This window comes from Natrix helvetica (assembly GCF_964273705.1).
Source record: "Natrix helvetica genome assembly, chromosome: 1".
NCBI lineage: Eukaryota > Metazoa > Chordata > Lepidosauria > Squamata > Natricidae > Natrix > Natrix helvetica.
In genome coordinates this window covers 270,218,262-270,330,767 of record NC_138548.1, presented here as the reverse complement: position 1 = coordinate 270,330,767, position 112,506 = coordinate 270,218,262, and the positions used below count along the sequence as shown (strand labels likewise).

The 112,506-nt window shown below is 40.7% G+C and overlaps 1 protein-coding gene across 1 annotated transcript; it reads right to left on the bottom strand.

Annotated features, from left to right (window-relative positions):
- Window positions 1–18,761: 18,761 nt before the first annotated feature.
- On the bottom strand, window positions 18,762–107,789 carry STK10 (serine/threonine kinase 10). Its single transcript, XM_081942166.1, has 19 exons — window positions 107,144–107,789; window positions 76,078–76,242; window positions 53,901–53,949; window positions 49,514–49,663; window positions 46,728–46,800; window positions 45,487–45,681; window positions 40,294–40,375; window positions 36,653–36,787; window positions 33,254–33,823; window positions 32,886–33,016; window positions 31,810–31,933; window positions 29,508–29,687; window positions 28,796–28,888; window positions 28,439–28,568; window positions 26,824–26,948; window positions 25,569–25,757; window positions 23,500–23,625; window positions 22,340–22,453; window positions 18,762–21,647 (listed from the first exon to the last, which is right to left on the bottom strand). The coding sequence occupies exons 1-19, from the start codon at window positions 107,297–107,299 to the stop codon at window positions 21,507–21,509; spliced, it is 2,928 nt and encodes a 975-aa protein (XP_081798292.1). The 5' UTR covers window positions 107,300–107,789; the 3' UTR covers window positions 18,762–21,506.
- Between the last annotated feature and the right edge of the window lie 4,717 nt (window positions 107,790–112,506).

The window sequence follows — 112,506 nt, the reverse complement described above, 5'->3', positions numbered from 1 at the left end:
CTCGGGCAGAGTGATATATGGGGAGTAGGTCTTTTCATACCTTCTGCCAAGGTTTTAACCTCCGCTTGACCTCCTCCGCCTCCCCACCCCCTAAGTGAGCGAAGGAACAGAGATTGATTAGCAGCAGTTTTGTCCCAAATCCAATATCGCGCCTTACCTCCCACGGGGGAAAATATGCATAAAAGGTTGGAATCGGAAATCTCCGAAACGACCAAATCAACAAACTAAACCAAACTCACGAAATCTGTTGCAAAAAGAGGCCACGTGAGTGATTTCTGAGCTGGGGACACAGGCGACCTTAGCGTCAATAGGGTCTCGGAGACTCTGGGTGAACGTCATATACATTTTAAAGTAAAGTGGTTGCCGCTATAAAAAGTTCAATGTATTAGAGATAAATGAACTAAGATCTCTATCCTTTTCGATATTAATTTTTTTAAATTAATTAATGGCCCCAAATAAGTGGAAAACAATGGCATTGAATAACCACAGCCAAGTTCACTGAAGGTCCATATTCCAGAAAAGTTGAATAGCCAATATATCCCAATATTTATGGCATCAATTTTGTTTGACAAGAATTATCTTTATTATCTTTTATTTTTACAAAAGCAGAAATATACATGTATATATGCACAACTTCTGGGAATGGCACACTCGATGCTGAAAATGATCCCTACAATATATATATATTGTGTTTGTGTGTTACATGGAATTTTAAATTTTGATGTATTGTTCTTATGCTGTATGCTGCCCTGCTGTCCATACTGCTGAGTTAGATGAACCTATGCACCTTATAAATACATAATATTTAAAATGGCTTTACTTATGAATATTAGTTCTTCAGGTGCTTAAAGACACTGGTCATCTATATTCAGTAGAAGCTGTTGCATATTGCTCAAGTACAGTGATGCTTTAAGCACTCCTCTTTGGTTTGGAAATCTATTCCATTTTTTCCATTTATGGAGAGCTGATTGGTGTTTGTAACTCTGCAAATAGCATCTCAGAGGGGCATGACCAGGGGTGTCCAAACTTGGGAATTTTAAGACTTGCGGACTTCAACTCCCAGAATTCCCCAGCCAGCCATGCCCAAATGTAGAACCTTACTTTTATTTATAAATAAATAGAAGGAATTATTGTGAAGTCTGAACGCCTAAAAATAAAGAATTTTTAGATTAATTTATATGGCTGCTGTTCTTGCTAAACAGACTCGAGGCAGCTAATAAAGATTAAAAACAATACAATAAATAAGAAACAAACAACAACAACAAATCATAACATAGCTGTAGGGAAATGATACAGCTAAAAACATGGGCTCAATTCCATGACCCCAGAACTCAGGGAAGGAGCTGCTCTGTGTTAGACTGATAACTGCAGAAGAATGAAACTAATTGACAAATGTAGCATTTGTAATTGTTCTGTTTTGTTAACTTTTAACAAGATTCCACAACGTCTCAATATATTAGACTCTCTAATTACCTTCCAACTGGATGGTTCCTTTCTTATATTTCAGCCTCCCTCCACTACAAAATGACAGATTGACTACATGGAGTTTTTTAAATCTGTTCTGTAGACTTCTTCTCCAGGTCAGTGAAAGCTCTACTTTTGTTTTCAGCAGGACTCAAATTGTCTTCTGGGACCTGATTACTTCACTTATGTGGGAGAAGGCCTCTGTCTGCCAGGCCACAGAAGGAAAATAACCCAAGATGAGGAATCTCAGCATATGAAAGCAGGAAAAACACTTCCTTGTTCCTGTGGCCTAAAAATTAGCTAATATTCTTGAGAATATATGATGAAATCACATTAGAGCTGAACTCTTTACCCAGGAGAGTTTTTTATTGTCACATATCAGAGCAGTTCATGAGTCAAATCTCCCCATTTTGTTTCATTTTTTCTAAAACCATGGGCCTTAGCAAGAGACAACTATGGAAGTTGCGATGCCTATTCAAATACATGTCTGAGATGAGCATTTTCTCCATATTGATGGTGTTTTAGGCTCCTGCAAGGATATTCTTACTCTATCTCTGTCACGATGTTAAAAAGTTTGCTAGATATGAACTGACTGAAACTGACACTGAAGAGTTAAACTGAGAAAGAGTTATTGCGCAGGTCATAAAAAGTTATCTGAAAGTGATTTATTGCGCATGTCTTCACACATTCCAGAGCTTTCCTTTTGTTCTTTGTCCAACTGCCAAGCATGCTGGCAGAAGGAACATTTATTTTCAAAATGTAACATTTAGTTAATTTTCTGTTTTATTTACTTTTATTATTTTCGTATTAAAGTTTGTTTATTAATTAGAATATACTTCTCAAAGACTTTTCTTTTCTTTTCTTGACATCTTAAATGATATGCTGCTGGGAATCAGCCCGGTCCATAAACCTCATTTTTCCTCAGGGTGTTTTTTCCCCTGACAATCTCAAGGAGTGTGTCCAAGGCTTGTCAAATGCAATGCCTCACTTGAGTATTTCTTAGAGTCCTTGCAGAAGAAGAAACGGGAGAGAAAATGGCAGGGAACTTTGACACTGCCTAGGATCAGCCATCCTTTGCCTCCTTGAAGGGGCACTAGCCGTGGTGGGTTTCTGCCGGTTCGCACCGGCTCGGGAGTACCAGTTGGTGAAATTTACTGATCCGGTGAGAGGAGGTTCGACTGGTGGACCCGGAAGTAACTTCCAGAATGCCTGCCCCAGCCCTGTCGCTCGCTCGCCCTGGCCGTCCCGTCACAGCTCGTTTGCTCCCCTGCCCGTCTGCACTAAACTAGCCCAACCCGCCGCTCACTGATTGGCTGGAGTCCAGCCAATCAGTGAGTGGGCTGGAGGCGACCTGTTTAAAAGCGTGGCGCCAGAGTCTTTCTCATTCCCGAGCATCTGTCGCATTGCTCTTGCTGATCGGTCCTCCCTTCGCTTTGATTCGCCTTCCAGCAGCTTGCTGCTTCCCTCAGGTAAGCAACTAAGCACGAGGGGGGGGAGGCTAGCTTATGCCAGCTCGCGGCTTTGTGAGCAAAGGCCTTCCAGGCCTTGCCTCATGAAAGCCATGAGCTGCATGGCCAAAAGTGGGTGGGCGACAGCAGGGCCGGCGGCAGGAATGGCAGGCTAACTTTCGTGAGGGAAGGCCTTCAGCCCTTGCCTCGCAAAAGCTGCGAGCTGGCGTGGCATGTGGCCGAAAAGTGCTGGTCGGCGATGGTGCCGGCGGCGGCTTTCGCACATGGCAAAAAGCGAGTGGGCGGCAGCGGCGGCGAGCTAGCTTTTGCAAGGGAAGGCCTTCAGACATTGCCTCGTGAGAGCTGCGAGCTGGCATACGCTGTGTGGCCGAAAGTGGGTGGGCTGCGGCGGCAGCGGCAAGGTAGCTTTTGTGGCCAAAAGTGGATGGGCAGCGGCGGTGGACAAAAGTGGGTGAGTGATGGCGGCGGCAGTCTAGCTTTTGTGGCTGAAAGTGGGTGGGCAGCGGCGGCAGCCAAAAGTGGATGGGCGGTGGCAGCGGCCAAAAGCAGATGGGCAGCGGCACGGCAGGCTAGCTTTCACAAGGGAAGGCCTTCAGCTGGAGTACGCCACGCAGCCGAAAGTTGTTAGTTAGCAATTGCTAAAACAAATCCTATATGAAAAAGTATTCAAAGCCTTCTTGATTTTGTCAATTTATTTATTTCTGCACATTTTAATATTTATTCATTTTCATAGCTCTGTTTTTCCACTGTTGTGCAAACACAATTCCAGCAGCTGCTAACATGTGTAAAATTAAATATATATTGTACTCCCTTTCAAATAATGAACAAAATATTTCTGGTTTTAATTCCATATCTTGCTTTACCATTGCTTCTAACCACTAACTTCTGAATAGCTACTTGGATCGACCTAAGTACTGAACCTAATTCATATATTCCTGTTTTTTGGAACTGAGAACTAAATTTCAGAAAAAGGAAATCTGTATTGCTCTGGGAATCTACCTATGACATTCATTCTTGAACTAACTTCTTGGATGAAAGACTATATCTTTCCTGTTTGTTTATATCTTTTTCTCATCCTTCCTGAAAAGACTGTACATTGTTGGTTGAAAGCAGAGGTCCCTTCTGTTACCTGTAGTCCTCAACTTACAACCACAATTGAGTCCAATATTGTTTTATTTCTTTTGCAGTTAGTATTATTTATTTTTGTACTTATTTTAATCTTATTGTAGTTCATCCATTTGGACAAAGAATTCAGTGAAATTGTCTTGGCCACTCCCACCCAGTCACATGACTGCCAAGCCACTCCCACCCTGTCACATGGCCAGCAAGCCACTCCTACCTGGTCACATGGCTGGCAAGCCACTCCCACAAAGCGAAGGCACTTACTTAAACTCCCAGAGGAAAGGCAGGTGCAGGAAAAGCCTCCTGCAAGGCAATCTGGGCTCCTAGTAATGTTGAGTAAATTAAATATTGGATGTAGGAAAGAATTGTATTATGGCGGTTGGAACTACTGGGCACTTGCAAACTATTTTCCTTTCATTTTCCTTGGTCCTAATAAAAATGCACGAGTTTGGTCCATAGTATAGACTAATGCGAGTATGATTGCTTTCTATATTGGCTATCAAGAGGTGAAACCCATTATTTCTTCTTCCACATCCAGTAATAGATGGACTGTTTTTTTTAAAAAAAAAAATCATGCTGATTGAATAACTTTTATTTATTTCTCAGGAGGTATTTTTTAAAATTACTCTTAAGTAAAAAATTGCCATAATTTGTAAAATATATTCAATTCTATTTTCTCTTGGAATGATTACATTTGCCTATTTTACCAATGGGGAATAGGCACAGATACTCTGAATACCACTGCTGAAAATTTACACTGGTATGAAGGTTTTTTTTTCATGGTGTTTGCATTTCATCCTCAAACGATACTTTCCTGATTTTTGTTTGCCGCTTGGTTCATAAAATATCCTTAAGCAGATTGCAAAGCAGAGGCTCAAAACAGAAGCAAACTGCAGTTGAGACGTCAACTTCTTCTTTGTTTAGTTAGACTACAGGGAATACGTTATCCCACAACCGAACAGTTCTTATATGCTAAGTCTCACTTTTGACACATGCTGCATTCCAGGTAACTTCAACTCTTATTTTCTCTAGCTAATAGCAGAGCCTTCTCTAGGTCTCTGGACAGAGCATTATGGTGGAACTTGTGTTTCTCTGACGCGGCATGAATGTTATAGATCTGTTAAGTTTTCCAGAGCTCCTGATAAGAAGTTCACCTTCCACAAATTTCACATCATATCATAAAGAACATTTAGCTGTCACTCTGTGTTCTGTTATCTCATCCTCTCAGATTTAGAAAAGTGGGCTTGATTTACCATTTTGTGAGATATTCAAAAGAGCAACAGGAATTATGGATAAACAAGGAAATTGGATCATACGAAGTAGACTTCATTTATGCAATTGGGGAATTGCATTTGAAAATAAATTTAGATTTAGTGCTGGCATATTGCCGTCTTTCAAATTGATCGACTTTTCTCACAAGCCCCTCATCTGTGGACATGCATTTAAGCATAACCTTCCTTACATTCAGCAGCAGAGGGGCTGGATACAAAATAACGTACGTTCTAATGTTTGGATGATTTTTCCTCCATTTATAAAGGTGTCAACATTGTAAGATTCCACTTATGCTTTAGAAGAACAGCGTGTCTGTCATCTCTACGGTGGCCTCTAAACATGATAATGTTCTTAGAAAATAACATGATCATATATAAGAAGTATATTTGTGGAACTACTGTAGTCCTATGAGATAGGCCAACCCCTAAAAATACTCTCTATCATTTTTTAAAAAAGATTTGACTGCCATCATTCTTATTCCAAACACACAGAACCCCATTGTAAAGACATTATGTGTACATGAAGGGAACACATTTTTCCTTTTACAGCATGAGCATCCAACTTTTTGGATTGTCTGGACTACCTTGAGCGAAGAGGAACTGTTTTGGGCCATATATAAACTAGTTAATATTACATGGTTAATATAGTTAAATACCATTTTAAAATCACATAATAATGTTAAAAGATCAGAGTCTTGTGGAGCTGCATTACTAGCTGTCCAGGGTTGCAAGTGGCCCATGGGTCACAGGTTGGACATGCCTGTTTTAGAGCCTTCTTTGATCCAGCAATATCTGTAAGGGAGCTCCAAACTGGATATGATAGCATTGCAATGGAAGCTTCCCCTTTTGGCATGTGTGTTGATGTCACGTCTATGTACAAAGGTGTGGGGTTTCAATTCTAATGCTGCAACTGCAGTTTGGCCTGTTTTTAGCATAGGCACCCCCCCCCTCCCAAGATTCTACTTTGATCTAATTAAAAACAGGCAAATATACTGTATGTGGAAAGCAACCGGCCATGCAAAGAGGGCCACACTCAAGCAAGCACAGGACCAGTTAATGATCAGGGCACACAAAAAATTCACCAATTGCTACTTTGAAATGCTACAAACCACAATAAAATATTACCTAGATAATTCTTTCTGAACCTTTAGGAATAGCTCACCAGTGGAGGTTATTTGGAGGACAGCCTATGACAAGATCGGACCTTGAGATTTTGTCTGGTAGATGAAGCCAAGAAAGATTCCACCTAGCAGTTAACCAAAAGTTTGGCAAATAGGACTTGAAAAGTCCAAGATGGATTGGAAATTCAAACCAACCAGTCATCAAGTCATTTTAATTATGCTTTGTATAGTGGAGGAAACCAACTTTTAATAGTCTGTTACAATTTTTGCAAAATCATTTCTGGAAATAAAGCCAGTAGGACTTAGATGGAGATGCTACAGCATCTTCAGGTAACTTATTCTATTTCATAGTGTTTTTAAACATTAAAAAAAAATACTAATTTGAAAGTAAACCTGTGTTTGTTTCTTTCTGCATACTTGAATATTTCTGAATGTTAATATCACATGTACACAGTTTTGGTGCCCTTTCAGTAACCGCTGTGCATTGAGCAGTTCTGTTTATTCCGATCATTGAAATTAATTTCACTGAGGCTCACAGCACTTTGTTATTCCCCTGTACTCAATAATTGGCTCCATCATTAAGACACTCCAGTGTATCATTTACATGGAAATTGTCAGGCGTCGAAGAGAAAGCCAACCAGCAACAGGGAACCTGTAAGAAAAAGACTGGTTCACTATACCAATTCTATTTGAATGACATGGGCTGTGTCAGATGGACCGTTGTCTACAGCACTGCCAATCCACAATCTCTCAACTTGGTGTGAATCAGAGGTGCAATTCAGCCTGGACGTCATCACATCCCATTTTTTACACTCTGCGCGTGTCCCGAAGGTCCTGTGCAGATGCAGAGGTGTGGAGGCGCACGCTCACATTTGCAAACCGGTAGCAAAGGTTAAGCTGATTTCACCCCCGGTGTGAACCCTTGCTTCTGAAGGCCCATAACACATAATATGGAGTGGATCCACCAGAATGGATTATCACCATCTCTGGAATGTTATAAGATTAAAAAAAAATCCATATCTCCATAAAGACCTTTTCTTTTAGGCACTACCATTTTAAACAATAGAATCTTCTGTTTAGTCAGATGCATAATGAAGTCTCACATTTCTTAAACAGTCTCTTGGTTACACAGATGCTTCACCATATGGAGCATAAGAACTTAAACTTACTTGGATTCACATGGGCTTCCCTGAAGTCTTATATTCCTTGAATTCTCTTGATTAATGTTGACTTCTAAACTGTCTCGTTTTAAGCGTTCCGAAGGCTTCAGAGACCATCCAGACGGTCCCCGAAGCCTTCGGAGCGCTCAAAACCACCCTCCGAGCAAACCAGAAGTCATTTCCGGTTTGCTCGGAGGGTCGTTTTAAGCGTTCCGAAGGCTTCAGGGAAGCCTCCGGACGGTCCCTGAAGCCTCCGGAGGGCCTCCGGGGGGGCGGGGGAGGCTCTTTTCGCCCTCCCCAGGCTCCTATAAAGGCTCTGGAGCCTGGGGAGGGCGAAAAAAGCATGTAAAAATGGGGGGGTCGCACCTGTTGTGTGCGCATGCACACTGGGGGGGTCGCGCATTGCATTATGGGTGCGGCACGCCCGCACCCGACCCCCCTGCACTCCCCCCACTTGTGGCATGTGAGCCAAAAAAGGTTCGCCATCGCTGCAACATTGTATATAAATATACACATCTTATTTTTTGTTAAGGTTTATTTTATTTTAATCAAAATTAATAGGAATGACCATACCATTGATTCCAGACTCCTGGGGATTCAGGGCTTGTGGAGATATCATAATATGGAGTTTCATTTAAAAATTCCATGGAAAAACATCTTTAAGCAAAATCAATATAGTCTTAATACAATTTCTCTAGTGAATTTGTCATTTCAGATCATGCTACCTAATCAAATTCCTCAAAACATCATTCATTCTTATCTTTAGCTTCAGCTTATAACATCTTGATTTAAAAAAAAACCGCACCAAAAAAATCAATCATTATTTTAATATAGTACCATCTAGTGGACTAGCTGGGGACTGCATCATAATGGTTAGAAATGAAAAAAACTATGTTCTATCTGATTTTAGATATTAAATTTTTATCTCACTTTAGTGTTATCTTCAGGCCAGTTTTCTATTTATATTATTTTTCAAATAAAATTTAAAAATATTTATTAAAAAATTAATCAGAGTACTTTAAATGCACAAAATGACCAGGGTTTCTTTCAACTTTATTTTACCTAGCTCTGGGATGGCGAACCTATGGCATGCATGCCACAGGTGGCAGAGCCATATTTGTTGGCATGCCAACTGCCGGCTGGTTTTTCACCCTTCCAGAGGGCCAGGGAGGCCATTTTCACCCTCGCCAGGCTTCAGAAAAGCCTCTGGAGGCTGGGGAGGGCGAAAAATAGCCCCAATGGCCCAACCGGAAGTTCGGAAACGATCCGTTTCCAGCTTCCGGAGGCCTGGGGGAGGCAGTTTTCACCCTCCCCAGGCTTCAGGAAAGCCTCCAGAGCCTGGGGAGGGGTTGTGCGCACATGTACAGGGGTGGGGGTGGGGTTGCATGCACATGCGCAGATGGGCAGGGAGGAGTGAAGCGATGTGGGCATCAGCATGCATGCTATAGCATGCATGTGTGCACAATTTTGGCACACCATAAGAAAAAGGTTCGCCACCACTGCCCTAGCTCAACATACTTCATTAATGATAAGACTCCTGACTGAAAGGATTGGAATGATCTTGCATCTTTTGTTGTATGTTTAAAATGCCATCTTATTTTTTTTTAATGGTAACAATACAAACACAGCAGAAAAAATATAGAAGGACAACGATGAGAAGGGAAATGTTTGTACCTTGAACATTTTCATACCTCTACTCAAGATATCAAAATTTCTTGCAAGAACTTCCAGGTCTGCAGATTGATAATACTCATTCAAAGTTGGTCAAAGAATCCACGACTTTAAAATGTGGGAATTTATTGGAGAGCGATGTTGCTGTGAAAATGCTAGCAGTACCTTGGGGACTCTTCACACATTCCTAGAATCATAGAATCATGCCCTTGGGACACATCTTAGCAGGGACGTGCGGTCAGGGGAGGCAGAGCCTCACCGCTCTCATCATGAAAAGTAAAAAAAAGAGAAAAGGGAAAAGGCACACGTGGTCCGATTCCCTGCCTTCCTGAGTCAACATGAAGGGGACCGCGGAGCACACTCTGCTGGCTCGCGCTCCGTGGTCCCCTTCATGTTGACTCAGGAAGGCGGGGAATGGGACCATGTATGCAGGAGGCTGAGGCTGCATATGTGGTCCCATTGCCCGCCTTCCTGATGATGTCACCAGCCTCACCAACCTCGCGCTCTGCGGTTCCCTTCATGTTGACTCAGGGAAGGCGGGGAATGGGACCACGTGTGCAGGAGGCTGAGGCTGCCTCAGCCTCCTGCACACGTGGTCCCATTCCCCAACTTCCTGATGACGTCACCAGCCTCACCAGCCAAACACCTCACCGCACGTCACTGCATCTTAGAGAGCAGCCCAACTCTCTGCTCATTGCAGGAATCACCCCAACACCCAGTCCGTGGACCAGCACTGGTCCATGGCATGCCAGTAACTGGACCGTGCAAATAAGCAAAGCCCTATCCATGGGATGGAGGAGGCACGTGAAACCACACCTCCTCCACTCCACAAAAAAAACCCTCACTTCACAGAACTGGTGTCCAAAAGATTGAGGGCTTCTGTACTAGACTATTTATGTCAGAAGGCATCTATTGTTCCTTCAGCAGTAACATGAATTTGCAAAGTTATATTGAACTAACAGCTTGCTTACCTGCATTATTTAAGTAACTACTTTCATCACAGCAGCATCACCTGCATGACACCTGCATAGCAACCTACTAAAGGTGAATGATTTTAGGAAGGAAATATTATAAATGAAGGGCTGAGCAGGCATTGGAATAGTTGATCTGCTTATAGCATGGGTGTCAAAACTTGACTGCATCACATGATGTATCATGACATATTGTGACGTTTTTCAGCTTTGCGGAGCTGGGTGGGGGTGGCCTGCATCTGTCACATCCAGTCCACAGGTCCCAGTTTGATAGGCCTGGTATAGAATGCCAGCAATGTTAGGGCTTTATTCACAGACAGAGTTCCCCTCTTCTCTCTCTTTCCCAGAGCTATTGCTGCAGTCTAGAAGCAGAAAGTAAGAGCAGGCATCTATGAAGTGGGAGATTGATGGCTTGTGCAATGAACATTCGAAGTCCAGGTATAGGTACAAGTAAAGGTTCTGATCTACACTGTGCTATCTGCCAAATTTTTGGCTGCTGATTAAACCCAAAAGCAAGATAGATATACCTCTGTATAAAGAAATTTTGATATCTTGAGAGCAGAAGATATTACACAAAATTTGGCAAGTGAGTGGTTTTCCTTTTAGTATCTAAATTATCTAAAAGGTGGCTTAGGGTGGAAATATCTTTACATCTTTGTTAATGGACAGGAAGGGAGCTAGCTGTGAGCTTTCTTGATGATAATGGAAGCATGTAAGAGTTCCAGGCTTGTGGTGATGGATTCTAAACTACCATCTTCTTTTCCAGACTCTGAAAAGATCATAAGCACCACCTTCCCACGCAATTTGCTCCTCCCCAGGTGTGTAATAGCAGAATGAAAGAGCAGAAATGGCAGAATATGCATTGATAATGGCTACAGCTGGCTTGTCCAAATTGCTGCATCACCTGATTGACTAGTTTGTGAATCTATCTATTGCTAATGTTGAACTGAGGTACTGGTGACCTGTTCTATGTTCCCGTCTGTTCCCAGTCATTTGCATGGTCCAGGTCAAGAACAAGAATATAGCTTTCCTTGTAAGAGGGCTAGAAGAGTCACCAGGATCCATGTCAAGCTTTTGACAGGTAAAGTACATTTATCAGAAGTTTTTTCAACCAGGCTTACTGGAAAGGAAAGGGCATTGTAGAAATCTTAGCAAAATGATTACTTTCATTTTTAAATTTATCTGTTTGTTGCAGCAGAGACTTCTTCATACTCTTGTTAATACAATAACCCTTTCAGTGTGTGCAGATGGTCTGAATTTGTGAATTCACAAATCATTGTGTCAGTTCACAGCACAGAGAATCACCAAATTAATGCCCTTGATAAGGATAGTGAAATAGTGACCCTGGAATTGTACAATATGGGCCAGTCTGATTGACATCACAGATAGCTGGAAAAATGAGGTGGAATTAGTGATCTGTGAAGATTAAATGCCAGAAAGAGAGGGGGGGGATCAGCCATCAATTTTTGTAAACTAGACATTAACTGATACTGCTGAAGACCTCCCTACACAGCAAAAAGGGTAATATCTACAGGAATGGTAAAAGTTGAACATGAAACATGAAAGTAGCAAATGTCAGCCAGAGTTATCTGTCATTAAGAGTTAAGATCCAGTGCTCAGTAGGAAAGCATGGGTGAAGGTACTACCCTTGAACTGATGTTGTTCATGTTCAACAAATTGCTGTGGAAGAAATCTGGTAAGGAAATATTACAAGGCATTAAAAGAAGCAACAGAAGAGTTCAAGGAAGGAGCCGGAACCTTGAAAATGTATCAAATGAAAATAGAATTAGATGAAGATGCACAGCCGGAGTCCCACAAAATAAGGCTTGTTCATCATGGCATTGTAACACTGAAGTGGATTGCTTGAAAAAGGATAGCACGTTTTCAAAAGTTACTTAGAGATCATGGACCACTCCTATCATCCTGATTATAAAAACAAACTGAAGTGGGAGATTAGATCAGAATGGTTATTTTAATTTGTGACTTGTTTACACATGGTCTATCAAGCATAGAAGACATGCATGCAAATATTAGGCATGGTGGAGCATATACAGCAATTGGAACATTTACACCTTTTTGTACCCCATTTATTAAGGGCTCAGCTTTTCTGAACGGTTCAAGCTGGCCCTTTAAAAAGGATTTGGCTTTGGTGCTGATGATGGGGACGGAAAAGAGAAAACAAAATTACAAGGAGAGCAAAGAAAGGAAGAACAGTAGAGAAAGCTGAAGATTGCTGGTAGTGGCAGTAAGAGCTAAGCAGTGATGCTGAACGCCACTGAAGACAACAGAATAGTTAGAATAGGCAAAGATGGGGCAGTGGCTGAGGTGAGCTTAAAGAGAAGCTAAATAAATCAAATGTTACAGATCCAGTGTGGACCAGCAAATTACAAGTGGACCAGGCACTTGGAAACCAGTGTAAGTCAAAGGTAATCTCTTTTAAGTAGGCCTAGGGACTAGTATCGGAAGAAAGTTAAAGCAAACCATTTACCACTCCTGTCAGCAACCCTCTTAATGGCCCATGAGGACCACTAGAACCTTCCAATAGCTAAGGAAAAATAGCCTCGACCTTACCCCAAGGCCCAGTTGTTCTCAAGTGATGGTGAGGAAGGGTGAGGAGGGGGGGAGCCAGAATTCAGGAAAGGCAAAACAAATAGTATAGCAATTTCATAAACATAGATAGAATCATCTATTGATGGTAGAATGATTGATTATGAAACCAAGTAGTAACGTCTTCTTTCCTATTAAAAAAAAGAAATTTGTAAAAAGCTTGCAATAGAATTTTCATTTCTAAGGAGTTGTGTACCTCCTTGCCTCTGACTGTTGCTGTCTTGAAAATAAAACCAATGGTATAAATAATATGGAACAACTCGCTGCAGCTGAGTTGCTGGACCTGGCCGGTTGTCCTGTGGGACAATTCACCACAGGAGAATGCCAGAGGTAAAGGCAACCTCCTCCTCCTTGTCCCTCCTTGATTTGGCTTATCCCCACCCCCAAAATACCCCTTGAACTCTGAGGCAGAAACTCCTGTGCATAAAAAGATATGTGACTCTTTCCCCCTTCCCCTCCTCACTTTGTCCTCCCAATCCCCACCCCAACCCCAGCCTGAGCTACAGGGGAGGAGGTTTCTCTCATCTCCGGCATTCTCCCTCAGTGAGTTACCTCTCGGCGAGGCAGCTGGAGTGAGATGGCAGCCAGAGTGAGGTGGCAGTGGTGAGTTGTCCTAGATACTTAGCTTACAAGCAAATGTATTACAGCTCACTAGAATGAAGGTATTTGCAATGATGCCTTGTTAGGAGACTGCTTCTCAGAGCGGGAAGCGTTCTCCAATGGTTGTGGAGTTTTTTTTCTTCTATTTTTTTTAGATAACGATAAAGGTTCCCCTCGCACATATGTGCTAGTCATTCCCGACTCTAGAGGGCGGTGTTCATCTCTGTTTCAAAGCCGAAGAGCCAGCACTGTCCGAAGACGTCTCGGTGGTCATGTGGCTGGCATGACTAAATGCCGAAGGAGCAAGGAACGCTGTTACCTTCCCACCAAAGGTGATCCCCATTTTTCTACTTGCATTTTTACATGCTTTCGAACTGCTAGGTTGGCAGAAGCTGGGACAAGAAACGGGAGCTCACTTACGTGGCACTAGGGATTTGAACCACTGAATGCTGACCTTTCTGATCGACAAACTCACCGTCTTATCCACTGAGCCACTGCGTCCCTATATAATTTTGGTTGTTGTTATTTATTCTTCCAACAACTCTTCCCTCGATAGAAGATGAGAAGGGAGATTGGAACTCAAAAATCAAGAACTAGGCCTCCTTGAAGCCTCCGGAGGAAGAAAAACGGCCCAATATGCAAACCGGAAGCCTCGGGAGGGCAAAAAAAGCCAAAAATGAAGGCCGAATTGAGCTGTCCAGTGCTGGCAGGGCAACGCTTTGTGTGCCCTAACAAATGGCTCTGTGTGCCACCTGTGGCACACGTGCCGTAGGTTCGCCATCACAGGTCTAGTGTCTTTGAATGATCAACTAGTACTGCATAATAACAGTTATTGTAAAAGATATTATAAGTGGTGCAAAATTCTGAACATAAATTTCTGCATTTTCTATTCTCAGCTGCCCTACTATTTTATGGGAACTGCTAAAAAGGTACAGGAAAATGTACATTTTAAAATTCTGTTAAATTGATCTATTAACAAAAATGTCAATCTTACAGAAAATCAGTAAATTACTAGATGGCTACAAAGGCCCTTTTAAGTAAGGCTTCAAGATATAATATGTAAGGTAGAAACATTTCTGGTACTCAACTAAAGTAATTTCAGGTACATGAAATTAAACTTTTCCAAATACTTCAGCACTCCCAGTGTAATAATAATAATAATAATAATAATAATAATAATAATAATAATAATAATAATAATAATAATAATAATAATAATAATAATAATAATAATAATAATCATCTTTATTATTATTATACAATTGTATCACAGTGGCCAGTTGTTTCACCAGATTTGGCATTGATTACTAGTCGGGCCCCACACAGGGGCCTAGGATGTCATAACGTATTTTTGTAATATGCGTGCAGATCCAAGCAGTGCAGCTTTTTGCATTTGACTGATGGTGATTTTGTCAAGTTTTAACTGTTTTAAATGTAATTCCAGTGCTTTTGGAATAGCACCCAGTGTGCCGATTACCACTGGAATTACCATTGCTGGTTTGTGCCATAATCGTTGAATTTCAATTTTTAGGTCCTGGTATTTCGCGAGTTTTTTCATGTTCCTTCTCGTCGACCCTGCTATCACCTGGTATTGCGTTGTTTATGATTGTAACCTTATTTTTCTCAATCAGTGTGATGTCTGGTGTGTTATGTGCCAGTATTTTGTCCGTTTGTATTAGAAAATCCCACAGGATCTTGACCATCTGATTTTCGGTGACTTTTTCAGGCTTATGTTCCCACCAGTTTGTTGTTGTTTTAATATTATAATTTTTGCACAAATTCCAGTGGATCATTTGTGCTACTGTATTGTGCCGCAATTTATAATCAGTCTGCGCGATTTTTTTACAGCAGCTGAGTATGTGGTCAACAGTTTCATCAACTTCTTTGCAGAGTCTGCATTTGGCATCATCAGAGGATTTTTCGATTTTGGCCTTAATGGCATTTGTTCGGATAGCTTGTTCTTGCGCAGCCAGGACTAGTGACTCTGTTTCTTTCTTTAATGTACCTGTTGTTAACCATAACCAAGTTTTTCACTGTCCACTTTATCTTTTACTTTTTCCAGAAATTGACCATGTAAGGCTTTGTTCTGCCAACTCTCCATTCTTGATTTTATCACATCTTTTTTGCATTCTTGTTTCATCTGTTGGGCCTACAGTAGATTTTTGTTCTTTACTTCGATTAATAGATGTTCTTGACTTATTATTATTATTATTATTATTATTATTATTATTATTATTATTATTATTATCTTTATTCATTAAACATGAAACTCAGCCAACTGAAGATTCAAAATTGCATTACAAATACCACTGACTGGTGCTAATGGTTGATACGGTGTGCTGCCAGCATCCTAGGTATTAACCAAGTACTTTCTTAAAATATAAGATGTTCCGAGTAACACAGTTTTTTGCAGTTCTGCTGATGTTATTGCGGGAAGCTGCAATTTGTTGATGTATCTTGTAAAATTCTTAGACATGGTGCCAAGTGCCCCGATGACAATGGGTATCACTGTTACATGCTTCATCCATAGCAGTGTAGTTTCGATGGCCAGGTCACGATATTTCATTATTTTTTTTAGTTCTTTTTCTTCGACTCTGGCATCTCCAGGAACAGCGATATCAATAAACTGTACACTTTGGCCCTCTACAACCGTGATATCTGCCGTGTTGTGCTCCAAATGATGATCCGTTTGTATTCGAAAGTCCCACAAGATCTTCACCTTCTCATTTTTGATAACTTTTTCCACTTTATGTTCCCATGACTTTCTGGATACAGGTAAATCATATTTTTTACATAATGATCAATGGATTAACTTAGCAGCTTGGTTTATTTATTTATTATTATTATTGTTGTTGTTGTTGTTGTTTGTTTTGTTTTTATTGGATTTATATGCTGCCCTTCTCCCAAAGGACTCAGGGCGGTTTACAACATTAAAAAACCCACATCCCAAAAGTTAAAAAGAAATTAAATATATATCCAAAAAAACAAATCGAATTTATGGAACAATACATTTTTAAAAATGAGTTAAAATTAACAGGCCAGGCCGGCTTGCTGGAAAAGCCAACTTTTAGGGCGTGTCGGAAGGACCGGAGGTCAGGGATTATGCGAAGCTCCGGGGACAGCTCATTCCAGAGGGAAGGCGCTCCCACAGAGAAGGCTCTCCCCCTGGGGGTCACCAGCTGACACTGTCTGGCCGACGGCACCCTGAGGAGGCCAACTCTGTGGGATCGTACTGGATGGTGGGAGGCTACTGGTGGCAGTAGGTGGTCTCGCAGGTACCCTGGGCCTAAGCCATGGAGCGCTTTAAAGGTCATAATTAATACCTTGAATTGCACCCGGAAAACAACCGGCAACCAGTGCAGGCCGCCTAAAAGGGGTGTAACATGGGAGCACCTAGGTACCCCCATGATAACCTGCGCGGCCGCATTATGGACCAGCTGAGGCCTCCGGGTGCTCTTCAAGGGCAGCCCCATGCAGACAGCATTGCAGTAGTCCAGGCGAGAAAGGACGAGGGCATGAGTGACTGTGCACAGAGCATCCCGATCCAGAAAGTGGCGCAACTGATGTACCAGGGGAACCTGGTAAAAGGCCCCCCTGGTCAGGTGTTCCTCTAAACTAAGCCGCGTATCCAGGAGGATTCCCAGATTGCGAGCCTTCTCTGAGGGGGCTAAAATTTCTACCCCTATCACCAAAGATGGAACAAGGTGTACAAATCGGGATGACGGAAACCACAGCCACTCAGTCTTGGAGGGATTGAGCTTGAGCCTGTTCCTCCCCATCCAGATCCGCACAGCCTCCAGGCATTGGGACATCACGTCGAGGCATCGTTGGGTGGTTTGGGGTAGAGATGAAAAGTTGGGTATCATCAGCATATTGATGATTTCTTACCCCCAAACCACGGATGATCTCGCCCAGCGGTTTCATATATATGTTGAACAGGAGGGGTGAGAGAACCGACCCCTGGGGCACCCCACAAGTGACGCGTATGGGGGTCGATCTCTGCCCTCCAGTCAACACAAACTGCGACTGATCCGACAGGTAGGAAGAGAACCACCGTAAAATGATGCCCCCCACTCCCAACGCCCTGAGTCGTCGCAGTAGGATACCATGGTCGATGGTATCGAAAGCCGTCGAGAGGTCTAATAGGACCAGGACAGAGGAGCAGCCCCTGTCCCGGGCCTGCCAGAGATCATCGACCAACACGACCAATGCCGTCTCCGTGCTGTACCCGGGCCTGAAACCTGACTGAAACGGATCCAGGTAGACAGCTTCATCCAGGTACTGGGGAAGCTGACGTGCTACCACACTCTCGACAACCTTTGCTACAAGGCAAAGGTTGGAGACCGGACGATAGTTGGCTAAAGAAGCTGGGTCCAGAGAAGGGTTCTTAAGGAGGGGCCTCACCACCGCCTCCTTCAAGGCGGTGGGAAAGAACCATTCTCTCAATGAAGCGTTGGTAATCGCCTGGAGCCAGCCTCGTGTCACCTCCTGGGAAGCCGAAACTAACCAAGAGGGACACGGGTCCAGCACACAAGTGGCAGCACTGAGTCTCCCCATAATCCTGTCCATGCCTTCGGGGGTCACAGGGTCAAACTCATCTCAGATTGTCTCCTCAAGATTCATCCCCGTCAGCTCGCCCGAATCTACCCAGTCAGAGTCCAAGCCTGTCCGGATCTGAGCAATTTTATCCTGCAGATACTAAACAAATTCTTCAGCCCTACCCTGCAAGGGGTCTTTTCCAGTTCCTTGGTTAAGTAAGGAGCGGGTCATCCTAAACAGGGCGGCTGGGCGGTTGTTGTTGTTATGTTAATCTTTGGTGAGATTCACAGCCTTTGGGTCTGGTTGGTAGCTCAACAGCTCGAGTCCTAACCAAGGACCTAGGAACTGTTAAGGTAATGTTGGAAGATAAAAGCTGTTCCAAGTAGGGTGGTTTTTTGTAGACTCAGGATGTTCAAGTCTGATAAATTTAGAATTTCCAAATAGCGAGGTAGCCCTTTAGGTATTGCTCCAAGGGCTCCAATTACAATTGGGACAACACATGATTTCTTTTTCCACAGTCGCTCAACTTCACTTTGTGATTTTTTTCTTGTCTTCAATTCGCTTATCTTCAATTTGCGCATCACCAGGTATTGCAATGTCAATGATTATGATTATTATACAGTATAATTGTTCATATCAAAACAGAACCAATATAAAGTTACATTAACAGTCTTTGAAAGATACAGATTTTCCTTGCTATCAATGTCAACCTTTTTTTAAAAATAATCAATGACGGTGTCTTGTACATAGTTCAAACTAGTCACAGTTTGCTTCAAGAATTAATAGTTTAATATTAAGACATTCCAATACAGTACAGATATTTTCAAGTAAGACCATCTATATTTTAAAAGACACTTTTTACAGGGCCAGCAAGCTGTGGACTTGGTTTTTTTTTTTAATGCCAATCAACAGAATCCTGAAACACAATTCCACTGTAGGCAAGCCAAGATTATGTATAAATACAGCTCAGCACTTCTGACCTAAAGAGACACACAGCAGGAATGCAATTCTGGATCGCAATGCAAAGGCTTAGTGGTTCATATTTTATTAGATTATTTACATCATCGTGGTAACCCAAAGAGAGAAAATCCTTGAGATTTTTTTTTCAAAAAACCCTATAAAAATACAAAATACCTTCTCTCTCCCCACCCTCTCCCAATGAACCCCCCCCCCTAAATTCCCCCTAAGTTAACAAGTGTTTCAAGAAGGGAAAAGATACTTTTTCTTTCAATAACCTTCCTGGAAAAACTGGAAAGTGCATATTGCACAGAGGGAAGTTCCAGCCCCTTAGGGAACAACTAGGATCAGTTTGGCAAGGGAAGGGAAGAGAGAAAAAGCAATTGTGAGTGTATGCCATTGTTTGCTTTTGCTTAGCCAAGAGAGGAAAAAGCAGGAATGTGCATACAAACCAACGCACCCAAGACACAATGATTACAAAGCATCCGTCATTTTCAACACGAAACTAACACTCTTCATTTAAAGAAAATTTGCCTTTACTTTCAACATTCATGTGCAGGCATTGTTCCCTTCTCTCTCTCTCTCTCTCTCCTCACACATTATCTTAACACACAAAGATCCGAAAGAGTTTGAAGAGGGATTAAAGTGCTTTGTGAACACACACACACACTCCCTACAAACGTCTAATATCCAGTATTCTTTTTGCAGACATTTCTTTCAGATTGTATTTTTACCCTGCCACCTTTACTATAATGCTTGACACATTATGGCTGGCTCTGTCAGCAGCCACTAGTTTACTAAACTTCAATTGACATTCCAACAAATTAGCTGTCAGCACAGAAATCAGGTCATTAGCAACAGTGCTTCGAAGAACAGTGCATAAGAAAACAAAACCATTTTTCCTACTGAGAGGGCAACGAGCTGTGCTTAGAACAACCCTATACTGATCACCCAAAGGAACACTGGACCATGTTCTTTCCATAGATGCGTATTGTTCTGAGATGGTGAAAATGAATTGTATCAGCTTTCTGTTTGGACTTATAGCGAAACAAGTACCAAACAATGCATTTAGCGCATATAGCTGGTTGCTCAAATTGAAATCTGTGTGAATTATACTTCATCGATGAGAAAACAACAATTTAAACATAACTCATAGGGAAATGCAAACTAGCAAAGAGGACAAAACCTTTGGAAATTTATATTAAATAAATCAGAACATGTGGAAGGGAAAGAAAAGAGATCTCTTTGGTTAAAAACAGCATTTGTAAAAAAGTTTGAAATACTGAAATACTGCTTTAGCATTTCAAATATATAATAATATATTCTACAACCTGTGGCTTCTCTTAGGTGGCCCTTTCTATTGATTCAGAAAAACTGCAAAGGCTGGAATTACTCATAGCAATCCAGCACTGCTTTATTTCAAAATCGTGTTTTCAATTCTGAGCACACCCAATCATTTAGCAGGAGAAAATCCCTAAGCTAGCATTTGCTGCTCTGTGAAAACTTGAAAATCATATACAATTTGATACAAAGCAAAGTGCCTTCAATCTTAATCCAGCTACACATTTGTTGTCATAGACATCTGGGGTTGCTCTTCTTTAATTTACCTAAAGAATAAACACTAGCTCTTTCCATAAATTCAGCAGAGGTCTCATCCTTGACTGTGGAAAGAAAGGGAATTCTGGTTTGCTAGCACACAGGTAAACCAAAGGTGCAATGCTGCATCTGAAAAGAGAAGCTACTGGGGTCACAGATGATTGACAAAGCAGAGAAAGATCATTTTTCCTTACTGTACATTTACAGCCATTTAGCTTGGGCAAGTCTGTTTATTTAAACACAGCCCAGGTTGGAAGCATTTCCCACAGTCTCTACTCAACCTTCAACAGGACAGAAATTCATGCCTCTGGCTACCCTGTTTGTTTTAAGACTGCTTTGCTTTTAAATGTCAGGCTATTCTATATTAAAAAAATGCAAATTATGTGGCAAGCTGTTTGGAAGATGCTGATCAATTCCAAAAAGGAAGCACAGAACGAAAAGCAGTCTTTTGCTTAATTCACAAGGGTAGAGAGAGACCATGTTGAACACAGGTGATGGTTTACTGTCATCTTAAAGGCTATCACAGGTAAACATCATCTACTATTGAGTCCCAAAGTTCTACTCTTGAGTAAAACCACCTACTCATTAAGCTCAGACACACAGGAAAGCTAACTTGGAAAATTAAATCAATACTGTAATTAATCTCCTCTTAGATCCTTTCCACTGTTCCTTTAGTAAATGGTAAAACTGGCTGGGGAAGGATTCAGCAAGCTATGTAGATTCTGCAGTCGACCCCATCAGCTGGTCCCCTTGAAGCTTGCCACAGCTTGCTTCTAACCTATATGTGAACCTGCCTCATCGCTAGTGGATCAGATTGATCCACATTGACTATCTGGCACACAACTGAACAGGAAACTCTGATCAGAGTTGGCAAAGAGAGGAAGGAGCCCTGTCTGTTGATTTCTCTCCAACAGGCAAAGGCAAGTATTACCAAGCCTTGCCTTCTTAACCCCAAGTATTATGAAGCCTCTGCGGAGCTGAATGGGACAAATTTAGCAGGCTTGTTTGGTGACATAGGAGACAGACCATCAGTTTCTTCACTGAGTTTGAAAAACATCTCTTGTTCTCGCTTTTTCTGATTCAGTTCATCTTCTAGTGCCTGAAACACAAAGACAAAAGAGGTGAAAAGGTAATGTTTTCTCTAATAATAACCTTGGCTTCTCTCTGGGTTCCTGCCAGCTTACAGTTGCAATGCAACCCTGCTCACAAACTTTCAAACTCCTCCCTATTTGTTTTCCTCTAAATTATGGGTCTTGTGGAAATTAACATTTTTCAAATCCTTATTTTGACTAATCTGATTTCAAATTAAAAATTCCACAATGCAATTCTGATACATTAACAACAGTAATAACAATAGTTATTGCTTAAAATAACTGTTGCTTGTTTTCGAAAAGTTATTCAGTACATGATTATTTATAAATGTTTTATTTCTTAAATATTAACTGTTAAGAACAGCAACAGAATCCTTCTTATTCTTTGTTTTAGGGGCCACCGGGGCCTCAAAGGGAACCAGGGCCTCAAGGCGCTCTAGAACCAGCTCCTTTAAAACAAAATATGTTGGTCTACACCAGGGGTGTCAACCTTGCTGACTGGAGAATTATGAGAGTTGGAAAATGGGCCATTTCTGGCCTTCGGGGGACTCACAAACGTTCAAACTGCTCCCTATTTGTTTTCCTCTAAATTATGGGTCTTGTGGAAATTAACATTTTTTAAATCCTTATTTTGACCAATCTGATCTCAAATTAAAAATTTCACAATGTAATTCTGATACGAGCGCAAATTTTTAATCACCTTTTTTCTTGGCCTAAGTTTATCTCGCCAGTCTTTGAGGGTCAGGTTGTGGTTTTCATCCAAGGCTTTCAGTTTTTGGGTCTCATGTTCAACCAGAAGGTGGCACTTTTCATTCTACATAAATTGAAACAAGCAAGAGAGAGACAGAGAGAGAGAGAGAGAGGGAGGGAGAGAGAGGGAGAAATATGAGAAGATATTTTGCAAGGAAGAAACAACACCAGGCCTACCATCTCTTTGACCTAATTTTAGATTGCATGGCCAGCAGCAAAAAGTATGAAGTTATCGTTCTAATATCTTTCTGACATTAAGTAGAAAGTAGTCTCATTCCACCTAATATCACAGATTGCCTCCTTAACTTGGAATTAGCAAATATACCATGGTTAGCATATTGCACTCTAGTCATAAAGACCTGAGATCTATGGTAATCCAAAGAGTTTAATTTGATGCCTTTGAGAAAAATTATTCTCTTTCAAAACTAGTATAACACACCAGGGTTATGTTAGGATTTAAATGAATTAAATGAACCCACATTTACTTATCCATATTTCCCCTCTTGGGTAAAGCTTCAGATATAAATACAATTACCGTATTTTTGGAGTATAAGACTCACCTTTTTCCCTCAAAAAAGATGGTGAAAATCTGGGTGCATCTTGTACACCAAATAAAGCATTTTTGGCCTCCAGAAACCTCACTCCCTTTGCAAAAATGGCTGTGCATAGCCTTTAGGAGGCTTTCAGAGTGATCCTGGGAGCTGGGGAGGGCAAAAATGAGAGAAAAATGGGCCATTTTTGCCTTGTTTTTGTTTTTGTCCCCCCCAGCCCCCAGGAGCACTCTATAAGCCTCCTAAAGGTCCATTTTTGCAAAAAAAATATGCTGTTTTGGGGAGGTCAGCAGAGTGCAAAAACTTTTTTTTTTAATTTGTCTCTTCAAAATCTTGGTGCGTCTTATATTCCGGTGCGTCTTACACTCTGAAAAATATGGTATATGCCAGCATTAAAAAAAAAATCCGTGACATTATCTTCTGTTTTAGGACCGACTGTGACCAGTATTAACAATTCTTTCAGAACATGATAACAGATAGCTGAAAGATTTCATACGTCCTGTAGTTCTGAAGATTAATATAAGCATAAATTAAAATGAACCATTGATATTCAAGTTACCTGTAACTGCTGGAGTTCATTCATGTTGCTCTCACACTGAGCCAACATCTCCTTCATTTGCATTTCATGCTTCTGCTGCTGTTGCGCTCGCTCAGCTTTTTGTCTCTTATCTTCCTGCTGTGCAAACTGTAATGGGGAGAGCACCAATAATCAGGCAAGGTTTGGATGGCTTCCCACAACAGTTATATACCATGTTAGCCCCGAAGATAAGACTGGGCCTGACTCCCGAAATAAGCGCTTGCCTTATGTTCAGGGAGATCTTATTATTTTTGAAGTGCAGGAGGTGACGAGTGTGGTCACCTCATGGCTGTTGCTGTGTTGCAATATTTTCGGGGAGAGCTTATTTTCAGGGGAGGGTTTATTTTAGTGCATGCCCTTAAACATTCTGATTTGGCTTATCATCCAGGGAGGTCTTCGGACACCTTATCATCTCTGTTTCTCTGCTCTGTATTCTTTCCAGAATCTTTCAGCACCTTTTTTTGTAATGTGGTGCCCAGAACTGGACTCAGCATTCCAAATACAGCCTCATCAATGTGGTACAGAGTGGTACTATCACTTACCTTGATCTTGATGCTATCCCTCTATTGATGAAGCCCTGGACTAATTTGGCTTTGCAGCACACTGATGACTCACACTTAAGCAGTGGTCCACCAGGACACCTTGATCCCTCTCATAGGCACTACTGTGTATCCTGTATGGGTACATCTGATTTTTCCTGCCCAAGTGCAGGAACCTACCGTATTTTTCAGAGTATAAGACACATCTTTTTTCCTCAAAAAAGAGGCTGAAAATCTGGGTGCGTCTTATACACTGAATACAGCCTTTTCTGCCTCCTGAAGCCCTGCCCCTTCACCAAAATGGCTGTGCATATCCTTATGGAGGCTTTCAGAGAGCCCCTGGGGCCTGGGGAGGACAGAAATGAGCAAACAACGGCCCACTTTTTGCTCATTTCTGCCCCCCCCAACCCCCAGCAGCATTCTATAAGCCTCCATAAGGCTATGATTGCATTTTTTTTTACAAAAAACAGGGCCGTTTTTGTGAAAAATGGGCCGGTTTTTGCTCATTTCCCCCCCCCTGGAGCACTCTGCAAGCGCCCCCAAAGGCTATTCATGCTTTTAAAAAAAACAGGCCCGCTTTCGTGAAAAATGCGCCGTTTTTGGGGAGACTTGCAGAATGCAAAAACTTTTTCCCCCCTTTTGGAAAGCTCTTTAACTGATTGATGAGAATTACATTGATCAAGTCCTGTGCCAGTAGAAACAAAGTCTTAGGTGCTGCAGATTGTCAGCGATTTCCTTCTCCAGCATATGGATAAATACACCTGGAAACATTCACCTACCTATCTACTCTCTCTCCCCCTTCCTACCTACTGTATTCCCTCCCTCTCTATCCCTCTATCTACCTACCTACTCTCTCTCTCCCTACCTATTTACTGTATTTCTATCTCTCTCCCCCTCTATCTACCTATGTACCTATCTACTCTCTCCCTCTCTCCTTTACTTCCTACTGCATTTCTCTCTCTTTCTCTCTGTCTTTATCCCTCTATCTACCTACCTTTAAAAAAAAGCCTCTTCAAAACCTTGGTGTGTCTTATACTCTGGTGCGTCTTATACTCTGAAAAATACGGTACTTACTACTTGAACTGCATCTCATTGGGTAGGACCCAATGCTCAAGTCTGCCAAGATCCTTTTGAATCTAAGTTCTAAAATGTTACCAATCCATCATCCACAAATTTGATGAGTGCCCTTCAATCTCTTCTAGGTCAGGGGTCCCCAACTCTCAGTTCATGGCCTGGTGGTGGGCCATAGCCTGTTTGGAACCACGCCATGGACGTAGTGAATGAGCACATGCATGCAAGCATGTGAAGCTGCCTTTGTGAAAGTGGTGTGCCTTCTCAAAACCATCCCTATGCCCCTCCCCCCCATGCTGCTGCTGCCTCTGCTGGTCCGCCAAACTGGAATGTAAGTCATTTATGAAGAAGTTGAAGAGCACTGGTGGCCCCAAGGCATCTCTATACCTAATGAACGTTCTCAGGCAGATCCCTTCACCCAGCTCTGACAGTCAACTTCACCTGTTTTATCTTCTCTCTCTGTTCTGAGGCACTTCCACTGGAGTTGATATGGAGACTCTTTTTATACATGGCCATGCGGGTTTTCCCTTCACTCCTCTGAATTTTGGGGAGACGGGCCCTCCCTTGCTGCTGCCGAACTTTCAGCTGTTCTATCATGCGCTGGTTATATCGTTGCATTTGCTCGCGTTCCTGCAATATAAATCAACAGAGTGGTGGGAGCCAGTGTAGGAGAATGCCCCACATTGCATTCAGAGACATCAATGGCAAGGAGCTGCAAATTATCAAACAAAAAGGGTTATTGGGGGGGGGGGGGAGAAGTAATATCAATCTGGAAAATCTGAAGATGCAGAGGAGGCTAGTACATTTTTTTCCCTGAAGGAAATAACATCAATGCCTCCAGCTCCTATGAATGCATCCCTAGCGTAAGCTATTGGGAACTATCACAGAGACAACAATGCTAATTAGGCCAGCTGAAACATAAAAGCTATCATAGAAAACTGCCAAATTACAGATCCACCCGGTGGGATTTCTTAATGGAAATCATAATCAGTATGCCACTTATGTGCAGAAAGACTACTGTTCAATGAAATGTGTAGTGATGTGTAATAAACTATGCACATAATAAGCAATATATGAATATTAGCAATCATCCAGATCTACAGTACAGATGCCAATAAATCAGAAGTACAATATATACTATTGTACTATTAGTACAATATTATTGTATATATTAGTATCCTCCATATAGAGAAGGAACATTAGAATCATCTCTAATGGAAATGAAAGACATCTTGTTCCATAATGTAAAATAAGCAATTTTGTCAAAGGTTCAATGCAATTTCTATCATAGCAAAAGGTAGAAATAGAACATTTGATCTAATGTTGTTGTTTCTTTCTTGGAAATCAGAGTTTGATCTGGTTTGGAGAAACCCTCTAGCAAACTTGACTATAATCACAGTGGATATTGGAACTACAACCCAACACATTGAGAGAATCCTAATTTAGGAGAGCCTAACTCTAAGCGTGTGTCCTCCCCTAATAACTATAATTGTATTATAATTAGAATATTCTTTTCCAGGAGCTCTTAAGAGCCTACGGTTACCATACAATTTTAAAGCATCAATATTGTGATTCTCTACCAAATAAGCTTTCCCACATCTCCACAGTCCGATTCTTCTGCACGCTTGCTTTGTATATCTGCAACTTTAGATCCCACCTATAATTCAAAAGAACTGAAAACAGAAAATGTTGCTACCTTCTCGTGTTTCCGGAGCAGCTCGTGTCTCTGGAGGAAATACTGATCTTTTATTTGTTGTTTCAAAGTCTGGTGTTTCTCCTGCAGATGGTGCTCTTCAATATCCCAAATAGTAGCTTCTCGGTCTACAGGGTTAAATATATATATGGTCATTCAATATTTGAACAGAGAGGGGAAGAGTAACTGTTTCAATGTCAACGTGTCTAACCTTATGCTCAGTTTCTGTCCTCTCTTTACATTATGACATTATGGGCCTGAAATTAAAAGGTGAATGAATGACAAGAGCAGCTGTTTTTCTTTCCACAGGGGTTCCCAAAGCAAGAAAAAAGGAAGAATATGTTTGTGGGGGAGGGAATTGACTGCAAAACCTTTCCTACAGAGATGGGAAACCTGTGAGCCTTTAGATTAGTGGTTAGTGATCAGTAAAAATAATCATTTCCCAATCTGTGTTCCTACAATCCATAGATTGCTGTGTTAATACCATTAAAAAACATAATTTTCAAAAATTAATGGTACCTTGAAGCATCTCCTATGAAGTATGAAGCTTTTGCATGCAATTTTCCTGATTCACATTTTAAAAAAATGATAAGCCTCCCTGAATACGAATTTCACTATTGCCATTTTAAAATAATTTTTTCTCTGCTTTCTTTCTTAATTTTTTAGCAGATTATCAGGCTGAGCCTGAGAAGAAGGTCAAATGCATCATAGGTTTGGAGTCACTATGACCCCACAAAAGAGATCTAAGTCCAGCCCCTCATCCAAGGTTAGGGTTAGTCTATTGACTTTTATCTGGTACCAATTTGCCTTGACTGTTCGTAGATCAGGTTCTTGTATATAAGTTTCAGGGAATAAACTTGCAGTGCTTTTGAATTCCTGCTTTCCTGAACTTAACACTTTTTTCTCTTTGCATATCTATTCCACATATATACTTTTTAAAAAGTACACTTTATGTACATAAAATACGGCTTTGTGACAGATGAGATCTCTTTCCATCATATCTTTTACAAACAGTTCTTCAGAAGAGATCTTTTCATTAAAGGAAGATAAACAACCAGATACTACAATCTGGGAAGAATTCATACTATGGTGGCTTTTGCTTCCTTGGAAATCTGTGGCAAAGATTTACTTTTGCATTTCTATTTCTGTTTTGATTCCAACTCTCACCAGCACCAGCCAGGAAGCTGTAAGCTATGGATCAGAATATCTGGAATATCACAAGTTTTCCCATCCCTGTGTTATAGGTAAGCTCTATTTTTTGATGCATTATTGTTGGCTTTCAAGCTAGCACTTGACAAAAAAGTGACAAAAAAGTGGCCTGGAAACTTATAACTTCAGATTAATTGGCTCCTTTTCCAAAAATAACTATCTTAAAAACATTATTTTAAAAACTTAAAATATTATTCCATAATATAAATACTGATGAGCACTCAACACAATCTAAGGCATGCTTCTTGTTACTGTGATGGATTTGCATTCTTTCTGTTTACAGCTTTCTCAATGTTCTCCAATAGGTTGCATTGCCTTTAAATGAAAGCATATTCTTCATAGTTTGACTTCATTACTCGTAATCCATTCTAACTGGTCCATTTAATGGGGGGGGGGGGGGAGAAAGCACCTCTCATAAGTTGCTGCTTTTTATTGAGGCAATCACGTTCTTTGTCACAGATCTCTTTCCGATTCTGAGTTGTAATGTTTTTCATAGCCTGCTCCAGATCCTCAGATTGCTTGGCTATAAAGTCTTGTTCCTGGAATGAGAGAGGAGATGTATGAATGCTCATCTTGGCTGGCCAGAGCTTTCCCAACTTTCTGCCAAGTTTTAGATATGTTGGGACAGTAATTCTCAAACTAATTAGAAACTAGAATTCCAGACACTCTGAAAGTCTTTGAGATAATCCATAGTGTTTCTGGTTGGGAATCTAATGTTGCTGTAAGAGTTTGTGCTACAATGTCAATTAAATCTCTCTCGCCTTACCATAACTTGCTTTTTTTGTACAAATTCATCCATCTTCACTTTCATGCTGCTCTTGCGTTGTTGCCGTGGGAGCTTTTCAATGTCATTCTTGAGCTTCATAAGAAGGAAAAAGACAAGCAGTCAAACTTTTGAGATATTCAGAACCACCGGAGAGCCCTTTGTAGCTTAGAAGGATCTATAATAAAGTTTCACACATTTAGCAGAAAGCTGAAGAGTGCAGTCAGTTTTTTGTTTCTCTTCTGTCTCTCCTTCCTACTGTCTTGCTGTAGCTCATTCTTTTATTATTGGCCATTTTTAAATTGGCATTGTCCCCCACATTCCACCCTAAATACCTTTTTATTCAGCAATCCCACCTAGGTCAATAGAATGTATTTCTAATGTGGCTATAGAGAAATGTCTAAAGATGTTGAAAGAGTTTGTGGAAGAAGTGAGATTTGAACCAGGAACTTTACAATTTACAGCTCAATCATTGAGCAACTTCGTTAGCTCTTCAGGTTTTCCTCCCGTCTCTCTCACCCTACTTTTTCATTCTTCTTTCTCTTAGTGCCTTCTCTGTATTTCTGTATATTTTTTCCTCCTTAGGCTACTTTCTTCATCGTCTTGGATTTCACCTTCCAAGCCCTTGAACTGCTTTGTTTATGACAAACACTTTAACTGACAGCTGGGTTGGCATCTGAATATTATCCTAGCATGTAAGAATTCAAAGCTTTACCTCTTTCTTTTTTTGTTTCAGCAGTTCTTGAAATTTAACCAGATCCCGTTCTTGCTCAGCACGTATACGTTTAGCTTCATCTCGGCGGTGCAGTGCATGATCTTGCTCCATTTTTTCAATCAGCTGTTTCTGTTGCCGTTCTAGGTTTTCTAGTTCAGTGTCGTAAAACCTCTTCTTTGACTACACAAGAAAAGTCAGACAGAACCTTAATTCAGTAATAAAAGCAAAGTTGGGGGGTGGGACCCAGCAAGCTTAGGTACCTATGTTTGGTTTCATACAAGGACCATTAGTTAAGTTCATATTAATGAATTCATATTAATGAGAAACTTCCTAACAATGAGAACAATTAATCAGTGGAACAGCTTGCTTGCAGAAATTATGGGCATTCTATCACTGGATGTTTTTAAGAAGAGTCTAGACAGTCACTTATCTAAAATGGTATAGGTTCTCCTGCTTCACAGGGGGCTGGACTAGAAGACCTCCAAGATCCCTTCCAGCTCATTCTATACTGAATCTAAAACATCCTCTCACTATCTTGCCTGTGAACATTAAAGAGTCCATTGTTGGAGCTGTAACTGAGAAGTAAATCTTATTACTTCATCTCGGATTCAGCAAGAGAAAGCAAGACCACTCACTTCATCATGCTTGCCATTTTTTAAATGTTTTAGCTTAATGTAATTTCTTTGTTGTGAGTCACCCAAAGTTGTTGAGAGTCAGGCAGTATGCATGTTATAACAACAATAGTAGCTGTGATGTGACACCTCTGAACTAGTGCAGGAATGATGGACAATATTATGGGACTAGCAATAGCAATAGCACTTAAGACTTATATACCGCTTCATAGTGCTTTTACAGAGTCAGCATATTGCCCCCAACAATCTGGACCCTCACTAGTGACTAGTGTGACTAGTGGCCTCACTGATCTTAATGCAACCCTTTTGAGGATGATAGGATTCATTTTGCTGATGATTGATTCAGCAATGACAGTCTGAACAGTAACCATTAGAACCTGACTGTGGTATCCTTATCTGTAGGTTGTGGATTGCCCCCCCCTCTCTGTGTGTGCGCGTGTGTTACAGTAGATGAGGAAAAAACTGTTCAAGATTCCTTCTATGTATAAGATTGGATGACGCACATAAGCAGCAGGAAGAAATAATGGGAAAAATTGCTCAAGTACAAGAATAATTTCAGAGAACATTATAAATGATCAAAAACATGAGAAATTCCTATTCAGCCTGATTGAAAACTGGGAATGTATAGCCCTGAGGAAAACTCAAGGATGGCGACTGTTAACTCTTCAAATATAGTATTTGAAACATTACTGCCATTTTGGGGGAAAATTTAACAATAGAGAAGCTCAGAAGGATTCAGTAATGCTGATACTGGCAGATGAAATGATTGCATCTGTTTACATAACTCTTCTTCAACCTTGCATTCTCCAGATGTGTTGGAGTACAGTTCCAACAAACTCATATTACTATAGTCATGATGCCTGCATGCCCTTAGTTATGGGATAAGACCTGCAGAAGACCCCAAATTAGAGGTGGCATACTATGAGACGTAAGAAAAGTGATTGGAAGGAAATTCTTCTCCCAGAATGTTTAATTAAATATGCTGCTTCCTGACATTCTAAACATACAGGAGAATCTTGAATAGAAATGCACACCAAATTTTACAACACAAAAATGCATAACTAAAAATTAATTATGTTTGGATGGGAGATTCCTGTAATTTTTCTTAGTAGTGTGAGAAATTATTAGGGATAGAAGGAAGCATAGTCCTTGTTTTGTATGTGTTAGGTGAGGAATGTGAAACATTGTATTCTCCATCTGTTTTGAACTGCAGCTTCAAAAAAACAGCATGAGAAGTTCTTGAACTTCCAAAAGTTCAAAACATTTGGAATTTTGCGACTTGATATTATGATTTTAGCAAGGATTTTCCAAAGGATCTTCAACGTTTGAAAACACTAAAATATAAACAGAGGAAAATTATTCTGAATAATAAAAGATTATAAGCCTCTCACACCTAACATCCACAATCTATATAGTAAAGAATGTTATTGTCATTTTTTACGTTATGTTATGTTTGTTATGTTACGATACGATATATAATGTATTAATATTGATACATTCACACAGGTCAGATTGCCATTCTATCCATAATTCTTCAGAGAACTGACACTACCTTTAGTGCCAGGGTTTAAGTTTTTTCCTAGCCTAATTAATACCACTTATGGCTTGTTAATTTTTCTTTTCTCCTTCTTTGGCCAAGTTCTGGGGTGGCAATTCCTTTTCCCACTTACATTCATTTCTTGTTCAAAACGTTTTAACATTTGTTCCAGGAGCAGCTGATGCTTGTTTGTTAATTGTGTCTGATTCCGATGTTCCTCTTTCTGAAGTAAACGTAGCTCCCGCAGCTCCTGGCGCCTGCAGAGTAGAACAGAAGTCAGAACAGAAGTGAAGTAGAACAGAAGTTTAGGAACAAAGGAGAAGCTTTCCAGTTACAACTAAAGCTACGCAGAAGCACCGTTTAGGTTAAAATAATCATAATGAAGACTAGCCAAGATGGGCTGCCTGCTGCCTTCTGCCTTCTAAGGATCTAGAATCTCCTTCAGGGGAGAATTGACTCTTTCAATCACTGTCACGAACAGACACCACTTTTGGCCTGCAGGTAGAATATTTTAAAGAGGCTGCTTTTTTCAGCTCTTTCTTGTTCATATTTGCACTTCTGACCTTGAATTATTCAGATTACATCATGCAAACTTTTTGAATAAATGCCGTTTAATACAACCCAACAACTGCATGCAAGAATGTATCTCAGTATAAAACTTGGCAAGCTGAAAGAAATATAATGAACAACTCAGGTAAGTTTGTGGTGTTGACCTCTGTTGAACTGAGTTTTAGAAAACTGTTGTTATATGTCACTTTTTTGGATATAATTTAGAATTTACATCTCAAATTTGCCAAGCATTTATTGACTCCTGTGTTAATTAAAAAAAACAGGCAAAAACATTAGCAATGAATTGCTGAACTTTCATTTTTCCCTTCCCCATTCTTGTTCTGTTGCATGGTTTAGTGCTTTCTAGATGTAATCTTCTGCAACTCCCATAAATGCAAGCTAGCCTTTGGCCAAGCTGGATGGAATACTGGATGATAACTCTCAATATCTGGTTCTAATCTCCAGCGAATAGGAACCTCGTAGATATGCTTCTTTGTGCTGTACTTGAACAAGATGTCCTCCTATTTTTGTAGATTCTCTGATTCAGGGCTAAATCTTATTGCCATCAGAAAATTCTTCCTAATATTTAACCTTTTCACTGATTACCTAAATGGTCTGGCCTGTATAAATCCTTACAAACAAAACACAATTTTAGCTTGCCTGAGGAATCTCATCTCTTCATCCTTCTTTTCATCTTCACTGATGATTTTTGAGGTGGTAACACTCACTTCCACTCCATCAACTACAAATCTTCTTGTCCGTTTCAATGTCATGTTCTGCATTTTTGCATTCTACACATATAACAAAAGAAACAGTGTAAAAAAGACAAGAAGACATTCTGGATACGGAATAATTATTTATTGTAACTAAACAAAATGTGCTTTCCCTTCCAACCCTCTTCCTAAGCAGTGCTTGCCCTCTCTGGTGGCACAAAAAAGAGGCGGCAGCTGCTGTGCTTTTTGCTGATCATTCAATGGGGGGGGGGTGCCTCCATAACGCTTTGCCCACCCACAATCTTCAATTCCTACCTTTAGGGAGTGGGACTCACTGCCTCTGTGCAGGGACAGATCAGCAGACAAAGAGATGTTGAGGTCCATACTCTCTGAAGCAGAGGTGCTACCGGAATCAGAATCTCTCTTGAAGCTGTCATTCTCAAACTGAGAAGAATTCATGCTCCCATTGGGGAGTTGTTCTTCAGTCGGGGTTTCAGGGAGGCTGTTTACAGTGTGGCTTCCCCAATTTGAATCCTCCCTGTTTGCTGTCTCGGTGCTTTCCTTTTGGTGGTTGGCAGCCCCATCCTCTGCTGGCTTAAGGTTTTCATTGGGCTGCAAAGCCTGGGGGCTGGTGCTTAACTTCTGTTTGGCACCAGGAAGAGCTGAATAACTTTCTATTCCCAACAAACATGAGTGCTCAGCAGTTTCAGTTCTAGGTTCTTCCTTCAAAACCTTGTTGTCCTGCCCATTTATAGCTTCCTTGACATGCTCCAAAGGCAACTTTGGTCCATTGGCCACAAGCGATAAGCGGTTTTCTTGAAGCTTTTCTCCTTCCAAATCTTGCTGGCTTGCAAGAGAGGAATTCCTCTTCTGAACATCGTGAGGCTGATTGAAGGAGGAGGACAGACAAGAAGAAGACAATTAAATTAGCCTTTAAAATTTTTTTGCTTGAAGGAACAAGAAAGAACAATGAAGGAACAGAACACTGAACACATTGAGATAAAACAGAGACTCGTTCTAAAGAGAAACAGGATCACGCTCTCCTCCAGAAAAGAATTTTTGCAAACAAAACCACTGAAAATTAGGCTGAGGTAGGTCATTTGTTTCATCATTGAGTTCTTAGGGAACTTTGAGTACCTAGAACAGTGATGGTGAAGCTTTTAGGCACCGAGTGCCCAAACTGAAAGGTACCCCCATGTGCGAACATGGACATGCATGCATGCGCAGCAGAGACCCAAAGACCAGCTGGCCAGCCCAACACCGGCATTGTGGAAAGATCTTTTTCTTTCGTGAGCTTCTGTTTTATCATTTGCAGGGAAACAGAAGCTCACAAAAGAAACACCATGGAGATCTGACCTGGAGTGATGGCGTGTGTGCCAGCAGAGTGGCCTCTATGTGCCACCTCTGGCATGTGTGCCATAGGTTCACCATCACAGACCTAAAGAATACTCTCCCTCCCTGCCAGCTTATAGAGTGGAGGTGGGGAGGAAGTGGGAGATAGAAGTAAAAGAGAGAGTTTAATTCTCTCCTAGTAATTTGGCACTGATTAAGATGCTTTCCCCTCTTCTGCTTCATCAGTTCACAGAGGGTCTTATTGCTGGTCTATAAAATGTTCCCCTTGCTAGAGAACAGCTGACAACATCCTGGCAAAACCTTCCAGAAGGCTGTGTTTTGACTTTTCTTTGACACTGATAGTGAACTGTTACTTGAAGTATGTTGCCCCAGCTTACTCTTTGCCAATTTTGCTTCCCTTGGCCTGCCTTTACACTTCTCGGTTTCTCTCCTCCGTAAGCCTTCTGTCAGGGTTACAGGATCTCCAATTTATAAACTAGAAAAAGCCTGCAACCAAGAACACTGAATTTTTGACATGCCCTTGGCATGCTATTACAAGAATAAGGGGAGAAGGATGAGATATTAGACATCTGAGAGACTGAACTGTAGCATTACTAAAGCAGAAGCAGGGATCACCACTTCTGCCTCTAAAGAGCCAATCTCCTCCTCTTTGTCGTATTGTCCAATCTTTGGAATGTCACTACTGTGGATGTGGAAATCCAGACAGTGGAAAAACTCTAGGACCGTGATGGCGAACCCATGGCACATGTGCTGGAAGTGGCACGCGGAGCCATCTCTCTGGGCACGCGAGCCATCACCCATTGCTCTTCCAGGTTCTGGAACACTGGCTAGCTGGCAGGAGTGCCAGAAACCAAAAGCGCAGCAGACCGGTGCGCATGTGCACAGTGGGCAGCTGCTCTTCTGGTTTCTGATGCACGCATGCGCACCGGCCACCTGGTGTTCATTTCTGGCACACATGCACACAATGACCAGCAGATGCACACGCCAGAAACCAGAATCTTCCCAGCACGCATGTGTGCACTGGGCGACTGCTCTTCTGTTTTCCAGCGCGAGCATGCACACTGGCCAGCTGGCCTTCACGTATGTATGCAAACCAGAAACCAGAAGACTAGGTGGCTGGTGCACACGCATGCACCGGAAACCAGAAGAGCAGCCACCCAGCACATGCATGTGCACCGGGTGGCTGCTGTTCTGGTTTCCAGCATGTGCACATGTGCACACGCTCCCGTTTCGACACTCGGTGCTGAAAAGGTTTGCCAACACTGCTCTAGGCTCTATGGCAGTGGTTCTCAAACTTTCCAATTCCGCGACCCTTTAATACAGTTCCTCATGTTGTGGTGACCCCCAACCATAAAATTGGTGTCTCGGTTCCTAAAACCATCGAAAATATGTATTTTCTGATGGTCTTAGGCGATCCCTGTGAAAGGGTCATTAGACCCCCAAAGGGTTCCCGACCCACAGGTTGAGAACCACTGCTCTATGGTGAGATTCCTTGGCAGGAAGATCTACTGGGAATTAGCTGTTATACTGAAGACCCTGGCTTGTGCAGTCAGCTGGCTACTGATGGCTATGTCTGAATGGAGATTGGGAACCTGGACAGAGTATAATACTAGAACAGCTTTTTCAGTATCTCAGTCTTGTGTCCTCTGTGTCTTGTCTTTAAACCATATCAGCTTTCCTAGGAATGCTATTCTTTCATCTGTTTTAGATAATATCCTTGTTGTTGGCTAGTGACTCCAGATCTCACCTTGCTTGATGATCCTGAATCATTCAATGGATTAAACGCCTCTTCCCTGTCCAAAAATCTATCCTTCTATCTGCCCCAGGTATGCCTGAAAACAGCCAACCCAGCCCGGCCCAGGAAGCAGCTTGCAGTTTTTATCCTAAACAGCTAAAGGCTATGTTCTTCATAGTTAAAGGTGCCAATAATTAAAACTTTTCCTAGGAGACATGTTTGTCCACACTGCAAGTGCATTTATTAAGAAAGCCGTCCTGCAAGCGGAAAGGGAAGGCTTGGCTTCCTGCCCAAACATTGTTTGAAGGATTCCTGGCTGCTGAATGAAGAGCAGCCTCTTCCCATCTAAGGAGCCTGTTCTTCCTGCCCACCTGCACAAAAGCAACACAACTCCTCTCTTTTGCAAGTTAGTTGCAGGGGTCAAAGGTGGATTTCAAAAATCCAGCTAATGTAGTTTGTGGGCTCTGAATCATTTTTAATGTGAATGTATACTGTACATATGTCTGTGTCTACTAATGCATATGTGTATAAGCACACATTCAGATATGTATAGGGGGGAAAGTAATATTTTGCCTTGTTTCTTTATCACAAACATCACTTAATGCAACAAAAGGAATTCAACGTACAGAGGCAGTTTCTGATGAGTCCTCCTCTTCACCTTCCTCTCTATTGTCTTCAATTTCCTCCATCACTTCAGCCTTTGCCTCTGCCACGAGCTCACGTAAGGCTTTATTACTGGTGACCTTGCTGACAAAAGGATGCTAAAAAAAAATCAAGTTCATGATGAGCAAACTAGTCTGATCCTCTTGCAAATCAAGAGCAAGACAGTTTAAAGTGAATGTTGAGGCCTTGTCAGCTGCTTCCCTCTTCCTTTGCTACTCAAATAGTCATGTGCAATACAGGTAGGAAAATATTAGAAAGTGCAGAAAAGAATAGATTAACATTAGAAATTAAGGAGAAAGAACAAGCTGATGATTATGTGATATGGGAAGTATTTTGTCAATGGTTAGAGAATTAAAAAGGACATTGCAAATAAAATAAGGCAAAAAGAAGAATAGAAAATATATTGAGAGATAAATATAAAATGATAATTGTTAGTTTTAGTATGATGAGAATAAATATGTTTAATGTTATTATTGTATTTTCATTAGAAGATATGTTAAGAATGAAATGAAGAGCTTTATATTTAACTGTTCAATGTATTATAATTTATGGAAGGATGTTGCGCAGAAATATTTGTACCCAGATGACACACTGCTTATGGAAAGATGGAATGTTTATATTTTAAAAATTTTAAAGTAAATAAAAAACTTTATTAAAAAAAATACATATAGTCCTCCAACGTCCACAATTGAGCCCTGTGATTAAGTTTGATCTTTGTTAAGTGAATTTTGCCCCATCTTATGACCTTTCTTGCCAGAGTTTCAAAGTGAATCATTGCAGTTGATAATTTAGTAACACAGCTGTTAAGTGCACTGGTTTTGCTTGTCAAAAGTGTTAAAATGGAATCGCATGACTTTGGGACACAGCAATGGTCGTAAGTATGGACCAATTGCCAAGCATCTGAATTTTGATCACGTGAACATGGGGATGCTGCAAAGATTGTAAGTGTGAAAAATGGGCATACCGTATTTTTCGGAGTATAAGACGCATCCTTTTCCCTCCTAAAAGAGGGTGAAAATTTGGATGCATCTTATACACTGAATGTAGCCCCACCCACCCATGGGCCCCATCACTTTGATGTCTGCCTCCCAGCAATTTACCTCTTTGCAGCAAATGGGGGCTCGCGGAGGCTTCAATAAGCTATAGCAACCCCTGCAGCCTCAAACAGCTGATGATCGGGAGAAATTGAAAGTGAAACTTGCTGTTTGCTCCAAGAGGCAAACTGCTGCGAAGACAGAGACAGATTTTTTTCCCTTGTGCTAATCAGGCTGTTTGCTGCAAGAGGTAAATCAACAACTATAAATGCCTATAGAATGTTCAAATTATTAGACTTATTTTTTAAAGACTGCTTTATTATTATTCTAGACAACTTAACAAAATGAAGCAGCTTTTTAAAACAAATGCTTGATCTGAAGAGGCCCAGTGCTTATTGTTTTTAAAAGTGCAATTCTTTTAAATAGCAGAGAATAACTCTACTTCCAGAAAGCACATCAATTTTAACAACATCTGTCCAAGTATAGTCTGAAATATAACACTACAAACAGTGTATATTGTCTGTACTGTTTGTTGCAAGGAGGCAAATTGCTGGAAGATAGAGGCAGATATTTTTCCCTTATTTTCCTCCCCAAAATCTAGGTGCGTCTTATACTTCGGAGCATCTTATACTCCGAAAAATATGGGTAAGTCACTTTTTTCAGTGCCGTTGTAACTTTGAACAATCATTAAGGAACTGTTGTAAGTTACGGACTACCTGTACAATGTATTGATCATGAGTTACAGGCAATAATATTGCAATCTCTAACTTTAAAATAAATAGTCATTAATCAGTTTCTGCATTACTGGGGCCAAAATATTCCCAGAAAATGTTAGGAGCTAGAAGTATATTTACTTATCAGACTTTTATATAGTCCGACTGGTTTCTTTCACAGTTGTGGAATATGTGCACTTCCAAATAGCAGTTCTACACAAACACGTAGCATAATCTCTTTGACAGTGAAACACTGGAAAATTGCACAGATAAGGCAAAGAGAAAACAGGAAAAGACATAAGGGCTAGCTGCCTCTTACAGCTTTAGAAAGACAAGTTTTTATTGCTTAATAAGTGCAACTGTGAGCTGGAATTTTTAAAACACTCTGCTTAAAATTGGACACTGCTGCTATGAGGTAAGACAAAATTATGCTCTCAGGTATGACATTCAATCCATGGGACTTCGGTAAGCGTCACTATTCCTACCTTCAGAAGCACTATGCACTGAAAACTGCATTCCTATGAGCAACTAAGGAGCTGAAATATTACAAAATGTTATGTTAGGTGTCCTTCCATCACGGATAAATAGGTAAGAGGGACTACTTAATCATGTACAGTATATACAAAGACTTACCTGGAAAGAAACCCAGTGAAGACCACTTACTTTAGAATTTACATAAAATAATTATACTTATTTACATAAAAGAATTACACCTTTTACCTTGCAATGTTGGCATTACATGAACAATCCTTAATCCTCTTTTAGAAGTACACTTCCTTTAACCCCACAGGAAGGGAACTATCTCACCAAGCAAACCCATGAAGCAGCCGTCAAAGTTTTATTAATTTGTTATTAAATTTATATGGCCACACTTTCATGTGATTCTGAGAGGCACACCCAGTTAAAACACACCCATTAAAATCTAGTAAATATATTAAAAACAATTAAAAGCAATATTTAAAGATGAAAATTTAAAGACAACATTAAAACATTTTTAAATTAATTTTTTAAAGATAATTTTTTTTAAAATTCAGAGTTTTCCACAGTAGATCCTATTGCACACTTTCCTTTTGTTAATTATGTCAACATAGTTTGGTTTTCACTATTCTTCTGCCAGTAATCAAATTAATAATCATCAGATTAAAATTCACCCCTCCACCAAATAGGTACTTTTTTCCCCTGAAAGTCAAAATTAGCAGTAGCAAACAACAATTGAATCACTGTTCAATGCTGGATCAAAATTTAAATCCTTCCTAGTACCTATCTCTTCCTGACTATAACCATGTTGCTTGTATCTTTACAATTTATATTGTTTTATTTGTTTCCTAGTATGATTTGATTGCTTATTAGTAACCTATGACTATCACTATGTGTTGTATCTTATGATTCTTGATGAAGGTGTTCTATTTTATTTTTATTTATGTACACTGAGAGCATATGCACCAAAGACAAATTCCTTGTGTGTCCAATCACACTTGGTCAATAAAGAATTGCATTGCATTGCAATTGCAATTCTATTCTAAATGGTACAAAATAGCCTTCCCCAACCTGGATGCCTCCCCCCCCCCCCATATGTGGAATTACTGCCATAATTCTCAATGGTGTACAATAGTTTCAAAAGTACAAGGGAGATTGCACTAGATGCCTCAGAAAGCAGAACTACTCAGATGGCAGAGTTCTTTCTCCCACGAGGAACAAAATTCCTACATAATTAGAATCTAAACTCCAGCAACCATCCAAGTTTTCTCCGTATTAATAACCAAGGGGGGGAAATCTGTACTCCAACCGGGGAATATGTGTGGATTTATGAGCCTTTCGCAGTCTCAACATGTGACTCACTTGAGATGGTATACTTACTTCCAGTAATTGTGTGGCAGTTGGCCGGGTCTCTGGGTTTTTGTCAAGTGCAGTCTTCAGAAAATCTCTGAATGCTCGAGACCTTTATGAAGAAACACACACACATTAAAAAGGTCAGGAGAAAGAAAACCAGGACATCCTATCCTAGATATACACTGCACACTTTACAAATTGAAGTTGGTGCTTTTCAAGTGGGAAGAAACACAAAGCAGCACAAATTTGTATATATTTAATACTCAATATTAGTAAAAATAATAATAATTGCAGGTCTACCACTGTGTTGCAACCCAGATAGCTGTTCAGAAGCAAGTTACATGCTGTCATTTTGTTCCCAATTCATGCCAAAGACCAAATGTTAGCAGGCTCACGCAGGGACAAATGTCTGCCTGAGTTTAAACTAATACAGGGCCTTCTGTCAGACAACTGATTGCACCTTCCTCCCTTCCTGCACTCCCTTTTTCTGTGCCAGCTGCCATGTAAGTGTAGATAAAAACACTTGGTGCCAGTTTCTACATATAATCACTGCAATGTTTCACATATGGCTACCTCTGCCTAGTGATTTTCTAGCCAGAAAAATTATACCGTCCTATTCCTATGAAAGAGAGAGTCTTGCTGTTTTCTATTCCTCTTGTAATAGGAAGCCTAATTAGATATACTTTCTAATAAACATTTCATGTCCTGGGAGAGGCCAAAAGAAGCTTCAGAAACGAAAAATACAAAGTTGGATATTTGCTGGGGACTCTGCTGTGCATTAAAAATATCATCATGAATCACATTTCAAATTTTCACAGAAACAGAGAAAGCTACCCGTAGCCCTCACTTAAGAGCAGCAATCAGGATTGGATTTGCTGTTGCTAAGCAATGCGATCCTAAAGTGTGATGTCACACAATGGTTCTGTTTAGTGACAACAACTTCTGCACTCCAGTTCTTCATTAAGTGAGGGCATTGCACAATTAGTATTTTTGACCATCTGGTGGTTTCCCCATTGACTTTCCTTTTGGAAGCCACCAATGAAGGTTGTAAATAATAACCACATGGCCACAAACTGCTGCTATCCATAACTGTGAAGTTGCACCAAGTACTCAGGTAGTAATCTTGTGACTATAGGGATGCTGCAATGGCCAGAACCGTGAGGACCAGTCATAAGTGCTACTTGTTCAGCACAATCAGGTTTGAACAGTTGCTGAACAAGTAGCTGTTAAGCAAAGACACCTGCATTTGTCTTAGAATGGAGGGAATCTTTCCTTATTATCATACCCATTTTAAATGGGGAAGCCAGAGAGAGAACCTGGGATCTTCTTCCTACAATGAATGTTAGCTAAGCTATTATCTTTGTGCATATCTCGGATGCTGCAGAAAAATGTGGTATTATATAATCCTAAAGGAGGAGAGACTGTATTTTAAGAGTTTAGAAAATGAAATATTCTGAAAAACAGCACACTGAAATGCATGTAAATAAGAAATGAAAAATGATGGATAAAATAAGGGCAATGATAGTGGCAGTTGTAGTCCAAAACATTTGGAGAACATCAGTTTGAGAAAGGCTGCTCTAAGGAATTCAAGGTATACTTCGGTATGTGTCAACTCTTTGAGGTAGCCCAGAGTCAGGCACCAAAACCATGAATACTAAAACTGCTTTTATTATAGGGTTACAGTAATGGAATCTTGCAACTCTGAACAAAGGAGGGTGAAATCAAAGAGAAATTTCTCAAATTCCATTCTTGCTTTGGGTGGAGATTTATCTGACTATTATCTTGGCTGGAATTCTTCTTCCCTCAAGGTTATTCTCACAGCCCACTCTATCAAGTAACACCTTTACATATACGTTTTAGGAACATATGCTAAGAAGACAAGGATCTTGACTTCCGGTTCCGGTGGCTGACGGCTTTGCTCGCCCCGCGCTTCCCCGGTGGGCTCCCCACTCCTTGGGGGGCACAGGAAGCCCCGTAGAGGCTCCTGCCAGAGGGGTGGCACCGTGGGGGATCCCCGGGATCGGCGGCGGCCGGTGGGGCCCCCCCTGCCTCGCTCCAGGCACTGGGGAGCATGATGGGGAGACGCTCCGGCGTCTTTGCTGCAAGGCTGTGCGGAGAATGAGCAAGCAGAAGGACACGGCTGCGGTGCGGCGAGGCATAGACTCCTTTCCATTCCCTTTACTAACTTGGAGGAGAAACTGCCAGCAGCTCAAAACTTTTCCTTTCGGCTGATTTGGAGAGGCACGGCTGGAGGGAGGTGAATTCCCCCCCCCCTCGGACAGGCGGCTTGGAATAATTTTGCTCTCAGCCCCAGGGGAAGGAGGAGGGGGGGGAGAGCCAACCAATGATGTCACGCCCTTACTAAAAGTGATTTTCTTGGATTTAACCTCATAATATATTGATGATCTGGGAACTTTGGGAACTTTGAACTTTGAAAACTTTGTTATGCCTCTAAACCCGAAGCTGGCAGGGCAAGATGGCACACTTCTGTTGTCTTTATGAACTGTGAAACCTGACTCCACCTTTAAAACTTCAGGCTTCCGGTCTTTGTCTCCGTGCTACTCAGATAAATCTCTTGTGGATTTCTACCTTTTGAACTCCTTGGAGTGAAAAACTTTGCTCTATTGCCAGGGTGATTAGAGAAATTCTCTTCTGCCTGGACCCTCTGCCCCCTGGACTCTTCTGGCTGCTCTGCCGCTCTGACTGACCACTCTCTACACTGACTGAACTCTTTATTCTATAAACAATGCCTCCTAAAAGACCACCTCCTAGAAAGCCTGGCTTTGCTACCTCTGCCCCGACATCTGCAACCTCCAGTCCTAGTACACAATCAACAATAACAGCTTTGATGCAACCTAAAAGTACAGAGACGGAGTTTCAACAAATGTTTCAGCAACTCTTACAGGGACAAGAGGAAATAAAGAAACAACTAAAGGAGATGAAAGAAGAAATTAAAGAGAATCAGGCTCAAATCAATAAGAACTCACAGAGACTGGATCTTTTGGAGGGTGGGACGGCTGAGATGGGGGAGGGGGTGGAAGGGGTGCAGAAGGGAAACAAAGAACTTGATACCCAGCAGATGAAAATAGAATTTGAGAGAATGTCCTTTTACCTTAGATTCCAAAACGTGATGGAGGCAGATGATGAAAACATAAGGGACATCATGACAAGCATTTTGGCTGAATACATTCAGAAAGAAAAACAACAGATGGGGTGGGAGATAGACCTGGTCTATAGAGTGAATTCAGCCTATGCTAGAACACACAACGTACCCAGGGAGGTACACATTAAATTTCTCAGAAAAAGTACAAGAGATGAAATTCTGAGTGCACAAAGGGGGCAAGCCTTGACATACCAAGATAGGGAAATAACCATTCTGAAGCAGATCCCCAAGAAAGTGAGGGAAAAAAGGAAAAGTTATTCGCAATTAGCGAATAAATTATACCAGAAGGGGGTGTGGTTCAGATGGTTGATGCCTGAAGGTATGTTAATATTCTGGGAGGAGACAAGAGTTAGAATTAATACACCCATAGAGGCACAGGCCTTTATGGAAAAAAACAAAGCACACCTAGAAAAATCAGATGATCCTACAACAGACATGCAGGACACGGGAGGGGCCGGAGCTCCGTCGGCGGGGGGAGATGGGGCAATACCAAGAAAGCTCAGATCACAAAAATGAACAAGAAAATCCTTTTGACATAAACCGATCGAAATTACCAATTGAATTAATATGCTGACTATTTACTACTATGTATTAATGATTTTTGTTTAGATGTATATTATGAGTATGGAGGGAGGGGGCACCTACCGCACTTCGCAACTGCCAAAATTTGTATACTTTTTCCACTACCTTTTTCCCTGTAAATTTTAAAAAACCAATAAAACTTTGTTTAAAAAAAAAGAAGAAGACAAGGATCTTTGCAAAACATTATTTAGTTTTGAGGGATAAGTGGAGATTTGTGTATAAACAAATTAGAATTTAGTACTAACAGTCACCAACATAAGTGATATCTCAATGTTACACTTGCTAGATATTGCTGGAATAATACTTTCCAGCAGCTGCAAAACTCATGGTCAATAGTGAAAACGACAGAAGTTATAGCTAACCTGGAGATCACCATGGGGAATCTTAATCAAGACTAGGGATGCATAATCCTTTTCTTGGAAACACTTCAAGTGATGCCCCAAGGGCTGCACTTGACAAACTGGAAAGAGCAAAATCTAATTAAAATTACTTTAATTGACTTAATTAAATGCAGTTAAGGTGATTGCTCAGCATGTTTTTAATTATTTCCCTTTTCTGTCAGATTAAATATTACAATTTAGTGGCAAGTTATAGAGTAGTCCTGAAGGATGCATTTAATGCATTACAGCTTCGAGTAAGAGCTTGGTGCCTTAGGCGGTGTGTTTCTGAACTAGTCCAAGGTTATTAAAACAATAAGAAAAATATTTCCTTTCCTCTGCTTATTCCTTCTTGAGAACTTTTTTAATTAAATGGATCCCCATTGGCAATGACAATATTTTATAGCAGCTGGGAAACCCTAATAATTAACCATGCTGGCTGAGGCTGATGGTAAGTGGAATTTAGCAACAGGTGTAAAGGTTGTGCTTTTCAAATTCAACTTCTCAGAACTTTTCTACCATGATTCTTCCAGAGATGGTATTATATTTTCTTCACTACCGGTTCGCTAGTGGGACAATGCGCAGAAGGTCCTTGATGATGTCAGGGTGGGCGGGCGGAGCCTCGTGTTTGTCCGAACCCGTGCAAACCAGCAGCATATCACCTCTGGATTATTCCCTTTGCTACAGATTTATTTTGGCTACTTACACAGTAAGTGATTAATATAGGAAAATATTTCCTATTAATATAATGGTATGTGGAATATAATGGTATGACCTTGAAGGAGAGTAGAAGAGATTCTGCTTAGGAAATGATCAGAGAAGAAAGAGAAGGAATCCCCAGTGGCTTAATACTCAGAGGGAGAAATTTAGGAAGGACCTGCCCTAATTGATTGGACAGTTAAAAGTGGGTGATGGGAGATTTATATCTTTGCCCTTACAAGATTCTATGAATGTAGCTTTACAATAATGTACAATGTGCTCATCCAATCATATTTCCTGTTTTGTTTACCTGGGAATACTGACAATTATTGTTGGTAAAGGTGGGAGGGACACTTGTAGGTGTTCTTGATTGTTAATGAACAAGAAAAAACTTCTCACCACTTTGATGGATAATTAAGAGTCGGCGGATCGGATTTGGCTATTTTCAGTAAGACCCTCATAGGGTTCAGCTCGTGATGAGGTGGCTCTATTTGTGCCATTTCTATGAGTGTTATGCCCAAGGACCAGATGTCAACCTTGTAATCATAAGGGGTGTCTTTCATGGTCTCACACATCACTACTTCAGGAGCCATCCTAAAAAAAAAACCAAAGAAATAAGAGTTAAATTCTACTACAAATTCATTTTCACTGAAAGTGGTTCTAAGAATCAGATCTTGTTTTCAAGCTAAATTATATATATTCAACTAGTCTAGGCTTTGAACTGACCATAAGCCTTAAAAGTATAACTTTGCAACTAAACTATGAATGAAACCTGAAAATTCATCCTTCTGAGCTCAGAATGAACTAGCCAGCATTACAAAATTCCTTAACCCCATTGTCTTTGGTAATACCATTGAATATAACATAGAAATACATCCTCTACTGAAATTAATAGATAACAAAAATGGTTAACGTCTTTACGCCATATCCAGCCACATATACACTCCTTGTCATTCATCTCTCCATTCTCAATGGGTCACATAAGGCAAGCCATCGGCTAATGACATTTGCTTGAATATTGTTAGAAATGGCAAATTAAATGCACACTCATTGCGTCCCCTTGATGATGATGTAGCTGAGTTAGTGATTAAATTCTTGGAGTGAATAGTTGTTTTTATATCCTTGGAACTGCTTCAAAAGGACATTCCACCAAATTGGGGGTGGGAGTGAGAAGAGGACAGAGCAGCCCAAATTCCATCAATATCTCATTCCAGATACAGGCTGTACTTTCTTTACTGCCCTAAGAGAGGCAGCAATTCAAATGACAAAATTTTGTTGCAGCTGACAGCTTTTATTCCTTCCATATTTTCCCCTCTACCTCCAGGGACAAAATCCTTGAAACATACAAAATCATTTAAAAAACAACAACAAATATTAAATGCAGCACTGCCTTCTAGGTTGATACACTCTTTTCATATTTTACATTCATTTAAAATGCATACAAATGGGACATTACACTAATCAAGATCAAGATATTGGTCACACAACACAGATATATCTGCACATGCAGGGCATACTTTAAAATGCAACTCCATAATAAGCAACAACACCATATGTTGATTAGGACACAACATTTTCCCTCCCAATGAAATTTGGCAGCAACTTCTTTAAAGGTCATGCTACTGAAATAATCCTCTTACCAGTATGGTGTGCCAATGAAAGAATCCCTCTTCTGCACAGTCTTCATGTTTTTGGCTGATACTCCAAAATCGGCTGAAAAGAGTTGAAATCACATTCAAGTCTTTAATGAATGTTTTGGGTTGCAGTTAAAAGGGCAACCTTTAATTATATCACTCCTCGGTTTATTTTTCAAAGCAAGCATACAGAGGACTAATAGAAACTTTAACCTGGATGGACCCCAAGGATTCTCTGCATCTTATTGTGCTACAATTTCCATATTTGGAAATTGACTCTACCCATGTCTAGCCTATACCAATGATCTGAAACATGTTCAAAATATAAAAACAACGATACTGTCAAATGATGGAATCTATACCCACAAAACATATTATTGCTAAATATTTTTCTCTTAAGACAGACTATTTCAACGTGGGCGAGTATTTAAGAAAGATGAGAAAAATAACTCAGGATTCTTAACTTGCTTTTTTTAGATAACCCTAATTATAGGGATGGTAAAGAAAACACTTTTAAATCTCTCATCAAGTTAGAGAATCTTTTTGCTTTGCTATAAGGTACAAAATTCACTGTCAGGAACTTTACACCCCCCTCCTAACACACAATTCATGGCTATGCTATTTAAATTCAATTTCATACAGTAATTTATAGTTCCATTTTACATAAGTATTATTTCCACCTCTTCCCAGAAATTTCCACTAGAAAGATGATACAAAGCAAGACATGTGGGCCTTCTCATCTCTCCACATCAACAAATAAAATTATCCACTCATATAGAAATGATGCCAATTCTCATGAAACTCAAAAAGAATAGCAAGCATTGATTTATAAACAAGCCCCCACAGAACAATAAGAAAAATGCTGAATTCGTAAGTAGCTTTCAGTGTCTCCTTACATTCCTACACCTACTACTGCTGCTTTTATTAATCTTTTAATGACCCTAATTTCTTTATCAACTTGTATGCAGGACTTTTTATTGTTCAATTTTGGATTTTATAACTGCTGTTCCAGAGAATAGCACATGCTGTGAAATTATGTTCTTGGCAGAACTGGAGCTCTCATAATTCTACCCTGAATAGACAAAGATGGGACAAACATGAAGATGAATATATGGTGACGATGTGAAGACAGGTTGAGAGGGAAGATCATAATGAAAAGTAATGAAACAGCGCCATGCGTAATGCAAAATTTAAACTTCTGTTCTGCTCCTGAAAAGACAAATGCTGATTTATTGAGGTATGTGATTATAGCAATGTCTTCTAAATACCAGCCCAATATTAACTTGCTCTGCAAACAGGTTTTTCATTTAGAGTTAATCGATTATCAAAAACTTCTGCTTATAAAGGAGAATCTTTGAAATGAGTTCTCAACAAAAGCACCCAATCCCAAGGAACCATTTCTAGACAATTAAGAGTTGGGATAGTGAGTAAAAATCCTAAGAGTCTAACAAGAACATTAGAACAACAGTTATCCTTATGTGGCAGCATGGAAAAGGTTGGCCTTTTGGACAAAGAGATACTGTCTAAGCCAGTAATAGAAGAAAATTCTTTGGTGGTTGTGTCTTTCTCACTGCAGCCAATGTTACATTCCAGAAAGTTCACAAAATGACAAAGTTCCCCCACCCAACACACACACACACACACACACACGTACACATACACCATTTTCTGGAAGGAAATGGAGGGGAGATATCAGCAGCAAGCACTAAAGTTCTGAAGATAAAACTAAGCACTCGGCAAATATGACTATGTCTCTTTCCCATACAAAGCGTCAGTTAAAAATGATCATTTTCTTTAAAAAAAAGATTTATCAATTTATACCAGCTTACCCTTACATCTCTGCTGACTCTCTCTATACTATTTATGAACATGCTTAAAAGCATTAGGCTCAATACAATCCATGCAAGTTTCTGTTCGGAAATCTCCATTCAATTGCGAGAATGGTCCATTTATTCTTGTTCCATGATTTATGTTCTTAAATAAAGTCTCCATCCTTGTTCCCTCGGACATCATCAAATGTAGAAACTGATCTTAAAACTCTGCCTTTCTTCCTTTCCTTTCACATATGAGTTCTTTTTTTAAAAAGTTGTATATGGATACCATCTGGTGCCAGAGAACAGTTCCATGTTCATTTTGCTCATGAAGTCTAAACTCACTGTAAATTTCATTTACATTATCTGTGTTATATGGATTATAAAATGCTATAAATTCCCGAGAGGCAACTAATCTATACTCTTAAGTCTGAAGCAGGAACAAGAATTTTATTTGCATTGTTTCATGGGGCCTCTCTCTGGCAGCTTTTGGCCCCATGACCGAATATATTTAGTCTTCTTTGTTCGGAGAAACACATTTCCAGTTAAAATATTTTCGCATTTTGTCATGGCTAATAACATGACAAAAGCCCACCAAGGATGCAACCCAATGCATGCTTTTTCAGGAGGGGGCTCCATTAAATAGTGGGACTTCTTTCTAAATACAAGATTGTACATTAAGACTTTATTGAAAGGAAATTCAGATATCAGTAATAAAAGCTGCTGGATTACATTCAGCAAATTCTTCTTCTCCAATCCAAAAAGTTTTGATCAGTGAAAAAGGCTGGAGGAAGACCAAGCTAACAAAAGACTATTATTTAACAACTAAATGTGCCTAGTTGTCTGATTGCTATTTTCACAACAAAATAGTCCCAACTGTTTAAAAAAGGCCCTTCCCTACTTTTCATACTTGCTGAATACAAGAACCAATCTTTTGACATAAGAACTATTTCTCACTGAAGAGCTAAGTATATGTCTCACCAAGTTTAATATCTCCATCCAGGGTTAGCAACACATTGCCTGCCTTCAAGTCTCGATGGATAATCTTCTTGCCATGCAGATAGTTCAGGGCCTCCAGCATCTGGCGACAAATCACCTGGATCTGGGATTCAGTCAGGCCTCGATCCAGCTCTATAAAACAGTTGGAAAGACTCTTTCAGTGTTCTGAAATTCAATTAGCAATAAACATGCACACGATTGAGAGTGACAACCAATTGAAGCTTATCTAGTTAAGTATTAAATTACAAATGATAAAGACCAACATATTCAATATAGGTTGAGCCCTGAAGAATTGAGGCCTTTGAAGTATGGTGCTGGAGAAGACTCCTGCAAATCCCTTGGACTACAAGGCGATCAAACCGGTCAGTCCTAGAGGAGATCAACCCTGACTGCTCTTTAGAATATAAAGATCCTAAAGATGAAACCCAAGTACTTTCTCCATCTGATGAGAAGGAAGGACTCACTAGAGAAGAGCCTAATTCTGGGAACGATTGAGGGCAAAAGAAGAAGGGGACGACAGAGAATGAGGTGAGGCGTGGAGCTTAAATGGAGCTTAAATTCCAGAGGATGGTAGAGGACAGGAAGGCCTGGAGGAACGTTGTCCTTGGGATTGTGATGGGTTGGACACGAGTTCGCAACTAAAAACATGACTTAGGGCCACAATTGAACCCAAAATTTCTGTTGCTAGGTGAGAAATTTGTTAAGCAAGTTTTGCCCCATTTTATGACCTTCCTTGCCACAGTTGTTAGGTGAATCCCTCCATTTGTTAAGTTAGTAACATGGTTAAGTGAAGCTGGTTTCTCCAATTACTTTGCTTGTGAGAAGTTCACAAGAGGCTGTCACATGACCTGGGACACTGTAACCATCATGAATATGAGTCAGTTGCCAAGTATCTGAATTTTGATCATGTGAGCAGGGGAATGCTGCAACAGTCATAAGTATAAAAAATGATCGTAAGTCACTTTTTTCAGTGCTGTTATAACTTCAAACAGTCACTAAACAAACTGTTGTAAGTCGAGGACTATCTGTAAATATTTTGGGTACCATGGCCAGTTTCCTCTTTAATATAGCTAACTCATGTTAATATGTAAAACCTATCACCCATACTAAATACAGCTTTAAAAAATTCAATTTCATTTTCAGAATCTGGAGTTTACAATATTCAGGCTAAAGTAATTTGCACAAAATCAGGTTTAAAGTGTAAAAATTCAAATACTATTATTACTGAAAAAATTAAGATACTGTATTAAAGTGTGCACTGCCTTTTTTATTTGTCACACACATTAACAGCTCCTCTCTTTTTTCCTCATTGGAGGGATGCTGAATCCAGCCCAATGATTAAATCCTGGATGAGGCTATCATGAGGCAATTCAAAAGGGTATCTGGCCCCATATAGCGAGAATAATTTTTTTTAATCTCTTGTTTTACCTCAGGTAAAAGCAAGAGATAAAAAACTCACACCTCATCACTGAGAGCATATCCACCAAAGACAAATTTCTTATGTGTCCAATCACACTTGGCCAATAAAGAATTCTCTTCTCTTCTACTTTATTGTTTTTACTTCAGAGCAAGAAAATGATGATCTGAATATGGAAGGGACAGTATAGATCTAAATGATTTTCTGTTTCTCTGGTGAAATTTCTCTTCACTTCTAGCAAAACTTCCATTAGTGTCTGGAACAGGGAAATCAGTTGGGAAACAGATGCAGTCTCCCTGATAGTCTGGCAACAAAATAGGTTACATTTTTAGTGTCATGGAGGAATAGTTTGGAAAATTCATTGGAGGATTATTCTGTATTATGGTATGTGTTTGCAGGTTGTCTTGTGATTCTTAGCTTGGAGGACAGCCTGCAGTCCATATAAAGGCCTATGTGGAATGACAACAAACAAATAAGTGCTTAGCCATCCATTAGCATCCAAACAGAGTTAGACTGTGCAGCTATTTCAAGCTGAAAGAAATCTATTCTGTCAAGGACCTCCTAAAAGTGATTGTCTACTCAATCTCTTGGTCAAATTCATAACCATAAATCTTGCTGGTCTTCTGAACCACCACAGCAGGAATGGGTATAAGAGGTACTAAGTGTAAGTCAGTGTTCAGAAAGGCATTCTTTCTACAGGCAACATAAACTTTAGAAGATGGAATTTCCTGCTGACTTGATATGTTTTTTGTAATTGATTTTTAGAGCACTGCTCTTTTTTCAAACATTTGTACCGACTTTATTTCTTTAAAAGATTCATATGTCTGCCCAACTTGCAAACACCAACTCTTTCTTTCTTACATGGGTTAAAAACACAGAAACTTAGAATTGCAAAGCAGTCAACACACAAAGACATAGCACAATGCAGAGTAATCAATATGCCAAATTCCAAAAGCTTTGTAGGACAGGCCCATCCAAAACTCTGGCCCACTGCCCAGGAAGGGGGTGGGGGAATGGGTATTTAAGGCTGAAAGCCAACAGGGCTGTTCAGCATACCAAGAGATGCCTGTTCATTGGAAGAAGAGATAAGGATATTTACGTACATAAATATATAATTCTCCAAGGCCCAATTATTACAGATGACTAATAATCAAGCCTTGACTCACAGTTATTGTAATAGAAACTAGTTTCCTTATTTCTTTATTTCTTTATTTTCGGTAAACCATAATAGATAAGACATTTAAGAACATTCCCTATCTTTTGCATTAAATAACATGGCCTCATACGAATGTCAAATAGGGATAATCCAAGAGGGAGCTGTTAAGTAGGACAGCCATTCTTTCAGCAGCAAAACATCTTAAACAAAGGGAGGGGGAAGCTCCCATTTCAGTGCTGGTTTCTTTTTGCCTACTTCCAGTAGAGATATTGGATTCATTTAGCGGGCAGACATGCTTGAAGAGATAGGGGGAATGTTCCCTTTGTCAGCATTATATTTCTTCAAAATGTTTCCAGAGATAGCAACACTTGGCTCTGAGAGTGCTCTCCTGCGCGAGCTGCACTGGCTTCCTGTGGTCTACCGAGTGCGTTTCAAGGTTTTGATGATGATCTTTAAAGCGCTTCATGGCATAGGACCTAGTTACATGCAGGATCGCATCCTGCCCCACACATCCCTACGACCAATTCGCTCACACAGAGAGGGACTTCTCCGGGTGCCGTCCGCCAAACAGTGTCGGGGGGCGACACCCAGGAGCAGAGCCTTCTCTGTGATGGGCCCAGCCCTGTGGAATGACCTCCCCCGTGACATCAGGATTATTTCCGATCTCCGCTCCTTCCGTGTACAGTTGAAGACCCACCTCTTTCAATTATCTGGCCTGGCTCAACCGTAATTTTTCCATATTCCTCCTGACTGTCTTTTTTAAATTTTAAATTTTTATTGTATATTGGGTTTTTATTAATGGTTTTAATTTGTCTAAATGTTTTAATCTATTACCTCCTCCGTGCATGTATGTCTTTGTATATATGTATGTTTATATATGTCTTAGTGTACGCCGCCCCGAGTCCTGCCTGGAAAGGGAGCGGCTAATAAATTCAAATTTATTATTATTATTATTATTATTAGGGATTTCAAGTCCTTTCCAAAGCTGAAGTTGTCTACAAGATTTGCAGTGACCAAAGGATAGGCTCATCCTGAAACTAAAGGGCACTGTTAGGATTCATTGCCCGTGATCAGAATCAGTGATCACTGTATAATGATTAATTGCATATTAAAGTCCCCCCCCCCTTTCTTTAGATCTGCAACTTCTATGCCAAGTTACCCCCAAGCAGGCAGATCTTCATTACCCCCTGCCTTAAGGGTGGCTGCTGAACTTTTAGTTTTAATTTGAAAAATTGCTTGATTCTTTCATTTGGCTTTCCTCTCTAAAAGCACCTTTTCAGTCCTGGAGGTGATTTGGGGGGAGGGGGGAGATAAACCTGTGCAATTAAAATTCTGAAAAAAACACAAAACTCTTTTTCTTTCCTATCAGGAAGATTATCACTGCAGGTCACTTTGAAAAATCAGCTGTGGCAAATTAAACCTCATCACTAGAAAAAGCTTTTTTTAAAAAAAAAAATAGATTTGCTCTATTTTTTCTTTATCATCGGCCACCTCTCACTCTACATGATGAAGCCGCAATTCCCAGACTGATCTCAAAAATAAAGCACAACATTAATAGGTTTGCCTGATTTGTATTTTAAGAAAATCTGTGAAAATAAGCTTTCTCTATAATGGCATATATCTTCCTACTACTGAATTTCCTGTATGATTATTGTCAGGCTATTATGGGAATGTTTTAAGCACAAGCTGTAATGATTTATATGATATGGGATGATCTACTGTATACACAGAGATTAGTACCTAGTTATTTATAACATACTCCAAAGGTTGACAACATGAAACTTCATTGTACTTACCTAGCATAGTAGCATCTACAGCTCCACCAGGACAAAACTCAATCATAATCTAAAGAAAGAGAAAGAGAAATAATTTAAATGGCTAGGCAGAAATGATATTTATATAAGATACACATTTTATTTTATAAAACATCTGCAAGTGACCAAATCAGTTATGTAAAACATACATATATTTGAGATTTGTATACACACATAACTATATAACGGATATATACAAAAACACTGGAATCACTGAATGAACAACCACAACAATAACAAATCTCATTCAGTTATTTCTTCTCTGAAATAAAGTTGCATTTCAGTAACCTTGTCACAACTGAGCTGGACTCCTTGCAGCTTCTGAAATATTGTAACAAGGTATTAAGATGCTCATTCAAATGCAAGAACAACTAAAGAGATTATCTTTCCTCCTATGAACAGAGGGAAAATGTTGCGTTAAAGTCAAGGCAAACCATCTTATAGTTCTTGTAATTTTTAACAAAAATTATAATTTGTTTCAAAGCTATTGATACATTCTGTTACGTTGCCATGACTACGGCCGGGAACGTCAATCACGTAACTGGCAGGTGCTGATTGGTCCAGACGCAACTGCAGTCTGGCGGGAAGATTCCAGACTTCCCATTGGTTAACTGTTTGACAGCTAGGCTATATAAGAGCTGTCAGGTTAAATTGTTCGTTCGCTCGCTGTTAGTTCTTAAAATAAAGCAGTTGCTCCAGCAATCAGTCTCTGTGCCTTCCCTCAGAGCTCAGACTATAGCACTGGCGATGAGGATGGGATCCTGAGGGAAATTTTTTAGCAATCCCTCAGAACTACCTTGTAATTAAGAAGCAATGGCAAAACTAACGGCGCTACCTCCTTTTGAGGCTTTCGCCCCGGGGAAAGAATCTTGGGAAACATTCATGCTGCGATTCGAATGTTTCCTTTTAGCTCATGATTTGGCTGAAATATCTACCGAAAGGAAGAGGGGATATTTCCTAAGTGTATGTGGCCCAGAAACATTTTCCATGGCCCGGGCTCTAGCCACTCCAGCTTCTGTCCATGCTGTGCCATGGGACACTTTATTGGCCAGATTGAAGGCACACTACGCTCCTGCTCCCTCACGTTTTGCCAGGAGATATTCTTTCCGATTGTGTAGGCAGAAAGAAACTGAATCCATAAACCAGTTTATGGCTTCTCTGAGAAGAGCGGCAATTTACTGTGATTTCCCTGATTTAGAAGAAGCCTTGCTAGAGCAGCTAATTTGTGGTGTTAAAGACCTGCGGCTTCAGCACCGGTTGTTGGCAAGGTCTGATTTAAATTTGACCATTGCTTTAGATGAGGCAAGAGCGGCCAAACAGTCAGACCTATCTGTGGCTGAAATTCGAAGATTTCAAGCCGCGCACAATGAGTCCTCAGCTGCAGCCATGATCAATTGTCTGGTGGTTGAAGATGAGGATGAAGAGGGGGCAGCTGAAGATGTCAGCCATTTAAATTTCGACAGCAAACCGCCAGTGGAAGCCACCCGCAAAATCTCCTCAGAGGGGCTACCTTAGCTGCGGAGGCAACCCTTTGCGATCGAATTGCCGCTTCAAGTCAGCTGTTTGCCGTCGGTGTGGCAAAACAGGACATCTTGCTTCTGTTCCTCTGGTCCACTAATTTTGTCACATTATTGCATTCTTTGATAATGTGACAAAATTAGTGGATCAGAGGAATGCCGTCGATATAGTTTACTTCGACTTCAGTAAGGCATTTGATAAGGTAGACCATAACCTACTACTAGATAAAGTAGAAGAATGTGGGTTGGACAGCATCACCACCAGATGGATTCGTAACTGGCTGACCAACCGCACTCAACGTGTAATCCTCAATGGAACTGCATCTACATGGAGGGAAGTATGCAGTGGAGTACCCCAAGGCTCTGTTTTTAGGCCCAGTACTCTTCAACATCTTCATCAATGATTTTGATGAGGGAATAAATGGGGAACTCATCAAATTTGCAGATGACACCAAGCTGGCAGGAATAGCTAACACTCCAGAAGACAGGCTTAAGATACAGAAGGATCTTGACAAACTTGAACATTGGGCACTATCTAATAAAATGAAATTCAATGGTGAAAAGAGTAAGGTTCTACATTTAGGCAACAAAAACGGAATGCACAGGTACAGTATAGATGGTACCTTGCTCAGTAGTAGTAACTGTGAAAGAGATCTTGGAGTCCTAGTGGACAACCATTTAAATATGAGCCAGCAGTGTGCAGCAGCTGCCAAAAAAGCCAACACAGTTCTAGGCTACATAAACAGAGGGATAGATCACGTAAAGTGTTAATACCACTTTATAATGCCTTGGTAAGGTCACACTTGGAATACTGCATTCAGTTCTGGTTGCCACGATGTAGAAAAGATGTGGAGACTCTAGAGAAAGTGCAGAGAAGAGCAACAAAGATGATTAGGGGCCTGGAGGCTAAAACATGAGGAATGGTTGCAGGAACTGGGTATGTCTAGTTTAATAGAAAAAAGGACTAGGGGAGACATAATAGCAGTGTTCCAATATCTCAAGGGTTGCCACAAAGAAGAGGGAGTCAAACTATTCTCCAAGGCACTTGAGGGTAGAACAAGAAGCAATGGGTGGAAACTAATCAAGGAGAGAAGCAACTTAGAAGTGAGGAGAAATTTCCTGACAGTTAGAACAATTAATCAGTGGAACATCTTGCCTCCAGAAGTTGTGAATGCCCCAACACTGGAAGTCTTTAAGAAGTTGTTGGATAGCCATCTGTCTGAAACGGTATAGGGTTTCCTGCCTAGGCAGGGGGTTGGACTAGAAGACCTCCAAGGTCCCTTCCAACTCTACTATTGTATTGTATTGTATTGTATTGTATTATTGTATTGTATGTATTGTATTGTATTGTATTGTATTGTATTGTATGCCGCGCCACCCTTCCAAGTCAAGACAAGCCGGCCGGTCACCCTGACTACCGACCTAAGGACAGGCATCCATTCCAGACCAAAGATGACTGCCATGCCATAGACCGCGAGGAGGACGTGGACACCGTCAATACCGCAGCTGTGAGGAGTGCCAGCCACAAGAAGCTGTTCATCAGTGTACTGATTGAGGGGACTCCATGTAGAATGGAGGTGGACAAGGGGTTTACTAAATCAATTATAGCTTGGGAAATTCTCAAGCGGCTGCTGCCCAAAGTTAAAAAAACTGATTTGGCACGAGGCATCTGCTTTTTAAAGGATTACCAAAATAATCCAATACCAGTTATTGGCTATGGGATGTTCACTGTGGAATATGGCCAATTTAAAGGATCCCTGCTGTTAATGGTAGTGGATGGGACATTGGCTACCTTAATGGAGTTAGAGTGGTTTGCAGCTTTGGGTTTTTCCATTACAGGCATCCACGCCACGGACTGCACTGCTAAACTCAAAGTCCTGGCCAGGGAGTTTGAAGACCTATTTAGCGAGTTTAAGTTTAAGTTTATTAGATTTATAGACCGCCCCCTCTCCCCGAAGGGACTCGGGGCGGTGTACAGACATCTCAATAAAAAACCGTATACAAAAATAAATACCCTTAAATTCCCATAAAATCGAATTAAACAATAGGCTGTACAAAGTGATAAAAATTAAAAAACAACCTAAAAACCCACCCCTAAAAATTTAAAATACAGACTTGAGTCCCTTGGTTAATATAGGGGGTCCCCAATATCTTTCAATCTAGACCCTAGTGTAACCCCCATCCGTTTGAAGGCCAGGCTGGTTCCCTTCGCTCTCCAGAGTAAGGTAGATGCTGAGTTAGACAAGCTACTGCAGCAGGGGGTATTAGAGCCTATGGATTATGCTAAGTGGGAGACCCCTATAGTTATACCTAGCAAATCCGATGGATCCATCAGGATCTGTGCGGATTACAAATCAACTTTAAATAAAGCCCTTCAAGCTCATCCTTACCCTGTCCCTGAGGTGCAACATTTGTTGCATTCACTGGGCAGGGGCCACATATTTGCTAAGCTTGACTTAGCTCAAGCTTACCAGCAATTGACAGTGGATGATGCTACAGTGGACGCTCAAACGATTGTTACACATTGCACAGCTTTCCGATGCCGCAGACTCCAGTTTGGAGTCTGCGTGGCCCTAGTCATCTTTCAAGGAATAATGAAGCGACTGCTCCATGGGCTTCCAGCGCTGTTGCCATATTTCGACAATGACTGATAGCAGCACAAAGTTGGGAGGCCCTGCTGTCTAAGCTCAGGGTTGCATTACAAAGATTCCGCAAGGTGGAACTCAAATTTTAAAAATCCAAGTGCCGCATTGGGGTGGAATCCGTAGACTTCCTGGGATTTCACATAGATGCCTGGGGCATCCATCCGACCCCTGCAAAGGTGGAAGCCATTAAAAAGGCTCCAGCCCCCACCAATAAAACAGATCTGCAAGCCTTTTTGGGGATTTTAAACTTCTATGCCATGTTTTTACCTCACAAGGCTTCCGTTGCAGAATCTTTGCATAGGCTATTGGACTCTTCTGCAGTTTGGAGATGGGTCAGCCGCTAAGCGCATACTTTCACGGCTGTCAAATCTCTCTTAACATCATCTGCTGTGCTTATGCAGTACTGCGAGTCCCTACAACTCATTTTGGCCACCAACGCTTCCCATTATGGTGTGGGAGCTGTGTTAAGCCATCGCTGCCCAGATGGCAGCGAGGCTCCTATTGCTTACTTTTCCTGCTCTTTGTCCAAAGCTGAAAGAAATTACAGCCAATTGGACAAAGGGGCATTGATGGCCGTAGCAGGAATCAAGAGATTCCATCATTATATGGCTGCCCCTTCATACTGCAAACAGATCACAAGCCACTACTAGGAATAATAGCAGGGAACCACCCAACTCCTCCTATACTATCCCCTAGGATGACACGTTGGACAGAATTCTTAGCGGCAAATTGTTACCGTTTAGAATTCTGCCCTGGAAAACACATGGGACATGTGGAAGCCTTGAGTTGCTGTCCCTTGTCAACAGAAACTCAAAACCCGGCCCCCATTTCTATGGTCCTTTTGATCAATCATCTAGACTTGCCATTATCATCCACCAATGTGGCTTCCTATTCAAAACGAGACCCCATCATCTCACAGGTCCTGAGCTGGGTTAAAAGGGGCTGGCCTAGATATGTTGCCGAGCAGTTCCTGCTGTATTATCGCAGGTGGCTGGAACTGTCGGAACTTAAGGGCTGTCTATTGTGGGGTCAGAGAGTTGTAGTGCCCTCATCTCTTCGTACTCCCATTCTGCACCACCTCAACGAAGGGCACCCGGGCGTCGCCAGAACGAAGGCTTTAGGATGCAGCAATGTCTGGTGGCCCAAATTAGATGAAGAAATAGCTATCTGGGTGGCAGAATGTCAACCGTCAGTTATCCAGACCTAATCCTCCAGCAGCCCCCACTAGGACATGGGAATTGCCAAAGGGCCCGTGGGCCCGTCTGCACTTGGATTTTGCTGGCCCAGTGAACGGCCACAATGTTCTGATAGTGGTAGATGCTTTTTCAAAGTGGGTAGAAATATCTACCATGCATACTACCACATCAGAGGCCACTATAAAAGAATTATGCCATCTTTTTGCCACACACGGCTTACCGGAGACCATAGTGTCCGATAACGGGCCGCAATTGACATCTGCCATTTTCCAAGCCTTCATGTCCAGTCTGGGTATTAGATATGCATTGGTGGCTCCCTATCATCCTTCTAGCAATGGGCAGGCAGAACGGGCTGTCCAATCCACTAAGGAGGCTCTACAGTGCATGGGACCAGGACAGCGGGAACAGAAAATTAATCAATACTTACTGGCCCAACACACCATACCTTGCCCAACATCAGGGAAAGGTCCCACGGAACTTTTAATGGGCCGCCGCCTCCGCACATTACTGGACCGATTGCATCCTACCTATCACACGGACTCCCCTCTGGAGCTGCTTGGACACACCCATACTTTCGGTCTAGGGGATAGGATATTTGCATGAAATTTTATAGCAGACCCGAAGTGGGTTGAGGGACATATTATTCAAGTAACTGGCCCGTGTTCTTATAGGGTTCAGTTACAGGACGGACGACAGTGGCACCACCATGTGGACCAGCTGTGGCACTGCAACACACAACCCAATCTATTAGGTCAGCCCACTGTGTGTAGCGGGGAGCCACTCCCAAACCTGCCTATCTCTGCTGCCTGCTGGCCAGACTTCACTCCATCTGAGACCAACCTCGCTTCTACACCCGCCTCGTTCTTGTCGGATGACGTATCTGTCATTTCCTGTAGTCCAGCGAGGGCGGAGTCTCCGGAGGGCCCTGACCAGCAAGCACCAATAGCAGCAGAGGTGGAGTCAGCACAACCTCCTTCCCCGGCAGCCAACCCAGAACTAAGACGCTTGGAGAGGACGCACCGGAAGCCCGCCTACCTTAAGGACTATGTCTATGTAATCCGGGGGGAAAGGAGTGTTACGTCGCCATGACTACAGCCAGGAACATCAATCACATAATTGGCGAGCACTGATTGGTCCAGATGCAACTGCAGTCTGGCGGGAAGATTCCAGGCTTCCCATTGGTTAATTGTTTGACAGCTAGGCTATATAAGAGCTGTCAGGTTAAATTGTTCGTTAGTCGCTGTTAGTTCTTAAAATAAAGCAGCTGTTCCAGCAATCGGTCTCCGTGCCTTCCCTCAGAGCTCAGACTATAGCACGTTGAAAGCTTATTAGTTTGTCTTTAAGTTAGACTGGAACAATAGTATTGTCACAGTTTGGGCTAGACGTGCCCAACAGTTACTCCTTTTAGTTTAGAAATCAAAACCTTCCAATCCCTATGCATTTCAATGTCTTTGTCCAAAATGGCTAAGGCTCACATATTGTCTCTTCATGTGTTTAGAGAGTTTGACTGTTGCTTAAAGGATTGTTCAACATATTTGCACTTGACAATAGAATGCAATAGTGGTCATAGCAGATGTGGTAACAGCTTGAAAGCCTAGACAATTCACCATATGGGAGTTTTCTTCTGCTTTAGGTCATTTCAATGATCATCCATTTTCAGCACAGTTTTGCCTTCAAAATGTTTGGAGAGGGAGGGGCTGGAGGAGCTTTCAGTTTTTGCTGTTGTTCAGTTTCCACCTTCCACTCTACTGATAGGATATTTAGATAGAATAAGTTGTCTTCCATTATACCTTTTGAAATATGTTTCTTGATGCCCTCCCTTTAATCAAAATCAATCAGACTCGCATTTTAATTCCTTGCCATGACTATTTGGAATATGATTTTTTAAATTGCAAAAACAGTTATTCTGAACCAATGAAGTTCCAGCATTTTTTTTATATTAAAGTAATACTGAGATGTTTTTCAACCAGAAATGGGTTGAAAAAGGAATGTCCCATTTGCTCTTACAAGGTGGGCATATTCTAGATCTTTTCCATAAGACAATGTCATTTAATGGGATATAGGACTTGTGCCTTTTATGTACCCCTCCTTTGGCAATTTCCCTTCTGCAATGGATTTCAAATGTTCCCAACTCTGTTAGCCTTTCAAAAAGCTTTAAATTCCTATTTCCCACCTCCCCCAGTATTAGGCCAGAAAGAAGATGAGATGGAGTGTGATCTGGTTGACCTTGGCTATGCCATTTGATATATTAGATGTTTGATATCAAATAATTGGACAGAACACCTGTGAAACTTTAAATACTTTAAATGACTACATATGACATTGTAGGTTCTATTTAATTAACTGTTTGTTTTTCAAGTAAATTTGAAACAGGTAGGCCAAAATTTGCAACTTGCTAGAGGCCATAATTACCCAGGCAAGACAGAAGAAGACGAGTGACTCTCACCCAGGTACACTCATAAAATAATGCCAACCTTCCGAATTGAGCTGCATCTTTTGGATCAGATTTTAAGGAGTAATTTGGACACTATAAGTCACTGCAGTTCTTTTAAGCATCACTTTTGCCACTTAAACATTCTTTAAACCCACAAACCAGGGGAAATGTTTGCTCATTTCTGTGCCATCTCCAAGTCTCCAGCAAGGATAAGACTTCGTAACATTTTATATGTTTTGGGCATGCACAAAAATTCATTCCTTCTCCTGGTTGCCAATAATTCCCTACACTTTTTATATCAGGGACAACCCTACAAGTTTTTCTCATTACTCTAGTTTGAGAGTTACCATCAACCATATTGGAAAGCAGATTCCAGAAAACCCTTAAAGTAGGAAGCATTTATTCTGTCAGTCTGGGACTACTGAATAATTGAATCATGATTTAGTCTGCTACAACGTTTATAGAGATATTTGTAGAGCTGCTAACATGGCTCATTAAGCCATTCCCTAGTTGTTCATATGAATTTTAAGTGAAGCTCCTCTTGGCAGACCAGAGTCCCCAAACAACTCTACTGTTTGCATCTGTAGCTGGAGAACTCGCGCTTTGCTAACAGTAAATTAATTTGGGATTGCTCTTACTGGTTATGTTAAGTGCTGTTGCAATTGTTCCTATGTTATTTTAGTTGTTTATTGTCCTTTATTTTGATATGTTTGATGCATCTGTGATCTGTAATGAACAATAAAGCAAGCTTCATTCACATTTTATTCCCCTCATACAAGCTTGAAATGTAGTCAATTAAGAAAACTAGTCACTGCAGGATCATTCCTCTCTGGTATACTTTGGATACATCATAACTTATAATTGCTTAGCTGGATTACTATCCTGTCCAGCTAAGTACCAACTGTTTGTCAACTTTTGGCTGATCTCAAAAAGCTAAGGAGTATCCGAATGGCGTACATAGGAAATCATTAGGAGCTGTAGACTACACTGGGAAATTGAAAAAAACCAAAACAAATGGAAAATGACAAACTACATTTGTATGGTGCCAAGTAAACTCATACCTATGTCTGCAAAATTACTAGGAGAGAAGCTTAACATAGAGACTTTATCTTAAGTTAAAACACAGCCAGGCTTATAGACCATTTTCATTTACTACTTCCAGATAATCTATTTTCTTACTAGTAGACACTGTAAATGGTAACGCAAGATATTTATACCACTGAAATATTTAAAACAGGCCAATGAGCACTGGCCAATTGAATTAGAAGTCTGTAATTATCTTCACTTCATACAACTACTCCAGTTCCTGCACTGAAATATATTTTTCCGCTATAGATCTTGCTCCTTTCCATTCAAGAATGTTAAAAAGTTTCATTTCTGCTTGAGACACTCACACATGTGAATTTGTTATATATTTTCATGGTTAACGTGATTTTCCTGGGAAATATATAGTGTAGTAGTCTTCCCTTTGCTTTCTACACAGCTGTGCACACGTTGTTCACATAGCCGCCACCACACCGCGATGATGCAAAAATACGAAGAGGGTTCAGACAGGACTTTATTCTGTCTCCGCTGTTATTTAATATCTACTCTGAGTCAATTTTCAATGAAGCACTGGAAAACATTGATGCTGTCCTCAAAGTAAACAATTTGAGATATTCTGATGATACAGTTCTGATTGTCAGTAAGCATGAAGACCTTCAGCTCCTCATCAACAAGAGTCTCGGAAATATCTGAAAAATACGGCTTGAAGCTTAACACCTCAAAAACCAAGATCATGGTCATCAGCAAACAACCCATTAACTTACCACTGATTAATTCAGAAGGAATACTACTAGAAAAAGTTGAAAGGATCACGTACCTCAGTTTTAATTTACATGAAAACTGGGACATGATAAGTGAAGTAAAGACAAGGATAGGGAAAGCTCGAACAGCATTCTTGAAAATGAAAAAGATCTTCTGCAGTCATGACATAAGCCTAAGACTAAAAATCGGGCTTGTCAGATGTTACATATTTTTTATCCTGCTCTATGGAGTAGAGACAGAAAACCACTTGAAGAAACTAGAAGCATTTGAAATGTGGATTTACAAATGGTTGTTATGTTTAAGCTGGGTTGACAAAATCAGAAATAGGTGGTGATAAGCAGCCTGGGAAAGTCAAGGGAAGTCATCAAAACTATTAAAAAGCTTAAGTTAGAATATTTTGGACATGTGATCTGGAAAAATATGGCATACTTCACTTAGTCCTCCAGGGAAAAATTGAAGGCATTGAAAAATTGGAGGTCCAGGCAGAAGAAGAACTTCATGACTTCAAAACCTAAGGGACCGGTTTGGACAAAACCCAGCAGCACTTTTTCATCTGGCTGTTGACAAAAATAGGATTGCCAACATGATCACCAATTTCCGATGATGGATATGGCAAAAGAAGAAGAAGAATCTTCATGATGGAGTTCTTCTATCTATCTTATGCATCTGACTGCCCAATGTAGCTACATGGAAGTGGTCAGCCTGAAGAGGATTGTCAGGAAAAGGCCATTCAAAAGTGTTGGGCACTTTCACAAGGAGTGGACTGAGGCTGGAGTCAGTGCATCAAGAGCCACCACACACAGATGGACCCTGGACATGGGCTTCAAATGTTGTATTGCTCTTGTCAAGCTGCTCCTGAACAAACAATGTCAGAAGCATTTTACCTGGGCTAAAGAAAAACAGACCTGGTCTGTTGCTCAGTGGTCCAAAGTCCTCTTTTCTGATGAGAGCAACTTTTGCATCTCATTTGGAAACCAAGGACCCAGAATATGGAGGAAGAATGGAGAGGCACACGCTGCAAGATGCTTGAAGTCCAGTATGACGTTTCCACAGTCTGTGTTGATTTGGGAGCCATGTCATCTGCTGGTGTTGGTCCACTGTGCTTCATTAAGTCTAGGGTCAACACAGCCATCTACCAGGAGATTTTGGAGCACTTCATGCTTCCTTTCACAGACGAGCTTTATGGGGATGATGATTTCATTTTCCAGCAGGACTTGCACCTACCCACACTGCCAAAAGCACCAAAACCTGGTTCAATGACCATGCGATTACTGTGCTTGATTGGCAAACTCGCCTGACCTGAACCCCATAGAGAATCTATGGGGCATTGCCAAGAGAAAGAAGAGAGACATGAGAACGAACAATGCAGAAGAGTTGAAGGCCGCTATTGAAGCATCCTGGTCTTCCATAACACCTCAGCCGTGCCACAGGCTGATAGCTTCCATGCCACGCCGCAATGAGGCAGTAATTGCTGCAAAAGGGCCCCAAACCAAGTACTGAGTACATATGCATGCTTATACTTTTCAGAGGTCCGATATTGTTCTATGTACAATCCTTGTTTTATTGATTGCATGTAATATTCTAATTTTCTGAGATTGTGGATTTGGGGTTTTCATGAGCTGTAAGCCATAATCATCACAATTATGACAAATCACGGCTTGAACTATCTTGCTTTGCATGTAATGAGTCTATCTCATATATTAGTTTCACCTTTTAAGTTGCATTACTGAAATAAATGAACTTTTGCACGATATTCTAATTTTTCGAGTGTCACCTGTATGTGCAGTTCATATAATACTTAACTACTCATTTTCCACCATTGTTCTTGAGGGTCCAGAAATTCTATTTAATTAATAGTAGAAACTGTAATATCTTTAGTTATATGAAATCCAATAATAAGACTTGCCTTCCAGTCCCAAACATAAACATTTAAGAGTGCTCCGTTCTACAGAACAATATTAAACATACATTTACTTCCCTTTTTAAGCTCTTGGCTAGCTACAGTATACAAACTGTGTGGTCAAATTCAACAAGAAAGAAGCAAGATTTTGTTACTGTGGAACAAATAGAAACTAACACAATTCACTACTCAAGTCAAGTAGCAATGTTGATGCCCTTTCTTAAACGAAATACTGGGAAAGAAAAGATTGTTCACACTGGTTATTCCTGGGACTCATCTAAACTTTCATGTACATTAGCACATTAACTTCATGACCTTTTTTTTCCTTAGCTCAATGGCACTAGGCAGCCCTCATGTATCAGTTAAAATTTGCCTTCCAATGTTTGATCACTAGTCTTAAAAAGGAGCACACCAGATGGCTTCTGTAAAGCCTTAAAATGGTGAACAAATTTGGCATGGGATTCCTGAATCATCTCCAGCCCATCTGCTTCAGTATTCTTTTTCCAGTTGTGAAAAAGCTACCGACACTCAACACACACTCTTAATTTCATAAATAATTTTTAATAAAAGTGATTTTAAAAAGAAAATGAAAACAAAGAAAGAAGAAATAGTCTTATGTAACGATACTGGTAGGCCCCACAGCTGACTTCAAGCCAGACTTGATATTCCTTGATATAACCTTACAAACATAAATTTCATGTAGTAGAACTGCCCAGTGGTGATAAATGTCACATTTGTTATTTCTGTTTATTACTTGTCAATTCCTTTTAAAATCTTTCTTGAATTGTTTTCAAGGATAAGCATTTAAACATAAACTAGAGTAGCCTTATGAAGATAAATAACTTTTTTTAAAAAAAGAAACAAGATGACTAGCTGGAAGCTGCTTTGGAACTGGTTGAGTTGTATGGGTGTGGTGGAACATGATTAGAAAACTGGGAACAAGAGATTCTCCAGACCAATCACTCTTGGATAGTTACCACACAACTGAAGCTAACTAGGATCACTGTAGCTCTGCATTGGTGGTCATTCCCACTCCTGTAGAAAAATCAATATCTATACCATCCAAAAAGGATTTGCACCAGAATCTTGAAAATCAGCCTTGATTAATAAATAGAGGAGTGTTACTGTTTCATTACGTAAGAAGTCAGGTGCTCTCAGAAAGATTGAATTCTATCTCAGATAGAATTCAGTCACCAGTAAAAACTTCTTAAAAAGGATGCTCGTCATTACATTTTTGGAGACAGATTTGTGAATTCACTACAAAGAGATCAAACCGATCCTTTCACATTTCTTAACCCACTCTTCACTCTTCTCAGCAAAAGAGGCTTAAAGTCTTTGACATGGAAATTTAACTGCTGAGTAAGCAAAGATAGGAGCTGAAAACGTGGCACCACCTTTCCTGTGTGAAGAATTCATGACCTTTGGTCATTTTCCTTACAAAGTAGCAATTCTCTCAATAATTAATCCTGCAGGGAAGCACACTAAAAAGTAGGGTGAGTGTGTGCCAGAGACAGAATGAGAGATAGTTGTGTATTACTGGGTGTGGTCTGTTAGCTTTACTGAAATTGTCCAAGAACTAAATTATAATTACCAGCATTCCCAAAATACTGCTTGGACACAAGAATCTTGCATTTGCATCTCTTCTATCTCAAGATCCACTCTCTAGAAGATCTTTATCATGCTCAAAATATTGGGGTCACAATTCACTTTTTGTATTCAAAACATTAGTTTCATACTTTCCATCAGAAGTGAAAATATCAAATCATTACTATTGAGGTCTCCAATGGAGACACTTGTGACAGAAAGGCGTTCAGATAGGACCTGACTATCTGAGGGACCTTCTGCCTCCCCTAGTTTCTGCTTGTACAATTAGTTTTTTTTTTAGAATCCATTGACTAAACTTGGTTATTTAATTTAGCCCAGGAATTGTCTCTGTTGCACCAATGTGTCAAACAGGCTTCTAAAAGGTAAACAAAAGTTCTCTCCCAGGCCTTGGCCTAGGGGGAGTGGCATATAGGAATGTTTTACACTCATTATGTGGACTTTATTGTTCTCTCTGGATGCTTATCACCCTTTCCTATCTGTTATACTGTCTCAAATTGTTGTTAATATGCTTCCCAGAGTTATTATGAAGTCAAGTAGTTTCAGAAATTACATAAGTAATAAAATGAACCTGCCAAGGTCTCTGCTCCATCTGACTTTTATGTTTTTGTGACTCAGAGTAATAATTATTAAGCCTGGGGTGTTGTGCAACAGGTGCTTCTCTATTTTAATTCTAAAGTCCCAGAGCACTTTATCTTCTTCATTTTTCATTGCTTTGTCTATTTTGTGGCCTCGCCAATTCTTGTTTGCAGACAAATAGTATTTCTTCCACAATAATAACAATTAAGAAGCTAGCATGTTGCAAAGCACTAGCCTCAAGATTGCATTTTCAAAAAGCTATAAAAAGATGGGAGACCATAATCCAATGCGTTGTTTGATTTCTGGTAAACAGGCTTTTAAAAAATTTGGCCATATCCACCAAGGCAACCATCTTGTTCCAGTATCCATAACATACTGTCTAAATTAAAATGTGCCCTCTGGTTCAAAAAAACTTCAGTCCCCTGCACTATATTCTATTTCTTGACCATCCAACCTATATATTGGTTCTAATTACATTTCTTTTCCAGCATCTATACTGCAGAAAACGCCAATGAGACACACAGACAAAACTGAATCAAATGGATTGACTCTAAAATAATAGAAAACCTGATATTTACAAAGGAGCTTTTTTTCTGAGCTGATGAAAACAATCCCATCACATCTCAGAGATAGACTGCATCACTGGAAAATACTATTTTTGTTTGAAACACCGACGACTAGTCTGCTTTAGTTTGCTTTATTTTGATTTCTACAAAATAAGCAGAAGATTTCTGCATTCTGGTCTCTTAGTATAGATTTTACTAAATGGTCATTTAACATAATGTCTACTAATAAGAGCAAGTTATTTAACTATATGACAACCACAAGCAAAACAACAAACCAAATTAAAGGCACAAATGTTCAAAGTCAGGTTTGCAATTATGTGACTGCTGATACCATTTCCATCTCTCTTTAAACCAAGATATACATTTCTTGAATGGATTGTTCTGTGTAATCTTTTTCAACCTCTACATGAAACTGCTGGATTTGATAACATCAGTATGCTGCAGTATATCTTTCAACCCCAGGCCAGTCAACTGACGCTTTTGTATACAATCAAGTCATAATCAAGAGTTATATTTCCCTCCCATTCCTGACTTTTATCTTTCCTCCCATCCTCTTTCACTCTAAGATTATTATTGATGGAGCAGGGAGTCAATATCACAGAAGGAGCACAGAAATTGGCTTTGGCAAGATTGGAAGCAGTGGAATGATGGATGGTGAAACAATAATATATTAGATTAACTGGTATTCTGGTCACATGTTTTGGTAGTTACATTGGCAGCTAGAGTTTTTTCTAAGGTAGAAAGTTGATTGCATCTTCTACTAGTTTTAAAATTGAAATTCTGGCTAAATCATAACCAAGGTGGGGAAAATGCACTCATTAAGATAGTGGAAGGGTTTCCGCTACAGGTTCACCATTTAAAGCAACTCCATCTTAAGACAGAAATAGATATTCTTATACAGACATACCATGCTGAGGGAAAATTCTGTTGAGTTCAAGGTAAGGAGCCTATTATCTTGCCAAGTTCTAGCTAGAGGGTCTGGTAAATACATTCAGAAGACTACAGAAGCCCAAAGGCCGAAAAATGTATGATCAATTTGTTCTTGGTAGAAAGGCCTGGGTGTTTGGTTCCAAACTTGAGCATTATGGGATGGTCTCAAAGAGAGATATCCAATAGCCTGAGAAATCTTCAGATGCAAAACCATCAGGTTCAAAAGGATCAGTATAAGGAGGTGAATGTGGTGAATTCCACGGCTCAGTGGATGCAGACAAAAATCTGAGAATCAGTAGCCTCAGCAGATGCTGACCTAACTAAGAGGTGGTTGTAATTTCTGGGCAAGCAACAGGCTTTGCATGCCAGGAAAAGAAAGAATGAAGAATGAAAGCACATTGCTAGCAAAGCTGCCTGTCCTATGGTTGGTTCAAAGACAATTACTGAATATAGCAAACTTCAGAAGAAATACAGCATAGGAGGCCAATACTTAGAATAGTCTTCTTGGTATACTTTATTTAGACTAAGTTCAGGGAATTCAGGTCCATTAATTAGGACCACAAAAGCTTTGATGCCAAGGAGGCCAATAATATATTCTTGAAGAATGGAACAGCATGAAACACATTACAGATTAGAGAACAAAGCTGTCTGAAAACAGAATATGCATGAAATAATCAGCAACAGTCACAATGATCTTGAAACCAGAGAAAGGAAAAGCCCTTAGTTTTTATCATCCTAGTTCAGGGGTGTCAAACTCGATTTCATTGAAGGCTGCATCACCATTGTGTTTGACTTTGGGAGGGCTGGGTGTGTGTGGCCAGCTTGTCACGAGCACTCTACCTAGTTCCGGTTTTGGTTGCGATGGCCTCTGCAAGCAAAAATGGAGCTTGTGAGGGCTGCTTGCAGCTGTCCCAAGCTCCGTTTTTGGCTGTGATGGCCTCCTGCAATCCATTGCCAGTGAAAATGGATCTCAGGAGAGCTTTGCGTGGGCCTCCCAAGCTCTGTTTTTGCTGGCAGAGGCACCATGGGCCGGTCCTTTGCTGTTTCCAGGGTGGCCCTGCAGGCCAGATTTAACCATCCTATGGGCTGGATCTGGCCCAGGGGCCTTGAGTTTGACACTCTTCCTAGTGGTCATACTTTCTAGAGACAAAGAAATTACCTGTGGGGAAGACTTGGAGTTAGGTGAAGGGACTATAATAGCTTTGGTGTCTACTATCCTTACAGCCTGTTCCCCAAAGAGTGGGTCACCCACAAGATGAATTGGTATAACAATAACAAGAATCTACTGTGTGGCTTACACTAAGGTAACCCCATTCATAATTTGTTGCCATATGTGGTCTTTTCCCACAACACTGGCACTTGAGAGAGAGACCAAAAATAAAATAGTTTCATACAACAGAAGGACAATTTGCTTTTCTGGTACAAAGTGCTTATTAAAAACAAAGATGAAATGCAGTTTGGCAGGGGAAGTATAAAGTAAAAAGATCAGGAAGATTTTGGTTTGAAAGAGTGAACATAGAACTACGCTCTCTAATATCTAAATGGATTCATCCTGTAACACAGGGATGTCAAACTTGCATCGTCATGGCAGCGTCACGTGATGTATCTCGATTCCCTCCCTTCACTAAACCAGACATGGGCATGGCCAACATGTGAGGCATCTGGCCCATGGGCTGCGAGTTTGACAGCCCTGCTGTAACAACTCTGCAAACCCATCTGTGGTCAATGATCTGTCCCATAAGAGAAATGGGAAAGACTTGATCTTCTCATTACACACTACAGAGGTGAAAGCTATTCTACTTTTTCCTATTTTGTGATGGAGCACCTGAGAAGAGGGTGAAAGGAAGTATGAACTCCAAAAAGGATTTAGAAAGCAGTTTAAATGCTGCTGAGAGGATGAGTAAAGGGAAAGAGGAAAGAATGATAACTACCTTCAGAGAAGATTACTATTTTGTTTTCTTCCTCTGAATCTTTGTGCTCCACTATTTCTGGGTCCCAAATTGTCTCTAGGAGACTGTGTCGTCCGTCCCCCCCGGGTCTCTGCATTTATATGATGTGAAATGCAATAGCTATTTGAGGGATGGGCATTCTTAACTTTTTAAGTTTCCAAAACCTGGAGATTTCTAGGTGTATTTGTAGGGAAAGGGGAGGAATTGAGCAGCAACTCTGAGCACATTTTATTATTTCCAGAATTTACTGGTAGACTTCTGTCCTGTATCTTTCAAATGCCTAGCAATGCCCGACTATCTGACTGTAAAAGTTCCCATGTCTAATGTGATTGATAGCGTAAACAGGGAGGAGATCTGTTTTCCACTGCTCTGGGTCACTAATCTCTGCCTCATTGTCACTGAACAGGAACTGAGTCTGGAAGAAATGTCAAATGCCTTCCCCACACTTTCTAGGCATCTGTGTGATCTCATAAAACCATCACACTTTTGGGTAACTTCAGGGAATCTAAAGACATTCTAATTGGGGGGTGGGAGAAGCTAAATGTCAACAGCTTGTCTGGCATGCAAGTATTCAGTAGGTGGAATTTAAATAGCTAACTCCCTGGGGAAACAGATTGCTTCCATTTTGCTATCATTCTTCTGCAATACAAGAGTACCATTCACCAGCATGTAAAGCATAATGCCTTATTTTTACTGAACAAACAAACACAATAACCAACTAGGAAATACAGCAAACTGGGAATGTCACCCTTGAGCCCAAGTAGCAAGTTATAGGAGGAAGAGAATGCGGAAACAGTCCCAGGTGGAGGAAAAAACAATAGAAAATAATAAATCTAGCATTGCAGTCTAAATATGAAGATTATATCCTTCTGGATTTCCAAACACATATAAGCCATCTTCAATATTTAATGACACAAACTTTGTCCTAAACCATGTTTGCCACTGCAAACTTTTAATTCTGCCTAACTCATATGTTTTTGGGTGAGAAATAAAATTACTCAGTCTTGAGGACTAATTTAAACAACGCCTTCCAAATGTCACTTTCTTCCTTTATGCAATAAATAAATGCAGGAATATAGCATTGTCGGTTGTAGTGTTGAAATTATTGTTCATAATATTAATGTAGGGAGGGTGGTATATGTAATTTTCATTTAGTGATCAGACAGTGATAGTTCACAGATATGACAGTGATGAAAAAGTAACTGTGATCAATGCAGGTCTGTAAAGCAAAGCTGAAGTAAGACCATAATGCCAGTCATGGTTTCACTTCAAAGCAGTTACTTTACTTAATGATCAAGTTGCTTGTCCCAATTATGGTTGCTAAATGAGGACTACCTGTATAGTATTCATTTATGACATCACCTTTGGGGAGGCTGCTTTAACATTTTAATTATTATTTGCGTATAAACTGTGTTTCTTTGAACCTTCATTTGGCAATCAACATCTTAACTGAGGGTTCATTATTTTATTATATTACAAATACACTTAATAATAATATTAATAATAATAATAATAATATTTAATGCTTCTAGACCGCCCCCTCTCCCGAAAGGGACTCGGGGCGGTGTACAGTTCATACAAAATATAACAAGATACAATAAAATTAAATATGTACAGTTGACAGTTGACATGGAGGAGGTTAAAATGCCGTTAAAAGAACTGTACAAAGCAGATATAAAATAAATTCAAACCCCTAAAAACAAATACAGTAAATTAAAAAACCCCTAAAATAACCAGATATAATACGTTTGCCAGGAGGGACAGTTGAATTATGCCAGGCCTGCTAATCGGAACAGGTGAGTCTTCAGTTTTTGCCGGAAGGAGCGGAGGTCAGAAGTGGTTCTAATGTCGGGGGGGAGGTCATTCCAGAGGGTTGGGCCCATCACAGAGAAGGCCCTACTCCTCGGTGTCGCCCGCCGGCATTGTCCAGTGGACGGCACCAGGAGAAGTCCCTCCCTGTGTGAGCGTATTGGCCGCAGGGATGTATGTGGGAGGATGCGATCCCGCAAGTAACTAGGTCCCGTGCCATGGAGCGCTTTAAAGATGGTAATCAGCACCTTGAAACGCACCCGGAAAACCACAGGCAGCCAGTGCAGCTCGCGCAGGAGAGGTGTTACGTGGGAGTACCTCGTACTCCCCATCACAGCCCGCGCGGCTGCATTCTGAACTAACTGCAGTCTCCGGGCGCGTCCCAAGGGCAGCCCCATGTAGAGAGCGTTACAGTAAACTTCTAAACTGAGGGATGCCTACACATAATGGATATTCACTTCAATCCAGAAAAATATTTTAAACAACAAATTGAATATTTTAATTTTAATAATTCACTAATTTAATCAGTTTCTTTTAAAACAGTTCGTATTAATAAAACATATTGTTAGATGCTTGTTTTAACTATTGTGGTTTCCACCAAGGTCCTCTGTTCTGGCGGGAACAGAGGTTTAATCTTATTGGTCGAAGGGTCTGACAGCTCCCTATAAAAGGGCTGCTGTCAGACTCAACCTTCGCTGGATTGTTCTCACTCGTTGTACTTAATAAAGAGCTGTTGTTATTGTTAAGCCTGTGTGTGCGTGTGCTTATCTATTACCCAATCTAATACATATCATAGAGGATTGAAGCTTTGTGCTCATGAGACACATGGCAGAACTTGTGTGTCAAGACTAGTTGCCTTTTGAACTTTTCAAAAATCATTTAGAGACATCTGGAAAACTCCACAGAACTGAAAAGTCCCTCCCTTCTTAGCACATGCCTGCACTTTAGCCTTCCAGTTCCTGAAATTCCACTTCTGTAAACTAAACCTGACACAGGAGAAACGGTTGCAGAAAATCCAATAGGGGATGTTGTCCATTTGTCTGTTATTGGGACTCCAACTTGTTCATTATTTCTCAATCACAACAACTTTAAAATGGGTGGATTTCAACCCCCGGAATTCCCCAGTTGGTGCTTGTTGGAAGTCCACCCATCTTAAAGTTGCCAAGGTTGTGATGATCACATATAAACATTCCACTTCCACTGAGGTATTTAATTCAATTTAAATTGTGTAAGTGATGGCAGCTGGAACTCGTATTCATGGACAATACTAATCTTTTTAGAGGGGAAGCTGCAATTGGAACATCACAGTTAGGATGCACATTGACTTTAAAAATCACTCTGTTAGGATTTCCGTACTATGGTGAAATATTCATACCTGCAGAGAAACAGCACAAGAGAGGGTTATGCGTGAAATGATTTCAAGCGAGGCAGCTAAAATAACTGAAAAAGAAATAGAGCTCAAGAATTTCGATCACTGGATCGATTAGTAATATGATGGATATTATAATAAAGAGGTTTTTGGACCAGGGAAGATATATTAAACCTAACAAGATATGACAAAATAAAAATATATCAGAAAAATCTTCAAAAATAGAAATCTGGTTCAAAACTGAGCAAAAGCAGCTCACAGAGATAGCATATGACTCAAAATGTGGAAACCATTGGACAAGGATATTCCCCTGTTAGGAGCAAGAAAAAAACCACAACTTATTAAAAATTGAGTGAACAAGAATTTGCCTGTCTCTGCTCCACTATCTTTAGCTTTTAGACAACTCCCAACTGCACCCCAGCTCAGAATGTCAGTCATTTTAGAGAAAGAGAAACATGCTAATCTTTACCGCGTTAAAGAAATCCGGAACAACAGAGCATTTGTTTAAACATGTTGAAGTTCTTTCTAACAAAAAGTTTTCAGAATCGAAATGGACGGTGGTCAGATGAGGGTGGATGGTTTGTGAATCATCAGTCTTTCCAAAGAGCCCACTTCATTCCTATTGTTAAATGTCTTCCTCCCCAAAGCCCCATATGACTAACTCCCACCCCAAATCTCCAAATTTTATTTTCAGTTATATTCATGTGAACTTGGGAGGTTTCTTGCCTTGACATATCTTGCAACTTTTCTCTACTTAAGAAGAGTGAAATTTAGTGGTTTTAAACAAATAACTGCCACGGAAGATTGATTTTGTTCTTATTCTAGTTGCCAAGTTTCCTGTTGCAATGTAGAGTCTGTCTTCTGTGTACTAGAAATTACACTGAACATTTTGCTGCAATAAAGTTCAAAAGAAGAAACTTCTGTTGATTGAACAATCATCCAATTAGAAAGTCCCAACTACTAAGCTGTGAAGGATGATCCTTGTTGTAAGCTAAAGATCTTGAGAACATTTTGATCTTGAGCATTTAGTCAGAACTTACAATCTGGTTAACAATTCAAAGTCTGAGCCCACCAGAGTTTCATCACTTTGGATAAAGTAAAGTTCAGCTATCAAAAAAGATACGTTTCTGGTTGTTCTATAGAGATTCGTAAGAATAGACACAAGGAGGCTCTGAAACACTGGATGTACAAAAGGAAGGTCTGTCCTAGTGCAAATTAAGACTAATGGTATGGAGCAGGACCACAAGCAAATATGAACTCCACATAGCAACTTTAGCCATATTTATAGAAAAAAATGTCATAAGCAAAATATTATATGAAGGTATTCATATAATGGTGGCTCAGTGGCTAAGACACTGAGCTTGTCAATCAGAAAAGTCGGAAGTTCGGCGGTTCGAATCCCTAGCCCCGTGTAACTGAGTGAGCTCCCATTACTTGTCCCAGCTTGTCCCAGCATTACTTCTCCCAGCTTCTGCCAACCTAGCAGTTCGAAAGCATGTAAAAATGCAAGTAGAAAAATAGGAATCACCTTTGGTGGGAAGGTAACAGCGTTCTGTGCACCTTTGGCATTTAGTCATGCTGGCCACATGACCACGGAGACTTCTTCGGACAGCGCTGGCTCTTTGGCTTTGAAACGGAGATGAGCACCGCCCCCTAGAGTTGGGATCGACTAGCACATAGGTGCGAGGGGAACCTTTACCTTTGCCTATTCAATAAATAGCTTCAAGAAGAGCAAGCTACACATAATTGGCAAATACTTGCTTGTGCACAATCTTGTACACTCACAAGATGTTAACATTCTTGAATAAATATAATGACCTGGAAAAAGAAGAGTGCTGTATTATAGAGTCCTCTTACCCATAGTTTGCTGTCATAATAAAAGGATCCTAGCAGTTTTACAATGTGTGGGTGATCACAAGTAGCAAGAATCTCTATTTCCACAATATAATCTTCAAGCTCATCTTCACTTTTGGTCTCAATAACTTTGGCAGCAGCTAAGGCTCCGGACTCTCTGTTTATGGCCTGTAATATATAAGCAAAAGGAACATTACCTCTTGTGTGACAAGAACAATTTTGGGTTGTGATTATTGTATTAAATAATAACCCTGGTATAATTGGTACATGAGAACATACTAAAATGTGTCATGAAAGGTCAAAACATATATGCAATTATGGGAATTAATCAAATTAATTACACCAACAAGGCAGCAATCAAATATTCTTTTATTAAATCTGAAGGCAGCTCCATCTGAAACCCATCACTAAGCAACTACCATGTTGAGGGATTACAGGGAAAAGGTAAAGGCATCTTTTTGTCAAAGCCATTGGTATGATATTATAAATTACCATTTTTGCACATGTGGAACACAATCTAAACTATAGTTGAGTAGCTTACAGGATGAGACAGATTCCTACATTAAGTTTCTGATCACGTTGCTAAGCAGTTAAAAGTTGCATGTATTCAAATCTGCATATGTAATTAGATGTACTTACATCTGTATACGTAAGAATGTTTGCAGCCCGTTTACCAGCAAGCATTATATGTGAACCTCAAAATTAAACTGGATGTCTGTCCAGTTTAAACAATTGTAAACAATTCATAAATGGGCAGGTGGTTCAAAGCCTTCACTATCAGAACATCCAAAGTAGGAAATGGAGCTGTGCAGCAAATGGTAGTAATGTAATGGCTCGAAGTATTTTAACAACTTAAAGCAGGATGGATCAAAGATATATGGGCAAAAGGATTATCACCTGGTGTCCAAATATTGTAAATAGATTATATTGTAAACTGAAAATGTGGAGCTCTTCAAGTTATATGGAGCATTTCTCTTTTTATAAACTTCTCTAGATAGAAGTAGCTTGAGTTGATTTGAAGGGTGACAAACACTGAAGTAGTTTAAATTAAGCAAACTTGAGTCTCTATCAGACAGTCTCTAATACTTTACCTCTTCTGCATCTGGCACTTCATTTCTTAACCAAAAATGGACAAATGAACTCTTTTAGGACACTGTTTTCCAAATGCTGCTGTCTCGATTAACTAGAGACTGATATAGGATACTAGATTCTCAGAGCAGGGTTTTCCAAACCTGGCAACTTTAAGCCTTGCGGACATCAACTCCCAGAATTCTTCAGCCACCCATGCTGGCTAGTGAATTCTGGGAAACGAAGTCCTCAAGTCTTAAAGTTGATAAGTTTGGAGATGTCTTTACTGCTGTGTTTCCCTGAAAATAAAACAGGGTCTTATTTTCTTTTGACCCCTGAAATAAGCGCTTGGCCTTATTTCCAGAGAGGTCTTATTATTTTTGAGGTGCAGGAGGTAGCAAGCATGGTAACCTCATGGCTGCTACTGTGTTGCAATATTTTGGGGAAAGGATTATTTTCAGGGGAGGGCTTATTTTAGCGCATGTGCTCAAAAGCCTGATTGGACTTATTATCTGAGGAGGTCTTATTTTGGGGGAAACAGGGTAGAGGAAAACTGAACTAGATCTCATTACTGATTTGAATATGGTCAACTAAGCCAGGGAAAGCCCAGCAGTCTCTATAAAGTTTTAACATCAGTTCTGAAAGCTTTTTGGAAACAGTCCTGAAGAGCATTGGCCCTCCTATACAACTTAGACAATGATATCTGGTTCTGCTTCCATGATCATCTGAACCCAATTCCCAGAGCTATCACTCTTAATTTGGCCAAAATACTATTACCATGTTTCCCCGAAAATACGACCTGTCCTGAAACTAAAGCCTTGCCACATTTTTCGTGTGGGCAAAAATATAAGCCCACCCCCGAAAATAAACCCCCTGGACAACACCACCCCCTTCCGGCCAGACAGAGCACCGCTCATCGACATAGTGGTATCCCGAAGGCACCAAGCCACAGGAGCCGGGGGGGGGGAGAAAGGTGCTCACATTGCTTGGCACCTTTGGCATACCACTAGGTTGGGGAGCAGCGTTCTGCCTGGCTGGAGGGGGGAATTGCCGGGCGGCTGCTCCCTTGTGAACTGGCTCCCAAAGAGCCGGGCACAGCCTCAGGGGCGAAGCATCCATGAGGTGACCAAGCTCACGAGCAACTGCCTGCAAACCCCAGCTCTCCCTGCAGCAGCCGCTGCTGCCGGGCTCCGAGCATAACGTCTGAGAGCGGCCGCTGCTGGAAGACTCGGCAGCCAGGTTTTGGAGTTTGGAACCAGAGAAGACGTTATGCTTGGAGTGCGGCAGTAGCTGCTGCAGGGAGAGCTGGGCCAGGACATGTTGACGGTAGGAGGCATGCCTGCTGGAGGCCGAACAGGTGCTCGCGCAACCCCCTTCTCCAGCTGGGCAGAGCTCCATGCACTGACCTAGCGGGTATTCCTAATGTGCCAAGCCGCGGGAGCTGTGGAGCGGGCAGAGCACCAAGTGGCTTGGCGCCTTAGTGATACGCCTAGGTAAGTGAATGGCGCTCTGCTCAGCTGGAGAGGGGGGTTGCCAGGCCGTTGCTCGTGAGCATGGTCACCTCATGGATGCTTTGCCTCTGAGGCTGTGCCCGGCAACTCTTCCAACATATTATTATAGCCATTTTGCTTGTATCTTTCAATTTATATTGTTTTCATTTGTTTCCTAATACAATTTGATAGCTTATTAGTAACCTTGACTATCACTAAATGTATCTTTTTGTTCTTGATGAATGTATTATTTTCTCTTTATGTACGAAGAGCATATACACCAAAGACAAATTCCTTGTGCGTCCAATCACACTTGGCCACTAAAGAATTCAATTCTATTCTATTCTATTTGCAGAAATGAGGAATGTGCCAAGCAAGAGAGGGCAATGCATAAAGTCCTAGTTGAGTTTCTCTAGACTGCCTCATTTCCCGGGTCAGATAATCTGCCAAGACATAGGGACAATCACTTGCTGATTACACACATCATCCACAAACAGTTTTTCTCCAGTTGACAAAAAGAAATACTTAGGACAAGCTTTTTGTGATAAACAGAGGTACACATATACAAACAGATGAATAGCTAAGATAGTAACAGCCTTACTGAATAAACTTAACCAATCAACTTAAGTACAGCCCAAGACCATATGCTCCCCATCTTTGTCTAATACTCTAAATGTAATATATAACTCTCTTTTTACTTGAAGAGACGTGGCGGTACTTTCCATCCTGAATCTTCTGCAAAGCCCACATCGGGTGACGAGTGTTGTGGCCTGAATGAGCTTCACTGGAAAATTCTAAGGGCTTGTTGTCTACATTATTGCTTTCTCTTTTTAGATTTCTGTTTATAATATCTTCACAGACAGTTTATAATGGCATTTGTGCCCAACATAAACATTCAAGGTGTGCTTGAGTGAGGACAACATTGGAAATGCAGGAATATGTTGCCTACGATGATTTTCTAGCGCTGTTTACTAAACCACATTTTGGAGGCTGAAGCCGAGTTTGTACCCTTGCATCATCCCATCTCTTTCTAAAAAGGGAGGGCAAGGTGGGGAGAGAGAGAAAAGTAAAGGATGTTATTTTCTTTTTAAAATATTATTGAAATTCCTTTTTAGAGAAGTGTAGTTTGCGCTAGCAAAACAAAAGATTAGAAAGCACCGGGAAATACTCAGGCTTACTGTGTGGAACTTAGCACAGGAAACTGTGTGCACCAAATAGTAGAAAGATCTGCTCTCTCTTGCCACAGGGTGCAGAACTATTGGCTTGGAGTAGCAGAACACAGTTCTACTCATCACAGAACTACCACCAAATGACAAGTCATATTAAGAAGTACAAGAGTTTCCAACTGGAGGAAACGAACTAAGATCCTAGTACCGTGATGGCGAACCTATGGCACGCATGCCACAAGTAGCATGCAGAGTCCTCTCTGAGGGCACCAGAGCAGTCACCCCAGCTCAGCTTCACCGCACATGCATGTGCCCCTTCTTCCAGCCAGCTGGTTTTTGAGTCTGTGTTGTGCATGCATTGGGGGGGGGACGGAGCGCATGTGGGAAATGTGTGTGCATGCAGGAGGAGCATGGGGAGTTGCTCACGCATGCCCAGGGTGTGTGGTGTGTGTTTGTCATACGTGCATTGTATTATCGACACATGCAGCAGTGGTAGAATTCAATTTTTTTTATTACCGGTTCTATAGGCATGGCTTGGTGGGCGTGACTTGATGGGCGTTGCAGGGGAAGGATACTGTAAAATCTCAATTCCCTCCCGATCAACTGGGACTCGGGAGGCAGAGAATAGATGGGGGCTGGGCCAGTCAGAGGTGGTATTTACCGGTTCTCCAAACTACTCAAAATTGCCGCTACAGGTTCTCCAGAACTGGTCAGAATCTGCTGAATACCACCTCTGGAGTGCACACTTTTGGCAAGCAACAACAAAAAGTTTAGCCATCACTGTCCTAGTGTATAGGGAGATTCTCAGTCATCCAGGTTGTGGTTGTCCCAAGGTGCTTTTTCAAAAGGCAACTGGTTTTCTTTCTTTTTAAGATCCCTATGATACTGGTTAGGCACCAACTTTAAGAGATCCACTATAATAAGAACCTAATCTTATTGATAACTGTCCAAATACTGTGCAACACATTTTCTGGATTATATGTTGACATGACTGTAGGAACTGTGCTCAGATAGCATCCTAAATCAGTTTTTCAAAATTGTCTTTTGTTAAGCCAGGAAAAAAAAGGCAGATTCATTCTTAATAAGAGATTAAACAAATCTTGACCTTTTGTCAGTTTCTCTTTCCTTTTAAGCAACTCTTGCTAGAACTTTTATGAAGAGATTATACAAGCTGATAACAGCATATACAGCCTGAAACTCCATTCCTCATGAGCCAGCAGTGAACACTTAGGGACTTTTCCAAAGTTGTTACCAAATTTTAATGTATCAAAAGGCAAATAAAATGAAACAAACGTATTTTCTAGTCTATCTGAATCCACTAATTTTTGAACCAGGGCCTTGCATGTCACACAAAGATCAAGAATGGCATTTGGTATGAAAAACTTTTGCAGAATCCTGTCCCTGGACAGTAAATGGATTGATACTCCGCAGGGAAGAAAGCAGCTGTTGAGTCAAGCAACAAAACTCACAAGACACAGAGACATTTACGTATGTTTTGTGTTCATCCTCAACTCTGTCTTCTGACATCCTACCCCTGCAATGGCAAACCTATGGCATGTGTGCCACAGGTGGCACGCAGCGCCCTCTCTGTTGCCCCAGTTCAGCTCCACTGCACATGCGTGCAATGCCTCCCGCCATCCAGCTGGTTGTTGGGTCTATGCCATGCATGTGGGGGGGGGTCGCGTGGAGGGGGGCATGTGTGCATGTTTGGGGGTGGGTCTCATGTGGGGGATGCACACGCATGCATGGGGTGTGTGCGCAAGCATGCATGGGAGGGGGCATTTGTGGGAGCGCCCCACACCCATGCACAGGGTGCAAGGCACATGTGAAGGGGTTGCACATGCATTGCATTTTAGGGGTTCAGATGCGTGCCTGTGCACGCTTTGGCCACTCGATCCAGAAAAGGTTAGCCATCACTGCCCTACCCCATTACTCCATTACTTGTCTACTCATCCCATACATTTTCCAGACTCATATTTGCAACAAATCTTATTTGCCAGATAACAGAGGGCAAAATCAAATATGTTAATAGTTTGTTGTACATGCCTTTTAATGCCTGCTAATTATAACATATTTCATAATTCTAATTTCCTAGTTATGTCAAAAGAAGTAACTAGAGAACAAAAGGAGATCACTTGTGAAACGGGAATCAAGAGGGAAAAGAAACCGTACGGTATAGGGCAGGGGTGTCCAAACTTTTTGCAAGGAGGGCCAGATTTGGTGATGTGAAAATGTGTGGGGCCGATCATTCAGCCTGACATTCTTTGAACCCTTAACATTAAATGTGAATTAACTACCGTATTTTTCGGAGTATAAGATGCACCAAGATTTTGAAGAGGCAAATTAAAAAAAAAGTTTTTGCACTCTCCCCAAAACGGCCCATTTTTAGTGAAAACGGGCCTTTTTTTTTAAAGGGCATGAATAGCCCTTAAGAGGCTTCTAGAGTGCTCCTGGGGGCTGGGGGGGGGGGCAAAGTTGAGCAAAAAACGGCCCGTTTTTTGCTCATTTATGCCCTCCACAGTCCTCAGGAGCACTCTGAAAACCTCCTAAAGGCTATGCACAGCCATTTTGGTGAAGGGGGCAGAGTTTTGGGATGCAAAAAATGCTGTATTCAGTATATAAGGTGCACCCAGATCTTTAGCCTCTTTTTTGAGGGGAAAAAGATGCATCTTTATACTTTGAAAAATACGGTATTTTATGAAAGACTAAACAAATAACTCCATTGGGGAGAAGAGGCTGCGGGCCACTTGCAATTTGAAAAAGGGCTGCATTTGGCCCCCGGGCCGCACTTTGGACATGCCTGGTATAGGGTTTCCTGCCTAGGCAGGGGGTTGGACTAGAAGACCTCCAAGGTCCCTTCCAACTCTACTATTGTATTGTATTGTATTGTATGAACATTTACAGTGAAAGAGACTTTGCTGCCTGATCATGAATTCAATTCAGTTATTCTGATTGTCTAGCAGTAGAATGTTTCCATCACTATTTCTAAATTTGTGAAAGTGTGAAAACTAGAAACACAGATCACTGAAGTTATATATTAAGTCAACAAACTTATGTGATATGTCTTGCCCTCAGAGCAAAGTACAACGCTCAAAGTTATTCTCAGTATCTTTCTAAAGGATTTACAAATATATTACATTTCTTCATCTTCCATCTGTTCAGTGCAGTATGGAAATGATTTCATAAAATATGGAGTATGATGGACAACAGCTAGAGCAGAAATGGAAACTTTTACCAGTCAGAGGAAAAAAATGGCAATGTAATGAAAGATTACAAATCTTATGTGGAGTTTTTGCTGAAAGTAAAAAAGATTGAATTCATGATTTCTGGAATTAAAAAAGGATGAAGAGGATGGGGAGAAATTAAAGATAACAATTACTTGATAGAAAACAGAAGGCATAGTTGTATGTTTTCTTTTCTTTCTTATTTCCTTTTTCTATTTGACTTTTGATTTACTTTTATTTTTGTATAATTTTACTAAATTGAAAAATTCTCTCTCTCTCTCTCCCTCCCTCTCTCTTTCTCTCTCTCTGGATATATAAAGAAATGAAATCTTTCACCTGATGAACTAACCTTTACATATGGCTTTTTCAGTGTTATAGGCATGCTTTTAAAAACTCATTCCATGAAGCAAGACTCAACCATTGCAATGTCCTCATGCACGCCTTGGCTTGTTCTGTGCTGGCCTCTATCAGGAAGCAAACTTCCTTTCATTTCAGATGGAAAGTTATTAAAACAGTTACCACCACCACCCCTTTTCTTTTTAGGAACGAGAGGACATTTATTGTACTTGGTTTTTATCTGTATTTCTTGCTTAATGCAAATCTCTTTTTACATTTTTAAAAAAATTATGTCATTTTTATATTTGTGGGTTTTATCTGTTGTGTGTTGCCCCGAGTCTCTTTTGGTAAAATGGGTTGCTATCAGTGGTGGGTTTCAATTTTTTTTAGAACCTCTTCTGTAGGTGTGGCCTGCTTTGTGGGAGTGGCTTGCCAGCCATGTGACTGGGTAGGCGTGGCCAACTTGTAAAATGTGGTGAAACTCACTTAACAACGTTCTTGCTTAGCAACCAAAATGTTGGCTCAGAAACTCTGGCATTTGAAGCACACAAGTCTAAAATCTGTCAAGTTACAAGACCCTTGCACACCTAACCCTCTAGAAAAAAAAACCCCAGGGGTGTTCAAACTTGACAGCTTTTAAGACTTGTGGACTTCAACTCTCGAATTCCGCCTCCAGTTATGTTGGCTCAGGAACTCTGGCATTGAAGTGTGCAAGTCTTAAAGCTGTCAAGTTACAAGTCCCTTGCACCCCTAACCCTTTAGAAAAAAACACCCCAGGTGTGTTCAAACTTGACAGCTTTACGACTTGTGGACTTCAACTCCCAGAATTCCTCCTCTTGCTCTTCATCTTGATGATGTGCAGACAGGCGGGGAGAAGGAGCTGGAATCGGTTGTAAATGGCACTGTAGATTTGTGGAACCTCTTCTATAGAAGAGGTTAGAACTGGCAGGAACCCACCCCTGGTTGCTATCCAAATGTAATTAGTAAATATTGAAAAATAAAAAAATAAAGTAGTAATGAACTATTCTGTTCAATTGAAAAGTCAAGAAACTCAAACAAGGGGCATCCATACATATGTAAACACTTGACAACTGCAGGATAAACTTATAACATTGAGTATTCATCTTCAGAGTTCTCTTCAGTCCTACCACCTTCCAGAATACCCAAAGCCATTCTCTTTCCCAGCCAGCTTTCAATCCTGGACGCTCCCAAACACCAAGTATTAATTGTGTTCAGGAATCATGTTTCATCCTCACTGTTTGTCTTTCTGTTTGCACAGAGTCCTGTATAAAGACTTCATTCATATATTATGGGATTTCTGTGTTTTTGGTGGTACTTTGGTACCTATATACATACTGTATATATATAATCACAGTCAAAGACTCGGTTATGCTACTAGTATGCAGGTTAAATATAATTCTTTTGTATTTTAATTTCTTTTGAAACTTAACAAAGTTTTATTTTAAAAAAGTAACCACATATTTTTAGCAAATGTAAGAGAAAGGATGTTTGTGAGAATTTAGCTGCAAATTGCTAAAGATTTGCCTGCCTCTCTGGCACAACTCACCTTAGCAGAAGGCTGTCTTGTGAACTGTATGACACTGTGCTAACTGTTGCTTGTGTACGTCGCCCCGAGTCCCTGTGGGGAGAGGGGGCGACTAATAAGTTTAAATAAATAAATAAATAAATAAATAAATAAATAAATAACTGAACAATTTGGTGAGCTGTTATTAACAAACTTTCACTTGTGAGAAACTGTGAGCCTCTTATAAGAGCTGTGGCTCTTTCCTTTCTGTGGTTTACATAGTTTGCTTTCAGAGAACTCTTAGGAAAAGCTTCCTTTGAGACTGAACTTGCTGGAAATCATCCACAACATAAGAACGTAACGTAAGGGTAAGAGAAGAAGCCCTATACTGTGTTTGGGGTGCAACCTGGCTTCTCCAAGTTAAATCTGAACTCAGAAAGTGATGAAAATTTTCAGCTTATTGAAGTGATCTAATGAATTACCTGCATGATTAGATTTGATAGTCGCTCTGGTCAGACATGACTTCCTCTTCTGTGCCAAGTAGAAATACATTCTATTGACCACTTGTCTGCAAACTCAGTAATTTGTACTTAAAATAAGACACTGACATAAATGTGTTTTTAAAACCTACTTGCTCAATATGCCACCTTTACAAAGAGACTGTTCTGATTTTCCGTTTATGAATTGTAAAGTACTGCGTTATCAAGAGACAGAGATGCAAGTTGGGTAACAAACATGAGTCTTTAAGTACTGTCTTTCATCTCTAGATTCTGTTGAATGACATCCTGCCCTCTCCAGCCAGTATGGCAAATGGTCAGATATAACAGCAATTGATAACCAACCTGGTAAATTAAGCACAGGACTAGCTGGGGAGTTTCAAGGTCAGCTTCATCCATAGAACACAGTGGACAGCCTTGGGTCAATCACTGTCAACCTCACCAATGTCACAACACAACTGACTTGGGGGAAAATGCAGAAAAGAATTCTCTTTGTATAACCTTGAGTTCAAGGAAGGAATCCAAGATATAAATCAAATCAAATAAGTCTTTAACACTTGTGACTCAAAGTTAGGAATTTTTGCCTTGAACTAAAGCGGAGTTCAGGGCTAGAGATACAACATTTTCTTTTCTCATTTGTTTCCTGAAATACACTAAAAAGGATTGAAATGGTCATTTTTCCCCATATTATTCTTTACTCATTTAAATTCTCTTTGCTGCACTAAGAACATTACATGCATTGTGAATAGTTCTGCTTATTCCTAACATTTACTCATAAAATTAGCAAATTTAGTACGTTTATTAAATGTCAATATATGACTTGGTATATACCCTTAAAACTTGAATTATACACATGCAAACCCCACACATATATGAAGCAATTAGTAATACATGAAGGCCCTCTAAGAAACACAGGATCTCTTAATTCTGTCAGTAAAGTAAGTCAACAAAAATAAATTCAGAACTAAAAAAAGTATCAATATGATAATAAAATGTGTTTTCTTGACAAGGCTTTTCTATATGACAAATGGAAATTTATATGCAACAATGAAAAGAAAAAAATGGAAGGAAAGAGAAGTGGAGAGATGAAGCGAGAGAGGGAAGTGGGGTGGAGGAGAAGAGGGGAGAAAGGCTTGGGGAAGAGGAGAAGGAAGGAGACAGAAGAAGAGGGAAACAGAGAGGGAAGTGGAGGGGAGGAGAAGAGAAAGGGAAGGAGAAGGGAGAAGAGGAGAGAGGAGAGGAAAAGGGAGGAGATGGAAGTAGGGAGGGGAGAAAGAGAGAGGGAAGGAGAGGGAAGTGGAGGGGAGGAGAAGAGAAAGGGAAGGAGAAGGGAGAAGAGGAGAGAGGAGAGGAAAAGGGAGGAGATGGAAGTAGGGAGGGGAGAAGGAGAGAGGGAAGGAGAGGGAAGTGGAGGGGAGGAGAAGAGAAAGGGAAGGAGAGGGGAGAAGAGGAGAGAGGAGAGGAAAAGGGAGGAGAGGGAAGTAGGGAGGGGAGAAGGAGAGAGGGAAGGAGAGGGAAGTGGAGGGGAGGAGAAGAGAAAGGGAAGGAGAGGGGAGAAGAGGAGTGAAAAAGGGAGGAGAGGGAAGTAGGGAGGGGAGAAGGAGAGAGGGAAGGAGAGGGAAGTGGAGGGGAGGAGAAGAGAAAGGGAAGGAGAGGGGAGAAGAGGAAAGAAAAAGGGAGGAGAGGGAAGTAGGGAGGGGAGAAGGAGAGAGGGAAGGAGAGGGAAGTGGAGGGGAGGAGAAGAGAAAGGGAAGGAGAGGGGAGAAGAGGAGAGAGGAGAGGAAAAGGGAGGAGAGGGAAGTAGGGAGGGGAGAAGGAGAGAGGGAAGGAGAGGGAAGTGGAGGGGAGAAGGAAAGGGAGGGAAGGAGAAGGGAAGAGATGGACTGTCATTGTAAAATTGAAAGTGTGATGTATTATAAAGGAAAATATATAACAAAAACATTAAAAAAAATAAACTACTAGAATGATCATTTGTCTAATATTATACCCATTAAAACTTTGGAATATGAAAAAAAAGACTTTTCTACATGTTCTAGATTTAAGAAAAAGAGCTGAACAAAACAGGAAAAAAACAGGAAGAGTCATTGCATAAATGGTTTTCCTTTAGAGCAATATGCACTTTTATTTTCTGACATAGCATGACTACCAACGGTTTCTACTTTTTCGAAACTTATTGTTTTATCTACTAATAGACTCATAATTTTAAGAACTGAAGGTTTGAACAAGCTAAGGCAAACTTCTATATTCTTTCACACATTTCGCGTACAAGAATTATATTGGTCATATATTCTAAATGGATTACATATTATTAAAAACATTGGGAGGACTAAAGAATAACAATACATTAACTTACTCCATGTCATTCTGAAAAAGAAACAATTTCATTGAATTTTGACTATTTACCATTGCTATTGGCTTTCAGTGGCATCAGGTATGGATTTCTTCAAGAGGACCTGCCCTCCTGAAATATTGCATCCAGTTTTGGTTATCATGTTACAAAAAAAGATGCTAAGACTCTAGAAAGAGTACAGAGAAGAGCAACAAATATGATTAGGGGCTGGAGGCTAAAACATATGAGATGAACAGTTTGCAGGAACTGAATATGTTTAGTCTAACAAAGAGAAGGACTAGGGGTGACATGATAATATTTGAGGAGCTGTCACAGGGAAGAGGGGGTCATCCCGTTCTCCAAAGCCCTTGAAGGCAGGACAAGAAGTAACAGATGGACATAACAAGGAAAGATCCAACCAAGAACTAAAGAGAAATGTTCTGACAATCAGAACAATTAATCAGTGGATATCTCAACTTGGTCTTCTGGTTGTTGAGCCAGAATTCAAACGGGCATATTTTTTGCTTGGATGTATTAGAGGCATTGAAGGATGTACGACAAGTGCAAGTGCACAAAGTTTATTTCAACAATGCATAAAGACCATTGTACAACAACTGTAATAAAGATTTATACTATACAGTCACAGATACTACAGATCCCACAGTAGTATCCTGGGTCACATATATTTGCCTTCATCTCTAGTTTCACATGAACCTGACTTTAGATATCAACCATGCCCAGTCTTTTGGTACACCAGCCTCTTAGAGGCCAACTAACAGCACTGACTTTTAAAAATCTAGGAAACTACTAGAACTGCAAACACACTTCTGACGTTTAGACAAAAACAGTGAGGCGGCTTCAGTTTTGGCTGCTTTTCTTTTCTGTATTATAGTCAGAACTTCTGGCCTATGTTCAGGAAGGACAAAGGATCTGGATTCCACAACACTAGGGGGTAAGTGGATAGGAATTAGCTTTTCTCACTATTAAAGGGGGAAATCAATCCACACATCCTGCCAAAACCCTCTCTCCATTCCCCCCCAGCCCCACCTCTCTCTTTTATAGATATTTATACATGCATATAAAGAGAGAGAGAGAGAGAGAGAGAGAGAGAGAGAGAGAGAGATGTTGCAACAGAAACAATTATACATTGAACAATAGCAGCGGAAATTACAAAATCCCTTTTCAGCTTTACTCAGTAACTAGAGGGGCCTTGCTGTTCATCTTTCAGAGGATGTGAAACAATGATTCAGGAAAACAAAACTTGTATTTAGAACACTAATAGCTCTAGGACAGTGGTTCTCAACCTTCCCAATGCCGTGACCCTTTAATACAGTTCCTCATGTTGTGGTGACCCCCAACCATAAAATTATTTTCGTTACTACTTCATAACTGTAATTTTGCTACTGTTATGAATCGTAATGTAAAATATCTGATATGCAGGATGTATTTTCATTATTACAAATTGAACATAATTAAAGCATAGTGATTAATCTGCCAATCTTGGTTTGGGAGAAGATCAGCCAGGCAGTTCGTGGTTTACATGAGTTTCACTTTGTTAATTTTACTTTTTTTACATTCCGTTCCCCCCACACTCCCACCCAGTTTTTTTCTTTCTTTTTTCTTTCTTTCTTTCTTTCTTCTTTCCTTCTTTCTTTCCATTCCCCCCTCCCTTTTCTTCTTTCTTTCTTTCTTTCCATTCCCCCCTCCCTTTTCTTCTTTCTTTCTTTCCATTCCTCCTTCCTTTTTCTTTTCTTTCTTTCTTTCCATTCCCCCCTCCCTTTTCTTCTTTCTTTCTTTCCATTCCCCCCTCCCTTTTCTTCTTTCTTTCTTTCTTTCTTTCCATTCCCCCTCCCTTTTCCTTCTTTCTTTCCATTCCTCCTTCCCTTTTCTTTTCTTTCTTTCTTTCCATTCCCCCCTCCCTTTTCTTCTTTCTTTCTTTCCATTCCCCCTCCCTTTTCTTCTTTCTTTCTTTCTTTCTTTCTTTCTTTCTTTCTTTCCATTCCCCCCTCCCTTTTCTTCTTTCTTTCTTTCCATTCCCCCCTCCCTTTTCTTCTTTCTTTCTTTCTTTCTTTCCATTCCTCCTTCCCTTTTCTTCTTTCTTTCTTTCTTTCTTTCTTTTCATTCCCACTCCCTTTTCTTCTTTCTTTCTTTCTTTCTTTCTTTCTTTTCATTCCCACTCCCTTTTCTTCTTTCTTTCTTTCTTTCTTTCTTTCTTTTCATTCCTCCCTCCTTCCCTTTTCTCCCTCTCTCTCTCTCTCTCTCTCTCTCTCTCTCTCTCTCTCTCTCTCTCTCTCTCTCTCTTAAACACAGATTAAGAATTTGCCCTTTAAATGGGATTTTAAATGGAGGCCTAAGCTACATCGAACTGTGCTTCCATCCCGAGTGGAATTCCTCGGGACAGAAGGAATGGGTGGGTGGGGCCTGTCCTCCCCTCCGGCCTCTCCTGCCACCCTTTCCCGGGGGCCAAAAAGCCTCTGAGCTCAGTTTAGCCTGCAGGACAGGACAGGTGGTGAGGGCGGCAAAGGCAGCGTACAGGCCCAAGGTGGCTTGAATCCCGGCATGCACCTTCCTGGGTGAGAGCTTGTCCCACCGGCTAAAGTGGGTGGCCCAACTGCTCCGCCAGTCTCCTGCTCTCCAGGCGCATTTGAGCCCCTGTGCAGGCAGCTGGGCTGAAGCGGCACCACCAACTGCGCTCGCTTCGGATGTCCGTCGGAACCGAGGCTGATCAGCCACCCAGAAGAACCCGTCTCTCTCCCCCTTCAGCGCCTCGGCCTTTCCCTGGTGTGGAGACCAGGCGGGGCGGCGTCTGGGTTGCGCCCAGAGCCGGGAGGAGGCTGCTTCGCCACCCGGCGTTCTTCATGCACCTGCAGCTGCAGGACGTGCTCCTGAGCATGGGCGACGCTGGTGGAGGTGAATGGCCTTAGGCGACCCCTGTGAAAGGGTCATTCGACTCCCAAAGGGGTCGCGGCCCACAGTTCTAGGAAGATGAGACCAAAATCCTATATTCACAATCTCCCAGTTTCTACCCAATATTCTATTTTTCCATCACCACCAAGTAAAAAGACAGGTATAAAGAGTGTAGAATAGTAATTAGGAATTTTACATGAATGAATTTTTGGATTAGTAATTAGGAATTTTACATGAATGAGTAATTCTGAATTACTAAACATGCCACATATCTTTGGAGAATCGCTCAAGTTTCTCTTTTGTTCTCTTTTGTTTGTTATAATATGCATATGTTGAGGACAAAGCTAATATTAGGTCAGCAGCAATCTCACATTCATTTACCATTGTGGTGCTGCCCCTTAACATCATAATTCAGAATGGTGATATAAAACATGGGAACCCACTATCTCTGGGGTATCAAACTCGTGGCCCGCAAGCGGGATGCGTCACACGCTGGCCACGCCCATCCCCGGTTTAGCAAAGGGGAAAAAAGTCACAATACATCATGTGACGATGATGTGATGACGCAAGTTTGACACCCCTGAACGATCTGCTTAATTCATGAGGACGCTGGAATGAACCAAGTCAGAATTCCAATAATTTCACATTCCCTTAAATAAGCCAAACAAAGGATTCTCAGGGCAATATGAAATATGATGGTTTCTGCCAAGCAGTTTCCTCTGTATCAAAGTCACGCAATGTAGTAATACATTATTAAAGTGAAACATAGAGGTTCCCGGTGCGTTCTTTTTTCTCCCCAGTTTGAAACGTTGAGTTCCATTTTTGAAGGGAGAGAGGCTTAAATAAAAACAAGGTATGAGTTTGCTCAGAGTTTTGGTATCGGTGATGTGAAACATTCTTACAGTTTTCAATGGTCCTGTGTTGGGCATCGCACACACTACTTGTGCAGTCAGCTGGCAACAAAGACATCAAGTTGAATACTGTTTCAATTATAGAAATATGTAGCAATGTGGCAAGCTTTCTTGTTAAAGTCTTCAGTCAGATGTATGGCGTTTTCAAATCTTGTGTTTACTCAGTTTACTACACAAAAACTTTGTAGACTTTTGTGGTGAACTGAAAACACCTGCCTGAAGATTGTGAGTGGATGAAGAAAACCATTAACCATTATGATTAAATAATTATCAACAGCATTTTGAAGAACTTTAAATCCCACTTGTTTGTTGCTTTTGTCTAATGGGCTTTAAACAGCCCTTGGTATCCCCCCCCCCCCAGTTAAAAATAAAGGAATGTTTTATTCAAAAATCAATTCTTAGCCACATGCCTATTGTGAACAGCCTGGAAAATGAAGCAACTTTTTCTTCTCTCCTCCTATCTGAAACCTGCAAAAATATTATAGCAGTTCAGTCTTATGGAGAGCATTTTTCACTTGATTTCAGAAACCTATAGACGTATTGCAAATGCAGGAGGTGATTGCCCAATTACCACAAATATTGACTGCCTAATGCCCAATGAATTATAAAAACCAACTGTTCTGTTTTAAGAAAAATTATTAGAAGAGCCAACTTTCATATTAAGTGAATGTGAATGGCTCTTACATTCCTACCCAGCATAGCTATTACCATGGGACTTCTGATCCTAACACATCTGGAGGGTGTAAGTATGTTTGTTGTTTGTTTAACAAATTTTATAGCTGCCCATCTCACAAAGGCAATTTTGAATGGCACGCAACAATCGGATAGGTTGGGGAATGTTGCACTAAATAGTCAGCACTAATCCCCCAGGAACTCATCATGTTTCAACAGGCTACTGAGAATCTATACTAGTTCTTTCAAAAAAGGAGTAGAATGGTAAGTATCATTCATTACTGGAAGGAGCACATGTAAGTTTTTCAAACAACTAAAGATAAACATGAAAATAAATTCATTTTCAGACTAGCTAAGGCATTGCTACCAGAGTAGTTTCTCATTAAGTATATTGATGGGCCTGCTCTGGTCAAATCAGGGAACAATGCCCATCTAACATTGCACAAAACTTAAAATCATTACATCAGTTGTCAAGATTTATGGTCCTGAAGCTATGTCTACATAGATTTCCTCTCACTCTAGTCAGTAATAACTGGTTCTCAAAATTGTCAATCAAATTCTGATTCAAAATAATGCCAATGAGGGATACACACATCATGAAAATAATTCTTAAGACTTTAAGAAGACTTTGAAGAAATATGCATGGCTGTGCCTGTCATTAAAGAGTCCAGCTTTTTGCAGGCTTCTGAATAAGCTGAAAACTTCAAATATTCCACTTGTTAAAGTTATACATCATGTGGCTATTAAAGCAGCACCACCAAATTTTTTCAGAGTTGTGTAAAAGGATGGCTCTTTTTTATATATAACAGGGAGGTGGTTTGCTCACACATTAACCAAGTCTGGAGTGCATTTTCAGCATAATTTCAAAATGAGCACATCTCTTAAGAGGCATGATTTCGAAGCAAAAATTATTTTGCATTTATGAGAACCAGTCTCAGTATCCACTGGGGGGAAATATCTATCATGTATTTTTATGGGTTGCTTGGTGATTCATAATTTCTTATCTTTATCTTTGTCCTGGAGACCCATGTATATATCATCTTATTGCTCAGGAAATGTAGACAAGTGGTAGGGAATTTCCTTGGCCATGACTTGTTATTGGTCTTTATTTACAAATATGGCACTACATTAAAGCAATAGATATGCATAAGGCAGACTTAACCATTTTATACTTTCCTGCTCAAGATTTTAGAATTTATTACTTTGTCTCACAATATGGGTTTGGTTGTGTTTGTATCACTAATTAAATTTATGACCTGCAATAAAACTGCAATAAAGCACTTACTTGCTCCACGTTTGGTATATATATGATTTTTCAATCTTAAAGGTTCAGTTACTTAGAGCACATAATATCGTGTTGCAAAACAGACTATTCCTACCCCTCTTCATTTTTAAAAGTGTCCTGACTGTTCCAACAGCTTTCATTAGGTATAAAATCACAATGTAACTTAGATATAAAGGGTTAAAAGTTCCATCTTCCAACAGCAGTTGTCAAGTTTCTTCATCCTTTTGCTTAATAAACAGAATGTTCTCACCCAGAATCAGATCATAACTTTGAATGTTTACATTTACAGTTGAAGCAAGAAGAGGGATTCCGAAGTTAAGGATTTCGTCAAGAGCAATACGGAGACTGTCACTAATAATTAAGAAAACCTGTGTTTTTGTCACATGATAAAAGCATGGGGTGGATGTGGAAAACTACATAAGATAAAACAATAGAAGGAATTACAACCTAGCTTTTTGATAGTAAAGAAACATATTTTAGTAGGTTTTGGCTTCTTGGTTACTTGGAACAATTTGGTCACCTAGCAGTAACTGTAAGAACACAGTACGTGTAAGTGTAAGAACACAGAGATGGTACATACATTGAACAGGCAAAGAATGGTTACTTATAGAAATTTCTTGGTAAATCCCAAGAGATATATCAGAATAGGAGCATTCAGAAGAAGCCAATCCTACTGCGGAAGGGAGCCACATATTTTCTGTTAATATGCCAATCAAAATGTGTTCTGGTGAGGAACAGAAACTGTCCATTAATGTGAAGAGGGGAAAAAAAGGAAGAGTTGCAATCCAACTGAATTGCCCAAGGTGGAAGACTTGTCTAGATGCCAGTAAAAGAAGAAAGAATATTGAAAAATGCAGAAGTACTAAAGCTGGATTGCACAAGAATCCAGGTGCAGGGTCAAAACATGTTCTTCCCCCTCCCCTCTACCCATGCCTTCCTTCTGAATTGTCACATGATTTATAGTACATCTGTCCAGGAAGGAAGCTCTGCTTTAAAAGATTCTTCCTAAAATGCCAAAGGCAAGACGCCCATGTGGAGGTTAAAATATGTAAACTTACAGCTCCTCCGACTATTTGCAGTCACACATCTAATGTGGTAAAATCATTTTTTACAATATACAATAGCAGAGTTGGAAGGGACCTTGGAGGTCTTCTAGTCCAACCCTCTGCCTAGGCAGGAAACCCTATACTGTTTCGGACAAATGGCTATCCAACATCATCTTAAAGACTTCCAGTGTTGGGGCATTCACAACTTCTGGAGGCAAGCTGTTCCACTGATTAACTGTTCTGTCAGGAAATTTCTCCTCAGTTCTAAGTTGCTTCTCTCCATGATTATTTTCTCCCCATTGCTTCTTGTTCTACCCTCAGGTGCCTTGGAGAATAGTTTTACTTCCTCTTCTTTGTGGCAACCCCTGAGATATTGGAACACTGCTATCATGTCTCCCCTAGTCCTTCTTTTCATTAAACTAGACATACCCAGTTCCTGCAACCGTTCTTCATATGTTTTAGTCTCCAGTCTCTTAATCATCTTTGTTGCTCTTCTCTGCACTCTTTCTAGAATCTCCACATTTTTTCTACATCATGGTGACCAAAACTGAATGCAGTATTCCAAGTGTGGCCTTACCAAGGCATTATAAAGTGGTATTAACACTTAACGTGATCTTGATTCTATCCCTATGTTTATGTAGCCTAGAACTGTGTTGGCTCTTTTGGCAGCTGCTGCACACTGCTGGCTCATATTTAAATGGTTGTCCACTAGAACTCCAAGATCCCTTTCACAGTTACTACTACTGAGCAAGGTATCATCTATACTGTACCTGTGCATTCCGTTTTTGTTGCCTAAATGTAGAACCTTACTCTTTTCACCATTGAATTTCATTTTATTAGATAGTGCCCAATGTTCAAGTTTGTCAAGATGTATCTTAAGCCTATCTTCTGGAGTGTTGGCTATTCCTGCCATCTTGGTGTCATCTGCAAATTTGATGAGTTCCCCATTTATTCTCTCATCAGTATTGCAGGCTAACTCTATCTACAGCCAAGAATTCAAACCTGACCGGCTCAAGATTTACTCAGCCTTCCATGGTCATAATACGAGGCCCCAGACTGTTGGCAGCAATATGCTGACTCTGTAAACCACTTAGCGAGTGATGTAAAGCACTATAAAGCAGTATCTAAGTCTACGTGCTATTGTTATTGCTATACTATGATATAATTTAACCAGGTCGGGAAATATAACCTACCATTTTCCCCCAGAATATAATAATAATGCTTTCATAGATAAACTCAACTACAATGGCATTAATCTCTTGTTATTATTGTTTTATTTATTTATAGTACAAGATCAATATAAAAAAATATAACAATACAATGATAGATCAAACATAAATCAACAATAAACTTGTTCAGGAAAACCTGAAACAATAAGTAGTGTGAAAGAGGCACCACATGACTTTTACAATCCATGACTATTTTTAGAAATTTGGCAACCCTTTTGGAAATGGTTGAAATTTGGTCCCTTAGCAGGAAAGCAGTGACCGCCTGCTCAGAAGAACAATTAAGATTTCTAACCATTGTCCTTTCCTCCAGTTGGCCTCTGGGGATAGTTCAAGGAGCGATGATTAGAACTCTGGTTCTATCTGCCTGAAGATATAGATCTCAAATCTCCCATTTGTGATTAGCTGTGGCTTTGTCAGGCCAAGGGGCAACTAATGCAACTATTGCAGGGAAGGAACGTCAAAAATAGGTCAAATCAGGACTTAAACCAGAGTACATAACTCTTACAATTACACTGCAAGAATGGAACTGTGTAAATTCCACTCCATCTAGTTATACATTTACATGTTTAGTTGTTAGAATTGTACTTTTCTTACAGAAATAAATGAGAAAATAACCAGAACATTGAGTCAAATTGTCTTTGTGTTTAGTCAGCTACCATACTTTCCTTTTGCTGAATGTCTGTAGATTTTCAATCATTCAGGTTATAGTTGTCGCAAAGGTGCTTCTTTTTCTTCAAAAGGCAGCTGGACTGCTTTTTTCCTTGAGGAAGAAGAAAACATTTTGCTTCTCATTCAAGAAGCTTCATCAGTTCTGATGGTGGGGGGATGGAATGGAAGGATAGATTCTTATAGGATGGGGGAGAGAGAATGGAAGGATTGCATTTCTTTGTGGTCATCTGATCATTAGCTCTCTCTCTAAGAGCTGTTGAGGCCACTTGGGAGTTTATCTGTGCTCCCAAGGTCACCTGAATCAGGGTGCAATTGTCTGTGGAATCTTCTAGGAATTGCTGCAAGAGCTGCATTGTGGACAGGCGATAAGTGGTGTCTTATTACTCCCTCTCTCTCCTCCTCTGCCCATGTGGCCTCAACAGCTCTCAGAGATAGTGTTGATGACCAGATGATGCAAAGAAATACAATCCTTCCATTCCCCTCCATCCCCTCCCCAGTCCACTTGCCTTTTGAAGAAAAAAGCACCTTTTGAGTTTCTCTTGTTGATTTAGACCACTCGACATGTTTTTACAATTGTTAAGTCATAAGAAGCATAGAATGAAAAGTCTTCCCAAATGTACTCCAGACTCAAGATTATCATTGGGCCTCCAAACACAATCGTGAGCAACGGAAGCTACAAACCAGAACTGCTTCTGACAAATTGGCTGCACTGCACTATCAAAGAAGCACTTTAAGTAAAATTATCAAGGGAAGGGGGGTAGAATTTCTTGTGTCCCCCGCAAAAAAACAATGGTTCTTGCCTTTGCTGTTGCTTTGTGGGGAGAAGAAACACTGTGAAGTGTGGGTTGTCCATTCACTTCAAGGATTGCTGGGATCAAATCCAATCCCTTTATTATAGTCTTTGACCAGCTTTTTCAGTATTGTAAAAAGAGAAATAGTTTGGTATAACAATTTGTTATTGAGGAAAACATGATAGGACAATTAAATGACATATCGTATCTAATTAAAGGTCAGGAGTGTAATACATAGAGGGATCAGTTACCTGCTCCAATCTACTGCATCATTGCACTTAATAATAAGTTGCTGTCATGTTAAGTGTTATGACTAAATCCTTCCAAATACCACAAATTTCCTAATTACAAAATGTTAATGAAGTGTTCTGGTTTTGCTTTTTCTCCAATGGACTGTAGGGAGGTTTTGGTGTGACAAATACTGAGCTACCCTCTACTTTTATTTATGCATTAAATTAATAAACTGCTTTTCTTTAGAATTCAAGGTGGCTTCCATTGAAATGTCATGTGATTCACCCAGCCACAGTAGATCAAGGCAGACTGGGCTGACAGACAGTAACTAACTTAAAGCTGAAATTCCATGGTTGAAGGTGGATTTCAACTTGGATTCCCCAGTCCTAGTCCAGCATCTTAAAAATAGCACACTAACTCTCAGTCTGAAGATGAACAGCCTAGGAAAGCTGTAACAAAATAGTACTGCACCACACGTATGTAGATTAGCACAACCTACCAAAATACAGTTACTCCCAGCACGGAATGGATTCATTTGTTTATTGTGCATGTTCTTGCAAGCCATTTGAGCTCCATCCAATCGTCATGCTAGCCTGATAAATCTGTGAAGTTACCGGGAGTCAATCTGAAGACTTCATCTATTTAAAATCAGGTAGTAGGACTACCTAGGGAGTAGGAGGGATGGTAGTGATCATCCTGGATTATTGAGGCATCACATAAATAGCAGTGACTGGCAATGCTCACCATGACTGTCATCTTGTGAATGAATATGCCCTCCTGGTAGCAATTTTATGAGAATTTCCATGTCCTCAAAGTTCCAAATATGTTCATTGGCCCAGATGATTAATGAATTAGTGCAGAGGCCAGGCAGATTAGGTATGATTCCTAGAAACAGTCACAGGCAACCTCCCTTTAAGAACCAATTTGAGTTGTAGAGACTAAACCCAATCTGCATTTTTGGCAGTCTTATGAAAACTATTAGCCACTGCCTTTTTCCAGGACTGTTTTTGAACCCCCCCCCCACGTCATATATGGACGGTCAGTCATAAAGGCAGCAATTTCATGGTTCCAGCAGCATACTTTGATGTTATAGTCCTGAGGAGAGTTCTAGTAGGACAGCTGCAACTTGCTTCATTATCTAGATCAAATTGCCAGCAAACTTCCCTCAATTGTATATTATCTACATTTTTTATATGTAAACATGTTGCCTTTCCTTTATTGTTCAGAGCCAGAAAATATCCAGGAGTATAAGTAAAGAAAACATGGTTTATCAAAATGTTTTCTTTCCCCAGCCCTGCAAAAACAAGATGCTCAGAATTAAACCCATGTTATGCTAAATAGAACACAGGATATATCTGGATGTTAGCAATCTTTTCCCCAGGAACTGCAAAGAAAATATGTGTGTATTTACATTTCTGGGAGTGGAATGATGAAGATTTAAAGGCATTCCCTCTCCCTCTGTTGACAGCCTAGTTAAAAAAAGTGGGGGAGAGATGACTATAACAATTATTAACACTTCCTAAGAATCTAGTTAAAGTTTCTGCAATTTATATCTTCCTTGTTGCAATTATGTCCAGTTCCATTAATGAAATACTGAAATGCATAGTCTGTCATGCTTCTGTTACTCCTGACATTTCCAATAATATTCTTCTTAGTCCATTCAAATAATCCAGCAAAAGGAAATGTTTTTCTTCATTGTTTGATGAAGAATTCTGAATTATAACTGTTCTATTTGGAAGCAATCAAATTCCTATACTGTTAATCCCAGGAAACATGGCATGAATATACTTTATTTTCTCAAGCATAAAGTGACACCACAGCCAAGATGCTGATCTCAGAGAATGGGAGGTTCAAAGAAGAGAAAGGAAAAGCTGCAGTCTCCTTACAGGAAAAGCATCTGGAGCTTCTCAAAAAGTAGAATTATGAAATATTTGGGTTTGCATCTCAACTGTTTGAATGACAAGGATATTTCTGTGTTCAGTGCCAGATGCAGATGGCAAATACAAATAAGTTTAAATTACAGCAAGACAACAGCCATCTGAAATTGGAGGTTAAAGGATGTCTAAAATTGAGCAGAACGGTTTTAAAACGCCTCTCAACCACGTATACGGGACAAAAAAAAAGAATAAAAAGGGAAAATAATCAGCAGGAAGTTACTTCAGTACATTGTTTATTGGAGGAACCTAAAGACACACAGATCACTGTGTCGAAAACACATCCTGTCCCCTATCCTGCCACAGTCAGATTATCAAGGGTGTTGGTGTCCTCCCTGATATCACTGCACTCCAGAGCTGAGCAATTCACCAGAGACACAGACGGTGCACAATTATTTTCTACCTCTGAGACAATTCTTTCACGGGAGACATTCACGTTCAAAATGTTTGAAATACTGCTGGAGTTTAAACCTGGCTCAGAATCAAACTGTGATGGCAATACAACATAATCGTGCGATCCTTGTATCGGTTTTCTTTCTGCTACTTGTTCTCAACTTTGTTACAGTTTAACAGATTGTCCTGCAGTTTACACAAGTGGTCAATTTTATTTGGAGAGTTTAATCCGAGCATCTGTTCCTTGGAAGGAGAGTTTTAAGAAATGGACAAGCTACTCAAGCATTCTGAGTAGCTTGGCCAAGAATATATTTTTTTAAATTCTGCTGAAATTAACCTTCATAATCCATTTTTCCCTTGCCTGTTCACATGGTTCCACCAACAGAAGACTAAAAAGTTTTGCCCATCTTCTTTAGTTTCAGAACATTTATTTATTGAGGGTAGAATGGGAAAATATGGGCAGCTATTAATAGCACCATTTTTTTTTTTTGCGGAAGCTTCTGCCAATTCAGTATATTCCACAAGTGCCAAGAAACTCTCAGAATTCCTAATCAGTATGATGAGTAGGAGTTCAGGTGGCAAATTTTGACAATTGTAATCTAATATGTCAAGTATTCAATTTATCTTGAACTTTGTTGAACATTTTTTCCCTACCAATAGGAATCACTAATGTAGAATGGGTGACAGGAAACTGAAAAGAACAATAGAGTCAAAACATAGGTTTTTTTTGTTTTGTTTTTTTTGCTTAATGATAAAAGAAAAACCTGACTCCAAATTGATACTTTCAATAATCGGGGGACGGGGAGAGATACTCTTCCAAGTTATTTCAAACTATAAACCAATGGTTTAAAAACCAACATCAAAGCCAGCTAACTCAAGTAAAGATCCTCAAAAGTGTTTTAAAGTATCTTCTAGAGCCATGATGTCGAACCTATGGCACATGTGCCACAGGTGGCATACTGAGCCCTCTCTGTGAGCATGTAAGCCGTCGTCCCAGCTAAGCTCCACTGAGCATGTGCATGCGCCTCCCACCAGTCAGCTGATTTTTGGGTCTCTGCTGCGTATGCACAGAGGGCAGGGTGCATGCGGGAGGTGCGCACACATGCATAGAGGGTGGGGGGAGCGTGGCACGCCCCCCACATCATTTTTTGTCCCAGGTGGCTTCAGGGAGGCCTGCGAGGCCCAAAGTGGCCACCGGGATGTCACATGTGCATGCGTGGGCGGGTAGGGGAGCACGTGGGTGTCGCATGTGCATTGCATTATGGGTGTGGGCACGCACGTGCATGGGACAGAAAGCTTAGCCATCGCTGTTCTAGAGTCATCCAACCATTATTATGATAAAAATATCAGCACTGTAATAAAGGCAGGTTTTATATTGCCTAATTGTCTTTTTGCACCTTCAAGTTAGTTTTTGATTCCTGACAACTGCCTGGACATTTCCCTGCAGTTTTCCTGGCAAGATTTCAGAAGTGGTTTGCTATTGCCTGCTTCTTAGGACTGTGACTGGCACAAGGTCCCCCAGCTGCTTTTTGCCTAAAGCAGAACAAGCACTCACAGCCTCTTGGTTTCTAACTTGACATCTTAACCACTACAGCAAACTGGATCTCTCAATAATAACTGGTGACACAAAAGGATAGTACACTAGTGACAATCCTGTCTATGGGGAAAGTAATACAACGTATACAATTTTGTGTATACGTTTGACAGAATGCCAGCCAATGGCTTGCAAAGAAAGCAAAAAAGTAATAATAATCTGATAGCCAGTACACACTTTATATTTTAAATACTGTTTTATAGTAACAAAGACTGTTTAAAATGATGTTATAGGCATCTGAGTATTCTGCAACCCTTAGACACCCACATAATATGTCTTGCAGTCCTGCCTACCAAAGTGAGATGTACAGAACTATGAAATATTTATTCCTTGGAAGACTGTGCCATCACAGAATTTTGAGCTGATTTTGGACTGAATTAACAAAAGTAAACTGAAAAAAATTAACTGACTATATTTCCGGACATCATAATCATGTCTTTTATAATCCTTATGATAAAATTTCCTCAAATGTATCTTTTTTGATATTTCCACTACAATCTGATTATTGCCTACATGATATCTAAGTTCCAGAAAACAGATCAATGCTCTAAACCAGGGGTGTCAAAGTCAATTTCATTGAAGGCCGCATCAGGCTTGTGTTTGACCTCACGAGGGTTTGGCCAAGGTAGGCGTGGCCAGATCTACATCACTCTTGTCAGGGGCGCCTGTGGCATCCTGAGCACTCTGCCAGCAAAAACAGGCTCCAAAACTCAGTTTTCACTGGCAAAGAGTTTCAGGAGGCCGTGGGAGCTGAAGATGGTGCTCGGGAGCCCATTTCCGCTGGTAGAAGCACCGCGGGTTGGTCTTTGCTGTTTCCAAGGGCAGCTTCACGGGCCAGATCTAAGTATCCTGGATCTGGCCCTCGGGCCTTGAGTTTGACACCCGTGCTCTAACCCCTTGGTGTCTTCTTCCTAGTCACTCTCTTCAAAATCAGTTGTCTCCCACCGAATACCAAGAATTGACCACTTCTAGTCAAGAAATAAAACTCCATTTTTAAAGAGTCTTTTGAAAAGGATTATATTAGCATGCATCTTGATAAGATCTGATCCCTTGAAAGAAGAAACTTTAATTAAATGGCATTTTACAATGAACATTCTTTACTATCAAATTCTGCTCATTTCCTATTTAATAATAAGCACTTATTGTCTTGGCAGAATCTATTTGTGAAATAAGAGATGTGTTTCTTTGGATAAATTTCCTCTTAATAGCCAGATATGAGAAGAATGAAGCTGGAAGCTCTCTTTGTAAGATAGTTGAGTTACAAATTCTAGGGCCATTATATCATTCTTTATTTTTCTAGAAAGGATAATATTGTTTTCAGAAAGTCAATGTACGTAGTCCAACTTCTTCAATTTAAATCTACTGCATTGAGGCCCTATCAACTAGGCCAGTGCTTCTCACTGCCCCCCCCCCCCCCAGCCTCCCATGGAATTCTAACCTCAGCATATCAAGAAGGCTGAAGTAGATAGTAGTAGACCAACAATTATTTTCAATGCATATTGGTAACCCCCCACCCCCAAAAGAGGGCAGGGTGATGATCATATAAGAGACAAGCCAATTTCCATTATTTCAGCCATCAGGTTCTGAAGCCTCCCAGTGCAATGGAAAAGGCGGCATGATTTCCCCCCCCTACATGTTAACAGAATGATTTTCTAAGATAACTATTGTTTAAAATTTATTATAGCTACCCACTCCAGGCAGCTTACAAATACAAAAAAAACACACACACATACAGTAAAAAGGTTAAAAACATCATACCACACAGGCAGCCCGGACTAAACCAGTGCATTAACAAGCCAGACCAAGTTCCGCACAAATACATCAATCTCAGACTTGAAACCAAAGCCAGATCTTAAGAGCTTTTTTGGAACCCCAGGAGAGAGGACATTGTCTATCCCTGTGGTGGGAACCTGTCCAGAGGGCAGTGGTTGTCTGTAAGATGACCATATTTAATAGAGGGGATCTCATTCTGCTGGAACATACCTCCCGATAAAAAAAGCTGGAGAAAGGCAGACTCTCAAAATACCATGAAGGTAATGACGGACAGCTTATACTGAACCCAAATGATCATCAATGCACTTCACATAGCAACAATCACACATACCAAGAAGCTCTTGTTACTGCTTTTGCTGTTACATTTTGTACCAGTTGTAGCTTCTAGATGCTCTTCAAAGGCATTCCCATGCTAAACACATTGCAACCATCAAAAGTAACCAGGGCCTTAATAACTGTCTGAAGGGCCTCCTGGTCAAGGAAGGGGCACAACTGCTACACAAAATCAACCTTTGCAAAGAGCCTCCCAACTGTAGCTGCAATAGTTGCAAGTCAAGAAGGACATATGCACCAGTATGGAATGGGAAGTATAACCCCATCCGAGACCAATAATGGAAATGTCCTTGACCCGGGGTGGGGGGGGGCGGGGTGGAGGGGGTGGGACAAATAGGCACAGCCATTCAGTCTTGTTAAGATTTGAGTTGAAGTACCGGTATGTTCTGCCCCTTGCATCTGCAGAGCCTCCAGACATTGGGTCAGCACAAAGATAGCTTCACCTACCCAGCCCAGTATTGAAATATACACTCGAATATCATCGGCATACTAATGCTTCTGAACAACCGATGATCTGGTTTCATGTATATGTTAAAAACAGGAGAAGGAAGAGAGCTTTGAGCCATTAGGCACCCTGGAAATGAATGGCTGCAGGGGTGGGCTTCAAAAAGTTTGGCAAGGGGTTCTCTGCCCGGTTGCTGGGTTGGTATGGCCTAGTTGGCCTCCTGCACTACGGCGGGGTGGGTGGGGGTGTTTTTGCCTTCCCCAGGCTTTTTTCAAGCCTCCCAGAGGGTGAAAATGCCCCTTCCCAGGCTCCGGGTCTGTTTCCGGCCTTCCCGAATTTCTGGTAGGCCCATTTTTTGCCCTCCCCGAGCCTCCGTTTGTGCCCTGCATTTACCTGCATCCAAAACAGGCTGTGTGGGGACTCCTGGGAGGGGATGAGTGGGGTGGGCCAGGAGTGAGATTTTGGGGTTCTCTGAACTGCACAATATCTTAGCTAGAGGTTCTCCCGAACCCTGCGAATCCCCTGCAGCCCATCCCTGAATGGCTGTGGATATGACTTCTCTCTCCTCCCCAGTCAACTATTGATCAGGCTTCTGCTTCAAAGCTCTTTTATCATCCAGTGCAATGGACAAGTTCTGCAGTGGTCCAGAACTTATTGTATCCTTTATAGAATAAATTAGATTCTCCATGTTTCTCCTATTCTATCTATCTGTTCTATCACCAAAGACAAAGATGTCATTTGTATCAGATAATTCAAGGAATAATGAAATCAGATCTGACTATTAACATCATAAGGCACCTAGTACAGCCTACAACACTTGACATGCTACATACGTACTTATCTTTGAATGATCCAAAAAGTGATCTTGACTGGACTTGAAAAAGCTACAAGTAACAACTCTCCAAATTTCAGTGTATGTCCATTGAAAGAGAATATAAGAAGTTATAAAAGGCCTCAAAAAACGTTAAAACTCCTTAGATTTCTCATTTTTCCACTATTGTGTTATCTCTTTTATAGTTAGATGCTATAAAATATATATACAATTTATATAATAAAGCTCCTTGCTGTTTTTCATAACCAGAGCAAGCAGCTTTATCTATACAAATGAATTTATCCTTTTCAACAAACCCATCTATTGATAATTACGCCAGTTAAGACTACTACAGTTTACAATACTTCCAAATAGCTGTACCATCATTTCAGGCATTGGAAGACTTTTTTTTTTGCCTCCACTATTCAAACATGTGCAATGCTTTTATTTAGCAGCAGCTTATAATTTATCAAACTTCTGATCTGCATCTTTGATGGAGGATGGAAGCTAATGAACCTTCTCAACTCATTCTTTTGCACTTCTAGTGGCCATGTGAATAATTCTTATAATGTAGCTAGAACATATATCAATCATGAGTTCAGACAGCACCCATCTCAAATATTCTGAGCAGAAATATTGGAGAAGAATATTTAGCCTGCAGCGATTACTGCATTCAGCTGTTTTCAAGTCTTTTCCTATGCCTATTGTTTAAGAATTTGATGTCAGTATAATACAGTATCTATGCAGAAATCATGCCTGATTCTCAGTTATAATTTTCCAAAGAGACCTAGAAAAACTGAGCATTTCCAAACCATGTTAACCATTTCCACAGTGTAACCACTTATTTTGTGTTGGGCATAATAAGTTCAGAAATCCAAACTACTTCTTTTCATTACTAAACTGTTAACTGTTCTTGAGCCTTACTTTTATATCCCTTAGTTTGCTTCTCCAATTATCCCCCAGGCAGCATGACCAAAATGGAGATTACAGCCTATGAGAAGTGATGCCTAGCTGCATCTGTGCATCGATTCACCTGTTTATCAATTTATTAGAGCATTCCCTATCCTTAGGAATTCCCAGCAGTATGACTAATTCTGATACAGTAGATGCATTCCCCAGACAACAAGAGGACCACTCAACATAGGAGCTGGTCTTGCAAGCATCTTCCCTTGGACAATGAGTCTTGCCATTTTCTTGGCAGTTTCTATCCATAATTATTAATTGGATTTGCACAGCTGCATTTGAATATCCCAAAACATTTATATAATAAAAATGGAAGATAAGATAATGTTAAAACCAACAAATGAAGACAATCAGAACAGAGAGAGAAGAAAAACGCCTGTTAACTTTTCTCTCTTCCATTGACCATCTTTTAAAACAGACGTTTCTATTTCATACTTTTGGGATGGCCCACGTGTGATTCTCTAGATATTTGTTGAGCTGCAACTTTGACCATCCCTCATAATTCATTTATAGTGGCTAGAGTGATGTAACGAAAGGGAACAAACCTTGATGTCGCTTGATTAGATATATGGGGCTGAAACTTATTTTGAGGCCTATGTTGCAAAACGAATCTAATACAAAAGGGGAGACAGTTAACTATGAATACAGAGAAAAAACATTAAACTGAAAGGCTCTTCCAGATCTGGACAGCCTCCTTAATTTGAGATTATACCACATCTTTATAATTTAGAAGACATAATTACACATGTAGTTGAATAAATAAAGTACAGAGCCATCCAGAAAGAGAATGCAAAATTTCCAATCCCCAGTTATTATATCAAATCAATCTTACTACAAGTGTGGGAAAAGTACAAATTTAGACATTCTCCCACACTAATATCACTTCTACAAAGTATAAAAAAATCATCTGCAACTCTTAGGGAAATTTATTTTAGAATTACAGATTTGGCCGACATATTACACTAACCCCTAATGTGGTTTACTTCATTTACACGCACTGCATTGTACTCAGCCACTGTAATTTATAGACCATGGTTTATTGCTCAGTGGCTTGTTATGGCTTGGAACCACTTCCTCTGTCCTGAGTAGCTTGACAAGTGGCAATCCTAAATTGAATAACTAAATAGAAAAACTACAATTATAATATGATACGGAATGGGGCATTTCCTAAACTATCACGAGAACCACTAAATGTAATTGATTTAAAACATGTATAAAATAATAAATAAAGTTCTGTTGGTTTGGCACCTTAAGCCCATCCTGCTGAACTTGCACTCCAGAAGAGAATCTTCTTTTACGTTAGGTACCTGAATAAGCTTTTCTATCTTACAACTGAGCACACCCACCTCCCTCATCTTCTCCACTTAGGGATTCCTCCTCTTCCTTCGGGTCCCCCGCTTCTCCGACAACCCCCCCCCAAATATCCCGTCTCCATCCTCCTGCTCACCTTGTACACTTTGCCGAAGGCGCCGTCGCCCAGCTCTCCCACGATCTCCCACACGTCGTTGGGATCCAAATCCCGGCGCACGTGCTCGTATTCTTTGGATCGCCGCTTCTCAAAGTTAGAGAGGCGCAAGATGCGCCGGAAATTCGCGAAGGCCATGGCAGCGCCCAAAGTTGAGCTCCGAGATTCTCACCATCGACGTGTCCAAGAGAAGCCAACGGAAAAAGAAGCGACTTCCCCGTAGGCAAAAAAGAAAAAAGAAACCGGCCCAGCCTGGAAGGGACTAAACTTTCTCGAAGCCTAACGGCAGAAGGAGAACTTCCGAGGAAGAACCCGAGCCAGTTCCGCCCAGTCGGTGCTTTTTATACGGGACTTCGGAGGAAGAGAAAGTCCAAAGGATGCTTCTCCGCCGGTTCCTCCGCCAAACGTGGGACGCCCCCACTGCCCGGGCTATCTCGGGGCGGGGGAAATGGCTCCAACTGCAACCGGCCAGCGGGCGAAATGAGCGCTCCGGCGTGGTAGGAGGGGCAAAGGGAGCGACCCAGCCAGCCGAGCCCTTAAGACTTTGGGAGCGACGCTTCACCTGCTAAGTCGGACGGCAGCCAACACCTCCGGCCTCTCTGGCCGGCCCCGCCCCTCTCCGCCGGGACACCTTCCAGTTCGTGCAGCTCCGCCCCAGCACGCGTTCCGCTGAGCTGCTCCCCCGCGCGGGTCGCGTCAGAGCGGGGTGAGCCCGCCCCGGGTCTTCCTGCGCGGACCGCCTTTCCGCGACCCCCTTCCACAACCATGGCCCGTTCCTCCTCCTCCTCCTCCTCGTCTTCAAGAAACTGGGGGGGGGTATTTGGAGACTTTGCGATTTCTTCAGCCCTTGACCTGGTTAAGTTTGGCGGGACAAAACCGTAGTCAGATGAACGGGGACGGCCCAATACCCGGGTAGCTTCTTCCGCGTCCGAGAGGCTTTCCTTCCCAAATAGAGCTGCTGAAGAATCCGGGGAAGGATTTTAAGGTCCTAATATTAAAGAGCCGGTGTTTTGCCCTCGGAGCGGTGAAGGGGATGGGGGAATAAGGGAAATTAACCATGCCTTTGAATGTGATTTTCTGAAAATTGTCAGGCTGAGTTGGGATAGAGAGGGGGTGAGTAAGACACGATTTCCTGAATTGCTCAGAGAAAATAATGGTTGTCTAGGACAGCCCAGGGGCTTTAAATAACAGAAGGTGGGAAATGCCTGTCAGTAAGACTGTTGCAAGAAGAGTAGTAGGTGCTCTCCAGTGCCTTATAAACTAGATTAGCAAGTTATACAAACCCAGCTTGTGGTCCAATTTGGTGTGGCCAATGTAGAAAACTGGATCAAGCAAACCATAATAAGTTTTTTTAAACTGATTACTTCATTATGTAATTACTAATTTTCTGTGCATCTATGTATGTGTGTAAGGGACGCGGTGGCTCAGTGGCTAAGATGCTGAGCTTGTCGATCAGAAAGGTCGGCAGTTTGAGGTTCAAATCTCTAGCATCGCATAATGGAGTGCGCTCCCGTTACTTGTCCCAGCTTCTGTCAACCTAGCACTTTGAAAGCATGTGAAAATGCAAGTAGAAAAATAGGAACAACCTTTGGTGGGAAGGTAACAGCATTCCATGCGCCTTTGGTGTTTATTCATACCGGCCACATTACCACAGAGACGTCTCCGGACAACGCTGGCTCTTTGGCTTTGAAACAGAGGTAAGCACTGCCCCCTAGAGTCAGGAACGACTAGCACATATTATGAGAGGAACCTTTACTTTTACCTATGTATGTGTGCACTATCTATAGTTAATAAAAGGGCAAAATAGATAAGAAGTACAGATTTAACAAGAATTAAATACCAAAAAGAAAAATGGGAAAGAACAATTGAGTTTTTTAAAAAACAAATATCTGCTGTTTTGCATTATTGCGAGCATTTAAATTCTCTTACAAGTCTCACGGTAAGTAATATACTTGCATACCCTGCTGTGTGATGTTATATACCAGTGATGGCGAACCTATGGCACGCGTGCCACAGGTGGCACATGGAGCCATTTGTCAGGGCACGCGAGGCGCTGCCCTGTAAGCTGGCCAGCGCGCATGCGTGCACTGGCCAACTGAGTTCACCCTTTTTTAAAGCCATTTTTCACCCTCCCCAGACTCCAGAGGCTTTATAGGAGCCTGGGGAGAGCGAAAAGAGCCCCCTGCCCCCCGGAGGCCCTCCGGAGGCTTCATGAGCTTCCCTGAAACCTCCGGAGCGCAAAAACCCAGCCCTACGGACAAACTGGAAGTTCGGGAATGGACTTCCGGTTTGCTCGGAGGTTCGTTTTGACTGCTCCGGAGGCTTCAGAGAAGCGTCCTGAAGGTCCCTGAAGACTTCGGAGCGCTCAAAACGACCCTCCGAGCAAACCGGAAGTGACGTCCGCACATGACCCCCCTGCGCTCCCTCCACTTATGGCACGCGAGCTAAAAAAGGTTCGCCATCGCTGTTATATACAGTATGGAAACCATTCTTAAATTTGAGTAAACTTCTATTATGTATATACACTGTAGCTTTTGTCTTTGCTGCATATGTTCCAAGTTTTAAGTTCCCAGCTAGACGCTGTCAGGAGCATCTTGATAACATTATTCAGCTGATTATTGAAGTTAGAGAAAACAATTGTTAGTTTGGCACAATGAAGGTTAGATGACATTGGAACTTACTCTGAATGGCTGGTATGGAAATGTTCATAAGTGGGCCACTAGAAAGAAAATGTTCAGTGTCAACCAAGTCCACAAAATCCCAGTGCAGCAAAAGGGTGAAATACTCACATGTTCTGTATAGCCAGTTTTTGGTTGCTGTTGAGCCTCTCTTCCAAAAAACCTTCCCTGACCCTACTATTGTATCTTTTGCTTCCTTCATACCCAGTTTATAGTTACATTAACACTAGTCTGACTCATTTGGGCAAGCTCAACCAGAGTGGATTAGCTATTGTGTGAAACCAGGATTCTGTGTTAATTTACTGCATCTAATCTACAGTACAGTATCTGTTGTGAGAACATAATCTAAGTCTTTGTTATTCCAGTATGTCAATTTATAGTCCCCTTTATGACATCAGGAACTAATGCAGACTGGTGATATTGTTGCTTCCATTGATTCAGCAGCTTTGAAAATAAGATTTATAAACTTATTTGCAGAATATAGGACAGGCAATACTACATTTATACTATAGGACAGAATGTGTGAGTGGAGAGAGGCGTGTAGTCAACCAGTATAAGATAGATAACTTTATTGTCAACTTAAAAATGAAATTCTGTTGCCTCCTCTCAAGAGAAAGTGTGTATCTACTGAAACACATACATAACATGCATATACACACGCTATATTCATACATAAATATATAGCTGCACCATACACATATATAGACACATTTTGGAAATGATGGAGCCAAAATGTAATCTTTATATTGGCTTTTCTAAAAAAAGATGGAGGCGGCCTTGCAAAGCACTAATTTCATGAGTCAGACACTCATTTCATCCCTTAAAAATACCCCCTCTTCCCCCCCTCACTTTTGTTAAATAGACTCTTGACATGCTCAGAAAGCCAAGCCTTCAAATTAACTGCTATGTTATATTCCTTCTTTTAAGAGGGCAAAGTTATGTCCCGATATTTGGGCCTCAATTCCTTTAAATCTATCCAATGGCTAGTAATCACATAAGGGATGTCAGCAAAGTTATCTACACAGTAGATATTTTACTGATGTTCATGTGCTTTCTTTAATATTTACATCTTGTGAGCTTTGGTCCTCTGATTCTACTGTATGAGATACCTGTCTTTTTGCAACCCCCCACCCACCGCCCACCCCAAAAAACTGTTTTGTGTTTTCTGCCTGAATTTGGCAAAATCTTGGACAAGAAAAGTCAAATTTGGCTATTTCAAATGATTTTTAGTACTTTAAAATTTTTAATTTCATTTTTAATCTTGCATGCAAATTTATCCATTGAAATATTTTAGTTATTTTTTTTTAAATAAGAAATGTTGACAAATATAATCTAGTAGAGACATCTAGAGGAACTATGTGGAATTTCAGAGCTCGCTTATGTAGCAGATATGGTAGATGAAAAACAGGAAAATAACAATCTTCTAACATCCTAATGATCATTCTTATTGTACAATATCCTGTTTCCCCCAAAATAAGACCTCCCCGGATAATAAGCTCAATTGGGCTTTTGAGCACATGAGCTAAAATAAGCCCTCCCTGAAAATATTGCAACACAGTAGCAGCCATGAGGTGACCGTGACCACGCTTGCCGCCTCCTGCACCTCAAAAATAATAAGACCTCCCTGAAAATAAGGCCAAGCGCTTATTTTTTTGGGGGGGGGGGTCAACAGAAAATAAGACCCTGGCTTATTTTTGGGGAAACATGGTAGTATAGTAGAAAAATAGCAAAATTTAAGAAGTAATCTGCAATGGAAGATTTATGATGGAATTTTATTCGTAAATGTACCTATCTTTCAGCAATAAAAGTCTGAAAACTGGACTGAATATACATATGAATGTAAAGAGAAAGGCGAAGAGTGACATGTCTTGGAATTGAAGTCCATACATCTTAACGTTTCCAAGTTTGAAAATTACTGGTTTGGCAGAATGCAAATGGTAAGTCCTTGTTAAGGATCTCTCTCAAGATCCTTAAGTTATTCTCGGCTCCCAACTTATTTGCCTTTTTTCTTTTGGTCAGGTGGCTTACTTCCAAATAAATCCCATCCCATTTATCCTTAGAAGGCCAGTAGTGTTTATATCCATGATAACGAATCTATGGCATGTGTGCCACAGGTGGCACTCAGAGCCCTCTCTGTCACCCCAGCTTAGCTCCACCGTGCATGTGTGTGCGCTTCCCACAGGCCAGCTGGTTTTCGGGGCTCTGCTGTGCATGCATGAAGGAGGGGCGCAGGGCACATGCGGGAGATGTGTGCACGTGCGCAGGTTCATGTGCATGCATGAGGTCATGTGTGCATGTGCAGGGGTCACATGCACATGTGTGGGGTCACGTGTGCATGTGTGGGGCGTATGCGGGGAATTGTGCGTGCAGGCCTGGGGGCAGGAGCAGCACAGGGGCCTTGTGTGCATGCATGGATGGGGAGCATGGAGGATCACATGTATTATGGGTGCATGCGCACACAAGCTTTTGGCACGCGACAACAAAAAGGTTAGCCATCACTGATCTATATCATAATAATGAGACTTACAAGCCATTTGTTTATATAAAGATGATGGTATTCAGAGTTTGCAGAGGGATATCTTTGGTCCTCTTGAAGAACTGTTTAAATGTTACATGGGGAAGGAAGTGTTACAGGCACCAATAAACTGTCTGCAATACCAGTGCACT

Coding starts and splice junctions, on each gene's coding strand:
- STK10 (XM_081942166.1), bottom strand. CDS start 107,299: ATGGCCTTCGCGAATTTCCGGCGCATCTTGCGCCTCTCTAACTTTGAG. Junction 53,950..76,077: donor ATTATGACAGCAAACTATGG/GTAAGAGGACTC, acceptor CTCTTTCTTTAG/ATTATGATTGAGTTTTGTCC. Junction 29,688..31,809: donor GTTTTGAACAAGAAATGAAT/GTAAGTGGGAAA, acceptor TTTCTTGTGTAG/TCAAAGAAGAGGTTTTACGA.